The 144,179-nt window shown below is 38.4% G+C and overlaps 2 protein-coding genes and 1 long non-coding RNA gene across 4 annotated transcripts; 2 read left to right on the top strand and 1 right to left on the bottom strand.

Moving 5' to 3' along the window:
* Positions 1–31,832: 31,832 nt before the first annotated feature.
* LOC116421734 lies at positions 31,833–83,494 on the bottom strand. The gene is made up of 4 exons (XR_004232235.1): positions 83,405–83,494; positions 64,958–65,068; positions 47,304–47,336; positions 31,833–32,663 (listed from the first exon to the last, which is right to left on the bottom strand). It is a non-coding gene; the product is annotated as an uncharacterized LOC116421734 (long non-coding RNA).
* TRAF1 (TNF receptor associated factor 1) lies at positions 39,940–66,008 on the top strand. Its single transcript, XM_023507380.2, has 9 exons — positions 39,940–41,133; positions 42,135–42,219; positions 47,760–47,858; positions 54,257–54,328; positions 54,601–54,666; positions 55,785–56,216; positions 58,007–58,184; positions 62,136–62,284; positions 65,054–66,008. The coding sequence occupies exons 1-9, from the start codon at positions 40,925–40,927 to the stop codon at positions 65,270–65,272; spliced, it is 1,509 nt and encodes a 502-aa protein (XP_023363148.1). The 5' UTR covers positions 39,940–40,924; the 3' UTR covers positions 65,273–66,008.
* A 177-nt stretch (positions 83,495–83,671) lies between the features above and the next one.
* Positions 83,672–122,484, top strand: PHF19 (PHD finger protein 19). Of its 2 annotated transcripts, none has more exons than XM_031954212.1 (16): positions 83,672–83,777; positions 90,231–90,333; positions 97,936–98,127; positions 100,288–100,369; positions 103,282–103,377; positions 105,515–105,615; positions 106,166–106,314; positions 107,863–107,958; positions 108,993–109,061; positions 109,434–109,554; positions 110,846–110,913; positions 114,223–114,399; positions 115,071–115,152; positions 116,972–117,057; positions 117,709–117,804; positions 118,198–122,484. In XM_031954212.1, exons 3-16 carry the CDS (start codon positions 97,951–97,953, stop codon positions 118,538–118,540), a joined length of 1,743 nt encoding a protein of 580 aa, XP_031810072.1. In that variant the 5' UTR covers positions 83,672–83,777; positions 90,231–90,333; positions 97,936–97,950; the 3' UTR covers positions 118,541–122,484. The 2 variants fall into 2 exon arrangements, with proteins under 2 accessions (XP_031810072.1, XP_031810071.1); XM_031954211.1 differs by lacking the exon at positions 83,672–83,777 and adding an exon at positions 89,903–90,100.
* The last annotated feature ends 21,695 nt before the right edge of the window (positions 122,485–144,179 follow it).

Here is a 144,179-nt window from a genome sequence, read left to right as displayed (position 1 = left end):
TAAAATATATTTTTCATAAATGTTCATAAATAAATAAATATATATGATAAATACAAAATAAATTCAAAATAATTTGGAATAGAGGAGAGAACTCACATTTGAAAAAATGAAGAATGCCTCATAGAAGGAGGTGTATACTGTCCATTTTAAGTATCTGTTATAGTAACATATATATTATATATACACATATATAATGTATATGTAATCTATACCTACATATATCCACATAAGGAATAGTGTGTTACAGTTATATGTATATATATAGTTTGCCTCTTTCTTTACACATACACACACACACAATTGATACTGATAAAACAAGCTCTACCCTGTAAGTTTTACCCCTGTATTCTTTACAGAAACTCCTTCATGACAGTGACAAATGTCTTTGGGGAGCATATATCTCCCTGTTTTATAGTACTATTAATGATCAGAACATCATCAAAGTAATCTCTATCTTTATATTTTGCAAAGAATCTAATACAATTCTAACACATGCATAAGTGACATTTTGTTGGAGGAAAGTCTTTGAGGTGATGATTTGCTCTTAAGGAACCAATAGCTTTTTATAGTTAACAAACATTAAGCAAAATGAGTCCATATCCTCTATCTTTTGTTCAATTTTAGAAAAGATATGAATTTGTATGTATTATTGCTTGCAAAAACCTTCCTAATCTTTTCTAATACCTTCACCAAGGATGTCCTCTATAAACATGGAGATTATTTTCATAAAAATTTTATGCAGATGAGAAAGTGGGTGTAGGCTACCAATTATTAATGATCTCTCCATTGCCTTCTTTCCTTCCTTCCTTTCTATTAGAAGATCAGGGTGTTTTTCATGTTCTGAGGATCTATTTCTCCATTTTTTACTCCCGTACCATGTTTAAACTTCATCATTTCTAGCATGAGCCTTTGCTGTATACTTGCTCAGATCTAACTGCTTTTCCCATCTTTGTTTTCTTTGGTCCCACTTTCTCAAAAAGCACATCTGGTACTCTACTGTTAGGGTCCAAATGTGATGGCTCCACTCTCCTTTTTTTTTTTTTTTTTTTTTTTTTTTTTTTTTAATTATAGTAACTTTTTATTGACAGAATCCATGCCAGGGTAATTTTTTTACAACATTATCCCTTGCACTCCACTTCTGTTCCGATTTTTCCCTCCACCCTCCACCCCCTCCCTAGATGGCAAGCAGTCCTATATATGTTGAATATGTCCTAGTATATCCTAGATACAATGTATGTGTGCAGATCAAACAGTTTTCTTGTTTGCACAGGGAGAATTGGATTCAGAAGGTAAAATAACCCGGGAAGAAAAAAATGCAAACAGTTCACATTCATTTCCCAGTGTTTTTTCTTTGGGTGTAGCTGCTTCTGTCCATCATTGATCAATTGAAACTGAATTAGGTTTCTTTGTCAAAGAAATCCACTTCCATCAGATTACATCTTCATACAGTATCATTGTTAATGTATATAATGATCTCTTGGTTCTGCTTATTTCACTCAGCATCAGTTCATGTAATTCTCTCCAAACCTCTCTGTATTCATCCTGCTGGTCATTTCTTACAGAACAATAATATTCCATAACATTCATATACCACAATTTACCCAACCATTCTCCAATTGATGGGTATCCCTCAGTTTCAGCTTCTAGCCACTACAAACAGGGCTGCCACAAACATTTGGCACATACTGGTCCCTTTCCTTTCTTTAGTATCTCCTTAGGTATAAGCCCGAGTAGAAACATTGCTGGATCAAAGGGTATGCACAGTTTGATAACTTTTTGGGCATAATTCCAGATTGCTCTCCAGAATGGTTGGATTCGTTCACAGCTCCACCAACAATGTATCAGTGTCCCTGTTTTCCCGCATCCCCTCCAACAATCATCATTATTTTTTCCTGTCATCTTAGCCAATCTGACAGGTGTGTAGTGGTATCTCAGAGTTGTCTTAATTTACATTTCTCTGATTAATAATGATTTGGAACACTCTTTCATATGAGTGGTAATAATTTCAATTTCATCATCTGAAAATTGTCTGTTCATATCCTTTGACCATTTATCAATTGGAGAATGGCTTGGTTTCTTATAAATTAGAGTCAGTTCTCTATATATTTTGGAAATGAGGCCTTTATCAGAACCTTTAACTGTGAAGATGTTTTCCCAGTTTGTTGTTTCCCTTCTAATCTTGTTTACATTAGTTTTGTTTGTACAGAAGCTTTTTAATTTGATGTAATCAAAATTTTTTATTTTGTGATCAATAATGGTCTCTAATTCGTCCTTTGTCACAAATTTCTTCCTCCTCCACAAGTCTGAGAGATAAACTATCCCATGTTCCTCCAATTTGTTTATAATCTTATTCTTTATGTCTAAATCATGGACCCATTTTGATCTTATCTTGGTATATGGTGTTAAGTGTGGGTCCATGCCTAATTTCTGCCATACTAATTTCCAGTTAGCCCAGCAGTTTTTTGTCAAATAATGAATTCTTATCCCAAAAGTTAGGATCTTTGGGTTTGTCAAACACTAAATTGCTATGGTTGACTATTCTATCTTATGAACCTAACCTGTTCCACTGATCAACTAATCTATTTCTTAGCCAATACCAAATGGTTTTGGTGACTGCTGCTTTATAATATAGTTTTAGATCAGGTACACCTAGGTCACCTTCATTTGATTTTTTTTTTCATTAATTCTTTTGAGATTCTTGACCTTTTATTATTCCATATGAATTTTGTTGTTATTTTTCTAGATCATTAAAATATTTTCTTAGAAGTCTGATTGGTATAGCACTAAATAAATATATTAGTTTAGGTATTGTCATCTTTATATATTTAGCTGACCTACCAGGAGCACTTGATATTTTCAATTGTTTAAGTCTGACTTTATTTGTGTGGAAAGTTTTTTGTAATTTAGCTCATATAATTCTGACTTTCCTTTGGTAGATAGATTCCCAAATATTTTATGCTGTCAACAATTATTCTGAATGGAATTTCTCTTTATCTCTTTTTGTTGGATTTTTGTTGGTGATGTATAAAAAATGTGGGGTTTATGGGTTTTTTTATAACCTGCAACTTTGCTAAAGTTATGGATTATTTTAATAGCTTTTTCGTAGAATCTCTGGGTTTCTAAGTATACCATCATATCATCGAAAGAGTGATAGTTTGGTTTCACTGCCATTCTGATTCCTTTAATCTTTCCGACTCTTAATGCCAAGGCTGTGTTTCTAATACAGTTTGAATAATGGGGTGGGAACCTTGCTTCCCCAATTTACTGGGAAAGATTCCATTTTTCCCCATTGCATATGATGCTTACTGATGGTTTTAAATATTGCTCCTTATTTTAAGGTCAATTTATTCCATACTTTCAAGTGTTTTATTAGGAATGGATGTTGGTTTTATCAAATGCTTTTTCCATCTATTGAGATGATCATATGGTTTTTGTTGTTTGCTTTTGATATATTTTGCTAATATTTTCCTAATATTAACCCAAAGCCCGCATTCCTGGTATAAATTCTACTTGGTCATGTGTATTATCCTAGGAATGTTTTCTGAAACTTTTGCTAATATTTTTTTAAATTTTAGCATCGATATTCATTAGAGAGATTGGTCTATAATTTTCTTTCTCTGTTTCGCTTACCGGTTTAGGTATCAATACCATGTCGGTTGTAAAAGGGTTTGGTAGGACTCCTTCAATCCCTTTTTTCAAATAGTTTATATAGCATTAGGGTTAATTGTTCTTTAAATGTTTGGTGAATTACATGTAAACCATCTGGTCCTGGGGATTTTTTCTTAGGGAGTTGGTTAATAGCTTATTCTATTTCTTTTTCTAAGATGGGACTGTTTAGGATATTTACTTCTATTATGGAATATTACTGTTCTGTAAGAAATGACCAACAGGATGATTTCAGAAAGGCCTGGAGAGACTTACACGAACTGATGCTGAGTGAAATGAGCAGGACCAGGAGATCATTATATATTAAAACAATTAGATGATGACCAGTTCTGATGGATCAGGCCATCCTCAGCAACAAGATCAACCAAATCATTTCTAATGGACGTAATGAACGAACCAGCATCCCAGAAAAAGAACTCTGGGAGATGACTAAAACCATTACTTGAATTCCCCAATCCCCATTTTATGCACACCCCATTTTGATTTCCTTCAAAGCATTGGAGTCGATTTTAAGAAAATAATGGCAAACAAGCTGTTATTTTTTTTCCCTGTCATCCCCATTTAAGGGGGGGGAGAGGTTTAAATACAAATTTTTAAAAGTTGTTCATGAAATTCCTGTAAAAAAAGGCAAAATTAAAAAAAAGGATATTTACTTTTTCACGTTAACTGGGCAAGCTAATATATATTTTTTGTTTTTATTTAATGCCTTTTATTTGGGAACTTAACTTTAAGCAAAACAACCAAACCCTTTTTAATTTTTACTCTTACCCCCACCCCCCCAAGGGGATGCCATGATGTTAAATATATTAAAATATAAATTAATACAAATAATATACGACAAACTTATTTTGTGACAAAAGAATCGACCTGAAATATTACAATTGGGAAGCTATATTTTTGAAGGTATTCTCCATTTCATTTGTTGTCAATTTATTGCCTAAAGGGCAAAATTTCCTAATTATTTTAACCTCTTCATTAGTAGTCTCCTTTCTTTTAAGACTAACAATTTGATTTTCCTTCCTTTTTAATCAATTTCTTGGGTTTGTCTATTTTGGTTATTTCTGCCAACTCTTGTTTTATTAATTAATTCAATATTTTTTACTTTCAATTTTATTGATCTCTCCTTTTATTTTAAATTTCAAGTTTAGTGTTTGACTGGGGTTTTAATTTGTTCTTTTCTGCATTTTTAGTTCAACCCCAGTTCGTTGACCTTCTTTTTTTCTTTTTACAAGTAAGCCTCTAAAGATTAAATTTCCCATTACTTTTTGCATCCCACACATTTTTGGATGATTCTCATTATTGTCATTTTCTTGGTGAAATTACTAATTATGTCTAGGATTTGCTTTTTTACAACATTCTTTAGTATGAATTATTTGTTTCCATTATTTTTTGGTCTACTTTCCCCTGGCTTTTGTTGAGTGTAATTTTTTATTGCATCATGGTCTGAAAAGGATGCATTTACATTTCGCCTTACTGCATTTGGTTTGGGGTTTTAATGTCCAATATATGGTCTGTTTTGATGGTTCCATGAACTGCTAAAAGAAAGGGTCTTTTCTTCTATTTTTTTCTCCAGAGGTCTATAATCTAACTTTTTTAGTATTCTATTTACCTTTGCTTCTTTCTTATTTATTTTGTGGTTTTATTTTTAATTCTGGAGGCAAGGTTGAGATCTCCCACATTATAGTTTTGTTATCTATTTCTTCTTACAGCTCTCTTTTAATTTCTTTTTTAAGAATTTAGATGCCCAAATTTTGGTATATACATTTTAATATTGATTTGTTAATTTATGCTACCCTTTAGAAAGATATAGGCCCTTTCCCTCTTTTAATTAGATAATTTTTTGTTTTGCTTGATCTGAGATCAGGATGGCTACCCCTGCTTTTTTGATTCACCTGAAGCATAGTGATTTTGCTCCATCCACCTTTATTCTGCATGTATCTCCCCGTTCAGGTTGTTTCCTTAAACAACATATTTGGGATTCGCAACCACTTAATCGCTTCCTCTTTTTTCCCCTTTCACATTTTGGTTAAATTACCATTTTTACTTTTCTTTTTAACCCCTTTATTTTTTTCCCCCCCCTTACCCCCTTCCCGAAAACTTGGAGCACCACTTGTTTTACAGCCTTCCTTTTTGATCCCTCCTCCCCCACCTTGGTTCCCCCATCTTATTCCTTTCCTCAAGTTTCCAATTCCCTTCTGTTGCTTATTCCTTCCCCTTTTACTTTTCCCTTTCCCCACTTTTCAATGAATGGGAGAAGTTTCCCATCAATGTATTTTGAACGAAAATGTTAAATTTTTTCTTAAAGTCAATTTTATGGATAAAATACTCACTTTTTCCCCCTCCTTCTTTCTCTCAGATATAATAGGTTTTTTTTTTTGGAGATATAATACCCCACTTTTACCCTTTTTCTGATGCAAGTCCTTTCCCCTCTAATTTCTGAACAAGGTATACATGTATTTTTATACATCTTTAACAGAAATATAGTTCCCAAGATTTCTTTTTATTTTTGGCTTTTCGACTTCTATATTTGCAGATCAAACTTTTTGTTGTTCTTTTTTTCACCAAAAATATGAAATTACTTATTTTGTTGAATGACCATCTTCTTTCCCTGGAAAAAATGCTCATTCTGGCTGGGTAAGTTATTTTGGTTGCATACCGGTTCCTTGCCTTCGAATATCATATTCCATTTGATCTTTTAATTGGATGCTGCTAGATCTTGGGGTCCTTACTGTGGCCCTCCCATTTTAATTGGGTTTTTCTAGCTGCTTGGGTATTTTTTTCCTTCATTTGAGGTTCTGGCATTTCCATATTTTTTGGTTTTTGATTTTAGGATCCCTTTCAGTGGGTGATCAATAAACCTTTCAATGTCTATTTTACCCTCTGTTTTAAGGGACTTTTGGGTTTCTTTAAATTTCCTGGAAAAAGTGTCCAGGCTCTTTTTTTCATCGTATTTTTCTGGAGTAATAATTTAGATTGTCTCCTAATATTTTTCCAGGTCTGTTGTTTCCCCAGAAGGTATTTCAATTTGTCTCCATTGTTTGGTTTTTTTGGTTTTGTTGACTGATTCTTCTTGTCTCCTGAGTCATTCAATTCCATTTGTTCTATTCTGATTTTTCAATGAAGTGTTTTCTTCCTCACTTTTTTAATATCTTTTTCTAATTGTAATTTTTCTTGGAATGTTTTTCCTTTCGCCAATTTTTATCTTTTAAAGCTATTTTTGTTTCCATTCACTAATCCTATTTTTCAAGGTTTGATTTCTTTATCCACTTGTCTTTAAATGAGGAGATGACCTCCAGACTCTCTTGCCCCCTCCTCTCCTTTTCCCATTTTTCTTCTAGCCCTTTCTTTTGAACCTTTTAACCTTTCCATGAGATTCATCGGTGAGGAACAGCCGATTCCCTCCTGTGGGATTCACTGGGAGATTCTGTTTTAGTCTCCTCAGGGTTTAGAGTCTGTTCTTGTCCGAAAAGTGTAATTGTTAGTCCTTTCAACTTTTTGCTATTTTGTGGAGAAGAATCGAGACAAACCAAAGAAAAAAAAGGAAAACCCAAATGGAATCTGCTTTTTGGGAAGAGCTGGGTGGCGTACGAAGCCTTCAGACTGCGGGGCAGTGAGGCACTGAGGACTGTGCTGGGCCTGTTTCCCGACTTGGGGCGTGCTGAGACGCTTGGGGAGGGGTGGCCGGGTCCCAAGGAACTCCAGCTGTTTGGGGTTGTACCACCCCGGTGTTTTGCTTTCTGCTGGGGCGAGACTTTTGCTGCCAGGCAAAGTATCCAATCCTGTAGTGAAGCCTCCCGCAAGATGGCTGAGATCACACCCCAACCCCCCTGTCTGCTCAGCTGTGAGCTGCCGTCCTCACCGGCCCGTCAAACCGGCCCCCCCGACAAAACAGACCTTTCCTGGGTTTCTCAAGGATGTCTTCTTGGTAATTATTTGTGGGGTTTTTTTCAGTCAGGCATTAATTCAGAGGCTTGTAATGGATGGATTTGAGGAAAATCGGAGTTACACGCTGTGTGCCTTCTCGCTGCCATCTTGGCCGAACCCCCTCTCCTTAATACTGAAAATTCTTTGTTATAAAAGTTTTTATAGTTTTATAGTTTTTATAAATTTTTTTTGTTGGTAGAACCATATGCTGAGCATTGCATAGAGATACCAACCTCTTTTCTAGAATTCACTAGTTTGATGATATGGAACTTAATCTCCTGAGTGATACTTGTGGGAAGAAGATAGAGGAAAAGTATCCATCTTACCAATTTTCACTCAAAGAGCTGAAAAGTTATCTGAGCTCCAGGCATGTAGGTGAGTGGCAGTAAAGCCATGGGATTAACCAGCCAGCCGAGAGCCAAAGTGAAGATGATGAGACAGGCAAACACCGCCCCCCCCCACCCAGACACACACACACACACACACACACACACACACAAATATATTGCAAACCTTTAATAATTTTCTTTCCCCTTCCCCGGTTCCTGGCAGGAAAGTCACCCTCCATTTATGGTCTGAATTGTCCCATTCTTGTTCTCCCTTCCTGAAGACAAAAAAACTAAGCAAATAAGCCAATTCTGTGCCTCATTGCAAGCTGCTCAGGCAGCTGTTCTCTTAAAAACAAATTGTTCCAATTGCTTACCATTGTTATTATTATTTATAAACCTATTCCCCTATTATGTAAATGGAAAGAATTAGATCATCTCTAAATTCTTATGTGACATGATTCATGATCCCAGCAAGGAGAGGTTTAGGAGAAGGGGCTCCTTTTGCCCTTTAAGACAGAAAGGCATCCCCTCCACAAGAAACAGGTGGTGGTAGTGTATTTTTACTAGAAAGAAAAAAAAAGAATTAATTAATAATAAAGCACACTGTTCCTGACCTCTCCAGACTAAAATGACCTCCTAAAGAGTCATTAAATGTCTTTGATATATGAGTGACAGATAGAGCACTGTAAAAGTGCAGCACAGTTACTCTAGGCTGGACAGATTGTGAATCTTTAAACCAGATCTCACTCATGGGGCAAGATAAATGTGCATTTCTATAAACTCTACACCTAACTACATAGAGGGCCCAGGCCTAGTGGCTCCTATTTGCCTTTGTGAGCATTTTAAGGAATTCAGTAATACTAAATTCTACACATCTTTTTATTTTTTATATTTTAAAATGCCTTTTTATTATTATCTTTTGTTTTTATACAGTCTACCTTTCCCCCATTTCTTTATCCTACTTCCTCACCCCACTCAGAGAGTCATCCTATATACCTCTATAGTTGTATTTGTGGTTTTTTACTTCATGGTACTAGATTTATAGGCCAGAGTTTATTCTATCATACTACAATGATGAACAACTACTTTGTTTCCAAAACTTTGCTACCATCAAAAATTTCTTAAATATTTTACTGAAGGATTTTTTGCAAAACCCGAAATGTTACAATTTTTAAAAAATTTCATTGAAACATTTTTTTCATTTTACCAAATTTTTCCCCCAAGAGAAGGGGAAAGAATAAAAGAAAAGAAAAAAAAAAAAAAAAGAAAAAAAAGAAAAAGAAAAAAAGGAAGGAAAATAGAAGGGGAGGGAGGAAGGAAAAAGGGAAGAAAAAAGGAAAAAAAGAAAAAGAAAAAAAAGAAAGAAAAAAATATGCTTATTTCAAATTTATCAATTTGGAAAAATTGATACCTTATTAAAGAATGTACAAGTTGTTTTCAAAGTTCAAAAGGGAAAATTATTTCAAAAAATTTATAAAGTTTTTGAAAAATGGAAAGAAAATACCTTTTGAAGAATGGCTGAACAAGTTGTGGACAGGTTCAGGGAATTATTACAAAAAATTAATAATAGGTTTTTCAAAATCTGAAAGCAAATAAGATGGAAAGTATAAACCGGGAGAACATTGTGCACAGTAAACCAACATTAAAATTTTGTTGTTGATAGTTTTAGCTCTTTCAACAATAAATGTGAAAGACACCCAAAGATGGAAAAAAAGTATCCAATCCAGAAAGAACTAAATTTCCCAAGAAAAAGATATATTTTCACTTTTTTTTTTTTTTTTTTTTTGTTTTGTTTTTCATGGTTTTATCCTTTTGTTCTCTTTCTTCTTTCACAAGGTGGAAATGTGTTTAACAGGTATCAGATTGCTTCCCATCTTGGGGAGATAGGAGGGAGGGGGAAAGAAGAAAAATTTGAAACTCAAAATCTTATGGAAACTGAATGCTGAAAAGTATCTTTATATATAAGTGGAAAAAATAGAATATTATTTACAAATAAAAGTCTTGACTTCCAAATTCTCTTTCTCCCTGCCTCCCTGCCCCCTTCCCTGATATGGTAAGCAATATGATGTGGCTGATCTGTGTGAAATCATATAAAACATTTCCATATTAGTCATTTTGTACAAGAAGACTTGAATTTAAAAAAAAAATGAAAGAAAGTGAAAAATAGCATGCTTCAGTCTGTATTCAGACAGTATCAGTTCTTTCTCTACTGATATCATGTTTCATCTTGAGTCCTTTGGGACTATTTGGATCATTGTATTGTTGACAATAGCTAAGTTATTCATAGTTCTTCATTGTATAATATTGCTGTTACTATGTACAATGTTCTCCTGGTTTTTTTCCTTCAGTTCAGTGAGTGTTTGTATCTCTTTTTCCATTTGGCCAATTCTGTTTTAAATGAGTTCTTTTTTGCAATGAATTTTTATGCCTTTTAGGTTTGTTTTTTAAGTTCACATTTTCTTTTATATTTTTGTGCCTCTTTTACCAAGCTGTTACTTCTCTTTTCATATTTTTTTTTTTTGCATCGTTCTCCTTTATTTTCCTAATTTTTCCTCTAATACTCTGTAACTCTTTCAGGAATTCTTTTTTTGGCTTTGGTTCACTTAGCACTTTCTCTTTTAGGCTTTGTAGATATTTATACATTGTTGTCTTCTTCTAAGTTCATGTCTGTTTTTCCTTACTACTGTAGCAGGTTTTTTATGGCCTAGTTCTTTTTTTGTGATTTGAACATTATTTTTTGAATTTCAAATTTATGTTAGCAAGTTTTGAGGGTCTGCAAATATTGATGCTTCCAAGGTGGTGTGATCCAGAAAGAGGTATGGTCCCTGCTTTCTTGGTCTACACTCTGGTCTTTAGTTAGGAAGGAACCCTGCTTCCTGCAGCCATAAATGTCAGTGCTCTTGGCCTTGGAATTGCAAGGCCTGTCCAAGGTCACCTGCCTCATTTTCCCCTCTCAGAGCCATCTGAATCCAATGGCAAGATATAGATCAAGAAGGCTGCACCTGGATGCAGTGGGAGACTTTGGTCTTTTTAAGCTAAGGTCTTCCCAGGTCTCAGTTTGACTAAGGCAAAATCTATTCAGTGATTAAGGTTAAGTAGCAATTGAGACAAGAATCTCCTTTTTCACCTAATTCCACAACAAAAAAATCTAAATAATTAAATATATCTGGGAGGGGAAGACAATAGCAATAACAATAATGATAATAGTAGGGCATGACTACATATAGTATACATCTGTAATCTCAACTCTGTGAAGATAAGAAGAGAATTTTCCTTCATGGGGCATATAGCTGGGCTACACTGCTGAGCTTCTGAAATGGTATGTCTTGGAACTTCCTTCTCCACTTCCCTGAGCTTTCATTGCTTGGGTCCTTTTCAACTTGACAGGTCTGATCTGCAAGCTGAGTTACATAAAATAGTGCTCTGTTACTGTCTGTTTTATATCCAGAGGCATTCAAATCACCTAGTGTTCCAGACTCCATGTCCCAATAAGAAAACTCCAAAGATTCCCAGAAAATAACTTTGAAATGGGGCACTCATGAATATTCCCCAAGCTCCATACCACTCCCTACTCACCTCCACCCATCATTTCCTGTCTCTGCCCAGTGTGTGGAGCTCCCCCATTCAGAGTATACAGCGTTAATCAGAGGCCTCTTCTCTTTTCCCTGACTCTTACAAAACTAGCATGCCAAAGAGCTACTTAAAAAGAATGGTAGCTATAATAGAACTGCAGTTTTATCATAAAGGTCAACAAACCAGCAGCCACTTTGACAAAATTATCTCAATTTATGTTCACTGACACTGGCATTCACTGGTTAACTTCCATGAAATATCTTTCACCTCCCTTTTGCTTTCAAGGATCCTTGTTTGGGATCACCCCATTTCTGTAGAGCAGGGTGTCTTAGCCAGGGATCAGTGACTTTAAAAAATTTGATTGCTGCATCTCAATACAATTGAGTAATTCTATGGATATTATTTTAAAACATTCTGAATAGGAATTCATAGGAGTCACTAGTCTTTCAGGGGAAACTGACACAAAAAGGATTAAGAAAATCCTTGCTCTGCAGAGATATTGTTGCCACCATCTCCTGTCCACCCACGCCCATCAAAAGGACAGAAGAAAAGCTCTCAGTTGAACACTCTTAATCAGCTCCTCTTTGGCTTTCTCAAGGCTAAAGAAGCCAGGACCAAATAAGTTATACATGCAAAACTGTGGTTTGTGAGATCCAGGGAATGTTTTCTTGTTTTTGAGAAGAGTTCAATTTTCAATTCTCAAACACATCTGTAATCTTCTCAACATAAGTATTCCCTCCAATAAGGAAGAACATTCCTACCTGTCCATCCTGCATTATTTTGTCCATATTCTCCTAGAAATTTGCCAAGTGAGTTCCATCCAATATGCTAGAGGCCTTTCTCATTTCACTTGACATCCCAAGGATACCCATGAAGCACACAGGTCATCTATTAATTATTGCTCACTTTTACCACATGATCCACCCATTTTCTTTTTTCTCTTTTGCAGTTCTTTTATTCCTCTACAATTACTTACTTGCAGTATATGGCAACCTACTTACACTTTCTATGTGCCTATCCATGTCCTCTGGGTCATATTCATTTTCAATTCTTTGGAGACTAGGGTGTTCTATGTCTCTTCATCAACATTTTTAGAAAATATAAATATATTTTTATGGAATAGACCTTCAATAAACATCTAGTAAAACCCAATGTAGGAATCCTCCCAAGCATTCTTGCCAAAATAAGTTGCCAATATCTGCTTAAACCTCATTTTCCCCTCTCCAATTATGAGACATTCACTATTGACTGTTAGAGCAACCCATTTCATTTTTGGACAGCTCTAGTTGACAGAAAATTTTTCCATACATTAAGCCAAAATCTGATTACTCTTTTCTTCCCTCCATGCACTCCACTATTCTTATGCCAGCCTATGGAGACCAAACATAACAAGTTTAATCCTTCTTACACATGACAGCTATTTAAATTCTTGTAGACAACTAAGATATCCTTCCTAAGTTTTCCCATCACTAGGCTAAATCATCCTCAGTTCTTCTAACCAGCCCTTAGTATACTAAGGGTTCTCAGATGTTTTACTATACTGCTACCATCCTAGTTCAGGCCCACATAATCATTGATCTCTCTCCTTCAAGTCTCTCCTCAACCTGGGACATCCTCCATTCAGCTGTCAAAATGATCACAGGGTTGCTCATGTCCCCCCTTCCCTTTCTTCAGTGACTCCTTATTACTTCCAGGATCAAATAGAAAATCCTCTTTCTCATTTAAAGTCCTTCATTACCTGACCTGCTGTACTTCCCCTTTGTTTATTCTGTGATTTTCGGTCACAATGGCCTCCTTACTATTCCTTAAATATGATATTCCATCTCCCAACTCTGGGCATCTTCACTGTATGTAGGGCCCTCATATATGGAATTCCTCATCATTTCTGCCTCCTAGCTTCCCTGACTTCCTTAAGCCTCAGTTAAGATCCCCCTTTACAAGATAGAGATCCCTCTTTCTATTAGTTATTTCTTGTCTATATCTTGTTTGTACATAGTTGTTTATATGTCCAATATTTTTGCCAAGAAAGCCCCAAATGGGTTTTTCTTCTCTAATGAAGACACACCAAGTTGGACAGTCCTGTGGGCAGTACATCCCATGTCATACAATCAATTCTAAAGCTTTTAAGAGAGAGCTTGAGGATGTCCTTTTATTGCTTTTTCTTACTATTTTGTGAGTGCTTGCCCTGTGAGAATTCTCCATTAAATAGTCTTTTTAGAAAGTGTACATTTGGCATTCGAACAATGTGCCAGCCCAACAAAATTGTGCTCTCTGTGGTAAAGTTAGAATGCTTGGCAGTTTAGTTCAAGAAAGGATCTCAGTGTCTAGTATCTTATCTTGCCAGGTGATTTTTCAGAATCTTCCTAAGACAATTCAAATGAAAGCAATTCAGTTATTAAAATGAAGGAATTAAACTAACTGATCTCTAAAGTTCCTTCCATCTCTAAATCTAGATATTCATGAACAAGGGTAAATCAATGAAATACAAGCTGAACACAAACGTATATGGGAACCCCAAAGGGAAAGAACCATCAGAGTGGATAATGCCAGTAGAGGAAAGCTTTCTAGAAGTCACTGCGATTTTTAAAAATGAACTCTATTCAATTTTCTAAGATTGTAAATGTGAAAAAAGGTACTGCACTAGAGGGAATTTCCTAGCCTGATAGTTACTTATGTCAATCCAATCAAAGATTGAGTTCTTATCACTTATAAAGGACTAAGTACTAGGGAATTGGAAAAAAAAGAAATAGACCTTATTTTCAAGTATTTTTTATTCTTTTAGGGAAGAGTCTATCATTGTTTTCTGAGAGGCAGTATAACATAGGGAGGGGGATACACTGAATTATTTGGAGTCACAAAAATCTAGGGTTTGAATCTTACCTCAGTGCCAGAAATACATTGGGGTTCTTCTCAAACCTGTCATTTGCATTTCAGAAATCAGTTAACTCTACAAAATAGATTTTGATTTATTGTTTTATTGATTGTATAGTCCTAAGAAAGTGTTGGAGGAAATGTTAATAATAAAGAATAAATTTTAAAATGTAACAGAAACCTTTTTCTGAAAGAGCCAGTTATTAAACATTTACCAGCACAAAAAGTAAAATAAAATGAGTCCTATTCTTGCTTTCTGTTACTACATTACAGTCATTTTTTTAACCCAGGACTCTTTCCCTTCCTCAAACCCAGCACTGAATCCTCTCCATTAACAAAGAACAGTTAAGCATAAACCACAAATACTATAATAACCTTATTTGATACCATAACTATTGCCCCATAAACTTTCCTCCAGCCTGTCTTCTGTTTGTATAAAAGAGAAAGAGAAATGGCTCATTAAGTATTCTGCAAAACTAAGATTTTGCTCATTACAATGACTCAGAGTTTGGCTTCCTTTTAGAGTTCTTTTCATTTATATTACTGAAATCATTGTGTATATTATTCAGCCTCTCATGTTTCTCTGAATTTCTTATATTCATCATTTCTCATAGCATAATAATTTTCAATTACAACTGTATATCATGCTGTATTCAAAAATTCCCTCATCAATGAGGATTCATTTTGTTTCCAGGCCTAAGCAACCACCAAAAGTGTTGTTATCAGTATTCGACACATATGATGTGGTAAGCTGGGATCTGAAGAGAAAGACACAGTTTGGTAAAGAGAAAAGTGTGTTCAGGTACAGAGGTATTATCTTTCTGTATACACAAACACACTCAGCATAAAGTGGTCTCCCTTTCCCAGTATTACATTTTTCAATACAATACCACAATTTACCAAACATTTATTGAACACCTGCTAGTAGAGATCATCCCACCTCAGACTCTGTGGGAAATAAAAAAATTAGAGAAGACAAGTCTCCTCTCAGAATCAGTGATCTAATAGGTGATAAGACATAAACACAAATCCTGCTAACATATAATAATAAAATGCATAAGAGATTTATAAAATAAAGTATAAATTGGATTATAAAAGGAAAGATCATTCCATTATCCACAGAGGGAGAATTAGAGAAGATTTCCTGTGGGAGATGGCCTATAGTTGGATTCTAAAGGATTAGTAGTAATTCAACAGGCAAAGAAAAGGAAGAGGTACATTCCAGGTATATAGAATAACAGAAAGGAAAAGCTGAGAGCATGGAAGAGAGGAAAATGGGATAAGTCCTGAACCATAGGATAGTGCCAGATGGTAGAGGACTTTGAATGCCAATTATGACAAAATAGCAGCATTCATTATTACAATGAAACTTCAGTGCTAAGATATAAAACCTTGCTTAACATAATCCTCAACCTAATTATTGCCCAGGCTATAAATCAGAGAGTCAGAAACAATCTGAGCTCACGCCTCATCAGTATTAATTACTCTGGGAATTATTTTGCTTAATATCCCATTTAGGGAATTATTCCTATTGAATCCACTGCTTGCCATATGGCTATTTTGCACTACATCTTCTTACAGAATCAATTCATGAATTAACTGGTTGTGGGGGGGGGAGGGAATTTTATGAGCAAATATTTAGTGACTATAAGCTCTATAAAGGTATAGAACAGTCTAAGGCTCTTTGCAGCCCAACAAAATACTTTCTACACATGAGACAATATGATATAGTACCTAGAGTACTAGACCTTAAATCAGGAAGAAGTGAGTTCAAATTTACCTCTGGTAGCTCCTTAGTTAGGTGATCATGGGTAAGAACTTTAATCTTTCTGACCCTCTATTTCCTCATCTCAAAGGGTTGCTGTGAGAATGTGAACATGCTATTTTCCAAGCTTTAAAACATTATGTAAATAGTTTAACAGGTGTTTAATCTGTTGATCTTTGAACAAATCATTATTTTTAAACTCAGAAGAAATATTAGTATTTGCTAATTGGAACAATTGTATGGTTTGGGTTTCTATTCTAGAAACTAAGTGTGGCTGAGGATCACCAATGTACCTGCACTTTCTAACACTTACCACAAGAAACAAGTCATAGCAGATCAGTGTTATCACCAGGAACCAGTTTGCTATCAACCCACTTGCAACAAGAGACCATTGAATTCGCCAAATGGTTGGTAAACACTGGAAAACTTCCCTTGGATCCAGAGGGGTTGTGTAAGACTGCAGAAATTCTATAATCTAATACTCCCAAAGTGGAAGCAAGACTCTGAGATCTAGAGAGGTGTTGCTGACAAAAGAGTGGACAGTTGCTGATTATTACCATTGGTTCTCAGTCTGAAACTAAGGACATCAAGACAAGATATGGTCCTAAGTTAGTTCCTACAGTCCACATTATGTCTGTGGAGATGAAGTCTACTGACTTCAAATTCATCCAGAAAGATTAGTCAGTCTTATAAACCACAAAACTGATTTATTACCAGACTGGGAAATATAAAGTCCCTGATTAAGTTACCCAAAGCCAGTTGTTCTTGTTCCTAGTTTTGAAGCCCTTGCCACATAGTAGGAACTAAGTGGACATTGATTGATTGACTCCTTTAAAAAATTTTTTTTGATTTTTATTATTATCATATTAATCATGTTGTAAAAGAAGATAGATACTAAGAGAAAAGAATACAAAAATACAAAATGAAAAAAATGCATTGATCTGCATTCAGAGCCCACCGTTCTTTCTCTGGAGGTATTATGCATCCTTTGGAATTGACTTGGATCTTTGTATTGCTGATAAGAGTTAAGTCATTCACAGCTGAACATTATACAGTATTGCTATTACTGTATACACTGTTCTCCTGGTTCTACTTATTTCACTTTATTTCAGTTCATATAAGTCTTTCCAGGTTTTTCTGAAATCATCCTGCTCATCATTTTTTATAGCACAATAATATTCCATTATAATCATATAAACAACTCGTTCAGCCAATCTTCAATTGATGGGCATCTTCTCAATTTGAAATTCTTTGCCACCCCCAAAAAGCTGTTATCAACATTTTTGTACAAATAGGTCCTTCCCAACCCCTCCTTTTTTTATCTCTTTAGGATATAAACCTAGCAATAGCATTGCTATACATTCTCCCCCTTTGAACCTAGAGGTTTGGGAGCTGCAAACTGTGAAGAGTTTTATTATAGAATGATAACTTTAAAACCAGAAGTGTCTTTAGAGGTTTAACTCCCTCCTATTAAAGATGGGAAAACTGAATCCCATAGAAGTAAGCTGCCCCAAATCACAAAAGTCCTTTGGCTCTAGGGATCATTTTATGATAATAACTTGTTTCTCCTTAAGAGTAGCATACAATTTAATTTTCCATGATATGTTTTTGTGAATGATGATCCTAACCTCATTGTTCATATAATGATAGCTGTGGCTCATACTTTTCAACTTAATAAAGTAAACACTTATTTAATGTCTACTATTTGCAAGACCATAGGGATACAAAGATCAAAAAAAAAAAAAAAAAAAAAGGAAGTTTTTCCTTTACCATTTTCTTTATCATTAAGGAATTTATATTCTATTGGGTAAAGACATTATGGGCCCTGCTTCCCAGACTGATTGATACACTAGGGATTGGGCTGTGGAAGAGCCCAATTCTTTTCCTCACATGAGTCACTGGAGAGATAAACAGCAGCACAGGAAGGAACAGTTTTTTATTCAAGGACTAAGCTGGGTCCATTTTCTTCTTTCTCATTCTCTCTGGCAGCCCTTTAGCCAGTTATATACTCTAGCCAGTATGGACACAAGATGCTCTTCCTGCTTTTCCTGAATGGAGTCCATCTGGGAAAGCTGAATCTCCATGACTATCCAGCTGTTGAAAAGCAGCTTTGATGCTTTTATGTTGCAGCTGTTTCAAGCCAAAATAATTGTAGCTAGGACTCAAGAGGACTGATTGTTTCAAGAATGAAATAGCAAAGAGTTGCGCAAATGTTTCACCCTAGCTATTATCAGTGGTTGAATTCTCTCTCAGAAGGATAAGGGTTATATCATGTCAGTCAACAAACATATATTAAATACCTTCTGTGTGCTGTTATGTGCTATTATGTCTGGGGGAAAAAGGAGTGGGGAGGGGTTTGGACTAAGGAGGTATAATTGACAAGGAGGGAGATCTTAGTTCAATAGAAAAGAATTCTTTAATAACTGAGCTGTCCCAAAATGAAGTGGGCTGCCTTTATAGGTGGTGAGTCCTTGTCACTAGATGTGTTTTAACAAAGACCAAATGACTACTTGTTAGGGGATACTATAGATTTTATTCTTGTACTGGGTAAGAGGTTAGACCAACCAACTTCTGAGGGACTATTGCATTTTGAGATTCTGTGATTTTCCTCCCGAGATCCCAGACACTAAATTAATTTTTGGTTGCTGAATGATCTGACAGCCATATAAAGAAGGAAAGGGGAATGCAGAAGAGGAAGAGGAGGATTGAGAGCAGGCAGCTGAACACAGATTTCCAAACCATAAATCCCCATTTCCTGAGATAAAAAGAAAATAAACCCTGGTCTTTTGTGTTCCTTCTGCCCTCTAGCAGCTCCCAAGTCGAGAGAGAGAGAGAGAGAGAGAGAGAGAGAGAGAGAGAGAGAGAGAGAATGAGAGAATTAAACATGTTCTCTTTTCTGGTGTTGTGTTTTATTATTTTAAGATAAAGAAACTTGGGCAGAATGCATAAGGAAATTATTGGCAGGACAAAAACTGGAATTTGGAACGTAAAATTCTGGCACTAGAAGTCACCTTAGGAAATATCAGTCTAACACTCAGTCAACAAGTATCTGAATGCTTACTCTCTGCAGGATCTGTGCTAAATAAACATTGAGGATACTTACCTTACCCAAAGGGGAAAAAACCTGAGGGATAGAATATAAAATCATCAAAAAGTAGAAATGGAAGGTCGTTTAGAAGTCATCCAGGTATTTAACAATAGCAGAAAGTCAGGCTTAGAGAGTGGTAGTGGCTTGTCCAATGTCACACAGCAATCACTGGTATAATCTAAACAAAACTCCTTATTTAGTTTGTCTTGTAAGTCCCAGTGCATCATAATTCTATAGAGAGGACCCTACTATCTCTGCTGTCTGCCTCTAAGCAAGCACTGGGACCTCAGGAAGCAGGGTTTTTTCCATGACCCTAGCCACCTATCTCCATTTCCACAGAATATATTTCTTCATGTTGGCTTCTTTTGTTTCCAGGTTAGAGCTCAGATACAAGGGCCTGCTGGGTATTTCTGATTGAGGGATATTTGAAGTGACAGGTTAAGGGGAGAGGCAACTGGCTAGTAACTAGTTCCCATTCATATAACCCTTTATTATTTCTAGGTACTTTTAGTTTTTTTAGTTTTTGAGGTATTCCCCTAAAAGTACTATAAGGGAAATAGAATGAATAAGAAATGGAGACTCAAAGCAGTGTGTCTCATTCCATTGAGACTTTGCTTAGGAACACTTACAGAAAGGGGGCTGAGAGGGAAGAGAGAAGAGAGTGAGAGGAGGGGAAGGAAAGAGAAGAGAGAGAAGAGAGGCACACAGAAGAGAAGAGAACAGAATAGAACAGAAGAGAAGAGGAGGGAGCGACAGAGGGAAGGGAAGGAGAGGGAAAGGGAGAGAGAGAAATATTCATTAGAGAACTGCTAATCAATCAATTAATTAAGCACCTGCTGAATGACAGGTATTGTAACACTTATATAAGTATATATATTTAGCATCTTATCCAGGTTAACAGCTAGGTGTGTGTGTGTGGGGGGGAAGGGTAAAGGATGGGGGAGGAGTAGAAGTGGGGAGAGGAAGGGTAATCCTCTCAATTCAGACTCATGGATAAGATTCCCTGTGGGCAGCTGTGAATTCACATTCTCAAATCCCTCAGGAGTTCCCAGCTGCAGCTTTACCCTTGAGCTTCAGCTAGCCTAGCTCTTGCATTTTAGAGATAAATAAACTTGAGCCCTTAAAGACTGCTTGTCTGTAGTCATAAAATGAGTAAGTGATGGAGACAAGATGTAGGTCTTACAGATCAAGTCCACAGCTCTTGCCACACCACATACCACAACTCACAGAACTATAGACACAAATATAGTCAGACAGACATTAACATACAGACACATGTATATAGACACACACATACATAAATACAGGAGCTTGCATACATCCACATCCAGACCTGTTTCATTTGCACAGTTCATTTGTTACTGAGTGTGGTGTGAAGGAGTTAATGGTGTGAATTTTGCCATCCATCAGAAAGCCTGAGGAAAGGAAGGGGACATTCCTCTGCATTTTCATTAGCGATTTCAGTTACTGAGCATGTTAAGGAGACCTGGTCTGAAGCCAGCTGGCCTGGCTTGGGAGTGACTATCTATTGGTGAAACGTGCTCTCGATCTCCTTTCTAACTCACACATGGAAATCTGCCAGGACAAGATTTTTTTCCCCTTAGTCCCTGTTCCACAAAAACCCACCTCCTGGAGTTTCCTCTCTTTGTAATTTATGATCATATTTTAGAAAGTTTCCTCCCTCTCACCATAGTAATTTTGTTCTGGAACTTTCCCTAGTTTGGGAGGCTTTATCCTTTCTCTACTGCCAGTTCATTCCCAGGACCCCTGGGCCCAACTCTAAGGGAATAAGTTTTAAGTTTCTACTGAATATTAACCTTGGATCCAAATCTGAGGAGCAACCACAGTTTCCCTGGAAAACATGGACATGGAGTAACTCCCACATCTTATGGGGAAAGAACACTGACAGCGAAGTTCCAGACAAGTCCAAGAATGATGATTGTAATCCTAAAGACCCACTTAACTCTCAGCACCAGTGTAAACATGGATGCCCAGGAGCCCAGGAAAGTAAAGGGGACTAAGTACTCTAGGCTATCCCAAACAGATTTCCACAGCTCTGGTGGGTAGGACCTCCTCATGGATATGGAAATTAGGCTGGATTTTTTTTAGATTTCCAGGATTTAGAGCTTAAAAGGACTTTCCCCTTATTAACAAATGGGGCAACTAAGATTGAGAGAGTGGAAATAATCTAATCAATGTCACATCAAACTTGGTCCCTCAAGTTTCCTCCCATCCTATCAACTGATTATTGGGTTTCATATTTCATGAAGAAAAAAACTGTAAAGTCTTCCCTCTATGTTTTTCCTCCTCACCTCAAATCACTCAAAGGCCTATTGCAACCACCTTCCCCTTCACCCCAGTCTTAAATGAAGAGGTGACCCTTTGCTTTGTCAAGGCAAACCCTTCTTTATTCATAAATGATCTCATTCCATCCCATGTTCTCCAGAAGATTGTCACCTTTTTCATCCTCACTCAATTTTCTTCAATCTATTCCTCTCTACTGGATGCTTCTATACCATCCTCATAAAATCCTCATTTGATCAGTCCATCCCCACTTGCTATCATCCCATATGATGAGATGTTTATGGATAAACATTTGGTACTTTCACTTCTCTGTTCTCCCTCTTTTCTTTTTTTTTCTCCCTCTTTTCTTAAATCTCTACAGCCAGACTTCCAAACTCAACATTCAATTGAAACTGCTCTTTCCAGAGTTATTGATGATCTCATAACACTAGGAGGATTGGAATTTAAGAATACATCAAAGGATCAAGCTGTATTATCAATTCTGCCTTTTTATCCATAAGGCAAAGAAAATAGATAGTAGAATGAAATACTTATTTCACAGTAAAATGATATCTGCCTGTAGTTATTTGTACTTACAATGCATTTGCACAGTTAAGAGAGTTTTTTATTACATAGATTTCCTTGTAATCACTTATTTAGGAATTATGTTTTGTATACTTATTCATCCTGCATTTGCTATGAGTGAGCTTTTTGAAAATGATAGTCTTATTCTGTTGATAGCATTATTTTGATTGGAAGATCATCCTTGACTTCAAATGTGGCCGCTCTTAACTTTTGATTTACCAGTCAGACAATCTCTAGGAAGCTCCTGATGTCCCTTTTGGGCCATTCTCAAGAGCTATTTGAATTACAAACTTCTTGATATATTATCAAGCTCTTGATGAGAGCCCTATCTAGAACATGGTAAGAAAAATCCATAAGCCATCTCCTGCTTTCCTCTTTAAGTGAGTAACACCTTGTCATTTGGTCAAGAACATCAACTCTTAACCTTATTTTTATTGCAAAGTAGGATAATATCCAGCTTTCACTTTGAGTTGTCCTTGGCTGGACTCTGGACATCTGGAAGAAGGGAACTCACAATAGTTATAGATTTGGATCTTTTACAGTGGAATGAAGTCACTGCAGGCTTCTTCGTTGATTTCAAAACCAGACTTTCATGCAGTGGCCTTCATGTCTTAGCTATTTCCTGAGGTTCTTGGTGATTCTGATGAATTGCCCCAACTACTTACCCTTGCTCTGTAAGTCTCAAAGAAAGAGCAAAGGATATAAAATAATTGTCTCAAAGGATATAAAATAATTTTTATGGGGCAGCTAGGTGGCACAGTAGATAGGATGCCATACCTGAGTTCAAATTTGACCTTAAATACTTACTAGTTAGGTAACCCTGGGTGCCTCAGTGTCTCATCTGTCAAATGAGATAGAGAAGGAAATGACAAACCATTCCAGTATCTTTGCCAAGAAAATCCCAAATGGGGTCATAAGAGACAGATACAACTGAAAAATGACTGAACAACAGGTTATATTATATCCTTTGTTAAGTAGTGATTTCATGAGCTTCAGCACTGTATCTGTATGTATACTAGTATCATTGCTCCTAGTATCATTTTTTTTTTCCAAAATAAAGGAATCCACTGAACATGTATCTGTTTTCAGTGTCTACTGCCATCCAATTTGAGGATCCATTTGTCTTCTTAATTGATATAAATTATTTTGCAAGGCAGAAATTGATCAGCTCTAATATATAATATTATATATAATGTTATATAAAATATATGGCATCACTATAATATATTACATATAACACATTATTTTTATACATGTTTATACAACACAATAACATTGCACAATTTTATTGAATGAAGGACCCCCAGGAACTATTCCATGTGTGTTTTATTGGATGTTTTTTTCCCCACTAATAATGTCATAAGTGACAATAAGACTAATGTACTTTTCTAATTAATATCATGTAACAGAGTAGTCAGCATTGCCTGTTCCCTCAGCATTTGTATGTCTCTGAATATTTCTAAGCATTGATTCACTAAAATGCAAAATCAATGCAAAGAGAAGAAATTGAACTTTTCTTCATAACATAGGATTGTAGACCATATCATGGGGACAGATCAAAGTATACCAATTAATATTTAGTTGTTGCAAGTGCTGAGAAGCAGCCACAGTAGTAATGGACTTTCAGACATTATACCTCTTCATCTCTTGTTATGAACTTGAGTCCAAAGAGAAAGTGCATTTATTGTTCATCACTTTTTAGATTGTCAACTGTAGAAAGACCTTCAATGACAGATTCATAGCCTCTGGAATCAGATGAGGAATACTCTTCCTCTTATTACATAATTGCAATTGTATCACTTGGGTCATCAAATTCACTATCTAGTTTATCATTGGATGAATCAGATGAAATTTTTTTAATAGTGCTAAAATCTGTCCCTGGGAAAGTTTTTCAGATATTTTATCATTCAAAATGCAAACAAAACTATATTATCATGACAAAATTATAAATTTTAAAAAACAGAAAAATAAAAAATAAGTTAATAAAATAATGCAAAATATTCACAAAGATAAAATTCTATTTAACTCTATAAATACATTTTCCACTACATTTTATAAATTTTTGGTGAATTCTACTTATACTCCAAGGAGAAAAGACTAATATGAGCAAAGAAATGACCCAATAGAAATAGTTGTGGGAGTGTTTCCTCTTATTTACAACAAACAAACAATAAATAAGGCCAAATCTAATAATCTTTTCTCGATACTCAACCTTTTTGACCTCACTGCAGCCTTTGACACTGGCAATCACCCTTTTCTCCTTGATGTTTTTTTCTCTCTCCAGGTTTCCATGACACTGTTTTCTCATGATTCTCCTCCTGCCTATCTGTCTACTTCTTTTCAGCCTTGCTAATTGGGATCTTCATCCACTAATCATAAGTGTTCCTTAAAGATCTTTCTTGAGCCCTTTCTTTTTCTCCTTTGTCACACTATTTCACTAGGTGATCTCTTCAGTTTCATTGAATTCAATTATTATTTACCTAAATGGTTCTTATATTTATTTATGCAGACCCACTCTCCTGACCTTCAGACTCACATCTCCAAATACCTTTTGGACATATTGAACTAGATGCCCCATAGACATCTTAAACTTAATATGTCCAAAACTAAACTTATCATCTTTTCCTCTCCCACAAACTCCTTCTCCCCTTTTAACATTCCATGTCCTGCCAAAGGCATCACCACCTTCCTGGTGACCCAGGTTCATAACCTAGATGTCATCCATAACTCTTCACTCCATCTCACTTCTTATATCTAATCTGTTTCCAAGTTCTGTTGATTCTACCTCAGTCTTATCTCTCACATACACACCTTTGTTTCCTCTGACACTGCTACTACATTGATTTAGGCACTCATCATCTTATATCAGGATTCCTACCCATAAGCTTATAGTTGGTCTCCCTACCTCAAATTTCTCCCTACTCCACTTCATCAGTCACTCAGCTGTCAAATTAATATTCCTAAAGCACAGTTCTGACCATATTAACTTTACCCTATTCAAATAATGACTCCTTTTCACCTCCCAGTTCTAATATAAAATCCTTCATTTGGCATTCAAAGTCTTTCATCATTTGCTCTGCTCCCACCTTTCCAGACTCCTCACTTTCCTTGTGATAGTGAGAGTGACTTCTGTGCCATTCCTTGAACAATATAGTCCATCCCCTAACTAACTGCCTCCCATATTTGGAACTCTCTCCCTCCTCATTTCCTTTGTTACAATTAAAATCCCACTTTCTTCAAGACGTCTTTCCCAGCCTCCCTCAATGCCAGTGTTGTCTCTCTATTGATTATCTCAAACTTTTACAGTTTGTTTGTACATAGGTATTTGTAAATGGTCTCCTTGTGGACACCTTGAGAGCAGGGACTCCTTTGTAATCCTAGAATTTAGCACGATGTCTGGCATACAATAAGTACTTAATTAAAGCTTGTTGATTTTGTGAAAAGGCGAGAGACAATAGGTATGGAGTATTGCAAAAGCTATTAGACATAGGTGATGTATTAATTGATTTCATTGAACTGCTTTTCTTCTCTTTGCTTTTTAATCTTTATTATAAGGAAGAGATCTCTAGGTTAGGGGAAAAAGTACATATTTAGAAATGAAATTGAAATTAAGGCAAATATCCAAAGAAAAACTGAAAAATCAAACAAAGAAAAAGTAGTTATTCATACTCAATCCAAATCTCCTTCCTCTTTCTTTTCTTTAAAAATATTATTTGTTATATACAGGATAGCTTTCTGGGAGGCATAAGGAGAAGGATACTGGGGGAAATTATAGTGATTTAAAAAAAAGACATTATTTAAAAATAAGATTTTTAAAAGCAGAACTAAACAATAATAATAATAATATATTCCATTACACCCTTTTTTCCTTTCAAGAAGCTTTTGTTATCTTTCTGTATCCACAACCCCTCCCCTCCCATACACAAATACTTCTCATACCCACCAGACCAATTGTTTGCCTGAAAGGAGACAAGGAGGTCCATCTCCAGTATGGATGGATTCCAAAGTCTGGTTGTTCTTTTTTATTAAATGTGTGTGTGTATGTTAATAATTTCTCAGTTACAAAAATGTCAAAGCATGTTTAGTTCACTGGAATGTGCACAAACTCCAAGACAGCCCTCAGGCACTGGGGAAAGGCGACAGAGGTTGCCTGTCCTGGGTGGCCCCAGACTCAATGTTCTCCATATTTTACCAAAATCCACAACACTCTTTCCTCCCCATGAGGCAGAATCAAAGATTTTGGCCCCTGGAGAAATGTTTTCAGGCATGAGGGGAAAACAGGAAATTATCCAAAATAGACAGCCTCTGATATGGCCCTGGAGCCCTCCTTTCCCCTTGTCCTTCAGCTATGAGAACTAAAGAATTATATATATTAGAATCAAGAGGGACCTTAGAAACCATCTTCTGATCTCCCAGGTTACAGAGGTCAAACCTAAAGGCCAAGAAGAGGGAGTCACATGTCCAGGTTGTTAGTCCTAGCACCTCACTGTCTCCCCCAGATTACTTCTACTATTTTGCTGCCTCTGCAGATTTTGAAAATTTTTAGTCAGCCTATGACTCAATACCAATTGGACTTCCTCAGGGGAGGATTGCTTCCCAATGCCAATCTCCTGGCTAGGATCAGGGCAAGGAATCACCAGGAAAGAGAAAAGCATGAAAGCTACCTAAAAATCATAGGATTTAGAGATGGAAAGATTGTAGATATAACTAATTTAACTTCATTGCCTCTGATCTCATTTTACAGATGAGGAAATGTTATTGTTGCTCATCTTTCATTTTTAAAGAGGACCAATGACATCACAAGGTGATGTCTTGACTTGCTCATTAATTGGATTTAAGTGAGGCAGAGGTGCACAAAGTTTCCCCTCCTGAGTCATCAAAGTTCAGTGCTAGGACAAAAGTCAAGACTACTGGGATGCAGAGCATAACTCTGGCATCTTCATTGTCTGGCCAATCTCTAAGCACTCCCCAGCGCCTGCTTCAGCTGCCTTCATGGCTGTTCTCTGGGACAAATTGTTCCATCTGCCCATTCAGCTGAGGGAAGTCTTCATGTGCTCCTAACTCATCAGTGCGTTTGAAGCCTGTCTGTAACCCTCAACCTGGTTTAGTCTGTCTGACAAGAAGGTTTTACTGGGATGTATCTGCTCTTATGCTACAGCTTCTTGGAATCACAGATGAAAGTTGGGTAGCAAGTGGACTCCAGAGATAGATAAGCAACCATGAAAAAGGCTCAGCAAGCCCTCATATCAGAAGTGCTGAACACCCCATAGAGCCTATAAGGAACATAAGGAAATAGGGAGCCAGAGAAGTGAAGATGAGGTCACACCGGTGAATGAGAATCTGGACACAGATCTGCCAACTTTAGGTACCATGTCTCAATCCTGTGTGTCTTGATTGGTTCATGGTAGTTATCCCCCATCCAGCCTTATCCTGGATGATTGCAGGTCCTCCTGGGGCCAAGATAAAATTAAAGTGTAAATGAAAAAATTAAGTGCTTACCCAGTGCCAGGTACTGTGCTTAGAATGCAAATACAAGCACAGAGAGAGAGACTATATTTTAAGGCATTTTAATGGCAGAAGATAACATGTAAAAGAGAGTGTAAAACAGTCAGAGTTAGATCAGCTGGATTAAAAGTGACCATGGCAGACCTAGGTATTTCTGCACATAATGCTTCTGGGCAAGGACTCAACAAATGAGCTGATCAATTTCCTTTATAGCTTCCTAGAGATGATTTTAAAATGCAGACTTGGAAAAGGAAAGCAGTATTTTGCATTGAACTTGGAGTCTGAGGTCTTGGGTTCAAATATTGGCTCCAGGATGATCACTGTATGACCAAAACCAAGTTACTAGATCACTCTGGACCTCAGTTTCCTCATTCATATAATGAAGGGGTTGGGTTAGATGGCCTCTGAAGTCCCTTAAATGTATAAACCTTATGAAAAAGGATAAAATCTTTTTTTGAATGTTGATGTCCAAAACAGCAAGTGTAGCAGGTTGGTAAATGACTCTATTTTACCTGTGCATAGAACTTTTAGTCAGTATAGAATCGCAAAATATCATATTTGAAAGTGACTTCAGCAATTAAGGAGTCCAACCCATGCCTGATCAGGAACTCCTTCTACAGTAGCCCTGGCCAATGAATGGTATTTGAGTCTCTACCTCTAGACTGCCAATGATAGGGAACTCAATACCTCCTAAAGAAGTCCAGTCCTCCAGCAAATCTACCTCCTTGCAAGTCCCCTTCTTGGCTCCTTGTTTCACCCTCTGGAGCCAAGCAAAATAAGTCTATCCCTTTTTCCCAGAACACACTCTTTAAGTACTTGAAGACAGCTCTTGTTCTCAGCCCACCCTCCCCAAATCTTCTCTTCTCCAGATTAAGCATTTCCAGTACTTTTAATACACACATAAAATGATAATAAAATATGGGGTAGAGTAAAGATTGCACTGTCCAGTTGAGAAAACTGGGCTCAAGTTCTGTCTATTTCATTAAGTTCTTTTGTGGGCAAATCACATTCCTCCTTTGGGTCTGGGATTCCTCATTGATAAATCAGAGGTGATAATGATTGTCCTGTTTCCTACTCAAGGTTGTCACAAAGCTCCAATGATGGGAACAAAAATGAAAGTAGCTTGTAAAATGTAAAGAGTTCTTTGAATGTGAAGGGCACACACATAAACAGATGAGACCCACTTAAGGGAATCCCAATAGGCAAACAGATAGACAGACAGATAGATAGATAGATAATCGACTCTAATAATATAAACTGGGATTATTTCCATACTGTTAGTATGGGAAATGCATTATTAATTTCACAAAGGTTCACCAGAAGGAGGTCCTAATAAGGCATCCCCCTCATTTGCAACAGGACAGTCGATGCAGGGCACGGTATAAAACAGCACACTGGGAACCGGGAAGCCTGAGGGCTGGTTCGGGCTGCCTGCGACGCGCCTGTGGGAGCTCCAGACTGCCCTTCCCATCCACGAGCCTGTTTCCTCCCTTGCAAATAGAAGTTGGACTAGACCTTCTGCAAGGTCCCTTCCACTTCTGAGCCCTAGCTTTCACTTTCCGAGGTGTCTCTCCAGGGGCCCCTTCTTCCTCTCGCCTCCTCGGTCAGAGCGTGAGGCCCCGGCAGAGGGCGCTCCGGGAGAGCCCTTCCAGGAGTTTGGGGGGCGGGGAGGGGGAGTCAGACACCGTTAGAGTGGAAAATATGAGACTAAACTGCTGCTTTTATGAGTCCCAGACTTTGAAAAGCAAAAGTGCTGAGTTGCCTTCCTGAAGCTGATAGAATAGGACCCGGCAGCTGCCCAGTAATTTCCAGGAAACCATCAGCTAAAGTGCTGGCAAATACTCCGGGGGAAACTGCCTGGAGTCCGAGCCCAGTTTTTGCTGCACCGTAGGCTCTGAGTCTGTACTTATGTGTGCTTAAGTCTGTGCGTGCGTGCGTGCACGGACTTCTGTGCTATGTGAGCGCCTCTGTGTGCACACGTGTGGGGGGGATGCTCGTGCGTGCTGTGCATTCTGGGTATGGATGCTTAGGAACCGCCCGGGTGCCTCGTACGTGTGTGCGCGTGTGCACGTGCGTGTGTCGGGGCTCAGGGCAGAACAGATCATGCACATGCATATCAGCAATATGTATAAATAGATATGCATTTATATTATATGTCTGAGCATTCAGGGATATGGAAATAATTATGCATATTTGTGTGAGAAAAAGTATTTGAATTAATACCTGATGCCCTTTCAACTCTGCTCCAAGCATCCACACTAACTGTGCATGTGGGGATGTAAGCACACGGGACTCGCACATGCATGTTACGCTCATCGCACGGCCTCTGGGACTGTGGATCAGAGCCCCTCCTGACACGAAGAGCCCGTGGGCACTTGGAAGATCGCTCATTGTCTGACTCACTGACCCAAGTGGGTCACGGGTACCAGAGAAGTTGACCTTTCCCCCGTGGTCACAATGCAAGCAACCAGGGCTTACAGCTGTGTTCACACAACAGCGTGTGTACAAAGGGCTCCTCTCTGAGCCGACAGAAAATGTAAAGAACATCCCCTCGCCACGGAGCATGGTCCCGTTTCTCCTCTGGTGACCTGCAGCCCTACCTCGGTGGCCCCAGAAGGGAAGGCGGGATTTAGGAGCATTGTGGTGTTCTGCGCTCCTTTAACAAATGGCTCTCCTCCATCTGGGCCCAGCCACCAGAACGGTGGCCGCAGAAACACATCTGGTCCCCGGTGGTGACTCTCTCTCTGCTTGGCTGCTCCATATGTCTTTGGTCTCTTTAGCCGAAGTTAACAGGGTGACATCTCTTTGCATCTCAAGTGCCTCCTCCCTTTTTAGACCATGACCTGTTTTACACATGGCTCCCACAGCCTCACTTCCTGCAAACGGGTCTTTTTGAGTCAATGTAGGAAAACCTCTTTCTTGGTTCACTCAAACACATCTTTGTTCTCCACTTTGGGGAGTCCATAATTATTTAATGCTTCCTTCTGCTGCTTGCCAGAATGTGTTTCCTGTTCATAATGGCCCTTCCTACCAAGTTTTTGAGGGTTCAGAAAGGCACTCTTATTGTCTTTACTTCTTTCTGTGGGAAGGTGGATGGGTTCATGCAAATGGCCTTGAGATGCTGCTTATGTTTGCTTAAAGGGAGGGAGAACTCCCACCACTACTCCTAGCACAGGCCTTGTTACTTAGAAGGGTGAAGGGCAATCTCTCTCTAAATGTGTATTAAAATGTGCTTTTATATGTATGTATTTACAAATGCATATGTGGAGGATCTTTTTCTTTTTTTTTGTGAAACAGATACATGTACTTTTGTGACCATATTTGAAGATGTGTGTTTCTGATTCCCATCAATGGATTTATTCATTCTCAACCAGCAGAGGAAAAAACAGTCCATTCTAAACACAGTGCCTGGCACATAGTAGGCACTTAATAAATGTTTATTGATATATTGATGGATTTCCTAGACCATTCCTAGACCAGGGGATAACACCAGTGTCCCTATGCTTCACTCCAGCCCCTTTCCTTTCTATCTCCCATAGAAAATTTCAGGACTGCTACTGGAAGTTTGTACATGAGGCTATACTTTATAAAAATCAAAGCAAATCAGTCACTGATGAAACCAGAATGTATTTTTGACTTTGAAGGATGATTCTATTTCTGTAGGCAGCTGTCCATGGAGCTATGTCGTGACCTTATGACATGCTTTTATTTTTTAGATGGAACATTCACTGTATAAAATTCCATAACACCCCAAGTAGAAAGGAATGCATTTGAATCAAGAATGATTTCTGAGCCAGGATCATCTAGTCAACCAAAATGGAGAAGAGATGATCACATCCATAAGTCTTTCCAGGAAATGCAGTAGGCTCTCAAGAGTTATTATGATAGTGCAGGGAAAAACATGCAATGGGAGAAAGCTGAGTTCAAATCCCATTCTCTAACATTGCTATGTAACCACAGGCAAGTCACTTAAACTCAATTTCTTCTTCTATGAAATAGGCACAACAATAAATATTTGCACTACCTACTTCACTTGGCTTTCTTAAAGAAAAGTGCTTTGGCAACCTTAAAGTACTGTAGATACTGCTGAATTAATCAAGCAGTTATTTGGGGACTCTAAATATGAGTCTTCCATCTGATTTTCCTAGATTCATCACAGTGGGTTTTTTTTCTTTTTTTTTTCCATAGTGATTTTTAATTAATCAGAAAGTATTTATTAAGTGCCTATTGTGTGTAATTTCATTATATTTCATTATATGCTAATATGTAAATATTAAAATAGATCTTCATTATTCGTCATTTCTTGCTAATTTCATTATATGCTAATATGTAAATATTAAAATAGATCTTCAAGGGCAAACAGAGTGCCTTTCTATCTGTAACATTCTAGGACACTATGGATCTATGTGCTTATTTCTTTTCTATTTTTATGATTGCCCCAAAGCCCAAAAGAGTAGAGTCCAAAAGAAAGCCTTCTCTAACCCTAACCCTAACCCTAACCCTACAGCCTAAGTCCAGAGCAAGATTTTGAGAGGGCCATGTCAGCCCTCCCAATATTCATGCTCCTGGCAGATTCATTCAACAAAAATGTATTCAGTGCCTAGCCTGTTCTATACAAATTCGGAATCCTGAGATGATTACAACATGCTTCCAGATCTCCTAGTAACAAGGATAAGGCGTAGATGCAAATAACTTCAACAGAAAGTAGGCTGTAATGTGTGCATAGAAAAGATACAAACTAAAGACTACAAATATTCAGAAGAAAGAGAAAGAAGTTCTGAGTGAACTGGAGGGAAGGAGTGATGAATAAAGCTCAAAAAAGCTTTCTTAAGGGAGATAATGAGCCTTGAAGGATAGGTTAAAGTTCAAGAACTAGAGGTGAGAGAAGGGATTCTAGGTATGGAAAATGACAGTAGCAAAGGTGTAACCTCCTTCCCCCCAAAAAAGATGTGTTTGGAGACAAACTGGACATTTCCAAATTATCCAACAATGAAACAACTTACTATGTAAGGTAATAACTTCTGGGAGTATCCAGGTAGCCACTTGATTGTCAGGGGTGCTACAAAGGCAATGCCTGCAATGAATATGAGGATAGATTGATGAGAGAGCAGAATGTAATAATGGAAAGGGCCTTGGATTTAGAATCAAATACCATGGATCCAAATCCCCATTCTTCTGTTTATTAATAGTATGACTTTTTGTAAGTCACGAATTCTTAGCCTCAGTTTTTCTACTTGTAAAATGAGTAGATTGGACTCAATTACTTCTATGATGTCTTCCAGCTCTAAATCTATGATTATCTGATTTCTGAGGGCCATTTCAACTCTGAGAAGGATCTCAAATCTAGTCCCCCCCCACTACATACAAAGGTTTCTCACAGAATGTAGACCATGAGATGAGCCCCTTTTCAATCATCCTAAATAAATGCCTCACCTTACATAGAAGAAACACTTGATTATCAGGCAGCTCACCATAGCCACAATGGCAACTTAATCTCTTTATAAACCACATCCTGTTTTTGGTTTACTAAGTTTATGAGGAGGGGGAGAGTGGGAGGAAATTTACCAGAGGAAACAGTTTAATTTTGGAAAGTACCAAAAACTCATGTTGAATTTCTCAACATAATTTGGGGGGTCCATAAAATAGAGGGGGGTAAAACAGAGAGCATCAAACCATTCAAAGGAGGCATGGTTTATAGAATAAAAACTGATCGCCAGAACCTAAGTTTGATTCAGCAGAGACAGTGAAACTCTTAGGATGTCCTTCTATAGACATGTGATTCACATGTCTATAGAGTATTAACATTTGCAAAGGTCTTCCCCTCATAATAATCCTATGAAGTGTGTAACATAGGCAGCTATCATTATTCCCATTCTACAGATTAGGAGCTGAAGTTATTTGCACAGAATCCCCTAGTAAAAAAGATTCAGAACCAAAACTTGAATTCAGATCTTCTGATTATAAGAATCTTGACTAAAGGTCTCTTTGCACTCTACCACCGACTGCCAGTATAGGAGAGCATATGACATTGCAAAGACCAACCCCCTTGGATTGGCATAAAATGTAAGGATCTAAAGACTGAAGAACCAAAGCAATTGAGGAAGATATAAGTTTGGTTTCCAAACCCTAACATTTTTAGGGATCCTAAAAGGGTCCAAACAGATTTATAACATGTTATGTTATATTTACAAAAATAACTTATTTTAACAAGCAGGACCATAGAGAAAAAGGAATAGTTAATCAAAAAAATTAATTTCTATGGTTAGAATTTTAGATATTGGTAGGATGAATATTTTGATTTGGCAACTTTCTATGTACCCCTTATATCCTGCCACTGAATAATAATCTACTTCAATTCTTATTAGAATGTAATGCTCTTACCACCTCATACCTCTCAGATTGGCTAAAATGACAGTAAAAGATCATGATAAATGTTGAAGGGGATATGAGAAAACTAGGACACTAATACATTGTTGGAGTTGTGAACTGATCCAACCATTCTCAAGAGCAATTTGGAACTATGTCCAAAGAGTTATCAAACTGCATATCCTTTGAACCAGCAGTGTCTCTACTGGGTCTGTATCCCAAAGAGATGTTAAAAAAAGGGGAAAAGACCCACATGTGCAAAAATGTTTGTGGCAGCCCTTTTTATAGTGGTAAGGAATTGGAAACTGAGTGGATGTCCATCATCCTCATTCTCTGTCCATCAGTTGGAGAATGGTTGAATAAGTTATGGTATATGAATGTTATGGAATATTATTGTTTTATAAGAAATGACGAGCAGGCTGATTTCAGAAAAGCCTGGAAAGACTTACTTGAATTGATGCTGAGTGAAGTGAGCAGAATCAAGAGAATATTGTATACAGCAACAAGATTATGTGATCAACTGTAATGGACTTAGCTCTTTTTGACAATGAAGTGATTCAAAGCAATTCCAATAGATTTGGAAAGAGCCATCCACATGTAAAGAGAGAATTATGGAGACTGAATATGGATCAAAGCATAGTATTTTCATCTTTTGTTGTTGTTGACTAATTGACTGATTTATAGTACATGAGTATTAGGCTAGAATCGGGGATTTTGAAGTTTGTGAATTTATTCTTTTAAAAAATATTCAACATAATTAGTAGACTACGTTGGCTAAAATACAGAATGTTTGATTGGGGAGTAAAATGAAATTCACTGAAATATAGTCAAGAGGATCCAGATTGTTCAAGGATTTAGAAGCCAGTCTGAAGATTTTGAATTCCATTTAGAAGAAATCTTGGGGGCTTGAGAAGAGCCACTTAAAGTTTCTGGGGAGAGAGAACCATGGTCAGTCTTGTATCATTTTCATTTATGGTTGTCTGGAGGATCATTTGAAAAAAGATGATTTTCCAACTATTAAATTATGTGTTCTAACATTCTGTGTTCTAAGGTTCCTTCTAATTTGAACATTCAATGTTTTAATATTCTATGTACTTATGTCCATTTCTAGGTCTAACATTCTATGATTTTGTGATCTTGACATTCTGTAAATGGGCTATTTATAGTTGTATCTTAAAAGTCATTCAGTAGTGAATATTAGCAAGTTTGTTTCTGGAAAAAAAAGGACAGGAGGAAGAAAGGGAGGGAAGGAAGAGAAAGAGAGAAAAGAAAGAAAAAGAAGGAAGGAAAAATAAAGAAGAGGAAAGAAGTAAAAAGAGAAAGGTAAAGAAAGGAAAAGTGAGAAATGTAGAAAGAAAGAAAAAAGGAAAAATGGAAAGGAAGGCAGAAATAAGGAATAAGGAAAGAGTGGAAGACAGGAAGAAAGAAAGAAAGACACAAAGGGAGGAATGAAGAAAGAAAGAAAGAAAGAGAAAAAGAAAAGGAAAGAACAAAAGAAAAAGAAAGAGAAAGAAAAAAGAAGAAAGGAAGGAAGAAAGGGAAAAAGAAGGAAAGAAGGAAGAAAGGAAGATACAAAGAAAGAGAGAGAAAGAAAGAAAGAAAGAAAGAAAGAATGGGAAAGAGAGGGAAAAAAAGTGTGATCAATTGGCAATCTGTTTATGTTCTGGGAAAGATACACCATCCAGACCCCTGTAAACAGTTTTTATTTGATTTGGTTTGATGAATGTTTTTCATCTCTATTGGATGCTGAAAGAACCCAGGACTTTTGGAATACCAATTGGATTCTCTCAGAGCTATTTTCTTCCCTGTTCCTATGAGAAATGGAAATGGTCAAGGTATTTTGGTGGCCCTCCAACATCTATTGCCTTGCACACTAATGAGAAATGAAGACATCATTATAGTTCCAGAAAGATGTGTTTGTTTGTTTCTAGTTTCCAAAAGAAACATGGAATAGAGATCATTTATCCTGGCTTTTTCTTTTCTTTTTTAACAAAGCAGACAACATTCCCAATTAAATGATAGGTCTCAGAGGGAAATACAATTGTATTCCTTAACCCAATGATTCCCAGATCTGATGAATCCATATCCTCAATCTACTCCCATGATTTCAACAAGCTATATAAAATTCTCCAAAATCCCCATCTCTCTCTCTCTCTCTCTCTCTCTCTCTCTCTCTCTCTCTCTCTATATATATATATATATATCATATTATTTATATTTCTTTTTAAAAGCCTCCACAATAGTCTTCCCCCAGGGACTGAGAGATGTGTTGGACCCCTGAATTCAAAGGATTATAGAGTTACAATTGGAAGTTATCTTAGAGGTCTTCAAGTTCTCTACTCACTTAGTTATAATCTCTCTCCCCACTTACATAGTACTTGTGTTTGTATGGTAAGTAAAGTATTGAACTTGGAGACAGGAAGACCTAAATTCAAATTCTGTTTCAAGTATTTACTATCTCTTTAACAGCCTCTCACTAGGCCACTGTTTTCTCATTCAGAGATAAGAGAACCTCTTACTTAGGGTTGTTGTGAAATGAGATTACATATGTAAAATGCTTTGCAAATCTCAAATGTTAAGTCAATGCTAGACCATTTTTAAGATCTGCAAATACTTTATATATATTATCTCAAAGGCTATGCATGAAGAGCTCTAGGTGGGCTAGCTCAAGGAAAGGCTTCATAAACTGTCCTCCAAGCTCAGCCTTGTATTAAGGAACTGAAATCAAGCTGAATTTATTTAGCCACACTGTCACCATGACCATCTATTAAAGGTTGAGGGAGGGAATGGGGTAAGAGGTACCCATCTGCCTAGCCAATAGGAAGATTCACACCAATGGAACCAAATTTCCCTGGAAGTATTGAAAAATAACTTTGTGGGGAAAGATCGGGAACTGGAGTCTGATCATCCAGCTCAGCTAGTACATGGCCAGGTTTCTTCATTCATTCTTTAGATAATCAGTCATAAAAATGATTGGAATAAACTTCAGAATTCGTCATGACTAGAGGAAACAAAACAAACATTTGCTGGTACAATCTCAGCATGTTACAGATGAGGAAACTGAGGTCCAAAGAGGGAAAATAATTTTGCCCAAGATCACAGGCTTAATAAATGCCAGGACCTTAGCTAGAATCTAATTCTCTCCTGGCTCCTAATCTAGTGAGATCTTCACTACAGATCTCAGTCAAAAGGTTAGGTATTTAGCATTTATAAAGACCCTACCACAGTATTCTAGTCATTGCGCTGAGTAGGGGAAACACTGCCAGGGAAAAAGCAGAACCTGTTCTTTAAGAGCTCACAGTCTAATGCAGAATTCAGCAAGCTAACAAGCAAGTACAAACAAGACAGACACGGGATAAACTGGAGATCGATTTAGAAGGAAGTTACTAATAGATTAAGAAAGGCTTCTGGCCCACAGTGGAACTGTAGCGGAGACTTGAAGGAAGCCAGAAGCAATTCCATTCCGTGGGGGCACACACACAGCCGCAGCAGAGCATAAGGGGTATTTTTATGGGGGTCGCAGAGTTGCTATCAACTAATAGAGGCAACCCCTCCTCCACATCCCCCAGTGACTCCCGAGGGTCCCACCTGGCTCAGTCTCCCCTTTTTAAGGCCGCACTCTCCCGGAAGAGGGTAGGGGTATGGGGGAAGGGGAAGGTCCACCGGGGAATCCGCCAGGAACTGACCGGCAGATGGCTGAGAGATGCAAATGCTCCAGGTAAGCTCGATCCCAGCCCGGGCAAAGGGTTGGGAAAACAACTCCCTCCTTAGTGGTCTCAAGGCTACTTCACCACAGCTGCCCTTCACTTCTACCGCTCCGACTGAGCACGACTTCCCTTCACTTCCCCTCAACTTCCCTCTTACATATGGACTCTAGTGGTCGCGCCGAGAGGCTACACCTGGACCCATATTCTCCGGTTGAAGACTCCGCCTACACATCTGGATTTCTGCCTCACTTGATTTCCCTCGTCACTGAACATCTGGTCTCCTTTCGCCCACTGTCGAGCCTCTCTCCCCCTTCTAGATAATGTCTGAGTGACCTTAATCTTTGATCCTACGTCATTCTTGAGTCTGATCTCCGGAGCTACCCCACGGTCGATGTGGATTAGGGCAGTTTTTGACAGGTGGTCAGGACCTCCCAAACTGCCAAAAAAATGTAGAGTGAAATAAAACTAGTTGGTTTTTCTCATTGACTTTAAGAACACCCTGTTCACATGATCATAAATTTCCCTAATTAAAATATCCCCTTCCTACCCAACTCCCTCAGAATCTTATTTTTCAGATGAACAAATTTGACTTTTTTTTTTAAATGGAAGGCTGTAAGTTAACTGAGAGGGAAATCGAGGTGAGGAGGGGAGACAAATTTGGCCAAAATTCCAGAGCAAACTAGTGCCAGAGCTGAAACTGAACTCACAATTTTCTTACTACCAACTCAGTACTCTCTCCCCTGTGCAACAGGAGTCTCTCTTTGTTCATCACAGTTGTTACATTGTTAGAGGTTTTCCTTTATGATTTGATACATTTTATCACATATATTACTTAAATACAAAATGTCCCCAAAATCTTAGTGCAATTTAAGCTTTGATAGCCATGGGAGCATTGAAGCTTTAATGGCTTCAAACTTCACTAAGGACTCTGGGAATATCTTGTATGTGATTACATGTTTGCAGACTGCACTTTTCACACTCTCATTAATTAATAATTTGTCTTATTTGTTACATGGTCTTTTTTCATGTTTGCTGAATTGCTTTGTGTTTCAGACACGTCATTTGGCAAACCTTATTAAGGTTTTTAAACGTGTACCTTGTGTAAAGCTTCTGTGCTAGGTGGATAGAAAGATAAAATCTGACAACAATCTCTGGGAAATAGCAGGGCAGTTTAGAAGAATAGTCATCTTACTTTAGGAGGAGGCACTATAGACAGGCCTTGTTGTTGTTTAGTTGTTTTTCAGTTGTGTTTGATTCTTTGTGATCCCATTGCCAAAGATAATGGAGTAGTTTGCCATTTCCCTCAGCTCATTTTACAAATCAGGAAACTGAGGTAAACAGGATTCAGCAACTTGCTCAGGGTCACACAGCTAGTCAGTGCCTGAGGCTGGGTTTGTACAACTCTTTTTGTACAACTCTTCCTGATTCCAGACCCAGCGTTCCAAGTACTGTGCCATTTAGCTGCCCACAAGACTACTTTTGTATAAAATAGTAAGACCTGATTATAAGAGAACTAATAAAATTAAATTAGTACATCACCTCTGTTAAGCAGATTGAGAGAGGATGTTTCAACATAATCTATCACTTAAATTTTTAAATTGAACAAAGAATGCTAGATCAGTAAGGTGCTTTCTTTAGTACACAGAATTTTAGAACATGGAACATCAGTGAAGGAAGGCCCTGACTAAGAAGTAAGCACCTATTCAGAGCTCCTCCATCCAGTGGGCATAAATAGATCAGATTCTCTCTGGGAAAAATTGCCAGGTCAGACTGAAGACTATCAATAGATAGCTACACTAGACCAACATTTCTCAATATTGTCACCTACCTTTTCCCTAGATGGGTTGGATCAATGGACCTGGGTTACTCCATCTCAGAAGAGTTGCTGTGGATCCAGAGCAACCTAGGCCATCTCAAAACTATGTCTTTTTTAAACTAGAATGCGAAGGAAGAACTTCCTTCACCTTTGTGTAGATATTTTCCCTCCCCCACTTTGTGAAAAACATTCAAAAACAATATACTCACCCTCTAAGGTTTTTGTACATTTTTGATGGAAAAAAAATAAAGATTTTAATCCAGAAAGACAAAGAAACCAAAGAAGAAAGTGTTCCAGTCAAACTGGACAATTAGCTAGATCTTGAACTTGATATTCTATTTCCTGTGTGGTAAGAAGCCCTTCTCCAAGCCTAGAATATACTCCTGCTTCATCTTTGTCTTTCAGAATCTATCTTTCTTCAAGGCTTAGTACAGGTTTCATCTCTATTAAGAAACCCACTCTGATCTCCCTGTCTAAGTTGTTAATGGCAGATTCCTCCCCAAATTTTCCCAATGCACTTTAAAATCTTGTATTCCATTTATCTCCACACATTTTATATCCATATCCCTTTCATTCCCTGTAGAATGTAAGCTCCTTTAAAGCTTATACCTAACCATCTAACATAGTGTTTGTGCTTAATAAATGTTTGTTTAATTGAACTAAAAAGAAAGAATATTAGCCTTATGAGAGATGAAAGGTAAGACAAAATGTCAGTGTGGGAAGAGGCAGTAATTACAGTAGAGAATATCAGAGTTGGGAAGGCTCTCATGACACAATATTAGAAGTGAAAGAGACCTTAAATAGAGAATAACTGTCACACTTAGAAAGGACTGAGCAAACAGAAAGTTAGAATTTGAATATTAAGCACTAGATCTAGAAGGGACTTTAGAATACAGTCAGTCATAGAATCATTATTTTAAGATATTCTCACTGCCTCCATCCCACTAGGAAGATTAGCATTTGGCTGGAAAGTTCTTTTGGGCTATCTACTGGCTAGTTACAGGGAGTTCTGGCCTGATGCTCTCTGGGACTTTCTTAGCCCAACTCCTGCTCAGGGGACATGATTCTGCTGAAGCAAGGAGGAGCTCTGGTAGAGGTTCTCAGATGGTATGACGCGGTTCCAAAAGTCTATGACAAATTTCTTTTTTTTTTTTTTTTCCTCAGAAGGAAGCCTGGACTTTTTTTCTTTTTTTAACCATTACAATTCAATGTCCAGGGGACTTTTCCACCCAGCAGGGTAATTTCTTACTCATACTCATTCAGACTCCCCTCCCCCATGACATTTCACCCTTTGCTAGGACTTATCAAGTGACTGAATAAAGACACCAGCATTTTACCTCACAAGAGAGGTGACAGGAATCATTTCTCCTCCGAGCACCTGCTTTCCTGCTCCCTGGAACCAGTGGGAATCAGAGGACCTGTCTCCATTTTCTAAAAGCTTCTCAGATGGCAGAGAATCCTTCTGATACTGTCCTTGTGGGCCCCAGCCTCACCCCTGATGAAAATGAATTCCCCTTTGGATACCCTACCAGTATCTGCCAGAGCACCCCTGAGCCAAAGTACTTATGCTGTGGTTGTCACAATGTTCTGAAGAAGGCCCAGCAGACCCTATGTGGTCACCGCTACTGTTCTGCCTGCCTCTCCTGGATAGTGAGGTGAGGGGGGAGGGGAAGGAAGGGAGGAAGAACTGGTTGGTCTGTTTGTCTATCTGTCTTTCCAGGAACCTGGAAATCAGGGGAAGAGAAGAAAATGGACTGGCTTAAAGTTTTGCCAGAGACAGTCCTTGGAAGAGAGATCTTGGTCTCCTTGTCCCGTTCTATATACAGATGCTTGAAACCAATGTTGTAGTTTAACATTCTATGTTCAGTATTCCAACAAACATTCTTTGTCCTTCAGCTACTTTCAGCTCTGACATTCTATGTTCTAACATTTTATATTCTGAAGTCTTTTCCAGCTCCATAATCTATGAAACACAAATGTGTCTGAGAAAGGGAACTCAATGACTTTTATTCATTTCCAGATATAAATGTTTGATATTAGCTGAAATTAAAGCTGAAGTCAAGAGATTTGTGTTTTAACTCTGGCTTTGCCATATACTGTGTGACCATGAGCAAGTTATTCCAATTGACTGAGCCTATTGCCTCATATTATAGTTTTGATATTCTATAAGTTAGCACTCAATGCTCTAAGGTTCTTCCCAGCTCTAATGGTCCATTTTCTAAGGCTTTTTGTACTCTAACATTCTTCATTTTTGTGTTACTGTAAGCTCTAACATTCTGTATTTTTATAATTCTGTGAAATGATTAAGAATCAGTCGACTTTATGCTCTGTGTTAAGAGTTTAAATCATGAAGTTGAATAATAATAATAATTAACATTTATATAATGCTTATTATGTGCCAGGCACTGTACTAAGCACTTTATAATTATTATCTCATTTGATTCTAGCAACCCCATAGTGCCTTTCAGCCCAAGTTTGGTCTTGCTTTGTAGCTTTGGTACTTCTAACTCTTGCTGAGGACAGGAGCTAGAGTGGTAGCCCATCTTTATTTGTTCCAGAGGATAATTTCTAGGTTTTCTAATTTGTAAACAGAATAGGTAATAAGAGGGATAAGCTGTCGATGTATAAACAAAACCTGCTGACTGTATTTTGCCAGGATCAGCAAGAACCCTATCTGTTCAAGATGCAAAGAGGAGAATCCTCAGACTGTGGGTGATGAAAGTTTCTTATCCGAGGAAAAGGTATGCTTGTGTGGAAAAAATTCCTATGCTGCCTTTGTCTTGTATGGTGAAGAGTTTGAAACAGACCTTCCTTATCCAAAAAGTCCCTCTGAACAGTCAGAGTGCCTAAAATAACACTATTTATTCCTTTGGTAATCAAAGGTGTTTTTTGTCTCTTATTAAAATACAAAGCCCTCTGGAAGGGGGAACACCTTATCAAAAATGAATGTTTAGTGAAGAACAAAGAATCTGTGGGAATGGCCCACAGTACTGGTTTCCTGAAAGGGAGGAGGAGAAAATACAAAGGGAGAAGTGAGCACTGAAGAGGAGATGAGAGATTTACAATTTTTCTTGAAGGGAATTTTTCAATATGTTTATTTGCCTCAAGAGCAGGAAATCTTTTGAGATAATCTAGTCGGACCTCTTCATTTACAGATGGGAAAACTGAGGTCAAGAGAAGTGACATAACTTTCTTTTTTTTCACTGCCCTCTCCTATACACACTTTAGAGTTCATTCCCCCACTTTGGGCTAGAGTTTTATAGCCTGTCTGGAATATAGCTTCTTGTACACAAGGGTAAACAATGTTCGGGCTATCCCAGAGGAAGGTCAGATTAACTGTGGAGTTTTGTGGTAAGTGGGAGAGAGGATTGATAGAATCAGGAGTAAAATATGAGTCTCCCAATTCTTACTCTAGTGCTATTTTTTGCCACATCAAACTGCCTCAATGTTTTAGTCCTCTGGATTGCCTTCTTAGGTTCTTTCAAGGCCTCCACTAGATGATAAGTTTTTCTTGTGTAAAATTATCCCCATGTTTAGGACCAAAAAGACTAGTAATGTGCTGTTTTTACCAGATAACTAGTTGCATTTTGACAAGGGCCTCTAGTGGATTATCCCTCAAAGGTAACACTAGTGGAGGAAACTCAGGCATTGTAGTCAGAGTGGTAAGAGGGATATTTTGAATGTGGGAGTGAGGAGGAAAGGGGCAGTTTTTAAAAACAGAATACAAATTACACTCAAGTCCATCATTCTGGTTAGGGTGAGTATGAAGGAAACCAATGGTACTGTCTTAGTCACAGACCGTATGGGGAAGTACCCGGACCCAAGCCTGTACTTAGGTGAGACATTTAAGGATTTGAAGGCAACAAGACTATATTAGTGTTTTACATAGACATTTTACATGTCTCTAGTCATGCCTTAGCATAAGATGCAAGATGGAGATCATGTCCTCCAGTTACCTCATTTGATGGAAGAGGAAAACTGAGGTTTAAAAGAGTTAAGAGACTTGCTCAATGATATTCTGATAAAAAGAAGATGGAGCAATTTTTAAAGCCATGGCTGCTGTCTAATAGCCCAGCTCTTCCCAACTCTTCTCTTACATGGTTGATATAACACCAGATGTTATTTAGGTACCAATGATGTGCTTTAGGAGAAGCACCAAAAGTTGGAGTTTGGTCATGTGAAGAATTCACAGTGGCCATTCTCTTTGGCAGGTAGATTTATTTAGGGGAATAGATTACAGACAAAATGATGGAATACAATAGAAATAGAGTTGGGAGAGCATAGAAAGAAGTTTTAATAAATAATGATGGAAAAGGCAAGTTCCCTAGTGGAATATGCCATTTACCAGGAGAAAGGAACAGCTCATGAGGTTCAAGCTAAATCCTGAAAGGGACTTTGCACCCCAAAAGAGTTAGCTTAGTGTAAAGCAGAGAAGTGAGGTCTGGAGAGACACTACAAAGTATAGTGGGGTTAGAGGTACTACCGTGGCATAGGGGAGGGATTAGGAGAAAGATACCACAAGGCAGAGTGCCCTGTCCAACTGACCCGAAGGAGGGCCGTAGTGAAATCACAGCCCAGTAATTTATAGGGAAAATTTAGCTTCAGGAACTTGCTATAACTTGGATTTCTGACTGAATTACTTCCAGAGAGTGAGACCAGGGAGCTAAAATGACCTCAGTTCTCAGAGCCTTCTCTCCCTTAGGGAATAATTTTTTAAATCAATTCTTCAGTTTCTCTCTGCCGACCACACCCACTCAGGACTTCTTCATTCCCATCACAACATCAAAGCACAGAAAAGACCTTATACATGTGGCCCAGACTAATTGCTTTGTGAAAAGATAGAGCTGGCCAGCTGGTTATCAGTTGGTCCTTATCCTCTTATCTCATTAAGCTAATTCTACTCTAAAGTGTACTTAGGATTCGTGAAGTGATTGGCTGAACAGAGCACACAGACATGAGAGGATTAATTTTAGACCTTGGTAGAAGCTTCATTTGTCTGAAATGATGTTCTAGTAGCTGATAGGGTGTACCTTGTGCAGAGATGTGGCCAGGCTTTTTTTCAAGTTAGCTCTTATAGCTCCATGTATTTGGGACATGTGACTATTTTTCTTCCTTCTTTCCCCTTTTTTGTGTGACTCACAAAAAAGATAATGTGATATATTGGAATCCAACCCCCATTGGATTTAGAGTTAGAAAACATAGGTTCAGAACCTTTGCCATTTGCTACCTCTGTACTTTTGAGCAAGTTGCTTTCCCTCTGTTCTTTGATTTAGAAATAGAAAATAAAAGAGTTTGACTAGATCAAAGATTCATAACCTGTGATCTAAGCTTTTAAAAATATATTTTGATAACTTTCAACAGAATTGGTTTTCTTTATAATTCTATATATTTTATTTTAAGTATTTAAAAATATTATGAAAAGGAGACGATATGCTTCCTCACACTGTCAAAGGAGCCCATTATATTCATAAAAATTTTAAGAACTCCTTGATTAAAATTCATCATTTCATTTGTGTCCAATTCTTTGTGCTGTCATTTGGTATTTTCTTGACAAAGAAAATGGGGAGAGGTTTGCCATTTCCTTTTCCAGTTTATTTTACAGATGAGGAAACTGAAGTAAACAGGATTAGATGACTTGTTCAGAGTCACACAGGTAGTAAGTATCTGAGGCCACATTTGAACTCATAGGTGAATCTTCCTGAGTTCAGGCGTGGCACTGTATTCATTTTACCATCAATTTTAGGTGATAACTAAAAATCAGTCTGTAAACTAGAAGAATAAAGTCTGGCCATTCTTTGATCATGGACCCCTAGAGGAGAGCAGGTGGCCTAGTGAATACAGTACTAGTACTAAAGTAGAGACAACCTAAATTCAAATCCTCTCTCAGATAACTTCCTAGCTGTGTAATCCTGGGCAAGTCACTTAAATTCTGTATCTCTCAACTGTAAAATGCAGATAATTACAGAACCTATCTTCCAGGATTTTTATAAGTATTCAATGAGATAATATTTGTAAAGCATTTAGCACAGTACCTGGCATGTAGTTGATACTGTATAAATGCTTATTCCCTTCCTTCATCACAGGTGAGAGAACAAGTGGCCCCAGAGAAAGGAGAGGGAAAGTTATAGGAAAATGAGAGACTGTAAGAGAAAGAGTTCCTGTAGAACAGAAGAGGAACTACATTTAGTCAGAGTACCTCTTTTCAGAAGTTTTAAAAACCAAAGTAGTCAGGGAAAGACTATCATATCCTAGGAGCAAGGGCTACTTAGAGTGGAAGGAGAACTTAAAACCCAGATTATAACAGAATGTTAGAACTGAAAGAACATACAATGTTACAACTAGAAAGTAACTTAGAACATTGAATGTCAGAGCCACAAGGAAGCATAGAATCCACAATGTTAGACGTAGAACAAAAGAGCTAGAAAGGGTTTTAAAGTAGAATGAAGAGCTGCAAGAGAGCTTAGAACCCAGAATGTCAGTGCTGGATGAGAGCTTAGAATATGGAATGTATCAGTTTTGAAAGAGAATCTGGGAGGGAGTTCATTTTATAATAGAAAACCTGAATCCTCCAAGTGAAGTGGCTTGTCCTGGCTCATTGACAAGAGATTACTTCAGAGTCATGATGAGAACCTCTCTCTCTCAATTTTCCTTCCACTTTACTAGGCTACTTTATAGAGGCAGGAGCATTTAGCCAGATCCAAAGAATAGATGGGATTTTGCTGGGCAGAGGGGAATGAGGTTGAGTTTTCTGGGGTCCAAAAGGAACAGCATCAGTGAAGGTACACAGCCCTTCTGGAGACCCTTTGCCTTAACTCCATGGAGGCTTCCAAAAAGGAGAAGTTTAAAGCCCTTGGCAGTTCCTAACAAGGTAAACAACTCTGGAGAGACAAATTCTCAGGCATGGAGCCTACACTCTCTCCATTCTCTTTGGGGACAGGTACCGTTGCTAACTCTGTACAAAAGCAGTATTGATACTCCCTTTACTTTATAATACTAGTATTCATGAAGGCAACAGTGTTACCTAAGCAAGGCAGTCCTGGCCAACCCCCTCCAGCAGACCCTGAAACTGTAGCCTGGTACAGCACTGCTGAGAACACACTAGGAGCCCCTGATTCCGAATAACCTAGACAGAAGGACAAGTGTTTTCCGTATGTTCTCATCAGGGGGTTGTTGGTGTGGATGTGTGTGTGTGTGTGTGTGTGTGTGTGTGTGTGTGTGTATGGCACAAACCTCCATTGATGTAATGGTGGTATCCCTCCTTGGCAGTTCACAGAAGCCTGAGGTCCTTTCTTCTAGCACCTTTTAAGAGACCTGTGTACTTAAGCTTTTTGAACCCCAATGATTTCATGGAAGGTCAGAGGTAGAAGAGTCCTCAGAAATCAACTGGTTTAGCCTCTCATTTTACAGGGGAGAACACTGAAGCCCCAAAAGAAGGCACAATTCATAAGGGGAATAAATGTTGGGTCTAGAATCCAAACTCATCAAACCATGCTGTTTCCTTTGGTAATACTGACTAAGGCAACAATAGCAATACCAGTGGCAATAATAACTGCCTCTTAAATTTACAATGCATTTTATACCAGTATCTGTCTAAAATTCAGAGTCATTGTAGTAATGGAAAGATCACTGGTTTTGAAATCAGACAAATCTCAGCTCTGGTATTTATGGAGTGATCCAAAGCAAGGGGTTGCATGTGATAATATTTATACTATTTATCTCACAAAAGTGTGAGGGAATGTCTTTGTAAACTTTAAAAGGCTTTAGAAATGTGAGTTACTGTTGTAATCTGAAATTTGGAAAAGTATGTAAAAAGTTCAAAACTTACCTATTTGAAGTGTCTTTCCAGTAGGATGTAAACCTATTAAAGACAGGAATTATATATGTGGTGGTTTTAGATCTCCAGCACTTAGTCCTGTGCCATGTATACCAGCAAGAACTTACAAATGTTTGCTGAACTGAACTTTAAATTGCTGAACTGAGGTAGCATAATTATTATTTTCCCCATTTTACAAAGAAGGAAACTGAAATTCTTGCCCACTGTCACATGGCAGTGTCTACACTGGAGCTCAAGCTTTTCTGACTTCAGATTCTGTGCCCTCCCTCCCCTGTACTGCTGGGAACTGAATGTATGTCCTTCAACCTGCCCTGCCTCCTCATCAGGGTTCTGATAAGTATACAATGTGATAATGGATGCAGAGGTGTTTTAAGGAATGTAAAAGTGTTCTATCATTGCAAAAGGTTGTGATTCTCGTGATTGCTGTTACTTCTCTCTATTCTCCAGGCTTTCATTGACGCTGCCATTAATAAGGAGATCTCTGAGCTTAGTGTGCATTGTGTGATTTCTGGATGCGGCTGGACTGGTCTCATGAAGAATTTCGAGGTCAGTAATATGTGTGGGTGGTTGGTTCAGTGTCATTTCAGAATCCCAGGGTCTCAGAACAGAAAGGGATCTCAGAGATAATCTAATTCAGCTCATTCCTAAGAGAATTCTCATCTACCGTGGGCTAGTAACTACTTCCAGCCTTTTCTTGAAGACCTCATCTCCTCGGGCATCTCATTTCACCTTTCATGTGCTCTCTGTTCTCCCAGGAGAACTGTCTGTCAGTGGCAATAACTAGCATTTGCATAGCTCTTTAGGGTTAGCAAAATGTTTTACAGGCTTATAAATATTATTTCATCTGATTATCACATCAACTCTTGAAGGTGCTATTATTATTCTCATTTTACAGAAGAAAAAAGTGAAGTTGACAAAATTTCGGGAAGTTGGCCAAGGATACATAGATTAGAAAGTGTTGAGAGCAGGGTCTCAATTCAAGTTTTCCTAACTTCTAGTATGGCACAGCATTCTACCCAATATGCCATCTAGCCACCCTCAGAGAAACTCCTGCATGCCAGAAGCTGGTAAAGACCAAAAATAAAAATAAAATAAAAGAATAAAGCAGGTTAGGAGGAATGCTTGATTTGTAAATCCCACCTCAGACACTTACAGTATAACCCTGGATATATTAACCTTTCTGAGCCTTGTTTTCTTCTGGAAAATTGAGAGGCTGGGCTTCATAACCTCAAAGTTCCCCCTCCCCCCCAACTTTAAATCTATGATTCTATGGGAATTCTTTTTCCTTGGCAATGGGAAGCTTCTTTTTGGCTCTGAACAGATGTATCTGCACATTGATTTATCTAACCTGAAGAGTTCTGGGAAAGTTCACTTGAGTACAGACATGGATCACGTCGGAGGCTGTATCCCTCCTTGGAAGCTCTCCCTTTCCCACCACTTAGCCACACCCTAATCAGAGAGTGAAGTCCCCTATTCCAATAATCATCCCTAATGCAAAACTTCTCACTACAATCTCCCTCATGAGTATATATTCAGCCTCTCTTTGACCCTTTCCAGGGACACAGAGCTCACTATCTCACAAATCATCCTATTTGCTTTTTACAGGTCTAATTATTAGCAAGTTCTTCCTTAATCTCAAGGACTGACATTCTAAGAGGAAAAGTAAAGCCAGTATTCATATTAACATGCCATAGATAGTAGGGGTACTTGGGATAGGTCTTCCATCAAATCATACCATATAAATGAAAACACTAGACCGAATTATCTTTTATCAATTAGAATTATCTATTAATTAACAATCATTTTGAAAGCACTTATTAGGTGTCAGGTACTGTGCTAGGAATTCAAAGACAAATATAGTGTCAGGCCTTAAGGAGCTTATATTCTATCAGGAAAGACAGCAAGCACATATAAATGTTGTTTAATCACTCCAGTCATGTTGATTCTCCTTGAACCCATGTGGAATTTTCTTAGCAAAAGTACCATTTCCTTCTCCAGCTCATTTTAAAGATCGGGAAACTGAGTTAAACAGGGTTAAGTGACTTGCCCAGGATCACACAGCTAGTAAGTGTCTGAGGTTGCATTTGAACTCACTTCTTCCTAACTCTAGACCAGAGTTCTATCTACTGTGTCACCTAACTGCCATGCACACATGAAATACACACACACACACACACACACACACACACACACACACACATATATATATATATATATATTAAAGAGAGAGAGAGAGAACAAATAGAAACAAGATAACTTTGAACTGAAGGCACAGCTCTTGCAATAAATAGGAGGTACTTATACTGAATCTTGAAGGAAGTTATGTATTCCAAAAAGTGTAAGAAAAAGGGAGATCTTTGTGGACTTGGAAAACAACTGGTGCGAAGTTCCAGAGAATGTGTTGTATGAAAAACAGAAAAGAAAAACAGATATAGCTAGACTATGGGACCTCCTGGAGATTTGTTAAACATTTCCATGTTTAACAAATCTGAAAAGGTAGTAGTTTGAGGGACTTTAAATGCAAAACAAAGGAGTTTTATATTTGATCCTGAAGGTAATACGGAACCACTGGAATTTACTGAGACAGCTAGGTGGTGCAGCCGACAGAGTGCTAGACAGCAAATCAAAAGAAGCTGAGTTTAAATCTGGTCTCAGATACTTATCAGCTGTGTGATCCTGGACAAGTCACTTAATCTTTTTAACTTTTCCTTATCTGTGAAATGGGTCTAATATTAATTATAAAGTGACAATCAAACCTACAACATTCACTTTTCTGACTGTGGAAATGAATTGGAGGGAAAGATAAAAACAAGTCACAGTGAAGGTCTGGGGGTGGTTGCATGAGTGGAAAAGGGGCATATGTGGGAAATGTTGTGAAGCTAGAAAGGATAAAATGGTACCATCTTTCTAATTACCTAGGTTGGTAAGCATGGTATCAGCACTAGCTAGTTGTATGACTGAGCAAATTAATCCCTCTCTGTACCTCAGTTTCCTCATAGGTAAAAAAAAAATTATGGACTAGATAGAATATTTTAAGGTCCTTTCCAGTTATAAATTCTGTGTTCGGTGTTCTGATTTTCTATGTTCTAAGGTTTTGCTCAGCTGTTGCTATTTTGTGGTTCATATTCTAAATGAGATGAGCTATGATAACTCCCTCCTCTTTTAAAAATGCTTAGCTCTTCTACTAGTCCCCAACTTCTCAGCCTGATGTTGCCACCTACATTTTTTTCCTATTTATTGGCATCTGTGGTTTCCTGTTTGAAAAGGTAAGAGGCCAAATCTTCTTGCTCAGAAATCAAGCTCTTCTGCACTTTGATCTAATAAGCCACAAATACAATCCCCAAGGACATTTCCCTTGCATTATGCTCCAGGCCATTTACCAGAAGGGCAATACTCATGGGTAGCTGAAGATGAAATGTGTAGTGCTTTAGAGAGCATGGTCTCAGTAAGACCCAAGGAATAGGGAAGAGAAGATGGGGTCCACTGGAGTATTTTGTTCTAATTAAAGGCTAGAATTTTTAAGGTTTGATTTAGATTCCTTCCTAAAGATCATAATGATTTGAATCAAAAACCCAGTCATTCTCCAAATAAGGCTACCATATTGATCTTCCTAAAGCACATTACTTCCCCCCTGAAAAGTCTTTAATGGCTCCTTTCTACTCAGAAATTAAATATCACTCTACCCTTCGTTCCTTTTTCTCTTTTTCTTTTAATGATTCCATAAACTCTTTTTCTTAAAAATACACATTTGATTTACTTTTTTCCCCCTAGAATTTTGACCAAAGAACTCTAAATATATCTCAGGATATGAAGAAACAAAAATGTCAGTGTTTCCTCTCCTCTTGGTTCTGGAAATCTTGGACTAGAAGAGATCTTAGAGATTGTCTAGTTAAGCCTATTATTTTATAAAGGAAGAGACTTGGCCCAGAAAGGTGTAGGATTAGAGATTGAAATATTAGATTAAGAGGCAGACTCCATTTTAGAGATGAGGAAAGTATTGTGTGGAAGTGAAGACACTTGCCCTAAGTCCCACAAACAGGTAATGTCAATTAGGATTTGAAGCCAGCTTCTCTCAATCTAGAATCAATGTTCTTTCTACATCATTCTGCCTCCCCTATTGGAAGATGGAGCTCCTTTGCTCAAGATCACACAGAAGTACTTTTCTGTCTCCTCTCTCTCTAATACAACACACTGCTGCACACCTGTCAGGCTCTTTCCAGAATGTGTGTCACTGTTGTTTCTGATGGCCTTTGGTGTAAAGAGAAATAAATCAGCTTATTTCCTAGCCACGTGGCCTTGAGCAAATACCTTTTTCAGTTTTCTTCAGCCTCATTATCTGTAAATGAAGGTTCGGAATACCTGTCTCTAACCTCCTTTCCAGTCTCAGTTCTGCAATTCTATGATTCTGTTGCCTACCAAATAAAACTCCAACTCCTTTTTGCCTTGCAATGCCCTCCCCAGTCTGGTGCCAGTCACATTTTCCAGCCTCATGTCACTTTTGTCACTCACTCTAGACTCAGTTTAGATTTGAATTTTGCTGGCATTCTGAATACGGATCAAGCTCTCCTGCTGGGATTCCAGCGGGTCTTTCAGATGCTCAGTAGAGATAGGTTTCAGGCACTTCACCTGAAGCAGTGCCAGTGATTTTTTGAGGGTACAAAAGGTGCCTTCAGAATTCTGTGCCATGCCTTGGGGCATTAGTGCTGCTCACGTGGCCGGCTTCGCCTCTGGAGGAAGGTTCCCCATCAGCCTCCACTTGCACCTACATCTGTCTCCACTACCTGCCAGGATTGGCTGAGACAGAGCAGACTGCCTGCTTCTGCTCAAGCCCCACCTCTCTGACTGCCCTCCTTCTCTGGCCCCCGGTTGGAACAGCTGTTTTGAGCTCCCTGCTGTTTTCAGCTCCTGCGTTGGGAACAGCATGTCCCTGGAAGGGGGAGCTGAGCCCGCGGGGAGGCACCCAAACACGGTTTCCTGCGAGTTAAACTGGGCTGGATTCCATATCCTTACCCACTTTGCTTAATTGTCCACAGAGCTTTTTCCTTATTCTACTTATGAAAGAGAACTAACAGTGTTGCTATGGATTAGTTCAAATTAAAAGCCTATAAAATATTTTTAGTAGAATCTCTGGGGTTCTCCAAGTATGCCATCATATCATCTGCAAAGAGTGATAAATTGGTTTCCTCATTACCTACTCTAATTCCTTTAATCTCTTTTTCATCTCTTATTGCCAAAGCTAACATTTCTAACACAATATTGAATAGTAATGGTGAAAGTGGGCAACCTTGTTTCACTCCTGATTTTGCTGAGAATAAACCTTGCAGTTCTTTTGGGGATGGAAGACAATTGCCTAGTTTTACTGAACAACAAAAACATAGATCATGTCTTTGCTAAAGACATCTCCACCCCTTCCATTTAAATCCTTGTTTTAAATCTGCCCCATAGCTCATTGTCCACAAATATTTACAGAGGGCCCACTGTGGGTACAGCCATATGTTGGGCATTATGGGGGATAGAAGAGAGATGTGAAAACCCAGGCCCCTCCCTTCCAGGAGTTTACAGACTAGTCAGGGAGACAAGACATGGAGAATTAAACAATGCCGGGCAAACAGAGTATAATCTGGTATTAAATGAGTGACATACTAAGCACTAGGGGAGTTCCAAGAAGCTCAGTGGGAGTGCCTGGATGAACTGAGAGAAGAGGTAGAAGGGAGTATTATGGGAGGGGTCCAGATTATAAAAGGACTCAATATCTCTAGAATTCCCATCAGATTTGAAAGCACTTTCCCAAGTATCTCTTATTTGGTCTTCACAATGGGCTTGTGAGATAGATAGGGCGGAGGTTGTTATTCTAATTTTAGAGATTTACAAATTCCTAGATCTTGCTGGAGAACCAAAGCCTTGAACATTCAGACATCGATGTTTTAAAGAATGTGAAGTCAGAAAAAGACCTTAGCTTGTCTGTTTACTAGTAATAGCTAGCATTTATATGGCATGCTGAGATTTGCAAAGCATTTTACAAAACGCTGGATCCATGTAACAATCCTGTAAGACAGGCACTAATATTATCCCTAATTTACAAATGGGGAAACTGAGGCCAGCAAGATAAGGCCATACAGACACTAAGTGTCTATGGCAGGATTTAAACATAGTCTTCATGACTCCAAGTGCATTGAGTCACCTAGGTACATCTAAGAAGATCTCTGAGCTTTCAACAAGTCCCTTTTCCATCTTTGGGCCTCATTTATAAAAGAGGAATTGATCTAGATCAGGGGTCCTCAAACTTTTTAAATCGGGGGCCAGTTCACTGTCCCTGAGACTGTTGGAGGGCTGGACTTTGTTTTGTGGGCCTTTAAATAAAGAAATTTCATATCCCTGGATGAGGGGGATAAACGTCCTCAGCTGCTGCATCTGGCCTGTGGGGCCATACTTTGAGGACCCCTGATCTAGATGATTGTTGTTGTTATTCAGTCATTTCAGTCACATCTGACTTTGTGATCCTACTGGGGGTTTTCTTGGCAAAGACACTGGAGTGACTGGACATTTTCTTCTGCTGCTCATTTTATATATATATATATCTAGAAATGTATATATATATATATATATATATATATATATATATATATGATAATATATGATTTGCCCAATTATATAGCGAGTAAGTATCTGAGGCCAGATTTGAAGATGATTCTAATATTTTATCCACTTACTAGATGATTGATATCTTAAGTTGTTTTCTATGATGGTCAGGGACTCTTTGTAAATAGTGTATTGACAGCCCTGTTTATCTTGGATGCAAAAAAGCAACAAATAAACTAAAGATGGGGGGGTGGGGGGCATAGGGATGGGGAAGGAATCCTTATTCCTAATTTTCAATAATTTTCTTTTCCACAATCCCTCTAGTGAAATAGTCTCATTACAGTTTCCTTTTCATCTATGAACAGACACATGAATGTGGAGGAATCTCTTTGAAGGACCACAAGCAGACTGTGACCAAGATCAGCACAGAAGAGAAGGTAGTTAAGACTATGGAGATGCCTTTTTCTCTTCACACTGCTCAGCCTAGGGCTGGGAACCCAAGAGCATTTGCTCAGTTAGACTTAGTAGAACTGTCTCCAGTTTCTGCAACCATTTCTGAAGGGAAAGTTTCATAATGATTGGTCTTATGCTTATGAGCTGCCTGGAATTTCCAAAAATGTAAAAATAGTAGCTCTTTTTGGTGATTGCCACAGACTAGGAAGGATTTGTAAGAAAATTACCCAGATGATGGAACTTTGTTTTTTTCCAGGATGGCTTGATTCCAATTGAGGTCCAGGGAATGTGCTCCTTTGCAGACATTGGCTGTTCCTTCAAGGTAGGCATAATTTTGAACTTGGGTCCCAACATAAGAACAGATGAGCTAAACAAATAACACTGAATCCCAGGGCTCTCCACCTCTTCCTCCCATCCTTCTTTCACCAGAATGATCTGAAAGAACAGCTTTGATGATGAAGAACCTTCATTGATGAAGGATTTTTTTTAAATATTTCCCCATTAACCACAAAATGACCGTATTTTATCCTTCCATTTCTTTCTTCTTTTGAAGTAGTTCTATAAAATCTTTCTTTGAAGCCATAATTAGCCCAATCTCTTCTAGAATTTTGGGAGTGATTTTCCAAACATCTGTCAGGGTATCATAATAAAATCTCTCTTCTGGGAGACAGCACATTGGATATTTGAAAGCTGTGCTCATGTATTCCCTAAAACATCCCTGATTCCTTCAAACGCTCCTTATGCAAAGTTATAAATTCCTTAATCTTTCCAGGAGATTTGGAGTTGAGTGTTGTTGCTGTCATTAATACAGACTGAGAGCATCTGGGTTCAGACTCCAGCTCTGCTACCTGCTACTTGTGTGACTTTTGATAATGTCGTTTAACTTCTCTGAGTCTCAGTTTGCTTATCTAATACTCCTTTAGATTTTTTATAACTATGACTCTCCTCAGGAGACACTCCACTTAATCAGTGTCCTTAAAATGTGGTGCCTAAAAACTAAACTCAGGTGATAGAAAATACTCCAAATGTTGAGTTTATGTAAAATGTCAGTGCTGCTTTGCTGTCTAAAAGATCCCATGTGACATCACTGTTTTGTTCTAATTCTCTCATTTTCTGTAGTTTTTGAAAGCTCTTTTAAATATTGAAAACCTTTGATCTATTTCTGATGCAGTGTTCTGTATTTAACATTTCTAAAATAAAACATTAGAGTATGTCGTTTCCTCTTCATTCAGATACTCTTTTACCTGTTTGATGAGCTTCCCCCTCCCCATTACAATCAGAGCCTCTTCTCTTTCTGACTTTGGGGATATAGCCAGGTTATTGAGCTACCTCTGCGCTTAGGAATTAAAGCAGCAAGTTTAGGGATCTCCTCGATGGGAGCGGTTTCTCAGCCTTCTCTACCCTCCTCACCCGGAGCACTTCCCTCCCTTCTCTCAACAGGGTAGCCAGGAAATGGTGAAAGAGCATGAGGTTTCCTCACTCCCAGAGCACCTGAGGCTGCTGTTAGAGCTTGTGAGCCAAGTGAAGGCCCACCACAGTGAGAAAAGGGGCTCAGGTTTCAGCCACGCCAAGCCAAGTGGGAAGCCCCTGGAGAGAAACCTGTCGGACCTACAGCTCCAAGGAGCCGTGGAAGTCAATGGTGACTTGGAGGCCGACTGCTTTCGGGCTGCCTCCTCTGACTCTGAGGAGGAGCTGGCCCTGCAGAGGTTCATGAAGGAGAAGCTGCTGGCTGAGCTGCAAGAGAAGCTGCTCGTGTTTGAGAACATTGTGACTGTCCTGAACAAGGAGATGGAGGCTTCCCGCCTGGCCATCGCTGCCTCCGTGCACCAGAGTGGGCTGACCCAGGACCTGATCCTGAACTTGGAGCAGCGGGTAAGAGGCTGGCCCCTCAGCAGAGACAGACTAGAAGAGCAGACCCAGGTCATTTGTGCCAAACACAAAAACATTACTGGGTGCCAACCACTGAGATAAGGGAGACCTGGACTTATAATCTAGTGGGGGAGATAAGCTATGGAGAGAAGTAACAATGGTGTGTGTGTGCGTGTGTGTGTGTGTATGTGTGTGCGTGCACACGTGACTGTGTAAATAACATTCTTATGTTTATATAGTATATACTAGTGTATTAGTATGCGTTATATAGTACATTATTTGCATGTTACTCAGTATAGCAATGGAAAAGAATGCTGGATTTAAAGTTAGATGATCTGTGTTAAAAACCTCACCTAGCTTGTATAAATTATTTAACCCTTTTGGACCTCAGTGACCTCGTCTAGTAAAATGAGGGGAAGGAACTAAATGATCTCTAAGGTCCATTCCAGTTGGAAAACTAAAATCTTCATGTGATATAATTTTTATTACTTTAATTACATATAACAAGTCTTCTCTTATCCCCTTAGTTGGCAACTCTATCTCCTCCTTCTCTCTAACCCTGACTTTACATAGTATTTTCTTTTGGACGTTTCTAAAGCACTTATCATGTAATATCATGTATAATTGTTATGCTTTAACTTTCATTAGAGTATGGGGAAAGAGGCATATTTTATCTAAACTCTGTATCTCCTCTAGTCCATAACATAGGACCCTGAACAAGTGTACTACTTATAAATAGTTATTGAATGCTGTTGGAATCGGAGAGGCAAAAGTCCTGGACTTGAAATCTGGAAAAACCTGGGTTCATATCAAAAACTAGTTATATAACTTTGGGCAAATCAGTTTCCTTATCTGTAAAATGGACCCTGTAAAACTGCTACATAAACATGAGTTGTCAAAATATGTGTTATGCTCTTTGTATAATTGAGGCATATGGCATAAAGAGCCAGCCTCAATCAGGAGTTATAAGCCCAACCTCTGATATATTCTGGCTATGTGTCCCTAGGAAGGGATGTCACTTCACCTCTCAGTGTCCCAGATAATTCCCTAAAACTTGTTCTATACAAGCTGCCTCTCTGAATTGGTGAAGAGATTTTCCTTACTTAGAGTTTCCTACACCAATAAAATCCCCAAAAGTTATATGATAACTAACAACTGGAAGGATGCAAAGCAATTGAATAGTTGGTAGTAATGTACTTTTCAAAGCTTAAAGTACCATAGAAATGGATGTTCCCTCCATGAGACAAATTAGACTCTGTTTTTCAGAATGATAGCACCACGTGCATCTATAATGACTGAAGGTTTACTGAAAACTTTTCCCACAGAATTATTTCAAGGTGTAAAGTGAAGATATTATTATCTCCATTTTGTGAATGAGAACACTGAGTCAAGAAACACAAAGCTAAAAAGTAGCAAAGATTAGACTGAACAAAGGCTAGAATGAGTATTTTTTTTCTATTCTACTTCTAATAACTCATATTTCCTTAATACTTTACAATTTATTACAAAGCTCTTTTTTTTCATAATAACCCTGCAGGTATCATTTCCTCCAATTTTCACAAGGCAGCTAGGGCTTAGAAACTTAATTAAAACATGTCCATGGTCACATAACTAATGAGAGCTAATGCTTGAACCTAGGTATTGTAACTTGCAAGTGGAAATTTTTCCCCACCACAGTTTGCTAACATCTATAATGCTCCCAAGAAGCCGTGGGGGCTCACCAGATGATGAATAATAATTAAATATTATCAAAGTTTCAGAGGTTGATCTGGGATGGGGAATCTACATTCCAGGTCATAGATTTGCAACAGACCCTGGCCCAGAAAGATTTAGCGCTGACCAAATTGGAGCAGAGCCTCCATCTCCTGGAGGAAGCTTCCTATGATGGCGTCTACCTATGGAAAATCACCAACTTCACCAGGAGATGTCATGAGTCTGCATGTGGAAGGATGATCAGTCTGTTATCACCAGGTAATAAATTCATTATTTTTAGCACAAAGGACACAGAGAGACATCTATCTATTAAACATCTATCTAGTTAATGCTTTTAACAAAAGTAAGGGCTCACCTTCCCACAGTGCTGTAGAGCTTACAAAGTGCTTTCTCTACAACAACCCTATGAGGTAGATGATACAAATATTATTATACAAATGAAAAAACTAAGATCCAGAGATAGTAAATGATTTCCTCAAAAGGGATGGAAACAACTCAAATCTAAATCTTCTGATTCCAAAACATCATATACTGCTTTATCAATAATAATAGAACCAAGAAGTATCTCTGAAATTATTTCCTAACATATCTGGAGATGTCCATGATGGCATTAACTATAAAGTACAGATAGAATAAAGAACATGATGACATTTTTCTTTTTTTGTTATTATAGCTTTTTATTCACAAATATATGCATAGATAATTTTTCACCATGACAGTTGCAAATCCTTTTGTTCCAACTTTTTCCCTTCTTCCCCCTACCCCTTCCCCCAGATGGCAGGTTGACCAATACATATTAAATATGTTAAGTATAAGTTAAATATAATATAAGTATACATGTCCACACAGTTATTTTGCTGTATAAAGAGTCGGACTTTGAAATAGTGTACAATTAGCCTGTGAAGGAAATCAAAAATGCAGGTGGACAAAAATAGAGGGATTGGGAATTCTATGTAGTGGTTCATAGTCATCTCCCAGAGTTCTTTCACTGGGTGTAGCTGGTTCAATTCATTACTGTTCTATTGGAACTGATTTGGTTCATCTCATTGTTGAAGTGGGCCACGTCCATCAGAATTGATCAAATGATGATGTTTTTCATTGGGAATATACTTGGGATTTTGGGAGGGAGAAGGAAGAAGAGATAATACTTAGCTAATAAGTTTGCCCAAGAGTAAAAATTGTTCCATTAGGAATGTGGTTGGTGAAATATTTGTGGATTGGCATAATTCCATCTGCTTAATTGAACATCTACACCTACCTTTCCCATGAGCACTTTAAATTCAATATGTCTAAAACTCATTATAGGCCTCCATAATTCCCCTGTACTCTATCATTTAAAAAAATAATCTTATTCCTTCTTTTCATTCCCCTAGTTTTCTTTCCCCTCCCTTTGGGAGGATGTCATCCTCCCAAACATCCGAGGTTAACACGAGTCATTTCTGATGCCTCTTTCTTTTGCTTTGTGTCACATTCAGTCATTTGCCAAGTTTTACTGATCTGTCTCCCCCACTCCTCTATTCATCCACTCTAGTTTAGACTCCCTTTATGTCTCACCTGGACTATCACAATAGTTTTCTGACTAGTCTCCCCATTTCTAGCCCCTGCCCCTTCCAATTTACCTCACATACCATTGCTAGATTAATCTGTCTAACATGAGGCTCTGATCTCCTAACTGAATTATGTTGTTCTAGATCTTTTGTTTTTATTACACCATCTCTTCCAAATATATATTTCCTCCTTTCCTATCTAGGGAGCCATTCCTTATAACAAAGACAAGAAAAAGAAAGAGATAAAACAATTCAGCAAAAGCTGACAGATACCAACCAAGTCTGACAATACATGCAATATTTCATACCCATGGCCTCCCATTTGAGAAAGGAAGTGAGAGATTCATTTTCTAAATTCTTCAGCACAACCTCCTTGGTCATTATAATTATAAAATTCTAGTTTCATGCTTTTGTTGTTTTTTTTTCCTCCATTTTTCATTGATGTAGTCATTGTGTTTATTGTTTTCCTGGTTCTGCTAATTTCATAATTTCTAATGACATTAGTACTATTTCATTACAATATAAATATTAAATAATAATACTACCTCCAAGAGCCAAAGAATCACAAAATTTCATATTATGTACTGTACCATACTTTATCTATGCCCAAAACAGTGTGATTTGATTGATTTATAGACATTTAGAATTAGAAGAAACTTGGAGGATCATTTAATCCAGCTCTTCCATTCTAGATAATTTATATATTATGTTTGTACTGATACTTTGGACAAATGTTTCCTCATCTGTAAAACATCCATAATAACATTTTCACTGCTCATCTCACAGGACAATTGTAAGAGAAGCAATTTGCATTTTGTGGATGAAAAAACTGAGATGGTAGGGAAGAGATGATTTACACATCTAATTAATGGAAGAACCAGAGTTTTGGGACCCTTACCCTATTGTCCTTCCTACTACACTCTCCTGCTTCTCATACACCTGATTTCTGAATATAATTTTGTTTATCATTGTGCATATGTATATATGTATGAGTACATATGCACAAACATATACGTCTATACATTTACTGAGTGTGTGGAGGGTTTGTCTGTTTTTCTTTAAAACTAGAGGGAATATTAAGCATCAGGAAACCTTAACTTTAAACATGCCCTATTGCTGTTACATACAAATATATATACATGTGTTTGTATATATGTTTGTATATGCATGTGTGTGTACATGTACAGAAATCTTTTCGTTTATATACATGTGCTAATGAATGAGTGTATGTGAATATATGAGTTTGTATGTGTGTATGTATGTGTATGATCATATGACAATACAGCTAGAACTAAAAGAGGTCATCTCAGAGCAATCTAGTCCAACCTCCTTATTTTTAAATGGAGAAACTGAGACCCAGAGGGGTAAGGGACTTGCCCATTTATATACAAGTATAGTTGCAGCAGAAGGATTCAAAGTTGGGTCCCGTGAATCTAAATTCAGGACCCTTTCCACTGCTCCATACTCCCTGTATGTGTATTTTTGTATATAAATGTATATGAGGGCGTCTGTATGCACATGTGTGTACAAGTCTGTAGTCTTGCTGAGAAAACGAAGGGCAGTTCCACGCTCCAAGCACCAAACAGCTACCCATGAGCAGGGACGGTCAGCCTTAGACAGGACCCAGCTCTAATTCCCCCCCCCAGCCCAACATGCAGCTTTTTAGATTGAGGTTTGCCAAAAATGGAAAAGACAAACTGTGCTTCCTGCTATTCAAAAACTAGAAAGAAAAGGTGAGTCAAACCTTCGCCTGGTTCTCTCCTCTGGCCTCCTCGCCTCCTCCCTCCCCAAGCTCACCAGAGTTTCTGCTAGAAGCAAAAAAGGCCCCCAGTCCTCAAAAAACTTCTATTTACAGTGACATCTGTCCGAATGTTTCTATAACCCAAGTCCAAGAGGCCCCATGCTGTCTCTCTCCCGGGTTAGGGTAACAGCCTCTCTTCCAGTCCATTTTTCATATAACTGCCAAAGTAATCGTTCTAATCTGTAGGTCTAGCCACGTCACTCCCTTTCTCAAAAACCTTTAGTGGTTCTCAATAGTCTGTAACAGAGAAATTCCTTAGTTGAGCCTTTAAGACCCTAAGGTGCCCTCTTTTTTTTTTTTTTTTTGTCCGGATTTCACCTTTTCCCCATCACACTGCTTACTTGTATATGTGCCACACCACAGCATCCCTCCCCTCCTTAATTAGATTGTAGGCTTCTCGACAACCAGGATCTAATTTCTGTATCTCTGCCCCCAAGAAATACAGATAATTAATGAGATCCAAGTCTGAATCCTTCTGCTACAATTATACCTGAACATAATATATCTTATGTATTATGTATTATATCTGTTATTAATAAATGTTTGCTTAGTGGTGCAGTGGACAGAGCTCTGAACTTAGAATCAAGAAGACACTTCCTAGCAGCATGACCTGGGCAAGCCTCTTCTTCTCTTTTCATATTTCCTTTTCTATAAAATGGGAATAATAATAACATTCCTCAGGATTGTTGTAGAGATCAAACGGGATAATGCACTTTGTAAAACTCAAAGTACTATGTCAATATTAACTATTATAAGAATGAATTTTAATTTGTCATGGGAGAGTATTTGAGTATCCTTTGAAGGCATATGGGAAAACTAAGCATCCACAGAACTAACCCCACACTCCTTTGTTGATTTCAGCTTTTTATACTGCTCGCTATGGCTATAAATTATGCCTTCGGATCTACTTCAGTGGAGGTGGAACAAGAAAAGGGACACATCTTTCACTCTTTATAGTGGTCATGAAAGGGGAATATGATGCTCTCCTGGAGTGGCCTTTCCGAAATAAGGCAAGTGGCTTAAAAAGAGGGAGGATCTGGAAGCTAGATAACCCAGCTTCTGGCCCGGTTCTGTTATTCACTCTCTGTGCCAACTGGTTGCTTAGTCAGGTCACTTAACCTTTATGAACCTCAAGAGATACACTGGTGAAATGGGGGTGGCAATGGCTTCCCAGTTATAGGGAAGCTTAGATCAGATAATCTTGAAATTCCTTCCAAGGTCTCAATTCTTTGATTCTATGTGTTTCTTCAGTGGAGCCTGAGCCCATCCAACAAGTCTTGATCTTGCATTTAATTTGTGTATCTAAGCTACCTAGACTTGGTGCTTTGAGGAATAAAGAGAAGATACAGCCTCAGACTTATCTTAATTAGATAAGCCTTCTAAGTACAATAATGAGAGAGAATAATGTAGGATAAGTGTCCAAGGAACCACACAACTAGTTGGTGGAAGGAGAGAGAAAATCACTCTGAGTGGTCTCAACAGACTTCACAATTTTAATTTAACTACATAGAATACATAAGATTTGGATAAGCTACAAGAAGGTGGAAAAGAGTAACATCCATATAATGGAGTAAAAACACATGCACAGGAGTAGCTAGATGGAACAGTGGATAGAGCATGGGCCCCACAGTCAGGAGGACCCGACTTCAATTCCAGCCTCAGGCATTTAACACTCACTAGCTGTGTGACTCTGGGCAAGTCACTTAATCCCAATTGCCTCAGCAAAAAATAAACACACACACACACACACACACACACACACACACACACACACACACACACCAGCAAGGAGACCTCTTAACGGATAGGGGACAATTGGGCTAAAGCAGAAGGTTCATACAGGGAAGTCATAGTAGGTAAGTTTGGGTCTTATGGAGGACCCTGAATGTTAAGGTAAAAAACTTAGCCTTGATTCAGTAATTATGAAGACCAATAGTGACACTTTTACAATGTTTCTTTGATATGTGATATATATTGATATGTAGATGATAGATAACTTGGAATATCAAGAGATACACAGGTAAAGAGAAAGACACAGAAACACAGAATGAAAGAGTCAGAGACAGAGACACAGAGACACACTATGAGACAGAGACCAAGACCAAGACAGAGAGACAGAAAGACACATACACACAGAGAGACAGACAGAAAGAGATCCAGAGAAAAAGAGAGAAAGACACACACACACACACACACACACACACACACACACACACATAGACAGAGAGACAGATTCAGACAGAGGGAAAAGAGAAAGAGAGAAGAGAGAGAGGGACAGAGAAAGAATGAGAGAGAGAGACAGAAACAGAGACAGAGAAAGAGAGGAGAGAGACAGAGAGTAAGGGAGGGAGAGGGGTTTTCTATTATGTATCTTGTGTTCCTTTAGATAGGAATTGATAAACTATGGTCTGGCCAAATTTAGCCCACTATCTATTTTTGCATATTCCTGGAAATGATGGTTTTAATTTTTTTAAAATTCAATAACACTTTATTTAAAAATATAAAAATCATTGTTAGCTGACAGGCCTGTACAAGAAAATTTGGCCTGCAGGATAAATTTGACCCTCTAAATGTAGTTTGTCAACCCCTGCTTAGACTGTAAGTTCCCAGAAATAAAGGCAATGTCTCCTATTTCCTGGATCCTGGATATGACACGACTGCTTCCCTACGGATATGTTCTAACTAATGACTGACTTGTTCACACCTTGGTTGACCTAACTTAAACTGCCCCAGGAATCCTTGAGATCAGAGAATACAAAACTTTAGTGTTAGAAAGAACCTATAAGTAGTCCAACTAATACTTGCTCTAAAGCACCCTTAGTAAGGGTGCTTATATATAATCTTTCAGACTTTTTCTGGAGACCTCTAGAGAGAGCTCACTCACCACCTCCTTCAGAGGTAGTCCGCCATGCAATAAAAGATTTTAAAATTAGTATGAAAAAGCTCTCCCCTTAGTACCAGTGAGGGAAGGAGACTATTGGGGCAGATAAAGAGACAACCTGGTATGTGGTTTCGAGTCAAACTGGGGCAGAGGTGGGCAGGAAGGAGAGCTGGGGGGGGGGGGGTCCATAGGCCTTCAGGCTGCTAGTCTGAGAATGAGCAGATTAGAAGGACCTGAGACCCAGGGCCAACACAGCTTTGGTTGCAGGGTCTGCTGGGAGCATTTAGGAGAATCGTTGGGGGCACTAGGGCTCCCAATCCTTGAATGGGTCCAAGTCTTGGGCCCAGTTGGAACAGTTCTTATTGTTAAGGAAATCTGTGAGAAAATGGTTCTTATCATTCTAACGTTTGAAAATCCCTTAGAACACCAACTATCAGAGTAGGAGTGAGCATATAGCAGAATACAGAACATAGAATGTTAAAACTGGAAAAGAATCTTAGAACTAGATTACTTAAACACTGAACATAGATTCCCAGGGAGAGAAGACACCCAAGTGGTCATCTAGGTTCCAGCGTCCTAACTTGTGACTCCATATGGGGTCTCATAACTCAATGGGGGGCTCACAGAATTCTAATTTATCATTGGTAATTTTGATTTGTATAACTGTACACCCAGGGTCACATAAAAATTTCTTTGGTGAAAAGTGGAAAAAGTTCAGGAAGCCCTGAAACAAGCCACCCCTTACCCGAACCAAAAGCACCTTCACATTTTGGGATCCCCTCCCAACCCCCCCGAGCAGTACCTCCTCTTGCAGCCAGCCTGGTTTGTAGCCAGTTCTCAGGGTGGGCCCAGGGATTGCAATAGAGGGCCTGATGACCTTTCTCCCATCATTCTCCAGGTCACATTCATGCTGCTGGACCAGAACAACAGAGAGCATGTTATCGATTCTTTTCACCCAGACCTGACCTCGGACTCCTTCCAGAGGCCTCAGGGGGAAAGCAACACAGCCATTGGCCGCCCTATGTTCTTCCCACTGAACAAGCTGCAGTCCCCCAAACACGCCTATGTGAAAAATGACACGGTTTTCCTCAAGTGTGTCATAGAAACGAACTCATGAAGCTGGGAGACAGAGGCTCAGACCTCAGGGGAACGCTAGGAGAAGGAGACCCTTAGTCAGAAGCCTTCCCTGGCAGAAAGAAGCTTAGAGGCCGGCGGTCCCTGCGGATCTCTTCTTTGGCGTTCCAGAGGCAGCCATCATGGCTCTGCTCAAACACTTCCAGTGACGGAGAACTCACTACCTCTAACAAATCAGCCTCCCCATCGCTGGACAGCTCTTTTAGTAGAACCTTCTTCCTTAAACCGCCTCCCTAGGGACTTCCAAGCACTGTTCTTAGTTCTGTCTTCTTGAGCCATACAGACAAGCTTACTACAACTTAAGAGAAAGAAGGTTTAGTACAAGGCAAAAAGTCCAAAAACCTGGGTTCAAGCCCTTATTACATTACCCACTACGTGTGTTATCATGGCAGAAATGAGGGAACTTCTGAACCTCAATTTGCTCACTTCAGAAATCTCACAGCTCTGCCCCCCCACAAGAACTGTTTGGGGTCCAATGACCTAGCTCCTGTCCACGGGATTGTTGGGGTGGAAGTATCATCCCCACCCCTTCCTTATCCCCTGTCCAAGTTCATAGTCTGTGTGTGCTCTTTGAAGCAATCAACTATTACTTTATGCCAGCTCAATACACTTTGGTAGTTTCTGTCCCTTGTCTGGTGGCCTGCTTGACAGGAGAGAGACAGAGACAGAGAAAGAGACAGAGATAGAGAGGAGAGAGAGAGATACAGAGACAGAGAGAGACAGAGACACACAGAAAAAGAGAGATGAAGAGATAGAGACAGAGAGAGGCACACACACAGAGAAAGAGAGATAAAGAAACAGAGAAGACAGAGAGAGAACACATTTATTAAGTGCTTATTGGAGAGGATGACCAGAGAGTGAGTTAGGGTAAGAGTCCTTCCAGTCCAAGGAAACAATAGGGTAATGGAAATGGCATTTCTCAGAAGATAAGCAAACCTCAGTTCTAGTATCTACTTTGTCAGTAACAGAATTATTATGAAGAAAATGCTTTGTCAATCCTAAAATGATAGAGAAATGTGAGTTTTAATTACAACAAGGTCCTCACTAATTCATATAATGAATCCCATGAAGTGGTCTCATCATTTGAACTGTACATTTCCATTGGCCTGGAATAAATGACCATATTCTAATTTTGAAAATTGGATATATGTAACCACTTCATGGAATTTGTTATTTACACTAATTGGGACCTAGCTGTACATATAACAGACAATCCATTGATATAGATGGTGGCTCACATATCATGAAATCTGGGAATTCTATAAGGATCCCCTATCTAGAAGACTAAAGGACAATTGGAAAGAGGATAAGAAAGAATGTAGAAAAGGAAAACTGAAAGGGATGGAATAGAGTAAAGCCAAGGCAAAATTGTTCATGAAAGTAAAAAAAAATAGAGGAACCATTTGAGGAAAAACAAAATCCAACAGAAACCATCAGAACTCATTTAACCAAGGTAGAACTGTAAGCTGGGAACAAGTTAGGAAACATTTCTGATAGGGTAATTATAACCCATTGTGATAATAATGGTTTCCAAAAACATGTGATAATACATATAAAGTATTTTGCATACCTTTGAACACTATATAAAGTTAACTATTCTTATTATCATTTTATTTGTTCCTCATGAAACCTCTTTGAGGGAAGCTGGCCAAAGAAGCATCTTCAATGATTATCCTTATTTTATAGAAGGGAAGCAGATTCAGAGAAGTGGAGGGACAGCCTAGTGTCGTGCATATCTGGTCATTGTCAGAGCTGGAACTTGAACACAGTCCTATTTTTTGCCTTTAAATCCAAGAATCTTTCCATTACAATATAAGTAGATATTTAGCAAAAATAGCCTAGTAGCAAGACCATCCCTAAAAGCCAAATCATACCTTGTATACCACCAATCTTCCCCCAACAAGTGTGTCCAGTGAAATCAGGTTATAGTGCATCCCCAGAATATTCCGAAACAGTCATCAAAGCAAAATCTAAGGAGAGCATCTAGGCAGATGCTGGAAGAGTTATTTATTTTGAAGCTGATCAGATTTTAGTTGGAAGCACCCATATACCTCTATTAACCCCCTTCCTGCTTAAATGATGTAAGCAGGAAGCAATGTTAGACAATCTCTCCTTATTGATTAAAGGGGAGTCAAAGACTGTATAAGAGCCTCAGAACTTTTTTTTTAACTACAGCTGGTAGAATCCTTCCTTCCTGTTATTGGATGCTTGCCTAAATTATAGCCAAGTCACTGCTAATTAAAAGAAAGCAAGCCTACAGTCCAAAGAAATTCTCAATTCTCAATATTCTGTATCACATTCCAGAAGATTATGTTGACTTCCTGCTTTTTCTTTTATGTTAGAGATACAGCTTTTTTCCTTTCATTCACAAACAGAAAGGTCAGATACATAAGCAAAATATTTTTTCTGGGCTTTGATTTTATGAGGAAAAAAAAAAAACCAAGTAACCAATTTATCAGTAACAATAGCTAATTCAAAAGATCAGCTTTTTAGAACCATTAAATAGAATTGGAAGGGGCTTTAGATTGAAGATTTAAATACCACCAAACCTTAGAACTAGGTGGAATCTTAAAAGATTATATAGGCTAACCCATCTAATTTTACAGGTGAATGGATTTCTGTCTCTAGATGATCCGGATGTGCTGACACTATAATTATTTTGGTGTCTCCACACCCCTGGGGCTGACATACAGGATCCTAATCAACAATGAGGATGGGGGCAGGATGGTTTTATTTCTAGCCCAAGAATGGTAAAGAGAGAGAAATAAAGACGTGACATATCACTTGAAAAGTTTATCAACCCCTGTAACTGAATGAACAGATTCTGGGGCTGGGGAGAGATTCTAAGCAGGAAGAGAAGGGGAGCCTCTTTTGTGTAAATCATGCCTGTGGCAGGGGGCATAATATAAAACAAACTCTACTGCAGCTGCTTTTTGGCACGAGTTGGCCCAGATTTTCGGTTGATGCTCCCCAGCTCCATCCCCACCCCCAATTCCATCATAAACACATAGTTATACTGGCAACTGCCAAGAAAGCCTGATTCTAAAAAAAAAAAGAAAAAAAAAAAAAAACTCAGCCTATATTCACGTGGCAAGGAGTCAGCTTTCGGTAACATTCCAAAGAGGGATGGATGTTGCAATAGCCTGAGCTGGGATGTTTTCTTCTTTCTCTTCAGTGATTTCTTTGACTTTCTAGGGGGTTTGTGGAGTCCTGGGTTGGGTCAACCCTTTCCTGCTGAGCTGAATCTCTCCTCTCTCCCCCCAACCCCCACCAACAATTTACAGAGAGAGTGAACCAGGTCAAGATGGGCTCTTTCTCTGCCTCCTCCTTTCCTCCCTTTTTGTTACAATAGGATAACTCTTTTGATTTAAGTGACTGATTGCTCAAGTTATTCTAGTAGCAGGGAAAAATGAAGGCTGATTGTCAGGATCCCAGGTTTTTTTTTTCCCATCTCTGGCTCATCCCTTTTCAAAGACTAGGCCTGAAGCAGATATTTGTTGCATTGAATTATATACGTTCCAGTTATTCTCTTTCCCAGCCTCCTTATCATAAGGCATCCTCTAGAATAACCCCAAAAGAAATGATTAAGGATAGAAGAGCCCAACTGTGTATGATACAGTACTAGATTGAAAATTAGAAACCCTGTGTGCTAGTTTTGGTTCTGACAATATCTATTATTCTGAGAGTTGCACAACTCATTTACTTCTCTGAACCTTAATTTCTGTCAAATGATAGGCTGAACTTAATGTCCCTTCTAGATCTTACATCATGTGTCCTATGAACTATACTAAGTATAGCTTTAAGAAGCCTTCCAGCTCTAATATTTGATGTCTCATGATTTAATATTCTATACCCTAAAGTCACTCCACCTCTCATGTTCTGTGATTCTATAATTCTGTGACCCATTGCAAACAATTGGTTTTGTCTTTCTCTCCTACCCCACAGAGGGCAACTCTCTCCATCTGGCAATAAATTACCCCCAGACAGCGTTAATAGGATCCACTTGTTAGACAAGCCACTGGCTCCCAAGTCTAGGGCAATCCTGCAGTAAACACTCACTCAGCTGTGGCTGTGGACTTGGGTGTGCACATGTACTACATGAAGAGGCAGCTGCAGCTCCACTGACCAGCTGTGAACCAGAAAAAGGGAGGTGGGGTGGAGAAGAAATCACCATGAGAGAACTTTTGGGGAAGGACTCCTGCACCCTAGTTTGTAGCAATTAGGATTCCTAGGAATCCAGATTATTAATGTAATTTGCAGAGATAATAATTATATCAACACTTTACATTGTACAATACTTTACAAATAACAGAACTTTTTCATACATTAGCTCATTTAATCCTCAAACTCTTATGAAGTCTGCTACTAAATCACTGTACATTGAAAGCAAGTTACTTCCCTCTTTGTATCTGTTAACCTAGATGATCTCTAAGGTTATTTCTAAGAGATTAAATTTGCTCCAGGCCCTAAGCAAGGTGTATAGTAGGTATAATGGAGAGAAACAGCAATATAATGGAAATAACTCTTCTTTGTCTATATTTTGTGTTCTAACATCCTGTTTTAATGTTATAAAGTCCCTTAAAGTAAGAGTAAACATTTCATAAAATCCTAAGATAGGTGGAAATAGCAGGGGTCATCCAGTCTGACCCCTTCTATATTATTTGTTTTAAGATTCTATATTCTAAGCTATAGTAATCAATGTCCTTTGTTTTAATAGTCTATATTCTAAGATCTCTTTTTGCTCCAACATTTTGTTTTAAGAGGCTGAATTTGCCCTCGGCTCTAAATGAGGAGTATAAAAGATATAGTGGAAAGACACAGCAATATAATGGAAAGAACTATTTTGTCTATATTCTTGTTCTAACATCCTATTTTAATGTTATAAGGTCTGTTAAAGTAAGAGCTAATATTTCATAAAATCTTAGAGATAGTAAAGATCGTCCACTTTGACTCATTCTATGTTATTTGGTTCAGTATTCTATATTCTAAGCTGTAGTAATTGATGCCCTTTTTTTTAATAGTCTATATTCTAAGATCCTTTCTTGCTCCAACATTTTATGTTTTAAGAAAATCCTTTCTAATTCTAAAACTCTATGCTTGAACATCTAGCATCCTAGGAGAAAGTAGGTGACAGGAATAGTGAACAGCACATGTACCCTAAAGTCAGGAGGACCTAAATTCAAATGTGACTTCAGACACTGTGTTACCCTGGAGAAGTCATTTAACCCTGGTTGCCTCAAAAAGAAAAGAAAAGAAACATTCAGTATTCTAAGATCAGAGGTGCTAACATTCTCCATTTCTATTGGTTATAGTCTATGATTCTCTCTTTCCACATTTTATACATATATGCATGTATATGCATACCCAGGGGTCTTTTAGGGTGACTTGATAGAATATCTTGTTCCTGAACATTTGTTCCTGAAACAAATAATCATTTCTGGGAAGTATGGGAAAGATTTTAGAGAATGAGGACCAGAGAAACCTTTTCTTTCCCCAATACCTTATGTCCCTACTCTTCAAATATACTCTGACCCTCCAAGCCTTTGGCAGTGTCCAGGCAGTATCTAGTATTCAGTGTGAATTCCAAATGCATGTCAGGCCAAGTAAGGATATTGATAGACAAATGAGCCTCCATAAGTAACATAAATAATTCCATAATTTTTCTGTACTGGTTTTCCCCTTTAATTAGCGAGACTTAGCCTAAGACAGGAGAAAGAATAAAGTAATCACATCCATTTGCAAAGACCTTTGAGGGATACTTTGAATATATGCTCTGAATCCTAGAGTATCACAGCTGGAAGGTGTCTTAAAACCTATGTGGCAAGAAGATGTGATGTAAAATGTTAGAGTTGGCAAGGCCTTAGAACAAAGAAAGTTAAAGCTAGAAGAGACCTTCCATATCTTAGCAGCTTTTGACATTGGCCCTCCCCCTGAATTTTTTCTCCTATCTTAGCTTCCCTAAAGCTGGCTCTTTCCTAGTCTCCCACTTATCTGATCATTCCTTTTAGTTATCTCTGTTGGTTTTTTCAATGTCTCCCCTCCCCACCAACTCCATTCTAACACCCCGTAAGTATAAGAAGCTACCAAAATTGTAACTTTGGTCTCCTTTTCTTTCCTCATGACACCTAGTTGCCCCTAGGACACTAAATGTTAAACCATATTTTTAGAGCTGGAAAGGATTTTTTAAAACATAAAATGTTGGAGCAAGAAGGGATCTTAGAATATAGACTATTGAGACAAAGTCACCTTCTTGGTGACTTTATCAGCATTTCTGCAGAGATGACTTACAAATCTAAATGTCCAATCCTCATTTATTTCATAAATTCTGATTCCTTGTTATCATTTCTGCCTGATGAACATCTCTAGACTGTTACATAGATATCTTAAGTTAAACATCCAAAATGGAGCTCATCATCTTTCTCTCAAAAGTCAGCCTCTTTTCCAAACTTCCCTACAAATGACTAAGTTAGCACCATTCTCCCAGGTACACAACTTTGAAATCACAATCTTCCATGTTCTCCCTTCCCCTTCCCTCCCGTTCAATCAGTTAACATCTCTTGATTTCATCTCCTAATCATTCATAAAGCCATCACTCTAGCTCAGGTCCTATCACCTGTCTCCCAAGGTATGGAAATAGCTTCCTAATTGATCTCTCTGTATCATTCTCTCCTCTTATCCCATTTAAGTCCTCAAATAACAGTGAAAATTATTTTTAAAAAACAAAATTGTAAATGTGAAAATGTTTAGAATAATCACATATTTAACCTACATGGGATTACTTGCTGTCTAGGGGAGGTGGGATGGGGTGGAGGGAGGGATGAAGAAAAAATTTGGAACACAAGGTTTTGCAAGGGTAAATTTTGAAAACTATCTTTTGTTGTTGTTGTTGTTGAAGCTATTGGGGTTAACTGACTTGCCCAGGGTCATACAGCTAGGGAGTGTTAAGTGTCTGAGACCAGATTTGAGCTGAGGTCCTCCTGAGTCCAGGGCTGGTACTTTATCCACTATGCCAATTAGCTGCCCCCTAAACTATCTTTGCATGTATTTTGAAAATAAAAAGCTATTATTAAAAAAAAAACACAGATCTGACCATATCATTCCTCTATTCAAAATTCTTTAGTGAATCCCTATTATCTCTGAAACAAATTCCTCAGCATGGTGCTTAAGACCTCCATAATCTAGCTTCAAACTACCTTTCTAGACTTACTCCCTATTACTCTTCCACATTCCAGTCAAACAGAACTACTAACTGTTCTCCAAGAAAGCCAGACTGGATGATTGCATCTTCCACCTCCATCATCTGCATGAGTCACTCCCCATATCTGAAGTACATTCCCATTCCCTCCTCTTGACTTCTGAGAATCCTCTTCTTCTTTAATTTTCAACTCAGGTGCCAGCACTTCTGTGAAGCTCCCTGAGCTTTTCCCTTAGCCCCACTTCTGGCAGATGCTAATTCTAGCTTCATTCTCTAATTACTTGGTACTTAATCTGTGTATGTACTACCCACCCCACTTCCCCACTCAGAAGAAACTGAGATGTTTCTTCTTTGTTTAAATGTCCCAGTGCCTAGCACAGTGCTTTGTACATATTAAGTGCTTCTTAAATATGTTTGTTTAATGAACTATTAGACATAAGATGTTAGAATGGGAAAGGATTTTGGAACAGGTAAAGTTAGAAAAACTTTTAGAAAGTACCTAATCCAACCCTCTCATATTTGCAGATGAGTAAATTGAACTCCAGACAAAAGGAAGTGACTTCTCCAAGTTATCAAATTAAATTTGTGGAAGAATTGGGGCTAGAATCTAGTTCCTCTTCTGCCCAATATAGTGCCTTTTCTCTAAAGCATAGTCCTGACAACAAGTTTCAGAAGTGTCTGTAAAACTCATTCATAGTGGAAGGGAGTGGATGGAGCAGAGAAAGAGTTAATTGCTTAGCTGCCAGTTTCTAGGAAACTGCTGAAAGTCCAACTTATAAAAAGAAGAACCTGCCTTTGGCTGCTTTTCAGGCTTTTCTCCACTCTGGAGTGGGGGAAGGAAAAAAGAGAAAAAGCGGGAACAGAGATTCTTGGGAAATTCACCATCTGCCTGCCGGGCCCCAGCTCCTGGTCAGGATCCAAAGTGGGGCCTAGGGCCAAGGCTTGAGAAGCAAAGTGGAGGGACGGGTGTGTCAGTCATCTGTCCCATCTCAGCAGGAACACAGACACCATGAACTACTCAAGTCTAACCAGCCGCAGAATCATTGCCTCAGTGGCACATCTGTCTGGGGTGTTGTAGTTGCCAAAGCCTTTCATATCTCATTTGCTCAGGAGGCAGATGTGGAGCAAGGAAAAAAGCATTGGATGTAAAATCCAAAGACCTCACTTTGAGATCTCACTCCCACACATGAGCTTTAGGACCCTTCTTTCTCAGTCTAATTTTCCTTCTCCAAATAAAATATGGAGCAAATACTATTAAAATTCCAAGAATAATAATACTCTTTAGTTCACATAATGCCCCTTAGCTTATATAGTTGTAAGGAAAGTGATTTGTAAACTTGTATTACTTATCTATCTACCTTTATCTATCTATAACTATCCTATATATCAATGTCCATATATAATATATGTATATATAGAATAATATCAGCAATAGTAATTTATTTATATATATTTATATTATATATTCACACACATATCTGTGCATATATTTTGTTGATATTATTAGTCCTATTTTAGAGGTAAGAAAATTGATCTTAGTGAGAAGTTACTTGCCCCAAAACATACTGCTGGTTAGTGTCAGAATCAGGAATGAGTGTCAATTCTTACACCACCTTTTTTAGTGCTCTTTTCACCATATCACACTGCAAGGTAGAAAGAATTCTATTCCTGTCTAGGAGGTTTTGCCCCCAAACAGAAATCGCCAGATAATTCAGCTCCTGGCCTGATTTTCCTTTCTGTGACCTTGCTGAAAGTCCAATTTGCCCACAGATCCTTGCTCTCCTTGCTTGTCTCCTGGCCCCTGATCCTGAGGTGGGGCACAGAAAAGGGAGATGCAGTTTAGACTTCAGTCCTGAGAGTCTATCAGGGGACACAGAGAGCAGGGGTGGCTTCTGTGCACAGCACATCTGCCTGGACCCACACCCACAGTTGGGCCAAGACATGCCTCTGTGAGACGTGGTGTTTATTTTTAGCAGCTCTACTGACTGCTTCCCAATAACTGGCTCAGGGACTCCCCAGGCTTGGGCTGTGCCCTCGGGGCCCAGCTTCCCTGTCTGCCAAGACTCCAGTGTCTCCGGGTGCTGGAGCTACCTGATCAATATGGCAATTATGTCATAGTCACATGCTGTGATTTATGTCATCTCCACACAGCTGGAAGAGTATTTAGTCTCCCACACAGACCTGACCAAGAAAAGTAATTTAAACAAAAAGAAAAAAAAAATAGAGTTTGTTAAAGGGATGGAAGGTGGGGGAAAGACAGAACCAGAAATACAAGCCTATGTGTTTAATGTTATCAAAAATAAAAGCTCACAATTCTTTTCCGGTCTTATAGTTTACAAAATGCTTTCCCCACAAATGTTAAGTATATATTGTCTCCATTTTCTGGATTAGGAAACTGAAGGCAAAAAAGAGATGAGTTGACTGTTTCAAGGTAACACAAATAAGAATCCCAAGTAGAGTCAAGAGTTAATTCAAGTTTTCTGACTCCTAGACCAGTATCCTTTCCCTTTTGGCTCACTTCCTCAGTATTATTCTAGTAACAAAGACAAATGTGTTAAAGCAGCACACTTTACTGTTAGAAAGCTGATTGTCAGAAGTATCTATTTGGGGGACAGTGCTTCAGGTGTGGAGAGAGAGCAAGATTTTATCTTTTCAGTATGATTCTTCATTTAGTAACTCTGAGAAGGAATTAACTCTAATTCTGATGTGCACTGACTTGGAAGTCAGGAAATCTGGATTCTACCCATCATCTAGGTATTTAGATATTGCAGTGAATGGATTAATAGCTCTTGGAGTCAGGAGGACCTGAGATCTGGTCTCAAACATTTACTAGCTGTGTGATCCTGCTAGTATCAACTTATTTTAACTCTGTCTACCTTAGTTTCCTCATCTATAAAATCAGGATAATAGCACTTGCATATTAGGGTAGTTGTAAGGATGAATGAGATATAATTTATGCTTTAATACTTGTTTCCTTCTTTCTTTTCTTTTCTCGGCCACCAACTCACTATGTGTTCTTAAACAAATCCTTTCCCCCTCTATGAAGCTGTCTCCTCATCTATAAAATGAGGATTCTAGAAGATCTCCCAAGCATTAACATTTAATGTTCTAAAGTTCCTTCTAGGATTAACAATCTACATTCTAAGTTCTGTTCCAGTGTTAATATTCTAATATTCTATGAGATTTCTCTCAAATTCATGTGAATCTGTGATCTCATTTATTTGAATATTCCCTCCAGTAATACAGCTCACAACCTGTCCACTTGTCCCATGAAACTCTTGTCTATACCCTCCCAGAAGTTCATCTTGGATGATCCACCCAATGTCCTGGAGGCCTTCCATTACATTCTAGATATAGCAAGGATACCAATGGACCCCTCAAACAGTCTCCAAGCTAGGCAGCCTAGCTCTTATAGGAACCCCCCCTTTTTTTTAGCAGGATTCTACTCAAAAGATGCAATCATTGAAGCCATAAATACATCACATGCAAACACTTGAGCCCTATGCATAACACTTATTGCCACTATACTTACAGCCTTCTACAGCATGTGAGTAATCCACTTTGCCCTTCTAAAAGAATCCAGATTCCTATCTCTGTCTCCAATAGCCGAAGACAACCCAAACGTGACCATCCCTATTATACTACTAGCCCTCGGGAGTATCTTTGCAGGCTTCCTCCTCACAATGAACATCCCCCCTACCACAATAATTCCCATAACTATACCCACCTTAACAAAAATCTCAGCCCTAATAGTAACTATTGTGGGCATCTTAATCGCAATTGAACTTAACATACTGACAAACAAAATACCAATCACACCTCTAATCCATACGCACAACTTCTCAAACATACTAGGATATTTCACACACATTTTCCACCAACTAAACCCCCTGGCAAGTCTACAAATAGGTCAACACATCGCTACCATACTAATTAATGGGTGATATGAAAAAAGAAAAAACCAGACCAAAAGGCCAAGCCAACTTACACAGTTCCATATCTTCCACTACTACTTCTATTCAAAAGAGACTTATTAAATCTTACTTCTTCTCCTTCATAATCTCCATAACATTAATTCTCCTAATCTTATAACTAAAGACCACGAATAACTTCCAAAACTACTAAAATAGTAATAAATAGAATCCAACCTAATAATACCATAGCCCAACCCCCACAACCATACAACAAAGACACCCCATTCCAATCCTGACCTACACAATAATTACCCAACGAATCAAACATCTCAACAGCTGTAACCATCTCAACCTCCCCCGATACCATAAATCAAATTATCTCTATTAATAAATTGAGCAGCAGCATACTAAAAGCCACCATGTTACCCACCCAACTCTCAGGATATTCCTCCATAGCCATAGCAGCAGTATAACCAAACACCACCAACATTCCTCCTAAATAAATCAAAAACACAATTAACCCCAAAAACGTACTATTTAAACTCACAACAATCGCACAACCCAAACCCCCACTAACCACAAGACTTAAACCCCCATACACGGGAGAAGGCTTAGAAGCGAATGCCACAAACCCAAAAATTAATAACAAGAACAATACAAAAATAAGCATCATTTCCATATTAGTTTTAGTATGGACTCTAACCATAACCTATGACCTGAAAAACCATTGTTGTAATTCAACTACAAAAACTAATGACCAATCTACAAAAGACACACCCCCTTTTAAAAATCATCAACTACTCTTTTATCGACCTCCCCACTCCATCTAACATCTCTGCCTGATGAAACTTTGATCTCTATTAGGAGTCTGCCTAATCATCCTTTGCCCTTTCCATTTTCTCTTTCTATTATTTCCTGACAACATAGTTTATTTGTGCTCTTCTTTGAAGTTCTTCATTAGTTATGCATTGCAGCCAGCTTGTGATCACCCTGCATCTCTCCATTTGCTCAGTGTTGTATTCATTTTCAATTACTTGAATAGTCTTACCTGACTTACAATTTATATGCCAACAATGATAGAATATTTGTGAATTTAAAAGATGGGCCATTATGAGAAAACACCTTATCCCACTCCTTTGCAGAAGTGGGGGACCATAGATGTAGAGAGTTATACATAATGTTGAATTTTTTTTATATGTTAGTTTAGTTTAACTTTTTTTCCTCTTTTTATTATTAATTAGAAGGGATGACTTTCTAAGGAGGGGGTGAATGATATTTATGTGATATAAAAACAAAAGATATAAACATTTTATTGAGTTGTATCTGGGAAAAACTTGAAACCATTAAGGAAGCCTTATTTTTCTAAAAGGTGATCCACGTAAATCTCTCCAGTTTAGTTCTGGATCCAATCCATTGTCCACTTGTATTATTTGTCATCTATATCCATACAAAAACATACATATGTATGTGTGTATTTTCCGATGGATAAGAACAATAGACAGTCTTCATACGCTTTTTCTCTCTTGTTTACATGTATATGTGGCTAAGTCAAATTCCTTTGAGTTATTACAATCTCCTACAAGGGACTTTACAATATTTTAGGACAGGGGTCCTCAAACTTTTTAAATAGGGGCCCAGTTCACTGTCCCTCAGACTGTTGGAGGGCCGGACTATAGTAAAAACAAAAACTTTGTTTTGTGGGCCTTTAAATAAAGAAACTTCATAGCCTTGAGTGAGGGGGATAAATGTCCTCAGTTGCTGCATGTGGCCCGTGGCATAGTTTGAGGACCCCGTACTAGAATCTAGGACTTAATGGAACTAGTATAATGTTATCTGCAAATAGGGACAACTGGACAATCTTACCATCTGCCAGATTCTTTCTTCAACCTACATTCTGTATTGTATCTTCTCCATCACATTAACAAACTATTACTTAGCATCCTTTGCCCCATTTTATTCCGTTGTTTATGATCAGGGAGTTTATCTGTTGTTACATCTTTCAGTGAACCTTGAATGATTTTAATGTATAGAGCTATTCAAGGCCACCATCCAACTAAGGCTTCTTCCCCTCCCAGGTGTCTGGGCCTTGAAATCTCCAAGTAATTATTCCTTCACTCAGGTTTGGGTTCTGACTTTCCTAAGAGACTTTTGTATCTGAAGTAGATGGTGCATTCATCAAAGAATCATTGTTTTAAATAAATGCAAAATAAAAAAAAAGAGAAAAAGAAACTTCCAACAAATCTTCCTTAAGACACAGATGGTTTGGAAAAGGGAATTACTTAGCTGACCCAGTTTGTTGCAGTGATCTGAGATACATAAAGTTCAAGTCATCATAAGAACAATACTTTCTTCTCAGTCTCTGTAGATATATCTTTTGGGACCAAGCCACCTGAGTGAAAGGAGAGAGAAAAGAAGGAGTTGCTGATAAAGATGTGGAAAGCAGCTTTGGAATGGTACAGAGCAGCAAAAAATAGAGAAAGGTCTGGAGGGAAAAAGGAATAAGGTTTTTGTGTCTAACGATGTTCAAGCTTGAGCAAATCATTTCTACCATCTGTGTCTCAGTATCTCTACATATAAGGAGAACAACATTATTTCTAAATTATTTTCTAGCTTTAGAATTCTTGGATCTATTTTATGACATAACAGAAGATAGATGGCTTTATTCCAGAAAGAAACTTTAGTGCAGGACAGGTAGAAATTTGGCATAAGAAGCAGATTCCTGGCTCTAAGTACTATGTTCTTGCCTCTCCTTCAAAATAGCAGAATACCCTGAAAAGGATAGGGACCTGGCATACTCCCCTTCTCTAGAATGTCTTCAGTTTTCCAACTCCACCTACCCAAATCCTTTCCTGCCTATCCTTCAAGGTCTAGCACAAGTCCCAAGTCCCAGTTAATAAGGGGAGGCACTGCACAGCTCATAACCTCATAAATTAATGAGTATTAGAGCTGAAAAGTATTTAGAACATAGAAATAAGAGCTGAAAGGAGTCTTAAAATATAAAAGGTCAAAAAATAAAATGTTAAAATTAAAAGTAGTTTTAGAACATACAGTTCTTTTAGAAACTAGAATGTAAAAGCCAGAGGTAACCTTAGGGTATGCCGTGTAAAAATATAAAACATAGGCTATTAAAGGGATTTAGAGTATAGAACACTCAGACTGTAAGACACTTGGGGCAGGCACAGCTTCTTCCACCCTGGCTCTAGAGCCTGGTGAACACCGGAGAGCATGATGATGCCCATATGGAATGCATGGAGTGAGTGGTGGTTGCATTCCAACATAAAGATGTTTCCTGGGCTGGGGTTCCTGGAAGGAATGGGCGATATGAAATCGTAAGTCTTCAATTGGCAGAGTCCACTGTGTTGAGTTTGATAAGAGAGCCGCTTGTGTTACAGAGGAAGGGAGCCAACACAAACAAGAGCAGAGTAGTGCCATCAGAGTAAGTGCTTACCCTCGGGAAGGTGAAGAAACTGAGTTTAATCATCAAAGCCACATCAGCACAGACCAAAGGAGGCTAGAAGAGTTAGAGAAGTCAGAATGGAGGAAAGGGGGTTTTATTTATTCATATTTCTGCTACCTACCTATCCAAGTGGGCAGATAAGGTGATCAAAATCACAATGGCTTTGTTAAATTTGCTAACCAGAAAATTGTATATCAAACCACCAAAGGATGCCCTTAGTAGGGTACCCACTACTAAATGAAGCATAAGTTCATTACCTTGGCATTCAAGACTGTCTACAAAGCTGCCCCATGTTACTTCTTCCTCTTTATTTCCCACTGCTCTTCTCTAGCAATAGCTTACTCCCTACCGTCCAAATATGTACATTCCTGCTTCTACGACTGTTTATAATATTCCCTTTCCGTGCCTTTTCATTTGTCCCTATTCTATCCATCTTTCAAAGGCTAGATTGGCTTTTTCTAGCTTCTTCCAGGAAGGCTTCACAGTGGCTGTGCACAATAATCTCTCTGGCCTCTGAAATTTAGTAACATACGCAGGCTACATTGTTCCTTTACTGATTTGTGAAATCTCTATGACTACATCCGTTTATACATCTATGTCTTAGTTCTCCAACTAGACTATAAACTTCTTCAGGGCAGAGAGACAGGTCAGTGATCATTCTTTCATTGTCATTAGCATCAGCAGCACCAGCAGAATCACCATCAACATCACCACTATTACTGATAACTAGTGAGTTAGTCTATGGATACACACACACACACACACACACACACACACACACACTTTTTTTTTTTAACCAAGGCCTGTAATTTCACTGGCATGGGAAACTTCCTTGTATGGAAACTTCTTCCATTGATGTAAACTAGCAATTCATCTGTAATTTCTAATATTAGTGTAATATTCTAATATTAATCTGTAATTTCTAATAATTTTTGCTACGCCATTGAGATAATATGTGTCAGAGATCCCTGTGCCTTCCTAACACTAGGTCTCTATCTACTATGCCAAACAAGAACTCTATATATTTATATGTATTTATATGCATATTTATTTATAGGTATAATATATTTATATGTATATTTATATATTGTATATATATATTTTTATGTATTTATTTACATTTTATATTTATACATATAATATAAGGACTGACCAATGAGAGTCCAGTCTTCAAACATTCATTATCTGTTCCATCTGGGGTCAACCTATATATTGGGGATCCACCTGCCCCCCATTTCTGAATATATGTATAATCACTTACTTTGTGATATAGATATAGATAGATAGAAAATAGTCTGCTGGAGCTACTCTCTCCTTATTTGGAACCTGACAGCAAGCCTCACCTCAATGACTACCAGAAAAGACAATCAGATTTGATTTGTTCATGACTTTTTGTATGCATACTTGGTTCTGGCTCAATAATAAATACTGGAACCTGAGTAGCTCTAAGCCAGTAGTATCAAATTCAAATGTGAATAGGGATCACTAATCATACATAAGGATCCCTGTGGACCACATATTGATTTAATTAAAAAATGTAATATTGTCTATGTTTTATTTTATTTTTATTTTGTTAAATATGTCTCAATTACATTTTAAACTGATCTGGGCAATACTAGGGAATGTTGTAGACTGCTGTGTGCTCAATACTTCTGATTCAAGCAATAGGTACCACTGTATTTTAAAGTTGAGCCTAGAATCATTTCATGTACCCAAAGAGAGAGAGAGAGAGAGAGAGAGAGAGAGAGAGAGAGAGAGAAACAGCTCAGTATGAGGAATAGGAAGCAGATGGGAGAGACTGTTTTTGTTACTATTGTTTTTGCCATCCTTTTTCAATAAATCTTTTTTCTAAAAATGAATACAGCTCTAGTGGTTGTTCGATAATGAGTCTATACAAAAGGGGGACTCATTAGCAAAATACTAGAAACTGCAATCCCTTAGGTTCACTCTCCTTACTGAAGGGAGAAGCAAATCTCTAGGGACACAACTAGACAGTGTGAGTGAGAGTTGGAAGAATGATGTGAAGGAAGTGCTACATGTTATTCTAAGATCCCATCACCCAATCTAATACTATCTATCACATGTTTTAATATTTCTCCTCCCCCCTTTTTTTAACAAAAGGAAGGATTAGATTTAATTCAATAAATATTAAGAACCTACTCTGTATAGTCTGCAAAGTTCTGGGCCTACAAGGACTAAAGAAGGAAACAATCCCTCTTGGCCTCAAGAACTTTGTGTTTTAGAGAGGAAAATATATGTGAAGGCAAGAGAAATGGCAGAAGAAATCAGAGAGACAGGAAAGACAAAAGGAAAAACTACAGATTTTGAGACTAAAGACCTGGAGTCAAAATCTACCTTGTTAATTACTGTTTTTGTGACCTCATATAAATAAATCATTCAGTTCTTGGACCCTCTTTTTCCTCATCTGTAAGAAATAAATAGTTTGGACCAAATTGCCTCTAAATTCCCTTTCAGCCCTCAAACTATGAATCTTTCAGTAACTCAGAAGGATATTGAAATATTCCATCACTTCTACTATTTGTCACCCAGATGTATAAAAGGATAATAATAAGTTACAAATGTTTTACACATATCATCTCCTTTGGAATGCACAACAATCTGCAAAGGTAAGTTCTCCAGAAATCATTATTCCTATCCCAAATGAATAGATTCAGAAAAGTTAGTTGGTTTGTCAAATATTCCTTGTTCTAAGACTCCTTCCATTTTATGTGTTGACTCAGTGCCTAGATGAAAACCTCCTATATGTGTGTGGGGGGTGGGGAGGAAGCAGACAAAGAAGAGGTAAAGGGCCTTTACCTTTAATGTCTTCTTTGACATATATTCAGCCCCTGTTCCCATCTCCTTGAATTGTCCAGGGCAAGAGGTGGAAGACAAACTTACTTCCAGTGTGAGAACAGGACCAGGGGAGGCAGAAAAGAAAGCTTTGGCCTGCATATTACTGGGCAAAATTGGCCCTATGCCCAGATATGACGGTTCTGACTAAATTCATAGATAACAACTCCCCAATTCCTGGCAAAAATCTGAGAATATAAACTGTGAAAGGAAAGGTTATGATCATAGATTAAGAACTGAGAGAAACCTCTGAGGTCATGTAGTCCAATACCTTCATTTTTACAGAATAGAACACTGAGGATAAATGGCTTGCCCGGTGTGAGAGTAGGAATTAAAGACAGCTAGATGGTGCAGTGGACAGGAACAAGCCTCCTGTCATCTAGAAGACTCTATTTCAAAACTGACCTCTAATACTTATTGGCTGTGTGACCTTAGATAAATCATTTCACCTCTGTTCACCTCAAGTTTCCTCATTGTAAAATAAACTGGAGAAGAAAACGGCAAACCACTCCAGTATCTTTGCCAAGAAAGCCCCAAATGGGATTACAGTCAGAAACAATTAAAGCAATAATAACAAAAGCCATACCACACTGCCTTAGTCTTATCTGAGTGAAGAAATGTGGTACACAAATTGTATTTGTATAATCATGACTCACAAATCATAGACTCTCAAAACTGGAAAAGCTTAAATATTACCTAATCCACAGCTCTACCAATACAGGAATTTCCTTCAGTTCTTGACAGAATTGTGAGTCACTGAAATTTTGGTTATAGAGACATTTTTCAAGCTCTTTCTGGGAATAAAAAAAACTCAGAGGCCTGATACTTGTGGTTTTAAGAAGCCTCATTATGATCCAGTTTAGTTAGGTCATTTGGTTGGAGCACCTGTTGGGTAGTCCATTGTTTGCTTTTTAAAATTTCACCATAATGACTAAAAAGCTAAGCTATGCAAAGATGAAAAGGTCAATTGACCCAAGTTCAAGTTTAAGCTACATCATTAACTCCATCTTTCTAAACTTAAATAAACACCATGGATTCTTTGGGTATCAGTTTCCTCCTTCAATAAAATGTAAGTTCTTTGCTGCCTTTGTGGCAGACATTGTTCCATTTTGTCTTTGTATCCCCAGTATTACCACAGTGCCTAACAGATAGTAGGCACTTAGTAAATTCTGGTTAATTAATTAGAATTAGAGGTGAAGAGACCACTGGGATCATAGTCCAACAACTTCATTTTACAAATAAGGAAAAAGCTAAATTGATAGGGGTCTATATGTAAGTTCAGGAATCTGGGAAGAGAGTTAAATTTATATTATTCCCAATGAAGTATTAGGAGCTCTTCCCCAATTGATAAATGGCAAAAAAAAAAAAAACCATGAACAATTTCCAGGTGAAGAAATTAAAGCCATTTCTAGTCATATGAAAAAGTGCTCTGTCACAATTGATTAGAGAACTATGAATTAAGACAATTCTGAGATACCATTTCACACCTCTCAAATTGGCTAAAATGAAGGGGAAAAATAATAATAAATATTGGAGGGAATGTGGGAAAACTAGGATAGTAATAGCATTGTTGATGGAGTTGTGAAGTGATCCAATGGTTCTGGAGAGCAATTTGGAACTATGCCCAAAAGGCCATCAAACTCTGCATACCCTTTGATCCACCACTGTCTCTCTTGGGTCTGTACCCCAAAAAAATTGTAAAAAGGGGAAAGACCCATATTTGAAAAAATTATTTGTAACAACCCTTTTTGTAGTATCAAGGAACTGGAAACTGAGTGGATGCCCATCAGTTGGGGAATGGCTGAATAGATTATGGTATATGAATATAATGGAATATTATTGTCCTATAAAAATGATGAATAGGTTGATTTCAGAAAAGCCTGGAAAGACTAACATGAAATGATGCTAAGTGAAGTGAGGAGAACCAAGAGAACATGCTTTACAGCAACAAGATTATGTAATGCTCAACTGTGATGGACTTGGTTCTTTTCAACAGAGAGGTAATTCAAGGCAATTCCAACAGATTTGTGATGGAAAGAGCCATCCACATCCAGAGAGAAGACTATGGAGATTGAGTGTGGATCACAACATGATATTTTCACATTTGTTATTATTGTTTATTGACTAACAAAATAACAATTTGTTATTGTTGTTTTCCTCTCTCATTTTTCCCCTTTTTGATTTGATTTTTCTTACGCAGCATGATGTTTAGAAAAATTGTACATGTTTAATCTATATTGGATTGCTTGCTGTCAAGGGAAAAGGGGAGATGGGGAGGGAGAGAGAAAAATTTGGAATACTAAGTTTTAAAAGGATGAATGTTAAAAACTAACTTTGCATGTATTTTGAAAAATAAAAAAGCTATTATAAGATTTTTTTAAAAATCAGGTGTTAGGGAGGCACATTTACTCCTTCTCTTTTTGACTCCCCAAACCAAACCCTACTCCCATTACCAGGACTCTAAAATGAAGGGATTGAACTAGACATAATCCAAGGCTCTGTAGGAGCCACTGGAGGCTCAAGTCCTAGTTACTAGGTATGTGACATTGGTAGATTATTTTTCCTTTCTAAATCTCAACTTTCTAGGCAGCTAGATGGAACTGTGGCTAGAGCAATGTCCTCTTTCCTTCCCTTCACCCCCTCCCCAGGAAAACCTGAGTTCAAATTTGACTCCCACCCTGTAAATCATTTAGCTCTGGTTGCCTCCCAATAAATAATTAAGTCTTACTTTTCTCATTTATGAAACAATACTTTACTGTCTAACAGGATTGCTGTGAAATAATAACTTACATTTATATAATTTAAGGTTTATAAAACCCTTGATTTTACTTGGACCTTGCAATCACCTCCTTAAGTAAGTATTGCACATATCATTCACACTTTCCAAGTAAGAAAACTGAGACTCAGAAAGGTTATTTGACTTTCCTACAGCAATCTAGCTAGTTAGTGTCTGATTCCTGTCTCTGATTTAGGTATCCAAGTCTATTTCCCCCCTTTATACCAAGCTGAGATAATGCCTATAAAACATATTGTAAACTTTTAAGCACCATGCAAATGTAAGCTATTATTACATAATAATAGTTATAGAAATTCAAGCTAATATTTTTCCAGAACTTTTTTTAATGAATACTTAAGGGAAAAGAATAAAAATTAGTTAACGAGAAATGCAAGAGAGGTTTTATGTTTGTGTCTCCATATTTGGCAATTAGCTTCAAAGAGAACTTTTTTTAAAATAAATAATAATAAACATCTTTTCCTACTTTTCCAAGAGCTTTCAGACTGGATAGCATATGACTCTTACAACTACCCTGTAAGATATATAGAGGGCAGGGACTATGATTCTTAATTGGCAGATAAGACAGCTGGGGCCCAGAAAGGTAAAGTGACTTGCTGAGGAAGTAAGTCTGCACTGGTTTCATGGCAGGAAGTCCTCTAGTCAGTGCAAGAGCCCAGCCAGAATTCTTAGTCCAATGTCCTTTCCACCACACTAAACTGTCTCTGAACATGTCTGTATTTTAACAAGGGGCCTTCTATGCCTTAAATTATAGAAATGAATGGTGGGAATTAGAGGGATATGAAAGAAATGATGGTGGAGATATTATTGGAGGGAGTTCCTTGCAAGGCCCCTCAAACCACAACATGTATCTAGAATCTCAGAATGTTATATCATGAAGGAAGCTGAATAAATGCAGGTTAGAATAGAATATTAGAGCTGGAAAAGATTTTAGAACCCAAAATGTTAGGAAATAGAACATAGAAGGGTAGAATTGGAAGGATATAGGTTGTCTTATTTTAAAAATTTAAACTCCTAAGTCCCCCTCTTCTATGAAGCTCTCCTCACTTAAATGTCTGTAGGATTTCTCTTTTGTTCTTATCTCACTCTCATATATTATATATTGAACTGAATATGCCTCCCTATTAGGTCATAAGCTCCTTAAAACCAGGGTCTGTGTTCTTTGCTGGTAACACAGGACCTTACAAGTAGTAAGTATTAAATAAACATTTACTGAATTTCATTGAATTGGGAGGGCCCTTACAGAATATTTAGTCCAATCCCCTTATATTTACTGATGTGGACACTGAGGGTCATGAAAGGAAAGTGGCTTGTCCAAAGTCATAGGGAACTTTTGCAAAGAAGACAGCCTTAGCCTGTATAGGAGGCCAACTCATGGATTCATACACCACATTGGTTGAGGGACTTACTTTCCATACTTTCCCACAGAAGCCACAGGTAAAGGTGTTTATATCCTAGTTGTGCTGAGGAAGGCCATATGCTCTTTAATGAGGCAATGCCTGGCCCTTGCAACCAAGAATTTTTTAAATGGTGTTAACAACCAGGCTTTGTGGTAGGATTTTTATACCTATCAACACCTCAGTGGTGACAAGGATCATAAACTGATTCATAAATTTAGGCTATGAAATCTGAGCCAATTTAGTAGTCACCTGACTGCAGAAGAACATGAAATGTTTCTATATTTTATTTATATTTGTGACACCTTTGTAAAGCACTTCATGTTTCATGTTTTCCTGCTTGAAACTTAACTGTATCCTTTAAGCAAAATAATATTCTATGAAACAGGGATTGTATAAAGAGGAAAGAGGATTTATGCAACAATTGACATTTCCTTGTCTGGACCACCCAGTTTCCTCCTCTGCCATCCTTTAGATGTATATATAGCTCTCTATGTGAAAAGTTTTAAAAAATGATATCAAGAAAAGCCTTTTCATGTGCCACATGCAGCCCATGATGCAAAAATGGCAGGCTTAGTAATGTAAACTTTGGATCAATAACAAGAAGCAAATGTTGGCCAGTAACATCATCAGCTTTGCTAGGTCTAAGGACACATGTTATTTTGGCAACACTGCTGTAAGTAGCAAAATATTATTACTCCTTTGGGAACCAGTTGAAACAATGTTATTTTTGTGTTGCTAACAATGACGTATTGTTTGATGTGAGTGTATTCCTGAAGAAGATGAAGAAGATTGTTTAGAGAACCAGATACAGAAGTGTTAAATTGAGGATCTCTGAACCCAGGAGATTATGTTCTTTGAGGACAAGAGCAATTTCATTTTTATAACCTTACATCAAGTACAGGGTCTTGCATGTAGTAGGTACTTAATGGATATTTGCTAAATTAAATTTTAATGTTAAAATAGCATAGGAAATGAATTTTGTATGTATTAAGGGAGGTTCTGTGGGTGTTCATTGGGAGGTCTCCAGCATCAAAACAAAATGGATCAAAAAAAAGGAAAAAATTTATAAAATGTTAGGAACACACAGCAATGCCACAGGTGTAAGGGACCTTAGAAACATAGAAGGATCATGTTGTAGTAGAAATAGTGAGAGGTTTGGTTTCAGAAGACTTGGGTTCATGATATGATACTTTTACTTTTAGTTGTGTGATCATTATCAAGTCACTTATTTCCATTTCCCTGAGACTAAGTTTCTTTATCTCTCAAATGGGTATAATAAGAATTGTATTTGTGGGGGGATATTTGCAATGCAATTTGCAAAATGTAAAGTTATGGAAATAAATTATTGTAGAATATTAGAGATGAACTGACCATAGAATGCAACCTCCTTCTTTTATAAATGGGGAAATTAAAACAGAGAAGTCAAATAACTTGGCTACAATTACCTGGCTAGAAATGACAAATAGAGATATGGATCTAAGCTTAGTCTCCCATCTTGTAGATCAAGCACTGTTCTCCGTTGTTCCAAAGTCCCCATCTTGCTACCTTAAGTTGGATGTGATTCATCCATATGCTAGACTAGGAAGGGTGATAGAAAGGGAAAGTCTCCTGAATCTTTTGGTGTCCTACTCCCTAACATTTCATTCATTAAATTGTTCAATAAACATTTGAACCCTTCTCATGTACAGAATCTTCTCATCTTGCTTTTATGCCTTTCTTTAACCTCTCCACAGTTACCTCCTCCTTACTCTCCCTGTTCCCCTAATTTTTCGGCATTCCAAGAATTATGGGGTAAGTTTCATATTAGAAAGAGCACTAGACTTGGGAAGATACCACCCAGGGTTCCAGTCTAGCTCCTCTTTTTAGTGTGTCATAAATTATTACAACCAGAGAGTACCTTAGAAATCTTTTAGCCTAATCGACTCATTTGGACCTACAGTTACCAGGTTTACAAAGTGAATTTCAGTAGCAGAACCAAGGATAGAATCCTAATCTTCCACTCCCATTTTCAGTCCTTTCCCCACTAAACTATCTCTTATTTTATTCAAGTAGCTTTCCTTATTGGGGCCTCAGTTTCCACATTTATAAAATAAGTGTCTTGGATTATGTGCTTTATCCCCCAAATCCTCTCAAATTCTGATATCCTAGTACTCTAAATCTCCCAGTGACATAATCCCCTTAGCTCTTTTCTTAATAATTCTCTTTTCTTCGTTCTTTCCACCCCACTCCCACCCCCTTGCCCGCACCTGTAAGGAAGAACACTGCCAATACTACAGATTCAGGATTTAGGGGGAGGGATTCTAGAGGGGATAAGAAGTGTCCCTGCTCTGGAGTGCAGCCTTAACTACCATTAGGGACTAGTTGGGGGGCGGGGGACACGTTGCGTTCCACGAATAGGATGGAGAAGGCTAGAGAAAAGGGTTGGAGAGAGATATCAGATATGGTCCAGGAGGCTTTAAGACGAAAGAGGCAGGTGGAAACCACAGAGTGTGTGCCTGAGGTTTGTAGCTGAAGGTCCGAGTCTTGGAGTCGGAAGTGCATGTCAATAATTAGTCGTATGACTTTGGACAAGTCACTTGTCGTATCTGAAAGCTTCTGACTCCTCTTTTTTTTTTTTTTTTTTTTTTTAAACGCGGAATAATATTTGTCTACCCGACTGCGATCATCGAGCTCGAGTGAGGAAATTGTCTTTGGGGCTATAAATGGTGACATGTAAGGACTGTGCCAACTCGAGAAGAGTGTAGCGGTCGTGTCTTCTCCGGGGCTCCTCATGCTTTTAGCCCAGTTAAGGGAGGACACATGTGGGTGGTTGCGTTCGTGGGAGACAAGTGGTCAGGAAATCCCCGAGTGGTTCTCCACTCGGGTTGGGCACGTGTATGTGTAGAAGGAAGGGTAAGGGAAGGGCAAAGAGCGGGAGTGGGAGCGGGGGAGGGACGCTGCCCCTTTAAGCGCAGCCTGGGGAGCCGACTGGGGGGGGGGGGGCGCCTCCGGGTGGGCGGCCGGGAGGCGGTGCGGCTTTGAGGCCCCGGGGCCCCGGCCCCACTTCCTGGCCGACGGCCTCCAATGGTGAGCCGGAGGATGCCCGTGTTAATTACATAAGCAGAACGTAAATAATTCGCGGGAAAAAAAAGCGAAAAAGATGGCGACCCGCATCCCTCTGTCCCCGGCTTGAGTCGGACTTAAGCTTCTTCGACTCGAGTATGGCCCGGACTCTCTGCCCCTTGAGAGACTGACAGACTGACGGACGGAGGGACGGATAGACGGACGGAGGGGATAGACAGACCTGGAAGTCCTAGACCTCTCACCTTCCCCGCCCTCCCCCTTGTAGCTTCCAAGCCGGAGCCTCTCTCCATCAGTCCCGAGCCCTCTCCTCCAATGCGCCTGGTGGCCAGACTCCAAGTGGGACCGCCGGACCGACGCGCAGTCTCGGGGTAAGGACGGCGCCCTTTCCCTGCCATGCCCTGCCCCGCCCTTGCTCTGCCCCACTCTCCGGGTCCCTTGAGAGACTGAAGTTGCTGGAAGAGAGGTGGGGGGGGGGGGGGATGGCTTCTTTCCATCAGGCACCCTTCTTCATAATCTCCATCCTCCCGCTTTTCTTTTCAGAAATCTCTACAGAGTTGTGGAGTGGGTTTGTTTTTATGGAGAAGGGGAAAAGAGGATAAAGGGTTTGTTGAGGATCATTTGCTTTTCAGATCTCCAAGCGCAATCTGGCCAGAGGAAACTAGGGAGCCAGGGTTCTACTTTTAGGGTGAAGTGGAAGCAAGAGAAAAAAAGGGCACAGTGGAAATCTTGTCAGATGCTTTCCTCGAGTCCGGTTCTCCCCAACGGCCTCACGGAAGACTAGCGGGCGCGGGTGGGCAATCAGGGCGAGCCAGGATGGGAATGGAGGGAGGAGAGGGGGAAACGATTGTTATTTCGAGCACGTTGGCAGTACTTGGGCAACGACTCGGGATTGCGGAGATAGTTGGAGGGAGTTCGTGGGATGGGGTGGGGCGGGGGCAGTTGCATAGATGCTCAGGATAGCATTTGGTTGTCTCTGGGAGAGCTAGAGACGTAATTTCTTAAAGAAAAATTTTAATAAAAAATAAAAATTATGAAATGCTTTAAGGGGCCTCTCTCTTTATGAATCATCCCGTCCCTCCCCTCTTCTCCCCTTCCCTCCCTCTTCTCCGGGGGCCCCAGACACCAGTTTGACTCAGATTTGAACTGGACAGAGTGTGTAACCCACAAAAATGCATTTTATTTTGAATGTGTTTGAATCAGCCAATCAGAGCCCTTGGGGGCCCGGCTCCGAAAAGTCGAGGCAGCAGAGACTGAGGTGTTGGGGGCTGGGGACGCCTGCTGTGATTTGGGAGGGGGAACACTTCTGTTTGTGTAGAATAGGAAGACTCCCCAGTTTACGGAGGCTGGAGACGGTGGGGGGTGGCCCGCGCCTCTTTTCCTCCCCTCCCCCTCCCAATCATGTTCCCTTTGCTGCACTTGCCGGCTCCTAGGGGGAGGAGGGAGGAGGGAGGCGGGAGCCTGGATCCTGGGGTAGGAAGTGTCAGTTTGTGAACCTGCAGTAGGAGCCGGGGGCTAGTGAGAGGCACCGGATCCCCGACTCGAACGGAGCGGGAACCGAGTGTGCCCCACCCCTTTCCCTGGCCCCAGTTGACTCATGCTGTATCCATCCAAAAGGTGGAGAATTAGAGGCGTCATTCAGACTGTTTTCCCCTCACTCAGGGGCCCCCATCCCTGAAGAGCCACATCCCCGTCTCGGATTCTGGGCAACCCAAAGCCACAGACAGACTTTTCCCCCTTCTGTAGCAAGCTTGACACTCTCTGCTCCCATCCTCTCCTCTTTGTGGTGGGGAAAAGTCAGGTTCAGCACCAAGAGCTCGATCCCCAACCTCGACTATCTCACTCAATTTTCTCTTCCTGTCTGTGAAGAGTTCGGCGCACAACAGGAGTGAAAAGCAGTGAATATTCCTGCAAAGCATGTACCATCTTTTTGGAACTAGGGACTAAAGGGCAAGACAGAATGTGCGGGTTTAGAATTTCTCTCTCTTCCTGGAGCTCTGTTTGACACACCGACCCTATTCCACCCCACCCCAACTGATCCGACTCCCGGTGAGATTTCCCTGAACTCTCTACGTAGTGGCTATCCCTACTAGGCTATTCTCAAAGTCCCTCTGGGGAAAGGAGAGGCGGAGGGAGAGATTGGACAGCTGTTCTGACACCTGGTTTTTGGTCCTGGAAGTGAAGGGCTTTCACGTTCTTCTGTGATGTGTTGACTACTCTCTGCTTTCAGTCAGAGAAGAGTCTAGTGAACTGAAGAGAATTAGAATTGGAATGTTTTCATCTTCTTACTGGAGACCTTTTATGATTTCTATCCCTAATCAGTTTGCTCTCTAACTTTAATTTATATCTGTGTATCGCTTATGCTCCTCCTCTAGAATGCAAGCTCATTGAGGGTAGGGACTATTTTATTTTTTTAAGTTTTGGGGTCTTTGCAGCGCCTAGTGCTGCTGTATCTATCTAAAAGGTGGAGAGTTAGAGGTGTCATTCAGACTGTTTCCCCCTCCCTCAGGGGCCTCCATCCCTAAAGAGCCACACCCCACACTTGAAGGCGGGAGGGGTAGGAGGAGGAGTCGATTTGGATTTCGTGGAGGAAAAAACATTTTACCTTTGTCGGCTACACCTGCTTTGCAATTTACAGTCTGAGAGTTTCATGGGACATTAAGATCAAATGTCTTGTCTAAAAGATCTCAGGCAGTAAGTGCTAGAAGTAGCTTTTGAACCTAGTCTCCCATAATTCTGAGGCCCCTCTCTCTGTACTAACTACTTTTGCTGCCTCTGTATCTTACACTTAATTAACGCGGAATTGAACTCAGTTTGGGGGAATCTGAGGCATGTAGGAAAGTTGAGAGTTGAAAAACATTGATCAATCACCCTGGGAGTTTGGTGGGAATTAGGTTGGATGCATTCTACTGACATTATAAAATGTTTAATCCTTAATTGCTCCAAGATATAGGTTGTACAAAAATTTTTATTTATCACATTTTTAAATATGAAGAACTGGAAACACAGAGATGAAGTGACTTACTTGCCCAGCCTGAAGAATTTGATTCTCCTTCTTCTACCTTTCTCTTCTAACCAGTCTGAATCCTTCCCTCTCTCACAGGGGGAAATTAGATTTCTAATATGACTTTATAATTCTATATACTCTTCCATTTGGAAGATAACTGAAATTAAGGAGCACATTTAATGGAATATTTTATGTACCTGAACCTCATTCCCTCTATATTAATAATTAATAATAACCTTTCTCCTTAGGTGGTTGCACCTGGAGTCAAGAAAACTTGAGTTCAAATCCAGTCTCTTAGATTTAATAGCTATATAAACTTGAATGAATGAATTTAACCTGTTTCCGTAACTGAAAAATGAAGATAATAATAGCACAGTACCTCATAAGGTTGTTGCATCAGATATTCAGATAATATTAGCATGGAACCTGACACATAGTAGGTGATATATATGGTGAAGCTTATTTTGTAACTTTTTAAGGCACTTCTGGGTATCATAAATCTGTGTGAGGGAGTATATGTGTGTCTTGCTGGCTTACACACTGTAGTATTGAACTTACAATTGAGGTGATCAGATTTCAAATCCTTTCTCTGACACTAGCTGGTTGACTGTGGGAAAGCCAGTTCTCTAAAAGGCTCAGTTTCTTCATGACCCCATTTGGGATTTTCTTGACAAAGATAATGGAGTACACAGCTAGTAAGTGACTCTGGGCAAGTCACTTAACTTGCCCAGAGTCACTTACTAGCTGTGTCTGAGGTCAGATTTGAACCCAAGAAAATGTCTTCCTGACTCCAAGTCAGCACTTTATCTACTGGGCCACCTAGCAGTGTGCACATGCACACACACACACACACACACACACACACACAGATATGTACATATTTAATAAAGTCAAATTTACATTACCCTAGGCATAGGGAAGAATAGATTAAAAATCAAACAGTCCTTGGAATAAGAATTTACAGCCCCTTAGTGAGGATCTGACATATAGACCTATGAGTAGTGTGGAGGAAGTAGTATGTGATAGAAGCAAAAGATGATGGTATTCATACTCTTGTACGCATTTAGAGAGACTTTATGGTATAATGGATGGAATACCAGACTGTAGTCAGAAAAACCTGGGTGACACTAGCTACTCTTGTGATCATATGTAACCCTTTTCTGAGCCTCAGGTAATCCTAATAAAGTCTCTATTAAGGGTTTTCTTGACTGAGGAGAATTCCAGTGAAATTATAGATCCTTGACAAAATATCAACCTTTAAAGCTGAAAGACCAAAGTATTTCTTCACAATAACCCTGTGAAGCAAGTTGTGTAGTGTCTCTGTTTTACAGATGAGGAAAGTGAGACTCAGAAAAGATAAGTGACTTGCTCAAAATCATGTAGTCCAAGTGCTATAGGAAAGAGAAGGAAAATGCATTACTTTCAATTGAGGAGGAAGAGGCAGCTCCTAAAATGAGTCTTGAATAAAAAGGATTTCAGCAGACATCAATAAATATAATCTAGGCATGAGAATTGACCTTCACAAACATCAGAAGCTTAGAGAGGGTAGGATGAAATCAGGAATTGTGACAGGTCCTATGACTTCATGGGTACAGGAAATACTCTCCTTTAATGCAGGTTGATACTTTCTCTGCGATTTATAATCTCAGAGAATTGTCCACTGAGAGGCAAAGAGATTTGCCCAGGACTACACAGTCAGTATGAAGGAGAGGCAGGTCTTCCTGGTTTTAAGACCAGCAGTGTATGGATTCTGCCATAATATCTCTCTAAGATCAGAGAACTGCTAGTAAACAGTATAGTTTGATTAGGAGGTAGATTGTATTCCAGGGAGTAGAATGACATAAGAGTAGAAAACTAGGTTGTGGCCAGGTAAGAGATTTCTTACCTCTTCCCTGCAACCTCGGATCCCAGATGAACCATGGTCATCTCTCATTTTCAAAAGATTGTTAATGCTTGCTAAAGGCATTTCTGCAGCACTTCTAATTCTGAGAACAATTGAGTTGACTATAAAACCCTCTCCCAATATTGCTGTTGACCTGGGAAACCTATATCTAATGTCCCTCCAGGTGGCAACGAATCAATTCATTCACAAATATTTATTGAGATTTTTTATAAAGTTGTTTGATGACAAATCAAAAAAAAAAAAAAAGGAAAAATCAACAAACACATATAAAATATCCTGTTGCTAGGCACTGTGGGAAATTCATAGGTGATGACATTAGTATTTGCTATTGAGCTTAGAGTCTAGTTAATCAGGAGTCTTAAGCTAGAGTCTATCACCTATTTAGTTAATATTTTGATAACTATTTCAATATAATTGGTTTTATTTGTAATTTTATGTATTTTATTAAATTCATTTAAAAATGTTATTCTGTGATATAATCCATAAATTTCATCAGATTGTCAAAGAATCCTTGTCACAAAAGTTTAAGAAACACTGGTTAATATATTGAGAAATAGTTTAATAACATATAGCTCTTGCAAATTTGCTCTGTGTGACATATTAAAAATGCAAATTGTATTAATTTCTATTTTTTATTAGTGATGAGAATATGCCTGTTAATAATTTCTAATTATTTTGAGAACTATTATCCATATTGTTTATTTATCCACTTGAGAATGGTTTTTTTGTGTTATATATTGAATTTTCTGATAAATCTTGGAAGGCAAACCTTTATCAGAGATAATTTGATGCAATTGAAAAAATTTCACCATTTCTATACTTATCACAGATCTTTGTAGTTGTAAAACATTTTGGTTTCACACCATTTTATCAGGTCTTGAATCTACTTCTTTAAAAAATTGTTTATAGTGTCATCTTTAATATTTATATCAGATATTCATTTGGAGCTTAATATGGTATGTGATAGAAGATATTAGTCTCAACATAATTTATGCCAAATAGCTTCCTTATTATATGAGAAGTTTTTATTCCAAGTAACTTAAGTTTTAAAGTCTATTGAATACTGGATTGTTGACATATATTGATTTTCATTTATCATTATCTAGATTGAAGATTTTAATTTTAAAATTTCCATTTCATTATAAAGTTAATAATAATAATAATAATAAACTACTATTTTTTAGTATATTTGTTTCTAAAAATGGGCAAATTAAATAAGTCTTTATAACTAGACAAAATATATATAGCTCTTGGCAAATAGTAAGCACTTAGACTAGTTGACTGACTGATTATGATATGCACTAGAAATGCTGTAAGAGTTCAGAGAAGAAGGAAATCAGTACAGCTTGGTAGGGAGATCAGCAGTCCCCTTCTTTCTTCTGATATGACCATCTTTGGTTAGACCTTCATCATCTTATACCTAGACTATTGCAATTGCCTATTGATCTCCCTGACCCAAGTCTCTCCCCATTCCAGGCTATTACCCACTTCGCTATCAAATAATCTTCCTAAAGCATGGAACTGATCATGTTATATCCCCTACCCCTTACTCAATAAACTCCAATGGCTTCTTAACTCCAGAATCAAATATAAAATCCTCTGGCTTTTAATACCCTTCATAATCTTTCCCATTCTTTCTAGTTTTCTTACACCTTACACCCCTCCATGTAATTCTGTGATCTTGAGACATTGGCCTTCTTACTATCCCTCACATAAGACACTTATTTCCAGATTCCAGTACATTTTTACTGGCTGTCCTCCAGAACTGGAATTCTCCTCCTCTTAGCTTCTCTGGTTTCCTTCAAGTTCCAGTTAAAAATATCACCTTCTGTAAGAAATCTCTCCCAGTCCTCCTCTATACCAGCACCTTTTTTCTGTAAATAACTCTATTTTATCCTGTCTATATCTTATTCATATATTGTTGTGTTTTATGTTGTCTTCCTCTTCCCTCTTAGATTGTAAGTTCCTTGAGGACAGGAACTGGTTTTTGCTTTTCTTTGTACTTCCAATGCTTAAAGTGCTGGCATACAGTAGGTGCTTAATAAAAGCTTGCTGATTTGACTTGACTAGGACACCAGATTAGAAGTCAGACCTGTATTTTAGCTGGAACTTTCTTGATCATTTATTTATTTTTCTTTTTTATTGTTTTTTTCCTAGTTATACATGTACATTAATTGTTTTTAATACACATTTTTTTATGAATCATGTTGGGAGAAAAAAATTAGAACAAAAGAGGAAAAAAACCATGAGGGGAAAAAACAGAAGAAAAAGAAAAAAGTGAACATAACATATTAATTTACATTCAGTTTCCACTTTATTGACAATTTAGTATATGACTTTGGGAGAGTCATTCTGCCCTCTCAAGATGATAGTTAAAAGAATTTTAAAGTTGGAATGGACCTTTAAGATCCTCTAGTCCAAACTCCTTATTAATAGATGGCAAACTGAGACACATCCAGAGAGGAGAAGTGGCTGGTCCTAAGTCACACAGAAATTTAATGACAGTTGCAATCTTGTTTTTCTGACTTTTAAATCCAGTTTTTTTTTAATAGCCTACCATGTGATTTTCTGATCTTTCTCCAAAGTTCCTTTTAGAACTTTTGTAAACATTTCATTGACAAGACTTATCTTGTCAATATGAGCTAGAACTTGAAGAACTGGTAGACTCTGGGTTATTGAAGACTTCTGAATATTTATTTGCCCTTTGGTAATTTTATAACTAATAGCTAATTTAAATTGGGATAATAGCATTAAAAGAGGTTTCAGAGTCATAGAGTTGGTTTTCTTAAGAACATATTTTAAAATCAGGAAAAGGGACAAGACAAAAAAGTTACTTAATCAAGATCCCAGTAAAACATAAGTTACTCAGTTTTCTTCTCTCCAGGAGAATCCTAAAGGGAAATTGAGGTCTCTGTCCAAAACCTCTGCTCTAACTCTTTTTTTTTTCCTGTAGAAAAGGCTAAGTGTATATTCAACTAGGGATGTGGTTCTCTAGGCACTAAGGAATTTTGTGTTAAACATTATAGAATGAAAGTGTTATCTTTGTTTTTTTTTTAATCCTAGAGGTGGTCAAAACTGATGGAGAACCTCTCTCTGGAGCCAGAGATCCAAGATGACCGTGGGTCACCCAGGGCAGCGGGTGCTCCCACCAAGCCCAGAAACAACTTCAAAGACTTGATGGTCAAGCTGACCGAGGGACAGTATGTGCTGTGCAGATGGACAGATGGACTGTATTATCTTGGAAAGATTAAAAGGGTAAAACTTGGCACACTAGGATCTCCAATTCCCCAGGCTCAGAGCCCAGTCCCTCAGCATCAGATTCTGAGCTCCAAAACCAGACGGGAAAGGATTGCTGAGAAAATAATTAAATAATTAAAATTATTGACAGTTGCTTATTATCCTCAAGTGGCTCACATAGCTAGGAGAAGAACAAGATTAAACAAAACTAGGCTGTATATAGGTTTGTAGGATTTAGAACTAGAAGGGACCTTAGAGGTCATTTAGTCCAACCCTCTGTATTGTTTTGTTTTGTTTTTTCTTTTCTGGTGCTCAGGGAAGTAAAGTAACTTTTTCACAATCACACAGGTGGTAAGTAGGGGTTGGGAGTCTAACTTTTCTAAGTGAATCGAAGTCTTTTTATACTATATATCTTCTTATAATTCACTGACATAAACTTTGGTTAAAAAGGGAAAGGCCCTAAGAGGAAGATGGAGGCTTGAATGTCTGGGAGAGAACGCCAGCATTCAGTATTCCTCAGAAAGTTTTTGCGAAAGCTATTCTTATACTCTATCTTCTCCTTTAATAAAAATGTGGTTCAATAGTAGGTAAAAATATGGGAGAAAGATGAACTGGAAAGTTATATTAACTGAGGGTGATATATATCTGAGAGGTATTTGGTATTTGCTTTGGGGTCTTGATAAAACTTTCTAAAGAAAAAGACAAATTCTAACTGTAAATAGGGCCCCCAACTTGAAAAAATTAAAACATCTACTCAGTGGGTGCGATTTGATGTAGTCAAGTGTCGGGGCACAGATTGGAAGATCCTGGTTCTCCATCTAGCCTTTCTTGCTGTGTGTCCTTGGACAACCTACTGGCCTTATTTTCCTTGTCTATAAAATAAGGGGGTTAGACAGTATGATCTTTTTAGCTCTGAAATTTGAGAACTCTTTTGAGTCTGTCTTTGATGAGTCTTAGCATCATGGACATGGCAGGATCACCCAAGAATTATTTCCATCATTCTTATTCTTCTTCTGAATCACTTAAGATTTCTGGATGTCTAATTTTTTATAATTATTCTCATGGCCTGCTCTTCCCTACACTTACTTATTTAGTAAATTCTTTATCAGGAAATATGTTTTGAGACCTAGCTTATAAGTGAGTCCTAATTTTCAACTAGGCCCTTAAGGTAATCTTTTTAGCCTATATATTAACCCTATTAAAAACCAATGGCAGACTCGGCATAGCATATTGAAAAGTGCACAAAATCTGGAACCATAAAACCAGGATAAAGTTATTAATCTGCTATTAACTCCTTTTAATATTCTTGGCAAATATTTTCCCTTTTGCCTTCAATTTCTTCATCTATAAAAGAAAAAAGTTAGACCAAATGAAGTCTTATGAAATCTTGTCCAGCTCTAATCTATTAAAACTATCATTCACAATTCTTTCACTACTTATTCTCCTTCTGGATTGAAGCATCAGAAGCCAGCCTGATTAGGCTACACATGTTTTCTGGTGGGTGATACATTGAACAATTGTCAGCTAATTGCTACTTTCGATCAGTCTTTCTCTGATGGGTCCTGATGAAGAGCATGAGCCTGAAGGGATGGGACATCTGCAGGATACATTCAGAGAGAGGGGGAAAAAAGAAGAGGACTATCCAGACCTGGCCACTTAGGGAGGGCAGACTTTGATGAATCCAGAGCTAGGAAAGGACTTGAATCCTTCTGAGACTCTAGAACCATTTCTGCTGCTTTCTAACTCTTTGACACTGGGCCAAGTGCATAACCTCTTAGAGATCAATGCAAGGAGTTAAATATAAGTTATTATTATTACAAGGCTCGGGGCATAGTGAAAAGAGAGCTGGCTTTGTAATCAGGAAGATCTGGATTCAAGTATTGCCTCTCATTCATACTAGCTGTATAGTCATGGACTTCATTTAACCAATCAGTATTCCAGGCAAAAGTCTCTAATATTATAAATTAAAGAAGAGTCTCAATCTATATTAGAGGAAATTTTATAAATCAAGGTCCCTCTGCCAGTGAAATCACAAATCCAGACATCATCATCGGCATCATAAGGCCAAGTGTGAAAGCAGAAGATGACCCAAGAGCACCTGGGTGTACTTGACAGTTTTGCTCGAGGCTAAATCTGATGGGCAAGGGCCCTCACTTCTAGTCCCCTTTCTAACCACAGGTCAGCAGTTCCAAGCAAAGCTGCCTCGTGACTTTTGAAGATAACTCCAAGTACTGGGTCTTATGGAAGGATATCCAACATGGTGAGTAACCTGAAAGCTTGGGTCATAGTACCTGGACTTCCTTTATGGCTAGATTCCTAGGATTTTCCACTAGGATCTCTCTCCTCTACTCCCACCTCCATCTGTTCTTTGCCTACTTCCTCCCAGCTATCGTGATACCTTGTTTAATCCCTAGCTTTTTTAGGGTTTCATAATCATGAAACATATAAAGGTATAGTGAGAAAGAGTCTTAAATATCTAATTCATCATCACCCTTCTCTCCTTTACAAGTTCAGCAAACTAAGGCCTAATGCTCAGCACGATATAGTAAGAAGAAGAATAATGATAATAATTCTTTTATTATCATCAAGGAATTTGAAACTAGGAGAAGAAAAGATGGATGACTAGATAGGAATTCTGAGATACATCCTCATTTCATAGGGAGCAATAGTGTTGAAAAGGAAGGGGTCATGGGCTTTGTCAATTTTAGGCTGGAAGAACTGACCAACTTCACTGAGACACATAGATCTCATCCTTCATTCACTCGTTCATTCATTCAGCATATAGTTACTGAGGACTAATTATTAATTCAGTTCACGATGAAGAGGATCTGTATACTGTGTAACTTGACAATTTAGTCTTCCTTTGGGAATCTAGATGGTGGGAATGGGAAGAAAGAATGTAGCAAAAATCCTTTAATTCAGATCTTGTCTGATGTTATTCAAAGTGCATGAAGTCTTATAGACAGAATGTTAGGACAGGAAGGAATCCAAAAAACAAGCTCTTCCAATCCTCATAGGGGTGAAATAGAGCCTTGGATATGAAATTCAGAAGATGTAGATTTGAATTCTTGTTCTACAACTTACCACTTGTGTAATCTTGAATAAGTCAGTTCTCTCTTGATTCTCCTTAAATGAAGGATTTAGAATAAATTCTCATTGAGATTCTCTCTAGATTGGATTCTTTGATTCCTTTTTCAGTGGAGAAAATTGAAACTTGAAGAGGAATAATTTATCCAGGGACAAGAGAAATTAGAGCTAGAGACAGACCTTGTTGTTGAGTCATTTTTCAGCTGTGTCATGATCCCATTTGGAGTTTTTTTTGGCAAAGATATTGGAGTAGTTGCGATTTCCTTCTCCAGTTCATTTTACAGATGAGGAAACTAAGGCAAACAGGGTTAAGTGACTTGCCCAGGGTCACACAACTAGTAAGTATCTGAGGTCAAATTTAATCTTAAGTAGTGCTTCTCACTCCAGATGTAGCTCTTTATCATCAACCCCAATATCCTGGTCCCTCAGCCAGATCTCTTTGTGCTAGTCCATTCTGTTCCCAGCTAGCCACTCAATATCACCCTAGGAATTGTATGTCTTATAAGACATAATCAGGACCAAAGCAAAACAAAACAAACTGAACCTGAGCCACAAGTTCGTTTTTATTTATTTTTTTACAATTTTTTTTGGGGGGGCGGGTGAGACAAGAGCACACAATTAGTAAGTGGTAAGTGTGTATGAGTGTAGATTTAAACTCAGGTTCTCCTGATTTCAGGGCCAGTGCTCTATTCATCACACCATCCAGCTACTCCTACAGCTAGTTTTTAGGAGGTCCAGTCAGAACAGACAGCCTGTTCCATGAGAGCAAAGGCTTTATATTCTCTCTAAGAAACAGATATTACTCAGCTCCAGGAAAAAAATCAACTAAAAAAAATTCTTATTTTCATATGATTGTAGTTTTTGGAACTAGAGGAAATCTTATACATAATCTATTCCAATTCTTTCATTATACAAATAAAAAAACTGAAGTTAAAAGAAAGCCAAAGTTATCAAGGTAATTTGGACAATACTTTTGTAGATTTTTTTTAAAGGCAAAAAGCTTTGGTAGGGTATGATGGTATAGAAGGGGTAGGGTCAAGGACTGGAAATGAAGATGATTTTTTTTTCTGGAGTTGAGTAATATCTCATACACTTAACACTTACTAATTGTGTGCTCTTGGGTAAGTTGTTTAATCCCCAATTGTCTCACCCTTCCCCTCAAAAAATTGTAAAATAAATAAATAAATAAACTATTTAATGGCAGGCCTGGGACAACAAGCCAGATCTCCAATAGTTGCTTAAAGAATCACAGGATTTAGAAATAGAAAAGACCTTAGAGATGAACTAGTTCACCCTAATAATGAGGAAATTAGGGCATTTTCCCTGAGTTGCTTTTATATTTAGCATTTATAGGAACTAGCAGGTCAGTAAACATAGTGTAATGCCCTCAGAATCTGAAGGAATCTTGAGTCATATCCTCCCTAAAAGATTCTCAGCTCATGGAGCGGGGAAGGGGTGTATGTCTTAAAATTCCCTAGCTTCCTGGCAGAGGGCCAGTCTCCTCTTGCCTTCCTTATTGTCTCAGGCCTGGGCTTACCGGTGGATGAACAAATAAGTGTTCATTCTTCCATTGTGAAAGCTAACCCGGTATGTGATGACTTGGAGCCAGTTGACTTTATTTCTAGTCCTGGCTCTGCTATTTATAAGTTATGTGACTAGTCCCTTCCATTTCTCTAACACTTAACATTTATTTCATTTTGCAGGTGAAAAACTAAATGCTGATGCTGCTCTGTTCAGAATAACTTTTTTAACCTAAACAGAGACAATAGATTTAAGAGTTGGAAAGGACCTTAGAGGCCATCTGTTCTGACCCTCCCTCTCATTTTAATGAGGAGTAAACTGAGGTCCAGAGGGGTTTAATGATTAGCCCTAAGGTCACACAGACAATAATGGTAGAAATGGGATAAAAACTCAGGGAATCTGACTCAATCCTTTCTACTGTACCATGCTGGTTATATTCAATCATCTCTAAGTCCCTTTTATTGACATCATTCTGAATTTGCTCTAAGGTCCTTTCCAGTTGGAACATAGAGGGGAGAGGCTTTGTCCTTCATTTCCTGACTCCACTGTTATTTTCTCTTTTAGCTGGTGTTCCAGGCGAAGAGCCCAAATGCAACATCTGTCTGGGAAAAACATCTGGACCCCTGAATGAGATTCTCATCTGTGGAAAGTGTGGTCTTGGTGAGTGACAGTGCTGGGATCAGACCGAGGTCAAATCTGCCTTTGTTCAGGGTAGAAGCAGCTCTCCCTGTGTGGCTCTGCCGTTCTTTTCTTTTCTTTTCTTTTTTTTTTTAAATTATTTTTTTAATAGCCTTTTATTTACAGGTATATACATGGGTAACTTTACAGCATTAACAATTGCCAAACCTCTTGTTCCAATTTTTCACCTCTTACCCCCCCACCCCTCCCTAGATGGCAGGATGACCAGTAGATGTTAAATATATTAAAATATAAATTAGATACACAATAAGTATACCTGACCAAAACGTTATTTTGCTGTAGAAAAAGAATCAGACTCTGAAATATTGTACAATTAGCTTGTGAGGGAAATCAAAAATGCAGGTGTGCATAAATATAGGGATTGGGAATTCAATGTAATGGTTTTAGTCATCTCCCAGAGTTCTTTTTCTGAGGCATAGCTAGTTCAGTTCATTACTGTACACGAATGTTTGTGGCAGCCCTTTTTGTAGTGGCTAAAACTGGAAACTGAATGGATGTCCATCAGTTGGAGAATGGTTGAATAAATTGTGGTATATGAAAATTATGGAATATTACTGTTCTGTAAGAAATGACCAACAGGATAATTTCAGAAAGGCCTGGAGAGACTTACATGAACTGATGCTGAGTGAAATGAGCAGGACCAGGAGATCATTATATACTTCAACAACAATACTATATGATGACCAGTTCTGATGGATCAGGCCATCCTCAGCAACGAGATCAACCAAATCATTTCTAATGGAGCAGTAATGATCTGCCGTTCTTTTCCAACTTTGTCCCAAGATCACTAGTTCATCCTTGACCTTGCCTTTGCTGGGCAGTTACCTAGAACAGAATGGGGAACATTTAATAGATGTTCAACTGTAGGCATGTTAGAGCCCGTCTTTGAATCTCAATTTCCTTGTGGGTAAAATGGGTCTAATAATATCAGATTACTGTCTCACAATACTATTGTGAGAACAGAGCTCTGTAAGCCTTAAGTGGCTACATAAATGTGCACCATCACAATTGATGACTCCACTCCTGAAGGGGAAGGCAAAAAAGGAGTTTGAAGAAGGAGATAAGGGGTGAAAAAAAGCTGACAAAATGATAAATGTCACATTTCTATAGTGTATAAAACACTTTTCTCTGGACAGTCCTGCCAAGGAGGTAGTACAAGTATTTTCCCATTCTACAAAGAAGGAACTTGAAGTTAAGAGAGGTAAATCATCCTTAGGTCACACAGTAAATAAGTGTCAGAGACAAGGATTTCCTGACTCTAGGTTCAGTGTCCCTTTGATACCTAGATCTGCCTCATGGGCAACTGAGGCTGCCATGGTTAGTTCTGCTCATTTACTCCCATTTTTCCTCCAACTCACCAAGTAGGGCCCCCGTGCTGAGGCCCCAAGGGAAGGCCTGCCCCTCGGAGAGTCCCACTATCAGCCTGGCAACACGGTCCCACATCCTCCCCTCCTTTGGAAGGCATTGAAAGCTGGGGCCAACCTGCCGATGTTATTTAAGAAAGAGGAACTCAGCCCCGGGTCTGCTGCCAGCAGCACGAGCTAGGGCATAAGGCTCAGAGCTGCTGCTTCTCTTGCCATTCTCCATGGCTGGCAGCTCATAAGCAGAATGTGTCACCCAATAGTAGCCAGATCCCTCAAAAGTCCAGTTTTTTTTTGTTTTTTTTTAAGAACAAGGCTTTCCTCAGCTAGACCTGGGGAGGGTATCAAGGTCTGAGGAATGAGAAAGAACACTCAGGACACAGTCTGGTGACTCCGTGTATGCACATGGGAATGAAATTATATATGTGAGTGTATATGTAGTGCACATGTGAGTACATAGGAATTGTGTGAATCTGTGTGTGGATTAGAAGTATGGATAAGAAGCAGATAACTGTTGACTTAATTTTTCTCAGCTTGGAAGAGTGCTGCTTACCCACTACTCAGAAATGGGGTGTGTGTGAACTGGGGGATGTACTTCTTGCCTTCTGTTGAGGAGAAGCCCAGCGTTGGGCATCTGGAGCTTCCCTTCCCAGAATGGGGGCTCCTCTCTGCGGGAGCTGCAAGCTTCTGCATTCTGTTTCCCTGAGGACACCTTCTGTGTTTGCCCCCTGCCGTAGGTTACCATCAGCAATGCCATATCCCCATCGCGAGCAGCACCGAAGGGCCTCTGCTAACCCCCTGGTTCTGCCGCCGCTGCATCTTCGCTCTGGCCGTGCGGGTGAGCCCTCAGATCCAAGTCTGGTTCTTATTACCCCCTCCCAGACCCTGGAATCAGAGATCTTTGTGAGTGAGGAAGGAATCACCCAGTCCAGCTGCCAGTCACTGAGCCCCATCTGGTCACCCCTGTGCCAGCCTGTCCGTGTTCACCCAGGAGGTCCCCAGCGCTATGTGGGTTCTTGTGAATGTGGTGCCCACAGATGGCCGGGCTGTGCTGTCCTCCGCAGGATGCTTTTCCTGCCCTCCCACTGCCAGCACCCTCCCTCCGAGACTGCCTCCCCGTGGGAGCTCACCATTGTTTGCGTGTGTTCTCTTCCATTAGAATGGGAGCTTTTTGAGGGTAGGGACCTGGTCTCTGCCTTTCCATGTTTCCCAGCACTCGGCAGTGTCTGTCACATGGCAAAACCCCTACAAATGTTTGTTGCCTGACTGGCCGGCGACTGCCCGTTCCACTTGTTGGCCGCTGACACCCTGCTAGGGAGGCCTGGGTTCTCTTGCAGCCCCTGGAGCCTTGGGAATGACTTGTATGCCCTCTCCCATCTCCTCCCCAGAAAGGTGGCGCTCTGAAGAAAGGAGCCATTGCCAAGACCTTGCAAGCAGTGAAAATGGTGCTCTCCTACAAGCCTGAGGAGCTAGACTGGGACTCCCCCCATCGGACCAACCAGCAGCAGTGTTACTGCTACTGCGGAGGTCCTGGAGAGTAAGGGCCTGGCCATCCTCCGGTCAGGAAAGCTGGGTTCTTGGGAGGTGGGAGGGGACTCGTGCAGGAGCTGGCCCAAAGCATCATGTGGTGGAGCCTGCAATGTGGGTGTGGGTCCCAGAGATTAGTGGCTAATGACCGCGGGTATCCCAGGAGGCGCTAGGTCTGCTGCTCTTTGTCCCCGTCAGACCCTCTCCTGAACAATCCCAGTTCTTGGCTTCTGCACCCTGCTAAGCTAGACTCCATCCATAGAAGAACTAGGTTGGGTTGAAGACAGAAGCAGGTTTACAAACCTTGTGACATAAGGAACAGGAAGACCGGATCAATAGAAAACTGACAGACATCTGGAACATAGAGATGCAGGGTTTGACCAAGGGAAAGGACACTGGAACTGTGTCCGTGCTTGGAGAACAAGACCAGGGGCACTTCCAGGCTCTCTTCTCTCTCTCTGCCAGACCATGCTGGCTCTTTTTCCACGTTAGGTTTTTCGGATGGTTGGAAAGGAATGGGAATGGGATTTATCTCTGTAGACCTTAGTTCTGTAAGGATAGGGTAACTAGAACTAGTTGTTGGAGGAGAAAATTTAACAAGTGAATCTAATAAGCATTAATTGATCATTCACAGGTATAAGGGAGGTCTGTACTAAAGAGGTAGTATGTCTAGGATGTACAGATAGCACTGGAGTCTAAAATAAGGAAGAACTGAGTTTGAATCCTATTTCTGACCTTCATTGTAAATATTGATAAATCACTTCTGAGCTCATTTCTTCATTTATAAAACAAGGATAATGATCATAAATACCTAAAGCATCTCCTTATAGTCTCGTGAGGCTCAAGTGATCCAAAATAAATGAAGGGAGTCTTAAAGCATTATATGACTTCAGTTTGTGTTGTTTCCCTTGTTAAGTAACAGGGTTGTGTGGGACTGGTACAGAGCACAAATGGAAGATCCAGATTAAACCCCTAGAAACCTTACCTCACAAGACACTGCAGTTTTAAACCTCAACATCATATACTAATCTTTACAGAAGAAAAATGAAAAAGATTGAAGATGAAAAAATATGCATTTTAGTACTTGCTCTGCTACTCATTCTGTGACTCTAGGCAGTTCAGCTCCTTTTTCTGGGTGTCTCTTTACCCATCTATCAAATGGTGTTAACAATACTTGCCCTCCCTAGCTCCTAGGGGTATTATGAAAATAAGATGAAATGAAAAGTGATTTTAAAAGATATCAAGCCAGTTAAGGTGTTAGCTTGTAATAGTAATTATTATCTTTTTAAGAAAATTGCTTTGGCTATTCCTATGGATGTGTATCTCTTTGATAAGAATTTTAGTTACAAAAGTTTCCCAGTATCGGTTGGGTGTGTATTACCCCAAAAAGAAGAGTTTAAGAAAAGAAAGAAGGAGAGGAAGAAGGAAAGAAGGTTATTCCTGCCCTCACGGCCTAGCTTTTCCTTCCTTCCTTCCTACTCCCCTCTCCCAATCTCAATTTATTCTACAGGGAAAATGCTAAAAAACTAAAGCTGACACGGGCTTCTTCTCTTCCTAGATGGTACCTAAGAATGCTTCAGTGTTACAGGTGTAGGCAATGGTTTCATGAGGCCTGTACCCAGTGCTTGAATGAGCCCATGATGTTTGGAGACAGGTACATGTTTTTCTTAAGCGATCTCTGCTTGCCCCACTGAGACCATGTGTGATATATGTGTCCTCATTTAAAATTTGGTATGCCTCATTGCCTGGACACTTGTGTCTATGTATGCAATTCCCTTTGCTTTTCTCACACGTTGCATGTATTTATTTCTGTTTGTACTGTATGTGTATGTGTGCTGTGCTATATATATGCATATCTAATTCTCAGAATATGTGGGTGATTATCTTTTTGTATGATTATTTGTGCATGTTGTATCACAAAACATGGACCAACCTCTTTGTGTCTTAACTCAGCAGCCAGTGGTTTAATGTCAATATTTATTTATTTAATTTAATATCAGAAACTGGCATTTAATCTCAGAGACTTGAGTCTCTGAAGGATTGTGAGGAGGGCCATTAAGTTAATACATCGTATTTCTTGACTCTTTGAGCATATCATGGTGAAGTTTCCAGAGGAAGACCATTCTGCCTTTTTCCCTTTTCTCCATCCAAGTCCATTTAATTTAACTCCAGCCTTTTAGGTCTCAAAAGCCTATAAGGGCATTGACCGGATTTTTGGGCATCCCTGAAACTGGGCACCAAATGCTCAGAAATCCAGGGACTTTCAGAAACATGAAGCAGGGGATAAATTGAAAGATTTTGAAGAACCAGTCAGTTAACTAGGATGTATCAAGTGCCTACTGTGTGCCAGGCACATGTTAAGTGCTGGGAATTCAAAAAAAGGAGGAAAAAACAATCGCTTCCCTCAAGGAACTCAGTCTCATGCGGAAGACGGCATCCCAATAACTATGTACATATCAACTTCATACAGAATATATTGCGGCTTGCCTTAGAGAGAGAATTCTAAGATTAAGGAGGTCTGCTTCTGACAGAAGGTAGGACTTTAGCTGAGACTTAAAGCGAGGCAATAGAGATGAGGAAGGAGAGTATTCCAAGTCAGAGAGGACTGAGTCATTCTTGGATGCCCAATTCTGCTACTCAGAGCTTTCTCAGCTGTCCCTGAGCCTTCTCTCCCTTTTATTTTTGCAGGTTCTATGTGTTCTTCTGCTCGGTGTGTAACCAGGGTCCAGAATACATTAAGAGGCTACCTCTAAGATGGTGAGAGTAGGGTGAAGTTGGGAAGGCCTCGTCTTTTGTCTTTCTTTGCCTCAGTTTCCTCACTGGTAAAGTGGGGATAATAATAGTACTTACCTCCCAATGCCAGCTATTATTGTTCTTACAACTTGAGAGTCTTGTCCCTTCTTGGATCAAATTGGTTTTGTCCCTCCCAGAAAAAAAGATATAATTTGTTCTTTGCCACTTGTCCCCGTATTTGACCCTCTTCATCTGTAAGCCCCTAATCCAGCTATGATGTTCCTATCAACCAAACTAGGATTAGAGCATGAAACATTTCTCCCAGTCTCTCACTTAGGAGTGAGGCAGGAGGCCTAGAATATCAGTCAGTTCTAAACCTTTTCCTTCTATCCTCAGGGTGGATGTTGTTCACCTTGCCCTCTATAACTTGGGGGTACAAAGCAAAAAGAAATACTTTGATTTTGAAGAAATCCTAGCCTTTGTCAATCACCATTGGGATCTTCTTCAGCTTGGCAAGGTACTGGGGCTGGGGATGGGAAGGAGAAGGCAGGCAGTGACTGGGATGGGGACAGAGAATAAAGAAGGAAATAAAATTAATGTTGGGAATCCGTTTGCTGAAGATGGAATAGACCCAAGAAGAGAAAATGTTAGAGATATAAAAGAACATCTTCTCTAACCAGCTCATTTTACAGAAAAAGAAACTGAAGCCCATTAAGGGGACCTGACTAGCAAAGTCACAAAGCTCACTAGAGGCAAATATCAGATTTCCAGTCCAAGATTCTTTCCATTGCACATTTAATTGGAAAAAAAGGTGTAAAATCCAAAAGACCATTTATGATGGTGCCATTTTCAGGAAATGGCTAACCCATCTCTGCCTGGCTAGAACGCCAATGATCTGGGAGAAAGTTAAGAATGGAAAAGGAAGCGGAAAGGGGGCAGGTCAGGTAGAATTTGGGCAGTTCAGGGGACTGTGAAAACTTCTTTAGTTTGAGATCTTTGGGTTCTGGGGGAACTCTGAGGCAATGCTGCTCCCTACTGGTGAAACTTTGAATAGCATTTTTAATAAAGGAAACCTGTTTTGTTGTTCCATCTTTTAATTAGTTTTGAGACACATTATGAGATATTTGGAAACTTGCCATTGATCCTCACACTGTTTCTGAGGCTCAGAGGGGTTCAGTGATTTGCTCAGGCCCACACAGCTGGGCCAGCACTTCAGCTTAGGTCTCTTGACTTGGAATCCCGGATTAAATACTTAAAATTACATCTTCTCAGCATTTACAGTTCCAAAATACGTTGTAATCCAGTTGGCTCCTCCGAGCAGCTCTGGAGCCTAAATGAAGCAAAGAGTGTTGGCCCTGTTTTACAGATGAGAGGATCACGGCTCTTAGACATAAAAGCCTAGAAAGCCCAGTCCCCCCAGTTTTTACAGATTGGGAGGCTGAAGCTCCAAGGGGAGACGGTGACTTATCTGAAGTTATTGGGCATCAGTGCAGAGCCAGGACTCAAATTCTGGTCTCCTGAAGCCCAAACTCTCTCCCCTTTTTTGTGCCGTATCTGACAAAAGACACAGCTCTTAATCTCCAACCAAACCCTCAAGGGAGGCCAGAAAATCCTCCCAGTTTGGATATTCCAGGAACTCTGAGCTTGCCTAAAAGTTGAGACTGGAGGTAGTGCGTAGGGAGGCTGCTTGAAGCAGCGGAGGACAAACAACCTGCCCCTGGCCCAGAGACTTTGCCCTTAGCTGAAGATTAATGCTCACACTTCTCCTTGTGGTCCATTAATGTTTAATTTTTGCCTTTGTGTCCTAGCTGACCAGTACCCCGGTGACAGAGCGAGGACCCCATCTCCTTAATGCACTGAACAGCTACAAAAGCAGGTGAGCTGGGCCCAGCGCTTGGAGAGACAGAAAGATGGGCCAAGTTCAGATCCCCGGGGCTCTTCCATCCTACTCCGCACTTTTGATCATGCTGTGTCTCTCCCTCCTTCCTACCCAAGTCTTCCAGAACATTCCATGCCAACAAAAAATGCCCTCTTTTCTGACTATATAAATTTAAAGCATGTTTCCCCAGTGATCTCAGGGAAATAGAATGCAAAAACTAAAAAAAGACCTTGGAACATGGGGAGTGTTCTAAGATGACTCAGAAATCATCTAGGGCCTAACCCTTCTTTTTGTGGATGATAATTATGATAATTCAATTTCTGTAGCATTTTCTGAACAACAAACCTCATTGGTGAGTGAGGTCTAGAAGGGAGCAGGCTGACTCATTCAGTAGAGCTTTTAGTGACCCGAGCTTCTCCCTGAAACAAAGGGTCAGCTTTTTAACGTCCATTTCAGTGATGCTCTAGGGCTGCAAGTCATGGGACGTTACAGGCTTTGGAGAAATACCACTGAGGGTTGTGCAGAAGGCTGTAAGGGGAAAGGCACATGTTAACCCTGAGCAATTTGAACCTTCGGGACAGCCAGGAGTTAGGCAAGCAGGGCAAGCAGTGCATAAGATGCCATCAGGAAGATAATGTAATCAGGAAAGGTGTGACAAGAATAAGGGATAATGGTCAGCTTGTGTGTGTTTTCTTGAAACTACAATTAGGAAAATCAGAGTCCATGTTTCCTTTCCCCAAACCAAGTCCAGCTGGGTGGAATATCTAGAAGTAGATCATGAATAGGGATTAAAAGACACATATGAATTGTGATTTCTATTGACAGTAATGTGATTATAGGAGTTAGAATTCTATCTAGTGGATGGAGTCATGAAGACTGAATTCAAAATTTAATTTCAGATGTTTCTTAGCTTAATTTCTGTTTGCCTCAGTTTCCTCATCTGTAAATTACAAATAATAATAGCACTTCCCTTTCAGGGTTATGATAAGGATCAAAAAAGATATTTGTATAACACTGTGTAAAACTATGTATACTGGCTATCATTGTTAATTAATTATGTGCTATTTGTGGTTGGAAGTATCCATATTAGTAAAATCACAGATCATTCAATCAACTATTTCTTAAGCATCTGCTGCAATGCCAGGCACTGTACAGTAGATACGAGTATTCCTTCAAAATTATGGAGTATACTTTTTCAGGTTTACAAAGTACTTTGTTTTACACAGCTCTGGCTCTGTTAGTTATAACAAATACCTTTAATGTCCTCATTTTACAGGTTGGCAAACTGAGGCTTAGAGAGAGTAAGTAATTTGCCTGCTATCACACAAGTGACAGATGATAAGCACCCAACCCAGTTCTGACTTTCAGTCTAGTTTTTTCTTCATCATACCAGGCCTTTTTTCCTAATCAGATCTTGATACTTAGAATCATGGGATCTTGGGATTTATCTAGTCCAACCTCCTGACTGCACAAGACTTCAATGAGCCATTCGGCCTCTGGGCAGACACTTGCAGGGAGGAGGAATCCACTGCATCAGGAGGCAGCTTCATATGCTTCCTCGTGGTGGACCCACATTTTGTGGAACTTCACCCCTTTGGTTCTACCTCTGCCCTTGGGGCCATAAGACACATAGATTGTACTTGGGGCCCGTATAACATCTTTTGGCCTTTGGGAGGCAGCATGGCCCAGTGAAAAGATCATTGGATTTGTAGTCCAAGAACCCGAGTTCGAATTCTAACCATGGCCCCTTGTCCATCTCTGACATTAGACAAGTCACTTAAACAATCTCCAACAATGCATCAGTGTCCCACTTTCCCCACATCCCCTCCAACTTTCATCATTATCTTTTCCTGTCATCTTAGCCAATCTGGGAGGTGTGAGGAGTTACTTCAGAGTTGTTTTAATTTGCATTTCTCTCATCAATAATGATTTAGAGCATTTTTTCATATGATAGAAATGGTTTAAAGTTCATCTGAAAATTGTCTATTCATATCCTTTGACCATTATCAATTGGAGGATGGCTTATGTTCTTATGAATTTGAATCAATTCTCTATATATTTTAGAAATGAGACTTTTATCAGAATCCTTGGATATAAACAATTTTTCCCCCAGTTTACTGCTTTCCTTCTAATCTAGTCCACATTGGTTTTATTTGTACAAAAACTTTTTAACTTAATATAATCAAAATTTATTCTTACATTAAGAATTAAATCCTGGCAAAATATTTGATGCCTTTTACCATTGCCAAATTTTTCATGACCCACTTGTTCAGTTACTTGACCACTTAAGTGGAGACATAACCCATAGTTTAAGAAGCTTTGACCTAGAGAGAGCAACTTCAGGGCCTTAGTTTCCTCATCTGTAAAATTAAGCTTGACTAAATGATCCCCAAATTTTATTCCATTTCTAAATTCTAGATGTAAGACACAGCAAGAACAGAATTTTAGGAGATAGGCTTCAGGGAAGGGATGCAATGAGGAGAAATATTCAAAACTCATAATACTACCCTATCTTTTATAGGAGCCTTTATGTGGATCCCTGTAATGATCTTCCCCCTTAGACTTATTGGGATCTTTCTTTTGTACTCTATTAGTGTATTCAGCTGTAATATGAATTATCAGGCATGGTATCTGCTTGTGTGTCACTGATCCTATTGATTTGTAAGCTTCTTGAGGGCAAGGGACGTATCTTATATAAACTTTGTCTTTTACCCATAATATTCTAAAGCAAAGATTCTTAACAGTTTTTTGTCATGGACTTTTTTTTTGGCAGACTGGAAAATCCTGCAGACTCCTCAGAACAATATTTTTAAAATGCATAAAATAAAACATATAAAATTCCTTTTGAAATGTAATTATCAAGATTTTTTTTAAAAAAATAAGTTCATAGATCCCAAGTTAAGAAACCCTGTTCTATATACAGAGTAGATCCTTAAAAAGTGTTTGTTCTATTTTATTTCTGAATTGAAAGAGTGGAAGAGAAAGAACAATGAAAAGTAATGGGGTCCCCAGTTACCTGGGAATTTGAGACTATCTCATGCTTCTTATAGTTCATAAGTATATTATGTCTCTTCTGGACCAAAGAGTGTGTTTGGGGCTAGACTAGAATCTAACTTGGGACCCCAGAGATAAGAAGCTATGATAAGCCCTGAAGCATTTCCTAGGCCCTTTGCCCAGTGCTTTCCCCCATTCCCTTCCCTCCTCCTCTCCCCACCCCCAACCCTCATCCATTTGCCTTAGAAAATAGTGCTTTAAACATAGTAGGTGCTTAAAGAAATGCTGGTTATATTTCATATGTTGTATTAGGTTTCTCTGTGGCAAGGAGATCAAGAAGAAGAAATGTATCTTCCGACTAAGGATCCGAGTCCCCCCCAATCCACCTGGTAAACTCCTGCCAGACAAAGTGGTGACTTTGAAGGAAAATGGCGGCACTTCCTCTGACCTACAGAAGAGAGGGAAGAGCAAGTACCAAACTAAGCATAGGTCAGTGCCTTGGTAGGGTTCCCCACACAGGCCCAGGGGGCTGGAGCTGCAGCAGTGACTTGGCATTTCTGCCCTGAGATCTCAGCCTGACAAGACAGGGAAGTACAGTAGATGCTGAACTTCCCCTCTCTCCCCAGCCCTGGTTCTGCCCCTGCACCATGACCTCAGTCCTACTTGTGTCATAAAATTTTAAGAGTTTCTTAGTCCCTTCAATCCCTATGCTCCCAACTTTCTCATGACCCCTTTTAGTCCCTATTTTCCACCTGCCTCTGATCCTGATGCCAGTCCTTGTTTTCTCTCACCCTTCTAATCACAGCATCTCCATGACTCCAAGCCCAACCTTCCATAGTGCCAGGCCCCCATCCTTTCCCACTGCTAAAATCTTGTAATCCCAGCCCTTTACCCCCTACCCCCACCAGTGACCCAAGCCCCTTCCTGTGATTCCTTCCCTTCTTCACGGCCTTAGTCCCTGTCCCTCTCTGGCCAGAACACCCTTCTCCATAAAGTATGTGAAGAGCTGAATCTCTGCCCTGGCCTTCTCTTTCTTGGATGTCCAGCTGCTCAGTCTCCCCCCATTAGACTCCCATTCCTTTCCCCTCTTCCCCAAGATAATGGAGAAGAGGGGGGAGGCTGACACACTCTCTCTCTTTCTCCCTTTTCTGTGTCCACAGTTCGATGCCTCATGAACAGCAGAAAAGGCGAGTTGTTAGAAGAAAAAGATCAAAATTTTTGTTGGAAGATGCTATTCCCAGTGTTAGTTTCTCACTGTCTGTCTTACTCTCCACACTTTTACTTTTCTGGGTCTGTACAAACCAGCAAAATTTTGTTAAAAAAGGAATATGCCTTCTCTTCCTCCCATCCTAATTTTGGTGGCCATATATAACTTGCCCCGTATGGGAAAAAATTCCAGTACCTTTGGTAAGAATAAAGCCCCCTCCATTTATACAGTGCTCCATACTTCTCCAAGCACATACACATCAGTCATCCATTAGATCCTCATAAAAACTTGTGGTACAGTGATGTAAAAAGAGACAGGGATGAAGTAAGAAGACCTGAGTTGAATTCTGGCTCTCCCACTTATTGATACCATAGACCAAGCAAACCACTTCTTCTCTCTAGGCTTTCATTTCCTCATCCATAAAATGAGCAAGTTTGACTAGATGGACTATTTAGGACCATTTGAACTCTTAATTCTGGAAGTATGTCTGAGAAGTATGACAAGGATTATTATTCATATTATGTGGATGAAGAAATAGAAGCCTAGAGAAGGCAAATAATATATACAAGGTCACTTAGTGGACCATTGATAGGCTGGCCTATAAACCAAACCAGGGCTCTTTCCACTGTACCATTTTCAGAACAAGTTCCCTCTAATGCTATCCCTGAACTCTGGCATTCATGACCAGGGACCAGACTTAAGGAACAGGACATCATCTTCCCCTCCCAATTTCAGAGGACAGGGCAGCTGGAGACCAGGTGGTCCTGTGCATACCTGGACAGCTATTAAGTCTAAGTGACTGAGAGTTAGGTTGGGTGGGGGGAAATAACAGTGATGAGCAGGCTAGGTTTGCCCACTCTGAGAGGAACTTGGAATGCTCCTGGCCTTAAGGGGCTACTGGGTCATGGTATTGAGAGAATTATTGAGCAACTAGGGAGCTCCTGACCTTCTTCTTCAAGTATGTAAGAGAAAGGGTACTGGACTTGGGTTCAAGTACTGTCTCTACTACTTATATTTTTATGACATTAGTCAAGATATTTAATCTCCCTAAAAAAGTCTCTTCCATTCCTAATCTGGCATTTTGTCTTCACTACCCCAGGTGGCTACAAGTCTCTGAGAGCAGCTCATCTATTTAACAAACAGTCTCTGCCTATTAAATGCAGAACCCTGTTCCTTAAATCTGGTCTCTAGTTCCAGCAGAGAGATAAAGATGCAGAAGATAGGGCCTCTGCCCTAGTGGTGCTACAGCCTAGGAGGAAATAAGTTTATCTGGGAAAGGTCATTGGAGCGCAACTAAGAGCCCCATATTTCTATAGCACTTTTACAAGAAGCCTATCACAGTATTGTAGGGTAGTAATCCCATTAGAGATAAGAAAACTCAGAGAGATCACAGGATGCCCAAGTCACACAGCTACTGAATGAGTTAGGATTTGAACTTGTATTTCCTGACTCAAAGTCTAACCTTCTTCTCACATACAAAAGTAACTTGAGCCAGTCCCACACGAAGTACTGGCCACAGTAAAAACCCACATTTCTCCAGTACTTTTAAGATTTACAACATGCTTTTTTCTTCAACAACCCAATGAGAAGGGGAGAAGTATTCCTTAATTTGCAGATGAGGAAACCAGAGCCCCAGCCCTAATCTAGGCATTTCAGAGCATTGAAAGGGATGATGAGGATATGCTTCCTGCCCTCCTAGGGTTTATGCCACTGTTGGTGTTCAGGGCCCTGACAGGTCTTTTTGGAGGGGGGAGGGTTGGAAGAGAAGAGGAAGGCTTTCTAAAAGAGGGTAGGGGAAGGGTACAGACTATATGCCAGAAATTCAGTGACTTTGTGTATCTCCTGTGCCCTTAGAGTGATTTCACCTCAGCCTGGAGCACCAATCACCACCTGGCCAGCATATTTGATTTCACGCTAGATGAGATTCAGAGTTTAAAAAGGTAATCGAGGCTAATCCCCATTTCCTAGGTTTGAGTGCACCAGATGGGAGTGGAGACAGTAGGGAGGAAGGGAAGGTGTTCCCAGTGTCCTTGCAAAAAACAGGGGGCTAAAGATCAGAAGATTTAGAGCTGGAAGGAAGCTGGAAGATTATCTAGTCTCATGCCCTCATTCTAAAGATGAGAACACTAAAGACAGTAAAAGAATGTGACCTGCCAGTATCACACAGCTGACAGTGGCAGTGCTGAAATTCTAGGTCTTCTCTTTCCAAATCATGTGTTTTTCCCACTGTCATGTTCCTATAAGGGGTGGAGGTAAGGGGCAGGGAGGAGCAACTGTTTCAGTGGAGAAGAGGGAGATGAGTTGGAGTTACAGAAGTCACGCAAGATTTGGGTGTTAGAAGACTTGCTAATTCATGATCTTTGGCTAGTCATTTCCTCTCAGTAGGGTTCAGCCTTCCCTTCTGTAAGAAGATGAGGATGGACAAGATGATCTTTAAAGATGTCTAAATTATGTTTCCTGGGTCATTTTGGGTGTAATGTTCTATGATCTAGGTTGGGGCAGGCCCCTGCTGCTGGGGCCTGGTTAACCTGAGAGAGTTGAGCTCTTGCTTGGAAGGACAGCATTACCTCTCTCCCCCTTCTCTCTTTCAGTGCCAGCTCAGGCCAAACCTTCTTCTCCGATGTGGACTCCACTGACGCTGCCAGCACGTCTGGCTCAGCCTCCACCAGCCTGTCCTACGAGTCCAGGTGAGCACCATCAGGAGCCTCTCTGACAATGGTCCCAAGCCCTGGCTTTACCCTAGCACTGATTCCATGGATCTGGGCTCTCTCTAGTCTAATATCCTCTGCTATAAGGTCCCGTCCCTCCCTCACACTTTAATAGACATCCCTCCCTTCAGTCCGGTTCACTTGCATGTTATGGCATCACTTTCTGATGTCACATCCTCTTCTAAAACAAAGGAAGTACCCAGGGTGGGGTAAATGTCTTGTGGGGTGGGCAGTGGTTAAACAGGCTTGGCTTCTGTATGGAGTAAGTTTGTATTATGTGCCCCTCAACTACTCAGTCCTAGCCCCGCCACACCCCAGTTTGATCCACCCAGCTCCCCATTCCCATCATCACCTTCTGCCCCTCCTGGACAGGCGAACTGTGGGCAGCCGGAAGAGGAAGCTGGCAGCCAAAGCCTACACATCCTTAGGGGCGAAGCGACGGGCAACTGAGCCTGGTGGGCGCTGCACCTCAGACAGCAGTGCTGAAGGGGGCTCGGGCCCCGAAAGACCCGATGATGGCATTGATAGCCACACTTTTGAGAGCATCAGTGAGGATGATTCCTCTCTTTCTCACCTCAAGTCCTCCATCACCAACTATTTTGGTGCAGCTGGGCGGCTGGCATGTGGTGAAAAGTACCAAGTCCTTGCTCGAAGGGTGACCCCTGAAGGAAAAGTCCAGTACCTGGTGGAATGGGAGGGGACTACCCCATATTGACCCAATCTTGGAGAGGGGGGTGGGGGGAAGAGCATGAAGACAGTCTTTAAAAAGTCTTGTTAACCAAAGGAGAGAAGAGGGAAGTCTATCCCAGGGGCCTGCTAAGCTCTTGGGCTTCTCTCTTTCCCCAGGGGTTTCAAGGGAGATGGGAATATATTTGATGCTCAGCTCTGGATTCCATGCCTTTTTGAAGGCTAAGATAAAAGCCCTGGAGCAGAAGCTCCCATGGTTTTTGACTGAGCTCCTAGCTAGAACTGACTTCTCTCTTCTCATATTCTCTCCTTTTTGTGTCTTTTTTTAAAAAAAATCTCTGCCTCTTTTTGTGTTTTTGTCTTCTTTCCCAGTCCTTCTATTTTACTCTTTCTTAATATCTGTCCATATTTTTTTCTGCATCTTTGTCTTTTTACCTATGTCCAAGTATTTCTATTCTGTGATGTGTCTACCTTTGTCTTTTTTTTTGTCTGTCTTTCCTTATCTATTCCTTTTCATCTCATCTCTCCACCCTCCCCCCAAGCTATATTATTTTAGTAACTAAATATATTCAGGGGGCAGCTGCTACATGCCCTTTTTTGAGCTTGGGCAAAATGTTCTTGTGGCATCAGAGTGCCTTAGCACAGTGGGGAATTACAAGGGAGGCAGGGAGGAGGGAGTTCATCTCTGAAGGAGACCCTCCTGCTAACTCCCTCCTGCAACTGTACTTTCACTCCCTATGTCCCTCCACCTAGCATGAATATGAATTCCATTATTGGGGTAAAGATGGGATTGAGAATAGTTAGGAGAAAGACATCAATGCAATCTCATATTGTCCACCTTGTGGGATGGAGGAATTCCTCTATTGAATAGGAGGCCTGCATCCCCACTATACTTACCCAACATTAACAACGGAGTCATTTCTTTCCGTTGTATTTATTTTTTACCTTAATGGAATGGCATTTAACTTTGAAGAATCTCTATTTCCCTCTTTACATAATTAAAACCTTCCTCTTTTCTCCCCAAACTTTGCTGTGAAACTGAGATAGAAATCACTTGGTCACAAAGGGCTTTTTAAATTGGAAGCCCTGGATCAAGGAAAGGGGAAAGACAATTACTTGACCAAAGGCAGTGTCCCAAACCCAGTTTCTTCCCTTCTTGGGATCCTACATACTCTCAGATTCCCCTCTTCCTTGCGGCAGTCAGATGGGTTCATTAAACACAGCCTTTTCTGGGACAACCCCTTTAGCCAGTTCCTGGAACAGGAAGGCTGAGAGATGGAGGTGGCTGTTGGATGTATGTGTTTTAATGTGGAACATGGGACTTTAGATCTCAAAGACCTTGTAAGGCAATTAGTTCAGCTTCAATTTTTACAGACAAGGAAATGAAGTGATGGTGTAAGGGAAAGAACATTAGACTGGGAGTTCAAGGATCTAAAAGAATGCTGACTCTGAAGTCAGAGGACCTAGATTTAAATCCTAGTGACCTTAAATAAGTGACCTAATTTGTCTTGATTTCAGTTTCTTCAGTGGTAAAATGAAACTGGATGGCCTTTCAGGTTCCTTCCAGCTTTTAGCTATGATACAGATTTGAATCCTGTGTCTATTATTTATAATCCGTGTGATCTTGGGTAAGTCATGAAATCTCTCTGAGCCTTCTGTTCCCTTCTGTTTCTAAATCTTCTGCTAAGTATGACTTGCCCAACATTACAAAAATAGTAAGTACCAGAGCTGGGGTTTGAACCCATATCTTCTGACTTCAAAGGCAGTGTGCTCTTTGTATTCTACAACTTTCTGGATTGATTGTATGTTTGTGTATGGAACCCTCCCAGCGATCGTCCAATGGATGTCAAGCTAATAGCCTAAAGATGACCGTAGGGCTGGCTACATACACTTCATCCAGATAAGATATTCCCCTCCCCTGAAACTTCGACAATCATTTTCCCAGGAAACCTAGTTTTTGCAGGCTCTTGAGATTTGAGGGAATAGGGGATGGGGAGTGAGAGTGGGAAATAAATAGGCCTCCTAAGACTGAGAAAGTGTCTTGATGAACAAAGCCGCTACCACACACAAAAAAGCTGTAACCAAGCTGGAGGCTTCCTGTCTACCTCTTCCCCACACTTCTCCCCAGAAGAGGAATCACTCATGTTGGAGGAAAGTGGGAACTTCCTGATGTTGCTGCTTTTAAGAATAATCAAAACCAATCCACAGAGAAAGAAAAACAGCTGCACGTTGCTCTTCATAGCATAGAATGCTCATCAGCTCTACCAAATTCTGTTTGGGGAAGTTGGGGGTGGAGATGGGAAGCAGGGTCTGAAACACTTATGTAGACTTATGTCTCTAAATGGGCTGGCCCTCGAAAACTTCAAGGTCAGGGATGGGATGAAGGACAGCAATGGAAAGTGGCCAAATAAGTGTTTAAACAGGTCTTAAGATAGTTCCATTATTTTACCTTACTAGACCCCAAGCCTTAATCTCTGTCTTCATGCCTTATAAAGAGCATCTATGGTCCCAGTGAGGGACTTAAATTAATACTTACAAACCTCAGAACTGACAGTGCCTTTCAAATTGAATTCTCTACCCCACTAATCCCCTCCAAAAAAAAGTGGCAACATTCCACTGACTTTCCCCTTCAACCGGAAAATTTGTGTTCTCTGAGTAGCCATAACTCTGAGGCCTTTGTGGGTGTCCATTCAGATACTATTAAGTGGTCTTTGGGCCCCAAGAAACTAGCCATGTATCTAGAGTAGAAATTTCTCCCAACTGATTCACTAGGCATTCACCAATTAAAACACATGCCCACTGAAATGGACCTTAGCTCCAGCCCTAGACAAAGCTAATGGTTCCTTTAAGATACTTGGATGAAGGAGCAGGGAGTTCAGTAGGGCTGTTTCAAAGTTCTGTTGGGGATCTGAGGTGGGAGATGGTGGTGGGGTAAATGGGCCTCCTTTAGTTGGTCCCAGGCGCTGGGATTGAGATCTACCTAAGAATGACTCAGCTCTGAGCTGGGTCCTGAACTGTCACTGAGGACACTGGTCAAGCTGGGACCTTAGGACAGGTAACCTTTTAAAGGTATTATCCCCTCACTCTCTGGCTAGGGTTGCCTTTGAATTATGGGGATAATGGGGTAGCTAAAAGTGTGGGAAGGATGGGCATCAGTTCCTAGCTGTTCACAATACAATTCCTTGGCAATCCCAAGAACCAAGTGATCTGGGGAGAAAATTGAGCAGCTGCTCCAGATGTGTGGACATCTTCCCATGCCTTGGGCACTTTGGACCTCCCCACTCCAAGTCACCATATGTGGGTGGTTAAGAATCTCCCACTAAGGGACTCTACTCAACTGACAAGTGCACTTCCCACCTCTGGGAGTTTCTTGGGTCCTGGCCTGGACACACAGAAGCCTCCCTCAGCCCTTTAAAGGAGCTGGACCCAACTTTGGAATTCTCATTGAACTCCTGAGGGTATTCATTAGTTGTAATAGATCCTGTAAAGACTCTGTTGTGCACCTTTAAAAAAGATTTATGGTTCCAAGTTGCTGCTTTTAATAACCAACATTTTATATTAAAGTTGTAATTAATGTTTGATGTACAATTAAAATCTCCCCTTGTAAAATCACATGCTTTTTTCCACATCAGTCATTAGGCAAGGGATCACCTTGCTGAAGAAAAATAAAGTGACTGACTTCTTGGTTGTGTTCCCTGCTGATGCTGAGGAAAAGTAACCTAAGTTCTCAATACCATCACCAATAACACCTCCAATCTGTCTAATTGTTTATGTTATATAACATATATGTTATAAAACACTATCCTGGAAAACCTATGAGATAAGCAGGATAAATTGTTATTCCCATTTTATAGATGAGAAAATTGAGGCCCAGAAAGTAAAACAATAGGAAAGATCACCTAGTTAGTGTCAAAAGATGAAACACAAACACACATTGTCTAACTTGGAGTCCCGGGTGAGCAAATCTGCTTTTTTTTTTTTTTTTTTTGGTCTCTATCTCTTATCCCATAACCCCCGGCATGCTATATTAATTTAGTAGTTGCATATGTTCAAGAGGGTATCTATCAGAAAACCTAACCTGGTAGGAAGTGTTAGAGTCTTAGAGTTAAATTTTAGAGTACCTCAAGGAAAATGTGGAGTCACAGGACAATGGGAGTCATAGTGAAATAAATATCAGCTTAAAATTCAGCAAATCACCTTACTTCTTTTTGCCTCAATTTTCTCATTTGTAAAAATAAAATAGATTGAAGGAGTTCTGCCTTTAAATTCTATGACCTGGGAACTCTTAACCCTGAATCAAGCTCTTTCTTCAACGTGTGATGTATCTTTGGGCAATCTGCTAAAAAAAAAAAAAAACCCAAGAATAATGGAAGAAAGATTCAAGATCACTGAGCTAAAGACATCCGAAGCCATCTAGTTCAGTCATCTCATTTTGCCCAGTATCACAGTCCTTTCCTCGTGGTACCATCTCCTCCCAGTGATGGTCTTCCATTACCTTTTCTGACCACTCTTTCCCCTAGCTAAGCACTCTATTCCCAGTGCAATAAGTCCATCAGTGAAACACTAAGAGCAGGAAGCAAAGCACGGTGCTGAGCCTTGTGGACACAAAGGAAGAACAAAAAATAGTGAAGTAAAAAATAAAATAGTGAATAATAAAGAGATCTAGCAATGGCGATAAGACTGATACATGTGGACCAATTTAACAGTGCAAGACAATTACATATGCAACACATTGCATAAAGTAGATGCTTAATTATCGAACTAGAGAGCAAATATATGTTAAAATGTTGTCTCAGCTTGGTGCAATAAAGCATAAGATCATTGTAGGCTGCCATGGTCAAGGAAAGTTTCCTGAATGAAGTGACACTTGAGTTGGACTTTGAAAGATAGGTGGATTTCACCATATATTGGACTACTTGCCTTTAGGGGAGAATGTGAGGAAGGGGGGGAATTGGAACACAAGGTTTTTCAAGGGTCAATGTTGAAGAATTGTCCATGCATATGTTTTTAAAAATAAAAAGCTTTAATTAAAAAGAGAGAGAGAGAAAGGAAGAAAGAAAGGAAGGAAGAAAGGTGATATTTAGATAGGAGAGGACATCCAACAGGAGATCCAGGCAAGTCTTGAAGATTCTGTGTAGAAGGCAGCAAGGGGATAAGAGGAAGTGAGACAACTAGGAAGTAGCAAAAATAGAGCAAAATAGAACTCTGTACTCAAATGGGCTTCTCCAAGAATGTCCAGTTCTTGCAATAGACTTTCTCCTGAGTCTCCAGACTTCAGATTTTTGACTTCTCACTCCTCTCTCTCTCTCTCTCTCTCTCTCTCTCTCTCTCTCTCTCTCTCTTTCTCTCTCTCTCTCTCTCTTATCTCTCTTCTACCTCTCTGCTTCTACCTTATCTCCTCTCCCTGCTCCCCACTGCCTCTTACCAGAAGCTGTATTCCTGATATTTCATATTAAGCTACTGTCTGCCAATGTCTGGGCCATAAAAAACAGAGGCAGGATTTCTCAGAAGTTGACATTGGTTAATTTTGACATTAAGCTACTCGTTCTTTTAATATCTTAATCATAGAAAAGAAGAGGAAGGTTTTCTTTTTTTCTTTTTTGAAATTTAATGGGACTTTCCCCCAATTGCATGTAAAGATACATTCATCTTTATAAAAATTTTGAGCTTTGAATTTTTCTCCCTTCTTTCCTTCCCTCTTTTCTCCCCCAGATAGCAAGCAATCAGATATAGGTTATACATATACAATCATGTCATTTCCACATTGGTTATGTTGTGAAAAAAGACTCAAACAAAAGGAAAAAACCGCAAGAAAGAAAAAAAAGTGAAAATAATATGCTTTAATCTGCATTTGGACTCCATAGTCATTTTTCTGGATGTGGTCAGCATTTTCCATCACAAGTCTTTGGAATTGTCTTGGGTCACTGCAATCTATTATATTATAATTAATCATTGCATTATGTTGCTATTATTATATAGTGTTTTCATGGTTCTGCTCACGTGAACAGCATCAGTTCATGTTGTTTTTCCAGATTTTTCTAAAATCTACCTATTCATTACACTACATTCATATCCCATGACTAGTTTAGCCATTCTCCAATTGATGGACATCCCTCAATTTCCAATTCTTTGCCACCACCAAAAAAATATGTTGCTATAAATATATTTGTACGTACTGGTCCTTTCCCCTTTTTTAATGATCTCTTTTGGATACAGACCTAGTAGGAGTGTTGCTGGATCAAAGGGTATGCACAATTTTATAGTTTTTTGGGCATAGTTCCAAATTGTTCTCCAAAAACTAGTTGTAAAGTAGTTTACAACTCTACCAACAGTGTATCAGTGTTCCAATTTTCCCATATTTTTTCTAACCTTTATCACTTTCCTTTTCTGTCATATTAGCCCATCTGGAAGGTATGAGGTAGTACCTCAGAATTGTTTTAATTTGAATTTTTTAAATCAATAGTGATATTTTTCTGTGACTATAAATAACTTTAATTTCTTCATCAGAAAACTGTCTTCATATCCTTTGATCATTTATCAATTGGGAAATTATTTGTATTTTTATAAATTTGATTCATTTCTCTTTATATTTTAAAAATGAGGCCTTTATCAGAAATACTGGCTGTAAAAATTGTTCTTCAGCTTTCTTTCTAATCTTAGTTCCATTCCTTTTGTTTACGCAAAAACTTTTTTTAATTAAATGTAATCAAAATTATCCATTTTGCATTTCATAATGTTCTCATTCTTTTTTCTTTTTTAAACAAATCACCTTCCTTTCCAAATATCTTCTCCCCACCCCATACACCATCAGTGAACTATCAAAATAAAAAAGATTGGCCAGAAAGGGGGAGGAAAGCAGTTTTTCAAAACTAACCAACAGATCAATAATGCCTGAAATTATATTCAATATTTCACACATATGGTCACCCCTGCCAAAAAAAAGGGGGAAGGGTAGAAAAGTGCATTTAAAAAAATCTCTTATTTGGTACCTGGTTTGATCATCACAACTATATAAATTTAAGTCTTGATTTTTTGGTCAGTGTATATAACTTTCCTAGTTCTACTTATTATACTGTTATAATATATATCGCTCCTTCTCCAAAACAATATTTTTTCCTTGAAATATAACTTGTAGTACTTTTTCCTCTGGAAGCCATGCCTTAAAATCCAGAGACTCTAGAGTCATCTGTATAACTAGATATCCATATAACCATATTGATGTATACACACAAATAAGTATGTTTTTAGTCTTTAAATCTCAAGTCATTTTTCATTGAGGCGATCTTTGCATGAAGATATTATCTACTTTTTTGTTGTGTACCAAAAATTCTCTTTTATGCCTCAGTTTAAAGAAGTGAGAAAAGGGACTTCAGAGACCAAATCATATATAAAAGGAATCCTTACTGTAATATACCTAATAGATGTCATTCTTTTCTCTTTTTAAAGAACTCCTAATACAGCCATTCTATTTTTAGAGTAGCTATCATTGTTGGGAAGTTTTTCATAATATCATACCAAAATTTGATCTGAACAGAAAGAGGGAAATTCAGAAGAGGAATGGATTTGCTGTCCACTAATCTTTACCCAAATGCTCTTCATCATCCTGCTGTGCTCAGATTCCCTCATTTCCTCTGAGTTGTTTAGTTACTTAATGAACAATGCCACATCATTTTGACTTTTGCTTACTTTTTTTTCTTTTGAATAAGATATACTCATCCAAAGCCATGCTGTAGACAAAGGTCCATTCATCCAAGTTATTACTATCAAATGAGAAGTGGTCCTATCCTTTCTTTGTTCTTCTTGCTGCCAAATCCTTTTAAAGTCATTTTTTTAGTCCTTAATCATCTCCATCTGAGCTTTAATCTTTTTAATACTCTTCTAACTAGGTTATATTATTACTTTTACACACTACAGAAACTCTCTTTCATCTTAAAAAAAATACTGTATTATTGAAATTTCACATTTTCTCCTTGGGCATCTCTCTTTTAAAGGTCAGCAGAGATCTTCCCTAAAAGCTCCAAAACTTCAAAAGAATTCATATAGAGCTGACTTTCTCCTAGTTTTGATGGCTAGGTGACAGAAAGAAGGCTTTAGAAAGCTCAAATTTTCCTATTGATTAACTCCTATATAACTCTATCTAGTTAGAGTAACATTTCTATTTTCTTTTAAAACATATATATATATACTCATGTAATCATTAGTACCCAATTAACCTTAAAATACAAATATTTTGCAGAATAGGCATGAAAAAATTAATATTTAGATATAAAGTGAATTGGATTTAATTGATCATTCAATTTTATCAAATAATTTATCAATCTACTTTTGTATTTTTTATAATCAATGACCCAGAACTGAAGCTATATATGTATATGAACCAGGTTTGATATTAAATTCTTCTCACTAATTATACTCTTTGGCTCATGCCCCTACCAAGGAATTAGAATGTGATATATTGCCATTCCTCAGTGGGTAAGTAGTCAAAGGATATGCACAGACAATTCTTAAAATAAGAATTATAAACTACAAACAATCATGAAATATTGCTCCAAATCACAGATGGTAAGAGAAAAGCAAATCAGAACAATGCTGGGATTTCAACACATATTTTGGCAACGAGACTAGTGATGGAAATAATTGATATGGAAAGATTTAAAGATGTGTTGGTGGAGCTGGGAATTAATCCAACCATTCTTAAAAACAACTGGAATGATGCTTTTAAAAAGTGACCAAAATGTCCATATAACTCCATAGTATACATACCAAAATATTCATTGTAGCATTTTCTTTTCAAAGAAGTAGAAATGAAGTAGATTTTTCATTAATTTGGGAATGGCTAAACAAATTGAATCAAATGAATCAAAATGAATCAAATCAAATGAAGCAAAAATGATGGCGACTTCAGAAAACCATGAGAAGACATACAAACTGATTCAGCTTAAAGTAAGTAAAACTAGAAAGATAAAATACAGATCAATAATGGAAATGCAAAGGATAAAAAAGCAAACTCTATACTGTGTAATTATAACCTCCAAGTTTGGTTTTAGAGATAAAATGAGAAAAGATGTTAGATTTTTGATAAAAAAAAAAAAAAGAATGTGGTTCATGTCTAGGTCTCTACAATAAAAGGAAAGGGAGGGAAGAGTACTCAAACTACTAAACCAACAAATTTAGAATAGAGTGTATCTAGCCAACAGAAAATATAAAGGATTGTACCCAAGCCAGCTAAATAGACAAGTGTGCTCTCTCATCTCCAAGGAGTCTCCAACATCTACCCCACATTTTTGTGCTACCTTGTAGCTGAGCTCCATTTCCCCACTACCATTGAAACAATATTTAGGGTTCTTGAAAGAGTCAAGAAACTCAGTATATCACATATATATGTAATACTTGTAATTTATGTCTTAATGATGAAAGCAACAGGGGTTACTAGGGAGTCAGTCAGCACATTCTCCCATGGATATTTGTCATATTGCCCTAGGATGGAAACCTTTGCTCTAAGGAAAAATGTACAAAAATGTATGTATATATAATTTCTGAATATGTGTTTATATATAATATACATGTGCATTTATATGTTCAGTTCAGTTGTTGTCCTTCGTTCTCAAAGAGAACCAAAATGACATCACCATCTTAGAGACAGGTTAATGTGTCCAGCTGTGTGTGACCAGAACAAGGGAGCTTGCAATGCTCTTCCTCAGGTTGGACACACGTAATTCCTATGACTTCGTGCATCTTACACTTCTGAGGGAATTCAGTTTTGCTTTAATCATAGAGCACAGCACTTTCTTTGATGAGCCATGCCCTGGTGGGCTGGTTATATTGTCTGAATGCCAAATATATACTTGCCAAAAAGACTATTTTCTGGAAATTCACACAGGGCAAGTACTCACAAGGTGGTCAAAAAAAGCGATACAGGGACATTCTCAGGGTTTCAAGAACTTTAGGACTGATTGCATGACATGGAAGACACTGACATTTGTGGTATGCATATATATATATACATATATATGTGCATCCATATATATAGATATACGTAATACACAAACACACATACATATACACACATATATATGTTTATATTTATATATGTATGTGTTGGTCAGAAGAATCCATTTAAATATATATGTATATGTTGGTCAGAAGAATCTATGATCTATTTAATTACTTGAGATTATAGGGAATTGCCCTTTGTATGAGGCATCTGAGGGATACATCCTCATGGAAGGCAAGTCCACTGATATCTTCCTACAAGGTTACAGAAAACTCCTTTGATTGATTCTCCATTGACTAAAACTGCTTCCAAGCTAATTGGCAACTTAAAGCTGGAGAATAGTTCTTTAAAATAATTTTTCATTTTGAGCAAATTATTAATTTATAGTTTTTTAATGTTTTTGGAAGAAGTTTTTTATTTTATTTTTATTGCTGTTGTTTGATCATTTTTCAATTGTATCTGACTTTTCAGGACCCATTTGGGTTTTTTTTAGCAAAGATACTAGAGTATCTTGCCATTTGTTTCCCTTTTTTGCTCATTTTACAGACAAGAAAATTGAGATAAACAGAGTTAAAATATTTGTCCTATATACTTATTTTGTATTTACTTTAATATATTTAACATGTATTGGTCATCCTGCCATCTAGGGGAGGGGGTGGAGGGGAAGGAGGGGAAAAATTGGAACAAAAAGTTGGCAATTGTCAATGCTGTAAAATTACCCATGCATATAACTTGTAAATAAAAAGATATTAAAAATAAAAAAAATGATTTGTCCATGGACAATATTTACTAGATTTACTAGATATTTACTCAAATATCTGAGGCCTGATTTGAACCTAGAAAGATAGAGGGAGCCAAAGAATCTAGCCCTTGTCTGAGAGTTTAAATAGATCAGTCTGATGCATTTATGATTATATATTTTGATGGTAGCTGAATTTACTCCAAAGACTTCCTCTTTGTCTTTTCCCCTTGTATTATTTTTTAACAAGTATAAGATTAGGGGAAAATTTTTCCCTTCCCCTTCTCCCCAGGTACATATAGTAAACTGTATATGTTTGGACATGGCCTGAGAGGGAATGTTTGAGTTCCTGAAACTCAATGGTTTGAATCCAGGAATAGATTTTTAAATTTTTTAAAAATGTTTAATTTTTAAAATTTTAATTTTTATATTTTAAATTTTGGGGCAACATGATCCCAGAATTCAATTTTCTAGGCAAGGTGTGGAGATTTTCTGAGCAACATCAGCTTTAACATTTATCTCCTGGAAAATTCTTATGTTCTAGAATTCCTGAACTCAAAAGTTTAGCATTTAGAGAAAGATTTCCTTATGTAATAGATTCTTTGGAGAAAAAAATAAAACAGTGTTCACATAGTTCCTGCATAGTTTTCTAACTAAGGAACAAAGCTGTTCATGAAAATCGTACTAAAAGAGGATTGCTTAATTAAGACAACTCTGAGATACTATTACACACCTGTCAGATTGGCTAACATGACAGGAAAAGATAATGCAGAATGTTGGAGGGGATGCAGGAAAACTGGGACATTGATGCATTGTTGGTGGAATTGTGAACGGATCCAACCGTTATGGAGAGCAATTTGGAACTATGCTCAAAAAGTTATCAAACTGTGTATACCCTTTTACCTAGCAGTGTTACAATTAGTCTTATATCTCCAAAGCAATCATAAAAAAGGGAAAGGGACCTGTATGTGCCAAAATGTTTGTGGCAGCCCTCTTTGTAGAGGCTAGAAACTGGAAAATGAATGGATGTTCATCAATTGGAGAATGGCTGAATAAATCGTGGTATATGAATATTATGGAAAATTATTGTTCTGTAAGAAATGACCAGCAAGATGAATACAGAGAGGCTTGGAAAGACTTACATGAACTGATGCTAAGTGAAATGAGTAGAACCAGGAGATCATTGTACATGGCAATAATAAGATTATACGACGATCAATTCTGATGGATGTGACTCTTTTTGACAATGAGATGATTCAAAGCAGTTCCACTTGTTCAGTGATGAAGAGAGCCATATACACCCAGAGAGAGAACTGTGGGAACTGAGTGTGGAACACAAGGTAACATTTTCACTCTTTCTGTTATTGTGTGATTGCATTTTTGTTTTCCTTCTCAGGTTTTTTTTTCTTTCTAGATTCGATCTTTCTTGTGCAGCAAGATAACTGTATAAATATGCATACATATATTGAATTTAAGATATATTTTAACATATTTAACATGGATGGTACTACCTGCTATCTAGGGGAGAGGGTGAGGAGAAAGAGGGGAAAAGTTGGAACAGAAGGTTTTGCAAGGGTTAATGTTGAAAAATTACCCATGCCTATGTTTTGCAAATAAAAAGCTAAAATAATAATATTAAAAAACCAAACTTCTCTAACAACAACCAAAAAAAAAATAGGATTGCTCGTTCAATAGGCCCCAAAATATGTTTACCTTCTGAAGACAATCTGAACAACAGGGCAACCCTATGAATCTTGGAAGGACTGTGTATTATTGTGGGAGATCACCAAAATATCAGGGAATTTCTCTCATAGTCGGTCAAGTAGCTTTTATTAAAAGTCTACTATGGGAGGCAGCGAAATGTTCCAGTGGATAGAGTGCAAGCCCTGGAGTCAGGAGGACTTGAGTTCAAATCCAACTGCAGACCCATACTAGCTATGTCACTTAAACCCCTTTGACTCATCAAAAATAAATAAAAGCCTACTGTGAGCCCAAGCACTATGCTAAGCACTGCAAATACAAGAAGGTAAAAGAGACAATTGCTGTTCTCAAAGAGCTCATTCCAAGGAAGGCAGGTCCAAGTTCATTTCCCTTAGGGGCTGGATAGCTATACATTTCTGCATCTCTACATGGGTTAATATAACACTTTTTATCTTTTCTTTTTTCTGTGAAATTAAATAAAAGCTGTCTCATTCCAAATATGCATTTACCAATATATGGGCTATCTTTCTGCCATATATATGTCCATCCCCAGTTCCCACTTTAGGGTCCCTGTAGTGAGAGATCACATCAAAGAGGCTCCAGCAATTAACATTTGCCATTTTCTTTCCATGCTACCACTCAGTATTCCCCCTTTTCCATCTTTATCCTCTGTTGCTTTGTATTTGCTGTTCTGGATATAGTAATCAAATAATTTTGTGTCTTCTGGGAAAATCCTATAATTCAATCAAATCAATAATTCAATTGTCCGACTCATCATCCCTATGACTTCATTCTTCCCTACTTATCACTCCCCCTATGTATTGTTTCCCCTTGTTACGCCATAAGCTCCTTGAAGTCAGGAAATAGCTCAGTCATATTTTGTATTTGCATCCACAGAGATTAGCACAGTGCTGGAACATCATGAGTACCCTCATTAACGCATTTGCCAACGTGCCTTGTTTCATACACTTTGTACTTTGTGATCGTGATCCTTAACAGAAACCTTTATCAACCCTCCATACTCTGGAGTTGGGTTTATTATTATTATTATTATTTCTACAGGCGTATCTCAGATATTGTAGGTTCAGTTCCAGACTAGCCTAATAAAGCAAATATCACAATAAAAGAAGTCACAGTAATTTTTTTGGTTTTCCAGTGCATATAAAAGTTTTATTTACTCTATAACTATAATCTATTAGGTATGCAATAGTATTATGTCTTTAAAGTTTTATATACTTTAATTAAAAATGCTTTATTGCTAAAAAAATTAAAAGGTTAACTATCATCTGAGTTTTCAGTGAGTTATAATCTTTTTGCTCAATACAGATGAATGATCAGAGTAGTGGTTGCTGATAGCTAAGATGGCTGTGACAATTTATTAAAATAAAACAACAATGAAGTTTACTACATTCAATGACTTTTCCTTTTAATTTGAACATTTGCAGGCCTTTGTAGGGTTACTAGTCGACCTAATTTCAATACTATTGTGTTTCAGGGAGTAGGAAGACCTGAGAACAGGGAGAGAGAGAGGTAATAGCTGGTAGGTAGAGAAGATATAATACAACATTTATTAAATTCATGGTCTTATATGGGTATTACTTGTTGTACCTTAAAAAAAATTACAATCGATCCATCAAATACCATTAATCATAGATCATCATAACAGATACAAAAATAAAGGAAAAGTTTGAAAATATGAAAATTTTCAAAATGGGACATAGAGACATGATGTGAGCACATGTTACTGGAAAAATGTGTTGATAAATTTGTTTGTTACAGGATTGCTACAAATCTTCAATTTTTAAAACAACTAACAAAAAATCCATGTAACATTTGCAAAGCAAAGTGCAATAAAAACAATGTATGCTTGTATTTATTTTATTAGACATTTCCCAATTACATGTAAAAATTTATCACAATTATTTTCTTTAATTTTGAGTTCCAAATTCTTTTGCTCCCTCTATTTCTCCCTTCTCCTTGAGGAGGCAAATAATAATATTGATATTGTGAAGTCACGCAAAACATATGGCCATATTAAACATATTGCAAAAGAAAATACAAATATAGATGAAACAATAAAAATAAAGAAAATAGAACAATATGCTTTAATGGGCATTTAGAGTTCATCCATTGTCTCTCTGAATGTAGATAGCTTTTTTTCATCATGGGTCCTTTTGGAATTATCTTGAATCATTATCTTGATCAGAAAAGCTAAGGTTTTTTTTTTGTTGTTGGTTTTTTTTTTTTTTTTTGGTAATTGATCAACCTTACTATTACAGTGTACAATGATGTCCCGTTTCTGCTCACTTCACTTTGCATGAGTGTATGTCTTCCTAGGTTTTCTGAAACCATCCTAATTATCATTCATATAGCACAATAGTATTCCATTACTATCATAAACTGCAAATTGTTCAGCCATTCTCCAACTGATAGACATTCCCTTTATTTCCAATCATTGTTAGCACAAAAAGAATTGATATAAAATAAATTTTGTACATATAGATTCTTTTCCCTTTTCTTTGATTTCTTTGGGATACTGACCAATAGTGCTCTTGATGAGTCAAAGGACTCATCCAGTCAAAGGACTTTCCTTTTCTGTTATGTTATCCAATCTTATTGAGGCAGTAATTCATAGTTATTTTAATTTGCATTTCTCTAATCAATATTGAATGCATTTTTATGCAATTGACTATTGATAGCTTTGTTTTCTTCAGAAAACTTCGTTTTCATAGCCTTTGACCATTTATCAATTGGGGGATGGTTCTTATTTTATAAATTTGGAGGAGTTCCCTATGTTTTTGAGAAATTATTTTTTTTCAATCAGAGAAATGTAAAATGTAAAGTTTCCTATTTTCCTTCTGATTTTGACTGCATTAATTTGGTTTGTGCAAAACCTTTCTTAATTTCATGTAATCAAAATTATCTATTTTACCTCTTATAATCGCCTCTATCTCTTGTTTGGATTTAAACTCTTCCATTATCCAGAGATCTGATAGGTACATTTTTCCATGCTCCCTTAATTTACTTATATCATCCTTTGTGTCTAAATGATTTATCCATTTTGATCTTGGCATATGATATGAGATAATGATTTATGCCTAATTTCTGCCTAACTGCTTTTCAATTTACTCAGCAATTTTTGTCAATAGTGATTTCTTGTCCCCAAATCTTGGATCTTTGGGTCTGTAAAACACTAGGTTACTGTGGCTATTTTCTACTATGTATTGCATACCTCATCTATTCCATTGTCAACCACTCTATTTCTAAGTTAGGACTAGATTGTTTTAGTGATTAACAGTTTTTAATAAAGTGTGAAATCTCAGACTATTAGGCTTGGTTGATTCCCTTAATGTTCTTGACCTTTTGTTCTTCCAGATGAGTTTTGTTATAATTTTTCTAACTCTATAAAATATTTTTGGTAATTTCATTGGTATGGCACTGAATAAGTAAATTAACCTGAGTAGGGTTGTCATTTTTATTATTTTGGCTTGGTCTACTCATGGGCAATTAATATTTCTCTAATTGCTTAGATCTATCTTTGTATAAAAAGTGTTTTGTAATTGTTTTCATATATTATTTCTGCGTTTATCTTGGCAAGTAGGCTGCCAAGTATTTCATATTATCTGCAGTTATTTTAAATGAAATTTCTCTTTCTGTCTCTTGTGTCTGGGTTTTAGTGATAATAAAAAGAGATGCTGATGATTTCTTTATTGGTTTATTTTATATCCTGCAATTTTTCTGAAGTTGTTAATTGTTTTAGTTGATTCTCTAGAGTTTTCTAAGTATGTCATCATATCATCTGCAAAGAGTGATAGCTCTTTTTCCTTATTGCCCATTTTATTCTTTCAGTTTTTTCTTGTCTTATTGATATAGCTAGCCTTTCTAGTCTAGGAGTGAATAATAGTGATGATATAAATATCCTTGCTTCACCCCTGATCTTACTGGGAAGGCCCATTACAGATAATGCTTCCTAATATCTTTAAATAGATATTTTGCCATTTTAAGGAAGGCTCAACTGATTCCTATCTTTTTAGTGTTTTAATAGGAATGGGTTTTGTGTTTTGTCATAGGCTTTTTCTGTATCTATTGGGATAAGCATATTATTTTTGTTGTTATTGATGTGTATGCTGATAGTTCTACTATGATCAACTCTTACTTGCTGATATAAATATAATCAAAGTGTATGATCTTTGTAATATATTGCTATAATCTTGATATTTTACTTAAAACTTTTGTATTGATACTTATGAGGAAATTTGACTATAATTTTCTTTCTCTATTTTTACTCTCCCTGATTTGTGTATCAAAACCATTTTTATATTATAAAAGAAATTTGATAATACTTCTTTACTTTTTCTAAAAAATAGTTTATATAGTATTGTGATGAATTGTTCCTTAAATGTTTTATAGAATTAATATAATTCCAACTGGTGTGGACATTTTTTCTTAGGGAGCTCATTGATAACATGCTCAATTTCTTTTTTCTAAGATAAGGTAATTTAAATATTCTATTTTCTCTTCTATTAATCTGGGCAATTTATAATTTTGTAAATATTCATCCATTTCATTTAGACTTTGGTTTTACTGATATATATATAATTGGGCAAATAACTCCTAAAATTGCTTCAATTTCATTTTCATTAGTAGCATATTCACCCTTTTCATTTTTGATATTAATAATTTATGTTTCTCATTTTTTAAAAAAAATCAGATTAACCAATAATTTATGTATTTTATTGTTTCTCCCCTAAAACCAGTTCCTAACTTTATTCATTAGTTCATTGTATTTTTTTTTTTATTTTTAACTTCATTAAATTCTCCTTTGATTTTCAGGATTTTCATTTTGCTGTTAAATTGAGAATTTTAAATTAGTTCTTTTTTTAAGCTTCTTTTTAGTTGTCATCAATTCATTGACCTGATCTTTTTTTCTTTTATTGATGGGCACATTTATAAATATAAATTTCCCCCTTCCCAATTAGTTTTGCTTTTTTCCCACAAATTTTGGAGTTTTGACTCATTGTTGTCATTCTCTTTAATAAAATTATTTCTTTATATGATTTGTTCTTTGACCCACTCATTCTTTGAAATTATATGATTTAGATTTCAAATAATTTTTAATCTGTGTTTACATGGCCCTTTATTAAATGAAATTTTTATTGCATTGTGATCTGAAAAGGTTGTGAAGTTTTTATGTCCTAATACCTGGGTCAATTTTTTGAAAAGGTCATGTACAGCTGAGAAAAAGGTCTGCTCCTTTCTATTCCCATTTAGTTTAATCCAGAGATCTATTATATCAAAATTTTAAAAGATTTTACTCATTTCCTTGAGTTCTTTCTTATTTGTTTTATGTTTAGATAAATCTGACTCTGAGAGAGGAAAACTAAGATTTCCTCACTAGTATAATTTTACTATTTCATCCTGTAATTTATTTAATTTCAATGCTATTTGAGGCATATGTGTTTAGTATTGATGTTATTTTATTGTCTTTGGTTCCTTCTAACAAGTTGTACTTTTTCTGTTATCCCTTTTAATTAGGTCTGTTTTGATTTTTTCTGTCTGAGATCTTAACTGCTACTACTACCTTTTTCTTACTTCACCTGAAGCATAATAGTCTGCTCCACCTCCTTATTTTAACTCTGTTAACTAAATGGTATAAACTCTGTTTCAAATGTGTTTCTTATAAACAATATATTGTTGGATTCATTTTGCTATCCACTTCCATTTTGTGAGTGAATTTATCTCATTCATACCCACAGTTACGATTATTAATTGTGTATTTCCCTTCATGCTATTTTCTTCTGTTTATTATTCTCTTTTTCTATTTATATTGTTCCTACTCTAAAATCTGTTTTATTTCTTACCACTGCCTTCTTTTATCTTCCTTCCCTTTATTACCTCTCCCCTTATTTCCTTCCCCTATAGATTTCTATTACCAATTAAATCTGTGTGTATATTTATATGTATATTTTTTTCCTCTTTGTGAGGAAACCTATGTGAGGTTCAAGTATTGTTTGCCCCCCACATTTTCTCCTCCATTGTAAAGGCTTTTTCCTTGTGTTCCTCTTTTATGTGAGATAATTTTTTCCATTCTTACTCTCTCTTTCCCCTTTTTCCAAAGCATCTCATCTATCCATTTTTTAACATCATTCCAACATTAGGGACTTACTCCTGCACCTCTATTCTAGGTGGAATTGTTCTAACTGCCCTAATAAAGTTCTTAGAAGATACATGTGTCATCTTCCCATATTGAAAGGTAAATAATTTAATCTTATTGAGTTTCTTATGATTATTCTTTAACACTTATCTTTTTATGATTATCTTGAATCTTTAGACATCAAATTTTCTATTCAACTCTGGTTTTTTCATCAGAAATACTTGAAAGTCCTCTACTAATATTTTTCCCTAAAAGGATTATGCTCAGTTTTTCTGAGCAAATTACTCTTGAATGAAATCCTAGCTCTTTTGCCTTCTAGATCAATATATTCCAAATCTTCTGCTCCCTTAATGTGGTAGCTGCTAAATCTTGTGTGATTCTAATTCTGGCTCATGGTATTTGAATTGTTTCTTTCTGACTGCTTGAAGTATTTTCTCTTTGATCTAAGAATTCTGGAATTTGGTAATAATATTTCTAGGAGTTTTCATTTGGGAATGTCTTTGAGAAGTGGTTCAGAGGATTCTTATTATTTCTATTTTATTCTCTGGTTCTAGGATATCAGATCAGTTTTCTTTGACCATTTATTAAAATATGATATCTGTGCTATTGCTTTGATAACTTTTTTCAGGTAAATCAAAATTCCTAAAGCAATTTTCCAGGTCAGTTATTTTTCCTATGAGATATTGCACATTTTCTTCTTTTTTCTCATTTTTAAAATTTTGATTTATTGTTTTTTGATGTCTTATGGGGTCACTAGTTTCCAATTGCCTGATTATAATTTTCAAGAAATTATTTTTTCAGTAATTTTGTGCTTCTTTTCCTAAACTGCTTTTTTAAAATAATTGTCTTTATTTGCTTTTATTTTACCTATTTTTTTCTCTACAAGTCTTATTTGATTTTGAAAATAATACTTTAGCTCTTTCAGGAATTCTTGTTGTGCATGTGTCCAATTCACACTTTTATTTGAGACTTTGCTCATAGCAGTACTTTATTGTCTTTTGCTGAGTTTGTGTCTTGATCTTCCCTGTCACCATAGTAGCTTTTTAAGGCCAGGTTGTTTGTTTGTTTTGTTTTGTTTTGTTTTCTTGTAGTTTGCTCACTTTTTTGCATCCAATTTCTTGACTTGGAACTTTCTGTTAATGCTGAATTTTGTTCACTGTCTCAAAGTTTAGGCTTTTTCAAACTGCTGTTTTCCATGTTAGTTCTAGCAATGTGGAAGTTTTTGGTGCTTTCAAGGTGGTATAACCTGGGGAGAAGTGTGATCATTGCTCTATTAGTCTGCACGCTGGTCTTTACCCAGGAAGGGTTCCTGATCCCTTGGGACCAGAAACTATTTTGTTCTTCAAAGACCTTGGGTCCAGAAGTGATACTGCTTTCACCCTCTCTTGACCAAATATGCTTCTCTTCATCTTAAGCTATGACCCAGGAATGCACACAGGCAATGAAATTGTTAAACAGTTATCCCTTAAGACTCCCACACTAATAACAGTCTTATTGGTTAGCATTCTGCTGGCTCATCTGAGTAGCATAGGGAAGGGAGTTTCATCTAGCCCCAAGACTCCACAGGAAATGCTAAGAGAGCAAGAGACCTCCTGCCTGGGAGTTGGAAAAAAGGGGACAGATTCCCCTCAGCTAGCTGTGGAACTTAGTCAAGTGGAGCAAATGAAAGGTATTTCTCTCACATCTGAAAAGTTTTTTTGGGGGGGTAGGTGAGGTGGAATGAAGAATAAAAACAAGAATAAACATAGCTAGGGCTATTCTGGCCTGGAAGCCAGGTGCTACTGAGTTCTCCATCTGTTGATTATTATCTTTTTCAAGAACAAGCTTTATTTCCTGGGGAAAGGAATAAATGGTGGAAAGTTGAACTGTGGGGAGTGTTGGGAAGTGAGGTAAAAGCATGAACTTGAAGGGAGCAGTAAACAATAAGGAGGTGGAACCATGCTGATATGCTACAAGTTGTTAGGGAGGAATGGTTAATTTAAGAAAGTACAGGATATCAAAATCTCAGACGACTTGTATTAATATGAGAGCTTGGATCAGGAAGCACAAACTAGGGGAAAAAGGGGGAGGAGAAGAGAAGAGAGGAGAAAGTAACCAGAGAAAAAGGAAAAAAAAAAACAGCACACAGAAAGATGGAAATGCACTGGACTCAGTATCCAGGGAATCCTGGAACTTCCTGAAAAGGAAGAAGTTCTCTGTGTAGAGAATCAGACTTGAGATGCAAATAAGAAAAATGATTCTGCTACAGCTGAAAGAACAAGAGAAGTGGTACTCCCCAAAGTCCCTGGAACCCAGGAACCCAGAGTCAAAAGAAAAATCTTTAGGAGATTCTAGTTTGCATTTAGCATGTCTCCATCAAATTACTAAGAGTATGCTGAGATTAGTTTACAGTTTTCCATTTTCTTTGGGAAATGGCCATTCTAAGCTCCCATTCTGTACCCTAGGGCAGAGAATGACTATGGACAGCTAGGTTGTATTGGCCTGGGAATCAAGACTCCTAGTTGAAATGAATTCAAATTTTGCCTCAACCGGCACCTGTGTGACTGGTCAATTTACCTAATCTTTCTCACCTTCCATTTTTTCATCTGTAAAGTTGTGATAATAATGGCACCTATCTCACAGGTAGTATTGTAGACATCAAATGAGATAATATTTGTAAAGCACTTTGCAAACCTTAAAGAGCCAGATAAATGCTAGCTATCATCATCATTATTAGTTTCTTTCTTGCTAACTATATTTCTTTCCTTTCATAATAAAATCCTTTTTCTATTAGATTTGGGTCTCTTGTCTGGTAATGGAAATTTTTACTGGATCAGAACTGGAGCCATGAGTTGCACAGTTGATTATAGAAAACAGTCACCTTGGAACTGCTGCTGTAACCAGGAGTTCTCAAGTCATGTGGACTACACATAAATAAGAAAGTGAAGGGCACCTAGATCAGATTTCCCCTTTGATTATCAGGTACAATAAAGAGGCTGAAATGTCATAATTTGACACAATTTTAAAGTGTTGAATTTTATGATTTGGTGCAGGGGCAAGGGAAAGTGAGGAAGAATATTGTAAGAGCTGTCAGTACTCTATATACTGAGGAATTATATCATAAACATTTCAGGAGGTGCCTGAGTGAAACAGGGGGGTCAATTCCTCACATTTCCCAACCCTTCTCTGACAAGAGTCAAATAACAGATTGTACTTTCTTATCAAAATCAAAATTGTGATATGAACTATTTTCCCCAAGCTATTGTTTAAACTAAAATTGGGGACACAAGATGGCACAATGGATAGAACATAGTCCCTGAAGTCAGGAGGACCCAAGTTCAAATTCAGACACTTACTAGCCATATGATTTGGGCAAGTTACCTAACCCTAATTGCCTCCCCACTAAAACTGTAATAATATTTCAGAAATAAAACAAATTATAGATAGGTTTATTTTGTAAAGAGGTAGTATGTGGTAATAGAGAACTGATCTTGGAACATGGAAGACCTGAGTTCAACACCTGCTTCTGGCTTGTGATTCTGAGCAAGTCATTTAACCTCAAGTGCCCCAGGCAGCTAAGATTATTTATAAATTGCAGAACAGGTGCCAAATTAGTTTGGTAGAGAAAGTTTTCACACTGGGAGTTCTTTAAATCAGTGAAACCCTACCCCCTCTCCAAACAAAACGGCTTAGCACTCATTTTATTTTAAGTTTTATATTAGTTCTTCTTCCAAAGTTCACTGAGGAATTAGACAAAAATCCTGGGAAAATAATTGCTTATTAAATTGGTTGAATGATTATCATTTAGTAATGATTGCCTTTCAACACGAGGCAACTCCTGAAGCAACATAGATATTCATAGAACCTCAAAGTCTTTTCTTCTTAAATGATACAAAATTCATTAAGATTCAATGTGGGGCATATGCAAAAATGTTTGTGGCAGCCCTTTTTATAGTGGCAAGAAACTGGAAACTGATGAGCCCATCAACTGGAGAATGGCTGAATAAATTATGGTATATGAATGTTATGGAATATTATTGTTCTGTAAGAAATGACCAACAGGATGATTTCAGAAGGGCTTGGAAAGATTTACATGAACTGATGCTAAGTGAAATGAGCAGGACCAGGAGATCATTGTACACGGCAACAAGATTATACAATGATCAATTCTGATGATTGTGGCTCTCTTCAACAATGAGATGTTTCAGATCAATTCCAATGATCTTGTGATGGAGAGAGCCATCTGTATCCAGAGGACTGAGGGGACTGACTGTGGATCTCAATGTAGTATTTTAATTCTTTTTGTTTTTATTTGCTTGCATTTTGTTTTCTTTCTCATTCCCCCCCTTTTTGATTTGATTTTCCTTGTGCAGCATCATAATTGTAGAAATACATATAGAAGAATTGTACATGTTTAACATATATTGGATTACTTGCTGTCTGGGGGAGGGGTGGATGGAAAGGAGGAAGAAAAATTTGTAACAAGATTTTTGCAAGGATGAATGTTGAAAACTATCTTTAAATGTATTTAAAAAAAAAGCTAATGTTAAAAAAAGCAAGGCAATTAAAAAAAAGATTCAATGTGGGGTTCAGCTAAGTGGCACAATGGATAGAGTGCTGGCCCTGGAGCCAGAAGGATCTCAGTCCAACTCAGGCCTCAGATATTTACTAGCTGTGTGAGGCTGGGCAAGTCACCTAACCCTGATTGCCTCCCCCTCCCCACAAAATTTTTTTTTTCCATTTTGAAGAACAGGATGTTCTAAAAGATAAAAATTAGTAGAATATTATTGTTGGTGTCCTTAGTCTCATAGCTCTCCTTTGTGCAGCTTGTATATTCTTTACCCACAGTCTCCAATCTCCCTTTTCTTCACACTTAATAATATTATCTGGGAACCAGTTGGTATAAATTGTCTCCAGTTCTATGGTAACATAGAAAACAGATTGGATTTGAAATCAGAAGATCAGGTTTCACATCTTGGGTCCCTCACTTACTATCTGCATGATGTTTGGCAAGTTAGTTAATCTGCCTGGGCCTCTATTTCTTCCTCTGAAAAATAAGAGAGTTTACTAGATTAGTGCTAAGATCTGTTCTAATTCCAAATCTATGATCATTTTAATTTCAATATTTTTTATAACCCTATTCTTGTTTTAAGATCTATTCAATATGTCATCACCAGAAAATTTTGGCATGGGATGATTGATTTCTTTTTTTTTTTCTTTTGCTGAGGCAATTGGGGTTAAGTGGACTTGCCCAGAGTCACACAGCTAGGAAGTGTTAAGTGTCTGAGACCAGATTTGAACTCAGGTATTCCTGACTTCAGGGCTGGTGCTCTATCCACTGCACTACCTAGAAGCTCCAGGGAAGATTGATTTCTCACAGTAACTTAAAAGTTTTATTTTGTCTAATACTTTTCTTTTGCCATGGAGAACATTGTAGGGAACCTCACTGCTTTCCAGTTACCAAAACTGCTAAAACAATTTCTTCCACTTAAATATGAGGGATATAATTTCTGTAGACAAATCTGGCAAAATGTCATTAAGCTAAAGAATAATATGGAAAAATAAATTACCATCACAAGTGGCTTCTGAGGTTAAAAATAGACAGAATTATAGGAAAAATAGATTTCTGAAAGTAGTGTTAAAATAATAATTTCCTAGAAATTAGTTAAATGTTATTATTTCTTATTTCTGGTGATCTTTCCTGTATCCCTAGCGACACTCCTTATAATTCTGATTTCCCAAGAGTCTCTATTCTCCCTGATTTTTGTTTATCCCAGGACAATTTTCTGAACGTTTCCTGAGATTTCTAAAACAGAGCCAACTTCCAGCCTAGCTTTCTTCCTAAAATTAAAACCATTAATCACCACCCTCTTGTAGACATTGTTTCACTATTTTGTTGAATTTCAAGGGTTGATTTTAATTACCTTTCTTCAGTAAAAGAGAACACATTTTCTCTCCTCTACCTCATGGAAGCATTTTAGATATTTGAAGATAACTACCCAATACCCCAAAGGTATTTCTTTTAGTGTCTAAATATATATTATTCCCCAAAAAGAACTCATTTAAGTCTCTGTTCTCACCCAGGTTACCTTATACCAAAAAAGCTCCATTCTAGCAATGTCCTTGGGAAAAATATATGCCAGAATCTAACACAATATTCCCTATGATGCAATATAATGTAACAAAGAACCCTAAAATTTGGAGTCATAGGACCTGAGTTCCAATTCTGATTTAACCACTTACCTATGCTACCTTAGGCAAATGACTTAGTCCTTTGGAACCTCAGCTTCCTCATCCATTTGATGAGAGTGGCCTAGAGGCTTCTCAGGTACCTTCTTCTATGTCTTTGATCCTATTCGATCTGACCAGTACAAGATATATTGAGACTGTGTACCTTTTCCTGAATAATGTGGTTTTATTGAACCAGCTCTCCTGAGTCTCTTTGTGAGCTCTGGGTGACTGAGTGCACAAAGGCCATGGATCTGATAAGCCGGAGCCTGTTGTCTATAGCTCAGCTTAACTTAGTTGATGCTCATCGCAAAGTTTATTCACAGTAACTCATGAAAACTCCCTAATGCAGCATGAAAGGGTTCCAGTCTACAGTGGAAGAGGAAATACCTACACAAGAAAAGTCAGTGGACTCCTAAATATCAAAATATCAAATATTATGTTAGTTTTTTTTTTTAACAGCAACACCACAATGATGGGGTTTGGAAATTGAAATTAACCTAGGGAAAACAACCACTTTCTTAGGCATTGTTTCCTCACCCATAAAATAGAAAAGTCTTATATTTTGTTGGGAAGGTCAAATGAGATAGTGCAGGAAAGCACGGTAAACTGTAAAGCTTTGACAAATGTAATATGTTCAGATTTTAAGATCACAGATTCAGACTTGGGACATCAAAATTTATAGGATTAGAAAATTAAAACTAGAAGATACCATGGAGTTCATCCCTTTCATTTTACAAATGGAAATGAGCTAAGTTAAATGACTTATTTTGGATCATACTGACTCAAAGTCCTATTCCCTAACCTATGCCAAGGAGCCTCCTTTACCTTATATTAGAAATTTGTCTAGGAGGGAATAGGTGATTCAATAA

Source organism: Sarcophilus harrisii, chromosome 2 (genome assembly GCF_902635505.1).
Source record: "Sarcophilus harrisii chromosome 2, mSarHar1.11, whole genome shotgun sequence".
In the NCBI taxonomy this organism is placed as follows: Eukaryota; Metazoa; Chordata; class Mammalia; order Dasyuromorphia; family Dasyuridae; genus Sarcophilus; species Sarcophilus harrisii.
The sequence above is the reverse complement of the archived record's forward strand: the minus strand, read 5'-3'. Positions and strand labels throughout refer to the sequence as shown.

Bases quoted from the DNA above. Each gene is read 5' to 3' on its own strand.
- TRAF1 (XM_023507380.2), top strand. From the start codon at position 40,925: ATGGCAGAGAATCCTTCTGATACTGTCCTTGTGGGCCCCAGCCTCACC. The intron at 42,220-47,759 runs GTATGCTTGTGT...TCTATTCTCCAG, and splicing joins GTTTCTTATCCGAGGAAAAG to GCTTTCATTGACGCTGCCAT. The intron at 62,285-65,053 runs GCAAGTGGCTTA...ATCATTCTCCAG, and splicing joins AGTGGCCTTTCCGAAATAAG to GTCACATTCATGCTGCTGGA.
- PHF19 (XM_031954212.1), top strand. From the start codon at position 97,951: ATGGAGAACCTCTCTCTGGAGCCAGAGATCCAAGATGACCGTGGGTCA. The intron at 105,616-106,165 runs GTGAGCCCTCAG...TCTCCTCCCCAG, and splicing joins TCTTCGCTCTGGCCGTGCGG to AAAGGTGGCGCTCTGAAGAA. The intron at 110,914-114,222 runs GTGAGCTGGGCC...ATGTTGTATTAG, and splicing joins CTGAACAGCTACAAAAGCAG to GTTTCTCTGTGGCAAGGAGA.